Consider the following 144179-nt stretch of genomic DNA (forward strand, 5'->3'; position numbering starts at 1 on the left):
TCAAAAAGACTATTAAGGCACACCAAATGGAAACTCTCTTTGTATCTCAGATTCTCAAACACCGTGGATTGCCAACATTCATCGTGTGAGATAGATATCCTAGAATGACCACCGGAAATTTATGGAAAGGACTCTTTGAAAATCTAGGTACAGATTGAATTTCTCTTCGGTCTATCATCCACAGTAGGTTGAATGCCCCTATGCCCCGCATAGAGAGGAGCATGAGATTCATACATAACTTTCTCACGAAGGGAGTGGGTAACACATAGCCTATTTCCATGGAGAAGATAACCATCCTGCAAGGTGAATGGTTCCTCTTTCTTCCCCAAAGCAAGGGTTGACATTATGCCTTTAAAGTCAGGGTCAATAGCATACTCATCTATCATAGAAGATAGATCATTGTGAGTAGCTATAGACATTGCATGAAAGTGCATCGGCCACTTGATTGTGCTTATCAGCAATGTGAGCAATATGAAAATAAAATTGCGAAAGAGAATTTTCCCACCTCATTTGTTTGTTGAAAAACTTGGTTTGCGTCATGAAGTACTTAAGACTTTGGTGGTCAATTCATAGAATAAATGGAGTCCCCAATAGATAGTGCTTCCATGTGTCTAGGGCATGTAGAACATCTTAAAACTCTTTCTCATAAATGCCTAAGACTGTTCATCCGTATTGAACCTTCGACTCTCATATGCTATGGCATGCCCTTCTTGAAGCAAGACTGCTCCAAGGCAATCACCACAAGCATCACATTGGACCTCATATGGCTTTGAGAGATCCCATGAGGACTAGTTGGGAGGTAATATTTTCTTTGAACTTGTCAAAAGCATTTTGCTCCTTAGCATTCCATGAATACTTAATGTTCTTCTTTGTTAAGTCATGTAATGATCTAGCTATTTGAGAGAATTTTTCTATGAAGCATCTATAGTATGCACACGTACCAATAAATCTTCTTAGCTCATGTAGACTCCTTGGATTAGGCCATGCTTTTATTACCTCCAATTTTGAGGAATCCATTTGGATACCTTCTTGAGAGATAATATGACCTAGGTATTGAATCTCTTGAAGGAAAAATCTGATGTACTTTTGGTTGAGAAAAAGCTTGTTCTCAATGCTTGAAAAATCACTTGGAGATGTTGCTTGTGTTCCTTAAAGGACTTGGAGTAGATGATGATATCATCAAAGAACACTCCAGTGAATTTGTGGTAGGATCTAAAGGTTTTCTTTGTTAGACGATTGAACATGGCTGGTGCATTAGTCAATCCAAAAGGCATGACTAGATATTCATAGAGACCAAATGTTGTATGAAACCCAGTCTTTAGGATATCTTCATCCACTATCCTTATTTGATGATAGCCACTTTTAAGGTCAATCCTACTAAAGTAGGTAGAGTGTTGTAGCTTATCAAATAGATCTTTTACTCGTGACACGAGAAATCTATTTTTGATAGTGTTATGGTTTAGTGCTTGATAGCCCACACGCAAACGGTATGTACCATCTTTCTTTTGCACTAAAGGATTGGAGAACAAAAGGAAGAGGAGCTAGCCCTCACTATCCCTTTGTCTACCAATTCTTGTACTTGCCTCATGATCTCCTCTTGTTGAGCTTGGGAAACTCGATAAGGAGGCTTGTTAGGTGGTGAGCTTCCTTGTAGGAGCTCAATTTGATGGTCATCATCCCCTCGTTTGGGAGGTAAGTCCATAGGGATATCATCGATGAACACATCTTGGAATCCTTTTAGAAAATTAGACAAGTCTAACTCTTCTTGATTCCTACCATTTACAATTGATAAAACATTCGGATCTTTTAGGGACTCTTTAACAAATATCATGTACGCAGAAACTAAGCTCTCCATTGATTTATCAAAAGAAAGAGGATTTACAAGTGGTATAGTACGACCAGACTCACTAGCATCTATATCCATGCTCTTTCCCCTGTAGGTGAAGTAGATTCTCGTTTCATGGAACTTCATGTTGGCAGCCATGCGGTTGAACCATGGTGCCCCTAGGATAGCATCCTCATGTTGGGGAGGAGAGATGAAAAAGTCTTCTTTGTCGACATAGCTTTGGACATGAAGCCTTAACTTCCCAATCAAGGGAGTAATGGTGGCTTGTTGTCCCTTGAAAGCTATGTCAGCCGTTACAGTATCTTCCATCTCAAAATTTTGAATGCCCAACTTGGTGGCCAACTCCGTTGATATGAAGTTGTGATTAGAACCAGGATCAAACAAGATGAAGGCATCATGCTCCCTTACCTTTCTCCAAAGGAGAGAGGTGATCCTTTGCAATGAGTATCCTCTTTTGGAGCTTCGATGGTGGAAGCTCTAGGAGTCTCATTGTAGGCATTTCTCTTGGGGCAAGAACGATAGCCATGTCCTTTCTCCCCACACTTAAAACATTTATGGTCCTTGCGAAAATCTTCAAGCTCTTCAGGAAGAGTTTGTTTTTACCTTTTTAGACTCCCTTCTCCTTGGACTGATTGTTGTTGTTGTTGTTATGTTGCAATTGCCTTGGGAAAAAATTTTGGGCAATGGTTTTCCCCTTTGCATCACTTTTGTCTTTTCTTTCCATGGGCTTGACATTCCGTCTGGCCCCTTGTTGGAAATTTATGCGCAAAGCAACAATAGTGTGGTGGATTACTTCGGTGATAGAACCAGGCTGTTGGGAGTTGACGTACTCGGCCATTTCTTCAAGTGATCTCGCACATAATTTCTGCTTTTGCTCAACGAATTCTATCCTTTGAAAGAAGTAGCCTTGAGATGTAAATCCCAAAACTTGCCTACATATTTGTGGATAGACTCATGAGAGAGAAGCTTCAAATTGCACCATTTGCAAAGCACTTTGTCCTTTACATCGCTTGCAAGGAATTGCTTCATGATGGAAGCTCGTAGAGTTTTCCATGTTGGAATTAGGGTTGCAGAGAAACACACACAGCTTGGAGAAGACGAAGGAAGCTCAAGGCACACAATAGAGAGTGTGTTACTTAGTGTGCAATGGAAAGATAGATAGCCCTAGAGTGATGGGCGTATATACAATGCACGGGGGGGAAAACCTCCTAAAGAGGGAAAAAATGCCCCGGCGGTCCTAGTGTGTTCACACACATCACTACCACATGTAGATGGTAACAAATCCCCCCTGGAGTGATGCGGTGAACAAGAGTTGGCACATGAGTAAAGGGAAGTGCCATGCCCTGAGGATAGGATCAGTCCACAAAGGGGAGTAAGCCCAAAGCTTTTCAGAAAGCTTCAAGCTTCTCACGAGACAATGCCTTTGTGAAAAGATCTGCAAGGTTGTCCTGTGTTGGCACATAAGCCAATCTGATCTCTCCTGCTGAGAGCCTCTCCCTGACATAATGGTAATGCACCTCAATGTGCTAGCATGAAAAACTGGGTTCCTCGCAACTGCCAATGCGCTCTCACTGTCAGTGTAGATAGTGTTGGCAGTGTCCTGTCCAACACCCAAATCAGCCATAAGGCGTCTGAGCCATACACACTCAACCGTAGCTGTGAAGACTGCCCTGTACTCAGCCTCACAACTCAAAATGGCCACAGTAGGTTGCTTCTTGCTCAACCATGATATACATGAACTGCCAAGCATGAAACAAAAACCACTTGTGGACACTCGCGTGTCAAAACAACCAGCCCAATTTGAGTCCGAAAAAGCATGTAAGTCTGGCGGCAATGATCCCCCCTTGGGATAAAACAGGCCAAGATGTAAAGTGCTACTAAAGTAGCGAAAAATCCTCTTGACAGCCTGCCAATGCTTAGACCTTGGGCTATGCATAAATCTGCTGACCTGTGAGACTGCAAATTGAATATCCGGCCTCATGTTGCATACATAAATGAGGCAGGCAACAACAGTTTGGTAAAGAGTGACATCAGTAGGATCACCAGCATCATGTAGACTGAACTTCAAACCTGTTTCCATGGGAGTGGCAATAGGTTTGCAATCCTCAAGTCCAAACTTACATAGCAATGTCTCTATGTAACTTTTCTGACACAAGGCAATACCACCATCACACTGCTTAAACTGTATACCCAAATAATGATGCAGCAGCCCCAAATCTTTCATCTTGAAAGTAGCATTCAAATCAGACATAAATTCAGCAATATGTCTCTCATTTGGTCTAGTGATCAGCAAATCATCAACATAAAGAACCACAATGAGAAGTACATCACCCTCACGCTTTACATACAATGTGCTTTCTGTTGGACTGTTACAAAAGCCTCGTTTAACCAAATGAGTGTCAGCTTTCTCATACCAAGCACGAGGAGATTGCTTCAACCCATACAAAGCCTTCTTACATCTGCACACTTTGTCCTCTTGTCCTTTTATGACAAAACCGCGAGGCTGCGTTACATAAACTTCCTCAAATATGTCACCATTCAAGAAAGCAGTAACAATGTCTGATTGATGTACATCCCAACCAAAATGAGCTGCCAATGCACATAGAAAACGCACAGTAGTCATACGACAAGTGGGAGAAAAAGTCTCTTCATAATCTATGCCTTTTTGTTGTGCATAACCCTTTGCAACAAGTCGACCTTATGGCAATCGATCTCACCATCCGGCTTGCGTTTCAACTTGTAAACCCACTTCGTACCAATGGCCTTTTTTCCAGGAGGCAAATCACATAAAGTCCATGTGTCATTCTCTATAAGTGCATCATATTTTGATTGCATGGTAGTCATTCAATTTTCTGAATTCTGTGCTTCATCAAAAGACAGAGGCTCCTCAACATCATGTAAACTAGACACAGCCAAAGCATAACAATCTGATGCATAAGATGCATGGCGAGAGCCTGAACGAGTACGACTAGACAAAGGTGCATCCAATTTACTGTCACGCAAAGTGTGCACCAGCCATTTTGGCATACCTCTAGCCTGCTCATTTTTAGCCCTTTCCTCATCAAGGACATCATGTACATCTGCATCAGTAATAGGCTAATCTAAAACATTTTCAGAAACCCCCATAGGCTGTACATTTGCCTCATTGGAACTTACATTCGTATTTCCTCCACTAAAAAGAGGCAACAAAGTGTCATAAATGTCCTGTGAGCTTACATTACTGTCTCTAGTACATGACAACAAGGGCTGAACAGAATCTTCCACAAACACTATATCCCGAGAAACCAGAATATGTTTTGTTTGCAGATGATACAACCTGTAACCTTTGCTTTCAGCACTATAACCAACAAAAATACATTTGACAGCCTTATCATCCAATTTTTTGCGCTGCACTTGTGGCACCAAAGCATATGCCAAAAAACCAAAAACATGCATGTGCTCAATAGAAGGCTTTCTATCATGCCATGCTTCATATGGAGTAATAGACTGCAAAGCTTTCGTAGGACACCTGTTAAGTACATAAGTGGCACACATGATGGCCTCAAACCAAAAAGAATGCGGTAAAGCTTGACTTTTGACCATACATCGTGCCATTTCCGTCAGTGACCTGTTTTTCCTCTCAGCAACACCATTTTGCTGAGGCGTATAAGGCACTGTACATTGGTGTTTTATCCCACGAGTAGCCAGAAATACATTAAATTCATGAGACATATACTCCCCCCCTCGATCGGAACGGAGGGTGCCCATAGTACATTTTGAGACATTTTCAGCCATAGCCAAAAATTGTTTGAAGCACATGAAAACTTCGGACTTCGCTTTAAGTGGAAATACCCATGCATGCCTGGAGTAGTCATCAATGAAAGTCACGAAGTACAGGTAATTGCCGAAGGACGGAGTTTGCATGGGCCCACAAACATCACTATGCACAAGCTGCAACCTGCATGTGGCCCAAACTGAACCATCCTTTGGAAACTTAGAACGCTGCATCTTACCCAAAATACAGCCTTCACAAACATGTTTGACAAACGCAAACGCAGCAAACTGGCAAAATTCAGATGACCAAAACGTGCATGCCAAAGTTTTTCATCTGAAATAGCCCTTGAATCTGCAACAGCATTTGCAAAATTTTGTCCACACTTGTCATACAAAGTGAGCTTATACAGCCCACGGCACAAAAGCCCAGATGCAACAATTTCATCACCGAAACTAAAATCATGAACCGTACATCTGTCATCCAAAAATTTGACTACAAGTCCAAGTCTAGCAAGTGTGGATACAGATAAGAGATTCTTCTTGATCCCAGGTACATAAAGTGCATCAACAAGTGTGAAGAAACTTCCATTAGCAGCAGTGAGCACAATCTTTCCAACTCCCTGAACTGGATAAGAGGCGTTGTTGGCACAAGTGACTGAATTCCCATGAGGGACAGACTCTAGAGAGATAAAAAATTCACGATGTGAGGTAATGTGCTTTGTAGCACCACTGTCGAAATACCACACATGTGAATCTGCAGCAACTGACAAGCATGCATCATGGACAGGAGGATTGTAAGTGCACTCTGCGCTAAAAGCCCATTCTGCATCAACATCAGCATCACAGTCTCCTTTCACAGAAGACTCAACAATGGCTGCATTTGTAGTGGAACCAGCATTTGCAGTGGAACCACCCTCTTTCTTCTTAGCCTCTTTGGCATTCAAGTTAGGACACAACTTGATCAAGTGATCATTAGCTTTACAATAATGGCAACGCATCTTCTTTTTGCCCTTATCACCAGAATTGCCAGACGAAGTGCTGCTAGCAGAAGCATTAGGAACATAATTTTTGCCACTCGCAGCAAAACCATAAGAAGTGGCTACATTACTATTACCACCCTTTCTTTGAGAAGCAATAAAAGCCTGTTCAACTGCACGCTGCCTAGTCCTATTTTTTCTAGAAAGTGACTCTTGCAACAGCAATGTGCATAATGCATCAAACTTGACAACTTCAGGATTTCCTTGGGTCATCAGTCTCCAAGTACTAGCAAAAGTCTGGTAGGAATCTGGTAAGGCATCAAGAACAGTCTGCACAAAGGAACTGTCTGAAATGACTTCACCTGCAGAAATAAGCTGCTCATTGATATCCTTGACACTAGCAAGGAAAGTGTCCATATCATCTTCCTCATGCATAATCTTCGACTCCAGCTCTTTACGCAGCAAAGCAATTTTAGCCTCATTGTGGCTTGCATAAAGACCTGCTAAAATATCCCAAGCCTGTTTTGCAGATTTGGCTGAACGGATGTGAGGAACACTGGTGCGCTTCACAGAAAATGCAATCAATGCATGAGCCTGCGCATCCTTAACATCCCAACGAGCTTGTTCTGTTGTAGGCAAAACAACTCTAACAGCTGCAATCCTTGCAGCAAGACCTATAACATCCTCAACATCGCCTACATCCTCTGAACCAGGACGTACATCAATGCCCTGCACAATGTTCCAGACACCCTTTGACACAAGAACATGTTGCATCATATCAGGCCACATAGGGTAGTTGTCCCCATCCAACCTGTCCTCAGCAGCAAACATCTTGAACACATCTGTGTTGTTGTTGTCAGCCATGGTAAATGCTACACCTGATGTGAAAACTGCCCGAAAATAGTAGAAACGGAGCGGGAACAACCTGTGCTATATACCACAAACCGTAGAAGACTATAAGGTACCTGTTATCCAGAAAACGGCACTGACAAAAATTCTGCACAAAATGACGAAATAGCCTATGCAGTACTGTCTGTAGTGGAAACGGAGGCCGAAATGAGCCCAAATCAAAATTCTGAGCAGACCAAGCTCTTTGAGCTTACTCAAAATATTTTTCCACCTGCGAACGCTTGCCAAAGCTCATTGAAATCGGAGAAAGTGAGCAGGCGTGTGCTGGAGCAGTTGGCGACTAAGCCCGTGAGGACGTGACCTGCTCTGATACCAATTGTTGGAATTAGGATTGCAGAGAAACACACACAGCTTGGAGAAGACGAAGGAAGCTCAAGGAACACAATAGAGAGTGTGTTACTTAGTGTGCAATGGAAAGATAGATAGCCCTAGAGTGATGGGCGTATATACAATGCACGGGGGAAAAAACCTCCTAAAGAGGGAAAAAATGCCCCGGCGGTCCTAGTGTGTTCACACACATCACTACCACATGTATATGGTAACATTCCATGTCTTTGGGGCTTTGCCATTGCCATGAAGGCTAGTCCACCATTGACGAGCCGATTTTTGGAATAGCATAACTACATGGTGTAGCTTGGAGGACTCCGTGAAGCCCTCATCTCCAAAGGTCGCATCAAATTGTTAGATGAAGGCCAAGACTTTGTTTATAGCACCAAAGGTGATATCATAGGTGAGAAAAGAGATACTCTTTCCTCCCTCTTTGAACTTCTTGAGCTTTTGTGACCCTTCTCCATGCAGGGTAAGATTTGCAATGTCCTTCCCTTTTGTATTCTCTAGGAGAATAGCCATAGCTTTTGTCAGAAGAGGAGGACGGTGAAGAAGAAGGAGAAGAGGGTGACCTTTTTCTTTCCCTTTTCTTCCTTTGTTTCCTCTCTTCCCTTTTGGAGTGACCACGAGAAGGATTGTGGGTTGACAGTTTCCTCTTGGACTGTCTAGATCGCCGCCTTTGTGGAGCCACATCTTCAGAGGAACTTAGGCAAAGCACCTCAAGCTTGGGTAGTGTTCCCACAAGCACCTCAAGATCCCTAGTCGGCAAGCACGACAAGCACCTCAAGCATCTTAGTCAGCAAGCACGACAAGCACCTCAAGTTTGGGCCGGGTTCCCACCTCAAGCACAACCCTAGCTTACCTAAGGTCAAATAACTTTTAACACTAACCTTTGGAGGTCTTCAATGAAGCTAACCCTAAGTTATTTAAGCTCCATTGACTAGCCTTGCTCTTTGACATATCATCTCTCATTTGGACCCCTTTACCATTGGCCCCGGGTTGAGATATACCCGTAAGCACATGTCTATATTCTAACCCTTGTTCCCTTTTATTCTCCCACATTAAATGATCAGTTTAATATGATAAAATCATTTGGGTTGGTTAGATAGATTTTATGATAGAGAATAAATATATTATAAACAAACTTAGTTTAAATAATAATTAGAGCTAGAATTCCCTAATTTTGGTAATCAAAGGTGAAAATTTGTTTGATAGGTTAGAAAATCATGTGGTAAATATCAGTGTTAAACTAGAGTATTAGTAAACCATGCTAGAAATATCATAGTACGAATTATTATATATAAAACTATAATCAAATAAAAGATTTTGCTTCTGAAAGATTTGACATATACAATTTTTCATGCTTTACGCAATGATCTAGTATCTAACTTTAGCACTATCGCTACGCTAAGGTTCCATCCATCGTAGCTTGCTAGCTTATCGTCCAGGCTTGGAGCACGATCCCCTCCCATCAATTGGTATTAGAGCCACAACTTTGCTCTTTATTACTCACCTCTTCTAAATGAAATAAGCCCAATTAATTATTTGCATATTATTAGGTGTGTGTCTGTGAATCTGTGTGTTTTGTGTGTACTTTAATTGCATCCTCAAAATAAGTGTATGTGTGTGTGTGTCCACTTTTAATGGGAGCTATTTTATAAAGGGCTATCAATTTTCCATTGTTTAAAAGACATATTATCGGTGTTCATTCTTTGAGCGTGGTCATAGTTGCAACTTGTTGCCTCAATATTATCCTCGCAAAGTTGCTGCTCTGTAAGGGTGTAGGCCATACTCGCCAGGCACCGGGCACCGCCCATATTTGTACTCTAACCTTACTCTTTAATACATAAAGCAATAAGGAGCTGTGGTATATAATCCACTAGAGCTCCACCCAAACATGAGTGCTCGCTCTCCTGCACACTGCACTTTGCACTCGTGCTGCACACGCATCCGCTCGCCTCACAAGTGGTATCAGAGCACGACAACTCTCTCGGATCCAAGGTGATGCATGCATGAGCTTCATCTTGAACTAAGTCTCAAAGGTTTTGGCAGACAGTGAAACATAGAATTGTAAGGAGCTCGACTATGCAGAAAAAAGAATTTTTTGGAGCAAGGGCATTGGTACACAGTCCATGGAGCATAGCGTTAGAAAGTTTCTAAAGACATCGAAGTTTGCAAGGTTGAATAATGCTACAAAGTTCAGATTATTTAACATTGGCTGCTTGCTCAATAACGCTACATAAAGCATTGTTTGACTACTGAAGATATCATTAAAATTTTTGCATTCAATAAAAAAACTAATGCTGGCAGCATGGTAGCAATAGCACTGCAGTAGAGAGCTTGATTGTTGGAATTTGAGCACTACAGAGAAGCAGACGAAGAACTCAGTTTTGACTGCTACAATTGAGAGAGAGAGAGAGAGAGAGAGAGAGAGAGAGCTTCTCCGCGTGTGTGCGTAGAGAGAGAGAGAGAACTCTCGTTGTGTGTGTGTGTAGAGAGAGAAAGAGAGAGAGAGAGAGAGAGCAGAGACATTACCACACATAGAGTGTGTGGGCTTCTTCGACATTGGCTTTGTCTCTATGGCTTCGGTTATCCGACATCCGCTCTCCGACATCGACACACACAGCGTGTGTGTGCACATCTCGGCTTTTGGCATCGACTCTACCTTTTGACATCGACTCTACCTTTTGGCATCGACTCTACTCAATCTCGTTTTCTTCATCGACTCTACTCAATCTCGATTTTTTGGCATCAACTCTCATCGACGTCGGCTGCGGCATTGACTTTTTTTAACATCTTCGACATTCGTCTTTACGGCATCGACATCATTCTTGAACACAGACAAAGATTGGATGTATGTCTTTTATGGTTTATTGATGCATACACCGGTGGATTTTGCTGAAGTCCACAATTCCCACCGCGAGCCAAACTTTTGCTCGTTATTTGGACACGAAGAGCAACTACTCTCTATGCTAGCGGTCTCTCAAGAGACACATTTTTCCTGAGCACACTGCTCGAAGGCATAGATTCGGCATCGAAATTACAGGTGGTGTTAGCGTTGGAGATCCAACTGTAGATCGCTTTTCGGTCGAGGCATAGCAACATTGACATTACAGGTGTAGTTTTACAGGTTTATAGGTTTACAAGTTTTTAGATATGCACAGGTACAACACCTTTTAGGCATTCATTTTGATGGTAGTTTCTCTATGGATGTTTATATGTTGACAGATGCATACTTTCTTGAGCACACACAGTGCCATTGATCTCTTTTGAGAGCAGATATCCCCGCAAGGATTTGTTTACTGCATGTAGAAGTTTTTTGGTGCCTATTTGTGCGCGATTTCTCTGTACGTTGAGTTGCAGCTACTACCTATTGTACATCGTGTGGAGCCAACTTTTGGTGTTTTTGGCAGTTTTTCCAACTGTTTTTGAGACTCGGACCGGAAGAGCCCTTTCTGAGACTGTGTCTAATCTTGAGTTTGCTTAGCCTTTGGAAGGTCATTTGTGTGAGGTTTTCTTAAGTGGGGTGTCCTCGAGTGTTTAGACACTTTTGATGATACAGGTTGCTAGAGTATCCCTCTTTCAATATCCTTGTCATACGCTATGTATCTGGATGAACATTTTTGCTTTTGACGTCGAGTTGGCGGTCACGTGCCAATTTGTTACGTCAGTTTTATGCCCAGTGGTTGCTTTTGCCAGTTTATGCGTTGATTTTGTACTGTCGGGTTTGAGATTTTTCTCCCCGTACAAAGGAGACTCTACCAAATTTTTCCCATGAGTCGACCATATGCGTTCTTGCCCTATTTGAGTGCTTACAGCCAGTAATTCTGTCGTATTATTGTCTTCAATTTATGCTCCCACTCTAGGGAAGACTCTTGACAAAATTCTCCCGTCATTTTTCTCCATAATTCCTTGGTCATTTTCTCTTGAAATATGGTTGCTATTAGTGCTTCAGAAAGGGAAGACTACTACATAAAGAAGTTCGATGGCAGAAACTTTACGATTTGGAAGCAACGTATGCTTGATGTCTTGGTCAGCAAGGGCCACAGAGCCATTGAAAGAGCGTAGAGAAAATTCTTACACTAATGATCAGTGGGAAGACTTGGATGTCCATGCTATGGCCATGATTAGATTACATCTTGGCGAGACTATATTCTTCACGATTATGGACAAGACTACAGTACGAGAGCTTTGGGATTCTCTACGCATCACTTGGGATTGAAAAACTGCTTCTAACAAAGTTTTCTTGATGAAGAAACTTATGCATTTGAATATGAAGAAGGTAGCAGTATTAATGCACACTTGAACGTATATAGGGGTGAAAAACAACACCCATTCCTTTATTAAAAAACAAGGGTGGAAGAAGATATCACATAAAAAGTTTGGGCATGCATACACCCTAACCAGTTGCTCATACAACTGGGTGCCTCCCCTAGGATTATCTTTTGAAAAGTTATCTTAAAATCACACACATTTCCCTTAGTTGAAAAAAAATTGATGCATTTTTTTAATTGGTGGAGGCTTGGGACACCCTTCAATTATCTCAAAAGGAGACTTGCCCGTAAAAGTATGCACCACGTTATTTTATGCAAACTCTACAAAAGGTAAGTATTTCTCTCGTTGATTACCTTAGTCCTTCTCACCAATATAGTTTTTGAGAAGATTAAGAATAGTGAAATTTGTAAATTCACTTTAGCCATCTGTTTCGGGGTGATATAGTGAAGAGAAATCAAGACGTGCACCCATGTTTTCAAATAGTCCCTTCCAAAAGAGACTTGTTATACATGGATCTCTATCAAAGACTCATGAACTTGGAATACCATTGTACCAAGAATTTGGGAGGTGAACAAAGTAGCCATGTGATGCAATTTATTAACATGAATAAAATGGCCTTTTTACTAAATTGATAAATTTTTGTCCAAATGTCCAAATTTCCATGTATGGACTTTGGCAAGCCAAAGATAAAATCCATAAAAATATTCTCCCATTGAGCTTCTAGACTTGGAAAAGGGTATGACAATCCAAGGCCCTTGTGTCTACCATACTTTACCTTTTGACATATTATGCATTGATGTACATAGTCTTGAATGTCATGTCGCATAGTGGTCCAATATACATAAGTTTTTATTGCTTGGGTTGTAGCTTGAACTCTACGATGCCCTAAATAAGGAGGCAACAATGTGGTTTGTACATAGCCTTAGTGGTGAACTGTGCAATAAAAATTCATCCTTTAGTGAGAAAGGTTCCTGGGTCTTGTTATTCTTTAGGTCAGCCATAATGTTACATAGTCTCCATCTTCTACATACTTGCCAGTCATGCTTGTAAGGTCATGACTATATGTAATAGAGAAAGCATTGAACCTAGGGTGATGTGAGAGTGTATCTGCATTTTGCTTTTCTAGAATGTGAACTATGTGAAAATGGAAGACCATTGCAGACTATGTGGCACATTTTTTAGTAATTTTCCCATTATATATAAGATTTGCCACATTATTTTGTCAGCTTAACTCTAGTATTTTCTTATCTAGAGAGAGAGAGAGGTGTTGTCGATATATATCGAATCCATACTACAAGCTATTCAAGAAGCTTGTAATATGTTCATGCTCTTGTGCATGGCATAGTTCACGAATAGAGAGAGAGAGAGAGAGAGAGAGAGAGAGAGAGAGAGAGAGAGAGAGAAGTGTTCTTGATATAGATTGAATCCAAGCCATTAGGAATACCTATTATAGGGGCCAACACTATATTACAAGCAACCTCTCAACTTTTTGTGTGCAATATTTTTGGCATAGGGTGGGAACAAAGTTATGACTTATGGCTCTATGTATGGATGCATATGAGCACCTTGTAAAGTCATATTGGAGTCATTATGTGCAAGCGTCCTTCTAGATGCAACCACACATTTTCTTAGCTGCTTACTCCTTTCTTAATTTTTTGTAGTTCTACTTGTGCTATAGCATTGCTATGTTGAGTCTTGTAAACAATTCCCTATCCTATCCACTTTCATCTAAGGCTTCTTTACTAGCCAATTGAGCTAGCCATAAGTCACACAAAAAACTCAAGTAGGGACGACTAGAGCATCTGATCATTAGTGCCTTTGCCTATCTAACCTCTCAAAATGTAGAGAAAATTGACCTTTTTACTTTCCATGGACACCAAAAAAATAGGCAGACCTCAAGCCATCCACGCAGGCTTGGATAGCTAGAGGTAGGATCACAAGCCTATTAAACTTCCAAGACATGAAATAAATCACCTTCAATAAACCTAAATTAAAGAACCTGAATACTTGAATGTTTCAAAGCTGCCAAGCAGAAAGAGATGCACTTTGTCTAGAGCGTGGATGGTTAGAGACAAGTGCGTTTACCTTTTTATAATTGATAAATTAAAGAACCTCAATACTTTAATGTTTCAAAGCTTCCAAGCAGAAATAGATGCACTTGTCTATAGCGTGGAAGGTTAGAGACAAGTGAGCTTACCTTTTTATAATGATAAACTGTGTTTTCATTCTTTTTGAAGCTTCAAAGCACCTTCTCTTATTATTATAAATGCTAGTTTCAATCCATTTAAAAGGTTCAAAACAAATTTGAATTAATGGGGGCACCCTTCCCCTATCCATCATGTGTGTAAACACTAAGACCATTATTGGCCATCCATGCCTAGAGGAAGGTTTGTGGATATCAATAAGGCTCTTGATATCAAAACTTGGTGGCTCGATTTTGCTAGCTACTAGAGTGGCTAGAACATGCAGATGGCCAAGTGGCTTACTATGTGGATTGGTTGTTGGTAGCAAACCAATAGTGGGAGGTGTGGAGGTGCGACGACTTCCAACTAACAAGCGGCAGTTGTAGTGTATCAGAGTAGCATCAACGCAAAGTCGGTCCAAGGGTGGTGAGTGAATATAGCAAACCAAGCCCAAGGGGCCAAGGGTGATGAGTTGTAAACTTGGACCAAGGGTAGCAAGCGACTGAGAGAGGCCCCTGCAAGAGGGCAATAATTGAATATTGAAGATAAAGCTATTTTCTTCAATCTTTACCTTGCCCTAAACAACCATTTCTCCTTTGCACATAAATAAGGGGAAATTACCAAAATACCATTCTATTCTATTTTGTAAAAATTCCCAAAAACCCGTCAAATTTAAAAAATTCCTATTGTACTCTCATACCAATTTTGGATCGATTGCTCTAAGTTTCACATACTTTATCAACCCAAAGGTAAGTATCATAGGCAACAATTGTCACCAATGAGCTCGAAAATAGGGGCATTGGTGTGCACAAATAGTGAATTGCATCAACCCATGAGCCCACAATAACATAAAACTATCATGGGAGAACCAATCTCTTTCGAGAAACTACCAAATTTAATGTCAAGAGAGGTACCCAAGTCTGACAAGGGGTATTTTGTGAATGTTGGTAAATTTAAGGGATTTTGAAGAAGTTTTGACAAAACCTGCCAAATATAATGGATATTCAATGAATTTTAGAAATTTCAGGGGTATTTTGGAAACTTTCACAAATCTTAGGGGCATTTGGTTATTTTTCCAATAATTTATTACGTTCTCTAGAATTTCAACTAGGCGAGTGTTAATTGCTAGGTTATTTAAATGCTACTTCCCCTTTGCAAATAAAGAACTATGTTTTTTGGCTTTTTTATAGAGTGGAATATTTTAGAGTGCTAGAAAAATATTTTGCTTGTTCTTCAAGCTTGCCTATTTTCTAAATTTCCTTCTTGGGTCTGCATTAAAAAAAAATCTACCTTGTTTCTCTCTGCGCTCATCGCCTCCAACCTCCCCTTCCTCACCTCACAACCTTGTTGCCTTGATCCGCCTCAAATACCCCCTTCTCCATCGTCTTAACAAAAATCTCTTGGTGAATTCTCTTACGAATGTCAACGTCTTTCGTGAGGCCACATACCACATCTTCACTTAAGTCCTAACAGGATACACTCCTCCAATAGCCCTAACTCACAATTGCCTGGCGAATTCTCTCACCAATGTCAATGTCTTGTGCAACGCCACAAGTCACCTCCCTTCCTCATTCATTGAGATCTCCCTCACCTGCACTCATCAAATCCATGCCGGCCTCATCTATGGTGATGCCCACAAGATATTCACCTGTAGAGTGGGTCGTTGGCATCGTCTCCCTCACTTTTGGCGTCGCCATTGACGATGTCTGCAAGCAACCACAACAATCTCTCTCTCTCTCTCTCTCTCTCTCTCTCTCTCTCTTTGATTCCCTCATTAATTTGTTCCGAAGATTCCCTCTATTTAACTTGCTAAAATTATAATGTCCCCTTTCACCCCGGTTCCCGCGCTCACAGAGATCTCGAGCCCCTCCTTGCCTTGGCTTACATGGCCTCCCTCAGGCTGCACTCTACCTCGCCCCAAGCTCACAACTATTGCGTCAGCTTGTCCTGCACCGAGAAACAGCCTGCAACCTTGAACCCAATGCATGCATCTGTCGACCTCAAGCTCCAACATTGACATGCCGCCTTTGTGAAACACCTAGCAACCCCTTCTCCCTGTTCTAGACTTGGACCCGCAGAACAGTGAGCACACAATTGCAAAAGCCTATCGGGAACGGCATCGCGTAAGACAGAGAAAGAGAGAGAGACCGCCTTGGATAGTGCCCATGCTATTGCATGCATGCATCTGCCTGCGCTAGAGAAAAATCTCTCTCTCTCTCTCTCTCTCTCTCTCTCTCTCTCTCTCTCTTTCCATGCACTACCTGAACATTTGAGTAGATTTCTCTTAAAAGAACTGAATCCAAGATTAGACATAGATAGTCTGGTGCAATATTTGTCACAAAAAATCTCCAAAGTCGGAGGCAAAACTATAGGAAGAGTACTCGCCATCACTAGTCCTGCGCAATGCTCCCCTTGCCCCCCCAAATCGTTCCCCTTTTGGATTTCTTGCCTCTATACCCATGCGTGGGCTTCTCTATGTTTTTTTAATCTCCCTCTCCTCCACGTACAATCCAGTGCATCGCAAGATGTTGCTGCATGCAACTTCACCACTCCATCGCTCGGGCATGTCCCACAAAAGCAAATGAAAAAAATCCATTCCTCTTTGTCGGCACACCATTGCAAGGCCTGCCATCCGGAGGTGCGTCCTGCAATGCCCATACGTGGAGACTATGGCCTCCTATGGAACCACACAGAAAGATCTCCCTCTCTAGCCCTCGCGCACAACACATGGCATCTCCCTCTCTCTCTCTCTCTCTCTCTCTCTCTCTCTCTCTCTCTCTCTCTCTCTTCCTCGTCCACATCACGGGCTCGCCTTTTGCTTCAGTTTGCCATAGGGTATCTATTGAGATACCCTTTAATGAAGCACCTGAAACAAAAATTGGCCGGACCTACTAGTAAGTATTAGAAACGGTACAAGTAAAAAACAAGGTAACATACTTTGATGAAAACAAAGCACAAGCTTTTTCTCCCTGTCTCTCTTCAATCTTCTTTTTCAAGGGTGTATGTGTGCACGATTTAGGAAAATTGAAAAATTGGAGAATCCAACGGGGATGCTTTTGTCGAGGCGTGGCAGTCTTGGTCCTTAAATCTCTCTCTCTCTCTCTCTCTCTCTCTCTCTCTCTCTCTTCGTCTCTCCACTTGTTTCCAGAAACATTTCTTGTTGTTGTGCGATTTCCACAAACCGCCTTCCAAAAAGGCGTCGGGCGTCGGGTCTCGCAGGCTGTTAAGCCACGACAGAAGATCTTTCTCTGCTGACTATCTCGTAGGGCAGCATGCGTCACATGAAACCGTAGCAGGTTGGGGAGGGGAGGGGGGGATCGGGAGTTATCGGAGCTCTCTTGGACTGCAGGCAAGACGTGTGTTCTGAGTTGCGCAAGGTTTCTTTCTCTCTCTCTCTCTCTCTCTCTCTCTCTCTCTCTCTCTATCTTATAGAATGGATCTCCAACAAGGGGAAACGTAGACGAGGGTTGAGGCATCAGTGAGGAAGGCGGAGGTGCGGGGGGGGGAGAGGCAAAGGGAGAAGTACACAAGTGCGCACGAAGCTCTCTCTCTCTCTCTCTCACACACACACACACACACACACACACACACACACACACACACACACACACACACACACACATGCACGGCGAGCTCCCCCCCCCCCCCCCCCCCCCCCCCGGCCCTCTCTCTCTCTCTCTCTCTCTCTCTCTCTCTCTCTCAAAGAGTCGCTGTGCGGGAGGGTGCTCGGCCGGAGTTGAATGGATCGGGCGAGGTGGGGAGAGAGGTCCATGTCAGGTTGTGACGTGGAAAGGGGAGGGGGAATATCCCGGGGGAATTGTGGTGATTTATTGGAATCTATACTACTTATAATGGGGGGAGGGATTCCGACCCCCCCTCCCTGCCACGCGCCAGAAGCTCCTTCAAGTGGCGAGTGTGGCCTGTAGCTCTGAGAGCACAGCGACACACACACAAAAAGAGAGAGAGAGAGAGAGAGAGAGAGAGAGAGAGAGAGAGAGAGAGAGAGAGAGGGAGGCCCTTGTCACTAATTGACACCTCCATTTGGAGGTGGGATCAATGGCTCACGATCATCGGTTGATCGTGACCGTTGGATTACATACGGAATGCAAAAGATTACCACTTTCTCGGATCCAGGACTTGAACCCACTACCCTCTCCCCCACAGGATTGACTCTAACCACAGGCTAACGCGCGCTTGTTGAAAGGTGTGTGTGGGATAAGTTTATAGATCACGGCGTCGCGGACAGGTTTACACCTAGTTCACACCTAGTTCACACCTAGTTCACACCGAGTTCACACCAAATTTGGTGTGGTGTGCAGCCCTCCCCAGTTCACATCTAGTTCACACCGAGTTCACACCAAATTTGGTGTGGTACACATGTCTCCGAGTTCACGCTTAGTTCACACTTAGTTTAAATGTCGATCAGATGGCCTGGATTGCACCCGCCTCGCGACGCCTACTGTGGGCCATTGATCCCACCTCCTTGGGGAGGTGTCATTTAGTGATGAGGGAGGGAGGCGCAGGCGAAGCACTCCGGTTGTACTAGCTAGATTTAGTTATGCCAGGGTGTATACTCTTGTTTAATCCTAAAATGACACAATCATAAATTAGTAAACTCATTCTTATACAAATGACAAGAATGCAGCCTTATTCAATCACGGAAATAAGAACACTTTTAGACATGCTCTTCTGTAGTGCATTTGACCTCCTCGAGTCTATGGAGAATGCCACCGCGCTGGGGAGAGGAAAATGAGATGAATTAAATTCTAAATTGACGCGCTTTTCTTGCTCTCTCCTGGCTTCCCTTCATCACTAGCGTGCGCAGTTCAAGAGCTCGCTCTCTCTCTTTTTAATGACTGATCTCCGGAGTGCTGCTCAACATTTCCAAGTTAATTCAGATATGTTCTCGTTTTGGTAACAAACAGAGATATGGGGTCCTGCTTGTCGCGGCTCGCTGCAATCAGCTCGCCACCAGGCGGGGGGGTTCTACCAGAGCCAGGTGCGCACCAATTTTTCTAAATAAATCGAACGAAGCTTCATGGGTGCCAAAAAGTCCTGTTATTTATGCGCAGGATTCCATATCTGATGTGTTATTTTTCATGATGGATTATCCAATTGCGGTTTTTTTCTTTTGGGCATTCCATCCAAAATCTTATCTGTGGGTAGTCTCATTGCCTTTTGACTTTGCAGAAAAACCCCCATCGAGCAAAATTGATTCAGTGCCTGCATTCAGAGAGTTCTCTTTAGAGCAGTTGAAGGCAGCTACGGACAACTTCAGCCATGAAAACATTGTTTCAGAGGGTGGAGAAAGGACTCCCAATGTTGTCTTCAAGGGAAATTTGGAGGGCGATCATTGGATTGCAGTGAAGAGGTTTCCCAAAACAGCTTGGCCTGACCCACGGCAATTTGCAGTAAATATTTTCTCTAAGTCATGCATCAACGGAGTTTTAGGTGGTAGAAACTAGGGGGTGTGTGTATTATCATTCTCATTTTGTGTCCAAATTTGTGCATTGTGTTAGATCCCGGTCTCCACATTGCAATCACCAACACAATGCGTCTTTGATGGAGATGGAATGCACTAGTTTGTGGGGCTTATTGATAAAGGCTTTCAGTTTGACGAGTTTCACATTAGGTAAAACTATAAAGAGAAGAAGAGATATAGAGAGCTGCAATGGATTTTAGAAAGCTAAAGGTCTCGGCAGTGTTTGGGTAGCCATTGGTTGAGGTCAAAACTATTTCTTTATGAAATGTTACTTCCATTTAATAAGGAGGAGTTTTCCCAATGTTGGCAGGAATTTTATCATCCTGTTTTGGGTAACTTGTTTGTTGGTTGCTATGGCTTTGGCTCTCATACACACTAACAAGTAACGTACAACCACAGTAATCAAGCTGGCACGTCAGGACCTAGCCTATGGAAATCTTACAAGGAAATCCATGGAACCATTAGTTGAATATGGAAGATGCTGTATCGTTCACTTGTTGTTGAGGAGGAATGGACTTGTGCCAAATGGGGTGGAGCATAATGAATGTTGCAGCAACATGGTTGTTCACAAAGTTTTGGCTTGCCAATTGAAAAGTTTTGTTTGTAGTTGATCTCTTAAACTATCCCAGAACTGCTTGGTAGGCTTTTGCCACCGCATAGTGACATGTTTAATTGGACTACTCATTTAATTGCTATCCACGAGTTGGGGCTGATTTGAGCCCTTCCATTACCCATGGTGTTAGCAGGAGCTCCCTCCTAGACCTATATAATGGCCCTTGTACTTTGTTCGTTTTGCTTCTTGCAATGAAGCCTAGTTTATGTGCAATTGCCTTGTCATTGTGCACTCCTAATCCTAATTAGTATCATCTAATTAAGTTTATGAGTAAGCATGAATGCTAGCTTAATCTATTCACCTTAATCATCATTTATTTAACAAGTAGTATCAGAGCTTAAAGGTAGAATTTCTCTTAATCTAACATTAGATCCTAGTTGCATTTGCATACCTCCAAAGCTAGATCACATCAAGTGCCTCCCCCCCCCCCCCCCCCCCCCTCTCTCTCTCTCTCTCTCTCTCTCTTTCTCTCGATATGATTGCCAAATCAAGTTCTCTTTGCATTGCATGACTTACTCTGAACTAATCCACTCCTTATCCTCTTTGATACTTTTGATTGATGGAGCATGTACCCCAAATGGGATGTGCCACCATTCACAATCACTAGTTCATTATGTGTGTGTTTAATAGCCATTCTTTGCAATTAATCACCCCTTTGCAATCGCCTTGCCAATCGCTTTCACATGAGCTATTGAGCTCTTAATTTTCGGAGAGAAGCCTTTCCAATTGCTTTCTGCACATGTGCAGAAGTTGGCTTAAGTCTCTGTTCTTGTGCATGTTTACTCAGAAAATGGGCTTGGCTTGGTGGTTAGCTCATTTTGTAAAGCCAATAATAAGGGTGTGTGCCATAGTTCAAATCCTACGAAACACTATTTTGGGAGGTGGGCTTATGGGTGGAACTCAAACCGGTGTGCAAATATAGCTTATAGGAGGGGCGAGTTTGTGATTGATCCACTGGGTCTGATCTGCGTGCTTGTCATTGGCTGTAACGGAAGGGTACCACATACCAACGGAAAAGAACAGACTGAGCATACTTTATACACTTCAAAACAACTGAATTGAAAGAGATGCACGACACACGAGACATGGATTGGCGGAGTTCTACCCCAGGAGAGCACTGGCCCCAAATGATGGCGCCCCTTTCGATGTTCCTTTATATTGCTTCAACATGTTACAACACATGTGGCTCTGCTCTACATCTGCATGCGCGCGAGAGAGAGAGAGAGAGAGAGAGAGAGAGAGAGAGAGAGAGAGAGAGAGAGAGAGAGAGAGAGAGAGAGAGAGAGAGAGAGAGAGAGAGAGAGAGAGAGAGAGAGAGAGAGAGAGAGAGAGAGAGAGATGAAATGAAATGTTATATTAACGTCTTCAAAAGGCCAAAATAACCTATGAGACTCGAGCGTTACAATGTGGTGAATCTGATACCAAGTCAGAGTAACAAAATGAAATGATAAAATGATAAATAAAAGTACTATGGGATCCTAAATTGGTAGGCGTGAACTGAGCAGATAGTTGGAGGTAGCTAAATCACAAGTCACAAGAGATCCAGCATCGATCGCTGGCGGATCTCATCAATCTCCTCCATGGACAGCAGTCTAACCAGGCGTCGTGCATGTCGGGCCAAAGTGGTCCGAATCCTCTGATGTAGCCTCCGTTGATGCTGTGTAGTTCTCCGTAGTCGTGGGCGTCTCGATCTCCCTAGCTCAGTCGCTCGATCGATCAGTGTACCTTTGGTGTGAGGCGACAAGATCTGCTGTGGTAGTAGCTCCTCTGGGTGTCCAGTGTCTGCTCTAAAAAGGTCTGTGATGTGTCTCTGAGACTGGCTAGCCTCTCCTCTCATCAGGCTCTCTCTGTGTCTGCGCAGCTCGAGCAGAAACAAACCCAGGCATCTCTGATCCTCGTACCTCATGACTCTGGCGAGTGGTCCATAGCCCTCTCTGAACAAGCAGTGGAAGCGGCCTCGTATTTCGTAGTAGACAGGGCAGTGGCATGTGTAGTGTAACTCTGTCTCAGGCTCCATGTCACACAGGGGTGCATGCCCTGGCCTCTGCTGGCACTCCGCTGTATCTCCCAGTCTCGATCCGCAGCAGGTGTGAAGATGTGCATATCTGGCCAATAGCACACCGTATCCCATGAGACAAGTGGGTGTCCATGTATGTGGGCCTCGTCACAAAACCGTCCGTCGTAAGCTGGAGAAGATGCTCTTTGTAGAAAGCCATCTTCGTGCTCAGCTCTTGTGCTGGCTGTACCCATGTTGAAACCGGCCCGTGGGGCGGTAGGCGTTGGCTTTCACCCGAAATTCTTTACTTTAGACACACACAGAGTACTTTGCAAAGGTAACCTGTAACGGGGATTAACACCTAAGTACACACACGGCTCGGGAGCTAGAATGCTCCGAGCAGACGCCGACAACCTGGAGGCCCCAAATTTGGCGCCCCTTTCGATATTTCTTTATTCTTTAACAAAGGGAATAAAACCTGTGATCTCCTACGAGCTGCCCCGCACAATCAAGGCTAAGAAACACCTGTTCTGGACCGATTTCGGCAGATAACTGTACTAGGACGCTTCACAGTGAGTATCCCAACGCAATAGATGACTTTCCTGATGCATACGGACACTTTGCAAAACCTGGCGAGAATCTGCACCACGCTGAATTCTCTGTTTTCTGCCCCGAAAATGCGCCAGATCACTTGTACAGCGGTCCCCTCGCGTCCCCGAACCTCTTGGGGGTATTAGGGTCCGTTTAGGGCCGAAATCCTAAACCTGCAAAAATACACAGCAGGCTGTAATTCCCTGTTTTGGGCTCTGTTTCGCGTGCCGATCGCATCTGTAGCAAGACCTCGAGCTCCTACACCTGTAGGGCTACTTGCCCTTTGAATTGGACGAGACTTCTCACGTGAAACCTCTCCGAATTCACCTGTACCTGCGGGGGATTAGCCGCTAGCTAATCCAGTACCTGTGCAAGAGGCTCTTGCCTCGGCAATCGCGCATGAACCCACATAACTGTACATTGGTCAAATGAAAAGCCCACTAGAGGGGCATAACATACTGCTCATAGGGGAGAGAGAGAGCAGTGCGTAGCGTGCAGGGCATCACTCCTGGTACCCCACTGTACATAAGAGGGAAAGGAAGCACTCCATAGCTCTTAACATGTGACAGTTTGCAAATGAGGCCTCTCCCGGCATGAAATTCAGCGCCAATTCTTCTTGCATGAGGAAAGTGCACAAGAGTGTGCCACTTGGTGCATTTCCAGAACACTTCCCGTTTCAGGTCTGCCGCTTAAAAATCTCCCGATTGGTCGCTCAATTGACTTTGCGGCAGAGTTGTAAAGTGTTCCCCTAGTCATACCGGAGGTAATGACGTGAACACATTTCGTGGCCCAAAATAGCAGTTCCCTAAATTTTAGGAAATGATTCCGGCTCCCTGTGGTCATCTGACCATCAATCCTCATTGGGACCGCATCCAAAAGTGCAATGTGGCCCAACTGTCGGATACTTTCTGTTGGTAGTCACACCTTGACTTTAGGCCTTTATTGAGTTCACTTCCTAGTATCCACCAACTTGTTAAGTGCGACGGGGGGACCTATATGATCTTGCTCTGAGCCTAGACATCCTCTTACCATACGAATTCAAGTGCCGACCACTACCCATCTGCGGGTGAAACTACCGTTCACATTGGCCATACAATGTCAGACCGTTTGCTACTTCAAGAAGAGGGTCTCAAAAATAAAACAAAACTTCTTGGAAAGAAACCAAGAACTAAAGTTAGCAGTTGCCACGTCCTCTTGACATAGTTAAGAGTTGCCACGTCCCCGTGACATACCCCCCTCTTGAAATCGCTAACGTCCTCGATTGCATACCATAAATACACGCCACTGATGATCTTGTGCTATCAACACTCTTTTATCATGGAATGTATCCGCAAGAAAGGTCATAATACATAGATTGTAATAAACTTGGACACTCCAAGTGAAGAATCAATGGCGACAACACCAAATAACCACTTCAAAACAATTCACAGATCACAATAGATTTGCACTGGCCTAACGGAGTTCCGTGCCTAGAGATATTGGCTCCAAAGACTGTATTAAATCAATGTCAAAGTACAAAGAGCGGTTAGGGTTTCACTCTCAGACTCTGCGTCCAGATGCTTTGAGAAGTGAGGCCCTCACCGCATATTTAAATGTTAGAAGGGATGCCCAAAAGCAGAGCCCCAAAAGCTTGAAAGCAAAAACAGATTCTCTTACTTCATTCATTAGATTCGGTGCAGGTCCCACGCCATGTGGTACCAAGTCTGCTTTTCTATCTGCCTTTTCTGCCACGTTCCTCAGCTGCTCTCGATCTCTCGGGCTTGTCGTCGTCTTTATCATTTTGTTCTTTCTGTGCCTTTTTAGGGCACTTCGCGGAGATATGTCCATGTTCCCCGAATCCAAAGCACTTCCCCTCTCTGATGAAGCGAGCTCTCTCCTTAGGAGTAAGCTTGGGTCGTGCATCCTTTTTCTCTGGATTTCCCTTTTTCTTTCTACTTTCATTCCGAGAAGTCTGTTCTGCTCGTTGTGTCATGGCCTCATTTGTGGGGTAGGTCAGACTGCCAGAGTGAATGGCAAAGCCCCGCTTCGCATGACTCATCAACTCTCGAATAGAAGCTGATTTCTGTTCCAAGCAGTGATCTCGGATCTCTGTAGGTAGACCCAAGGTAAACCGCTCAATCTGTTCTCTGAACGAGATCTTCTTGAATGAAGAGGCGGGTAGAAAAGAGCTCCAACATCTTTCATAGTAAGCATGGATTGTATCTTTCTTGGTCATCCGAAGATGGTTCCAAGCAGCTCGTATATCTCGTTCATATTCTTGCGTCAACCAAGAAGAAATAAAAAGCTTCTTAAATTTCAGCCATTTAGCTGGCACAGTCTTGTTTAAAAGAAGTGTGGACCACCACGCGCATTCTCCTTAAAGTAAGAGGCAGCTCTCTGAATCTTGGAGTGCTCTGAATAGCGTCCCCCCGTGAAAGCGATGTCAAACTGCTGTATAAAAGACAAAGCTTCGAAGCATCTGAGTATCTTGAAAAAGTATCAAACTTGACCGAGTGGCCACCTTCCTTAAACTCTCGGACTTTCTTGCTTGTATCTTCGAGAAAGTCATACTGGTTGGCTTTGTAAAAATTCTTCTTGTTCGCATAAAAGTTTTTGTCATCCGAATCTGAGTTGTCTGTAGACGAGTCCTCAGTAGAACTGTCAGTTTCTGGGCAAGATTTAGCCTTCTTTGCCTTTTTCTTGCCCTTTCCGAAGCTTTGTTTCTTGCTTCGCTTTTTACCTTTTCTGTCTTCTTCGCTCGAATCTGAAGAGCTAGAAGAATTGTCATATGAAGAAGAAGAAGAAGAAGAACTGGGTACTTCTTCAAATCGAACACGCTTCTTCTGTTTCTTTGCCTTGTCGAATGTCGAGTGATGACCCAAATATCCCTGAAAGTCAGTGCCTTTCTTTTGCTTTTTGCCGTGCTTTTTGGCTTTCTTTTGCGCGTCAAAAAACTGAGCAATCCGTGCATCAACCACCTCTTGTAATTCCTTCTCTGAGTATTGTTTGTGATCAGAAGGTTTCTTGAGAGCGGGTTTCAGGGGTGTAGTAGTTTTCTGCCACTGTGCATGCACTTCCTGAAAAGAAGTCTCGCTCATATATTTTGCCAATTTTGGATCCTTTGCAAAACTGAGCATCATCTTTGTTGCATCGCCGATCAATTGACGACGTTTCATCTCTCTTTGCTCCGCCTGAGTAGGCCGAGGCGGGCCATACTCTGTGGGAATCTTCGTTGTGATCCCTGCCCGCATCTCCAGATGCAGATGGAGTCGACTGATCCTTGCGTGAAGCCATAGGTGCCGCGGAAAAAAAAAAATGGGAATCGGATTTTCCGTAGAAGAGAAATCGGCCGTGCTCTGATACCATTGTAACAGACTTGGACACTCCAAGTCAAGAATCAATCGCGACAACACCAAATAACCACTTCAAAACAATTCGCAGATCACAATATATTTGCATTGGCCTGGCGGAGTTCCGTGCCGGCCCCAAAGACTGGCGCCCCTTTCGGTATTTCTTTATGTATTAAATCAATGTCAAAGTACAAAGAGCGGTTAGGGTTTCACTCTGAGACTCTGCGTCCACATGCTCTAAGAAGTGGGGGCCTCACCGCATATTTAAATGTTACAAGGGATGCCCAAAAGTAGAGCCCCAAAAGCTTGAAAGCAAAAACAGATTCTCTCTCTCTCAATGAGAGAAAAATTAAAGCATATTCTCTCTTTATCTCTTTTCCAATTTCCTTGCAAAGCCAAAAAGCAGGGATTTGCGTCGCTAAAAACAAAACATTATTTTTTTTTCCACCTCCGCGATTTTTGGAAATTAGGGTTTCTGCTGTCGGTAGCCACGTCATCACTTTGTGACATAGATACAAATGACTTAATGAGGCCTTCATACTTTTGTCATTTCCATCTATTACACTGAATTCATATGTACATTTGATGTACTAGCTCTATCATTACCCCTCCTTTGCACACGTTGGGTTGGGGCATAAGTAGGCTATAACCCAAAGGCTTCAAGGTAAAGTTGCAATACATTTGGTGACTCTGACAGTTCATGCTCTTCCATCCACTTTGCATCCATAGGCGGATAGTTCTTGAACTTCACCAAATAGCGTCTTGTAACTTGTCCTTTAACTTTTCTGTCCTTATGTGCCAAAACTTGCTCAGGTACCAGGATCTCATCAAGTTCCTCAACTTCTGGCTGATCCTCATCTGGCATATCTTCTGGCACATCACCCACGAAGGGTCTTAGAAGACTCACGTGAAACGCATTAAAAATCTTCCACGCATTAGGCAATTTCAGCCTGTAAACCACATCGCTGATCTTGTCAAGCACTTGAAAAGGCCCATAGTAACTCATGCTGAGCTTAGGAAATAGCCGTTCCTTGCCCTTCATCTTCTTTAACCTTGCCTTTTCGAACCTTAACAGAATCCAATCACTAGGTGATAACAGCAATTCACGACGGTGACGATCAACAGCCTTTTTCTGCTTTGCCTGAGTCTTCTCCAAGGCAACTTTAATCTTCTTATACATCTCATCCATGTTCTCAACATATCGATCTGCCTCAAAGATCTTGTCCTTTGTATGCAGAATGGGAGGAATCTTTTTGCCGCCTTCAACAATCTCAAAAGGTGCTTTGCCAGTAGACGAATGCACCGTATTATTGTATGCATACTCAAGCATATGCAAATACTGTTCCCACTTGCCCTTATTATCTGACACATAGCATTTCAACAGATCTAAGACAGTAGAATTAGCCTCTTCTGACTGTCCATCAATCTATGGATGAAACGAAGACGAGAACTTGAGCGTGGTGCCCATGTTCTCAAACAATCCTCTCCAGAACAAACTGGTCATGCGAGGCTCACGATCACTGATAATCGATTGTGGCATACCATGGTACTTAAACACATTGTACATGAACAAGCGTGCCATTTGATCAGATTTTATCTTCTTCCTGACAGGGATAAAATGGGCCTACTTGCTGAACTTGCAGATAATGGTCCATATACCATCATTCCCTATTGGCGTTCTTGGAAGATCAAAGATAAAGTCCATAGCAATGCTTTCCCATGGCTTATCCGGAATCGGCAGTGGTTGTAACAACCCTGGTGCCTTTTGCTTGTCAAACTTGACCTTTTGGCAAACTATGCCTGCTCGCATAAAGGCATCCTGTTAGGTGCAGCGGAACGAATGTTTGCGCTTTGCTCAAGATGAGTGGTCCATATTTGCTCAAGGTTCCTTTTAGTTCTTATGGAAGGGAGAGCCTTCCGTTCTTAATGGAGAGTGCTATGATCACGAACAAAGTGACTGGACACTGTGCGTGCAAGTGTATGAGACTGAGAGATAGAGAGAAGAGAGATACGACACTAGAGACGTTGTAAAACCCTCCTCCGAAGGCCCCACTCTCGTCGGCGAGAGTGGTCTACTTATGATTGCACAATCTGTTACAAATGGTATGCATGTGACTGATGCAAGTCTAGGCTATGTCGACGATGACGACAGGGATGACGAAATCGACCTAATGGCTGAAATCTGCAATCTTCCTACTGCTGTCCAAAAACGCTATAGGCTGAAATCTGCGACTAAGCCAAGAACGCTGATTTCGGGGCTGTTTTTTGTGGGTCTTTGTCGCTGAAAAACTGCAGGTTTAGGGCTGAAAACTGAGGTGTCTTTAGGCTGAAAATCGATGGTCTATCCGGGTTGAATCTGCTACTCCTTTTAGGGCTGATCTTGATGGACTTTTAGGGCTGCAAATCACTGCATGTGTCGGATCTGCAAGGCTGAGAATGGAACCAAAAACGCGAGGCTGTTATGTTTCAAAAACGTTAGGTTTGATGGTTTTCCAAAACGCTAGGGAGCTTTGCCAAAACGCCAATTCTGATGCTTACTTGGGCGATGAAGCTGGATGCAAATGCTGGGGATGCTTGTGGATGGCGCTGGCTTCTTGTGGAAAGATGTTTTCTTGGGCAATGAAGTTGGATGCAAACGCTTGGGATGCTTGTGGATGGCGCTGGCTTCTTGTGGAAAGAAAACGCTGATGATGGGGTTCTTGCTTGGAGGAAGTCCACCAAGGTCCTGTTGAGAAGATGCCTGCTGAGCTTGGCTCCTGTTGCCTCTTCTGCCATTTAGTGCTAACTTTGGTTTGCTTATATATTTTCTTACCCAAATTGTCCTACCTACTTTTGTTGAAAAGTCACTTAAATTAATAAGTGAAAAATGTCAAAAATAGGGAAAATAGGCTAAAACCACTGGAAAATTCCCGTGACTGATTCTGATGGGAATGCTTACGATCATGCTGTGTGCAACCAGAGGATATGCATCTACACTAAGTGATTGGGCATGCACGGTCTACGAATAGAGTCACAAAAGTGCCAGATCACTTCTAATCTAGATCGACTCGACTGACGGAAACCCTGTTATGGTGTAGCTTGTCCACGGACACATAGGGTTGGATGTGTCACGTGACACATCCATATCTCTCCTCAAGGTAGGCCAATAGAAGAATGTCTCTACCGCTTTAACTGTTGCATCAATGCCATGATGCCTTGCATACAGTGGGACATGACTCTCTTCCATGACCTTATGTTGCAGTGGCCTAGTGACACAAAGTCTGCCATTCATCATCATAAAACCATCTCTGAGGAGGTAGTGCTCGTGATGTTGCCCCTCTTGTAACTGTTCAAAGATCCTTGCAAAATCTTCCTCAGCAGTATACTGTTCCTTCATGTCATCTAACTCATGATGATAAGGAATTGACATAGCTGAAATTTGTGGCTTTCTTGATAATGCATCAGCCACAACATTCTTCTTACCTTCCACATGCGTAATCTGGAAGTGGAACATGGAAAGAATGTTTGCCCATCGCATATGCTTTTCGGATAACTTTGACTGTGTTAAGAAGTATCGCAAGGTCTGATGATCTCTTTGGACAACAAAATTAGCACCTAAGAGGTAGTGCTTCCAGCTAGAAAGCGCATGAATCACGACCAAGAGCTCTTTCTCATAGACTTGCATGATCCTCTCTGGCCATTGCAAAATTCGGCTTTCATAAGCTACTACCCGTCCATCTTGCATTAGCACTGCTCCGATGCTACTGCCACACGCGTCACACTGGACCACAAATGACTTCCTGAGATCTGGCAAAACAATAACTGGATCTGAAGTCAACTTTTCCTTTAAGAGACTATAAGCTGAAATCTCTTTTTGGGTCCATATGAAATTGACCTCTTTCTTTTGCAAAGCGTGAAGAGGCGATGCTATCTATGCAAAATTTCTGATAAACCTTCTATAGTAGGAACACAATCCCAAGAAGCTTTTGACATCGTGACAGTCTTCAAGTCTGGCCATGTCTTGATAGCTTTGACCTTTGCGGGATACATTCTAATACCATCCTTTGAGACTATGTGGCCAAGAAAGTGGACCTCTTCGAGGAAGAATTCACTTTTCTTAGGATTGACAAGTAACCTGTGACTGCGCAGCTCTTCGAACACAATGGTCAAGTGACGCCTATGCTCCTCTTCATTCTTCGAATACACTATCATGTCATCGAAGAACGTCCCAACAAACTGTTGATGCAAGCGGAAAATCCGGTCCATCATTCTGTTGAACGTGGTAGGAGCATTTGTTAGCCCAAACGGCATCACTAGAAACTCATAAAGAGCAAATGTCGTTCTAAATGCAGTCTTGTGCACATCCTCTGGCCTTATACGAATCTGATGGTACCCACTCTTAAGGTCTATCCTGCTGAAAATTGCAGCACCCTCTAAACGATCGAGAATATCATCAATTCTAGGAATAGGAAACCTATTCTTGATGGTATTCTTATTCAACGCACGGTAATCAATACACATGCGCCATGAGCCATCCTTCTTCTGCACTAGGAGCACTGGGGAGCAAAAGGGTGAAGAACTAGGCTGAATCAGCCCCTTCTCTAATAACTCCTCAACCTGGCCCATAATCTCTTTCTGCTGTGCCGCAGTAACCCTGTAGGGAGGTCTATTTGGTGGGTTACACCTTGGCACCAAATCTATCCGATGGTCCTTAGGTCTCTTTGGCGGCAATTGTGGCGGTAATGAATCAGTAAAACAGTCACTAAACTTTTGCAAAAATGCTGACCTTTCTTTATCTAACACAGATAAATTTGACTGATCACTATCTTAGACATCACGTGCAAAAGTCAAGTACACAGAAAGATGATTCTTTATTACAGAAGTGATAGCAGAAGCAGATACAATAGGGACTGACTCTCCTTTAAGCTTTACATCCAAGATGTGAGTTTTCCCCCTATGCTGTACAATGATCTTTTTGTTGTAGGCATCCAAGACTCCATGCACTCGGAACATCCACGGGATCCCCAACAAGGCGTCACAACCTTCAAGCGGCATGATGTAAAACTCTTCTGTGTCCACATATGACTGAATATGCAGACGCAGTTTTCCAATGATGGGAGTAACACACTCTGAGTGGCCAGGACATGCCAACCTTGCCTCTGTTGTGTACCCCATCTCTTGAGCTCTGATGCCCAACTTCATAGCTAACTCTGGTGAGATGAAGTTGGCTTTGGCACCTGGATCATAGAAGATGATCGCCGTTTGATCCCTAACTTTACCCCATGCCCTGCATAACTCACTGGCATCTGTGCTGGGCCTGTCACCCACCATGTCTGGCACTAAACCTGCCGTGGGTTTAGGCTTCTTGCCTTTCTGGTCTTCTTTATCCTCTGAGTCAGCTCGTCTTTTCCTTTGTGGACAATTGATAGAAAAGTGACCAGGCTGCTCGCATATAAAGCATTTGTTCTTAGCCATTAGGACCTTCTTTTCCTCGAGCGACTTCCGTACAAAAGGCTTCCTTTTCTGTTTCTTTGCCTGCGCTCTAGAAGTCCCGGCTGAATCCTTGTCTTTGGTGGCCTTTTCTGACCCCTGTGACGCATCAGGAGCCGTTTTCACAAAGGGCTTCTTCGCTGAATTTTTCTTTTGCTGCCCTCCTTTGTCGCTGCTCGAAAATCCACCGTCCTCTCCTTTCAACAAGGCAAGACCAGTGTTCGCAACTTCCATAAGCTGAGTGAGGGTAGCCACTCTGTTCTTTGTACAGTAATCGCGAAGCCCTTTAGGCAACCCACAACAGTACTTCTCTATCTGCTCTATCAATGGCACAAATCTGTAGGAGGTCACTGAGAGTAACGCTTTACAAAACCTCCTATTGTACTCCAGCAAGCTCTTGCACGAAGCTGAAGTAAGCTGGTGCCAATCTGTCATGACGTCGGCTTCAAATTCATTTGACAGCCAAGCAGATGCAAACATTTGCTTGAAGTAAACCCAAGTGGCGGGTCCCTGTCTTTGCATTAACAATGTCGTCCACCCTGTAAGCGCATTGTCCTTTAAGAAAGTGGCAGCTTTCCTGACCTTCGAGGCCTCTGTAAAATTCCCTCCCGCATAAGCTATATCAAACTGCTGGAGGAAGGTAAAAGCCTTCGTCTTATCCTCGAAACCACTGAAGGTACTGAACTTTACAGCTGCACCACCTTCTTTGTAGTGCCCCCAAGTTGTCATAAGGGATGGTCTGCAACATGGGCACCGTAGTAGGCATGATCGGCACATCTTGGCCATTCACATTTTGCGTCAGAGGTGCGATATCTGGGTGCTGTCCAGAAAAACCAGCCATGCCAAAATGACCTTGTGGCACCCCAAATTGGCCTTGGTTGCAGTGAAAACCTTGTCGCATGCCGATACTACCATACATGGGGTTTGGCATGATGCCTTGCATACCCCCGAACACTATTCTTGGCATGTACGGCTGACTTCCAGGCGCATAACCAGCCATACTTTGGAACACTGATCCACCCCCGAAATACCCAGGATGTACCGTGGGTGGTGGAAAAACTGAGTGCATAGCCTGGTATCTACTTCCCTGTCCATTCAAGACAGCATGCTGGCTCTGAAAGGTGGCGGGCTGAACTGGAATAAGCTGTGGAATAGGCGTTCTAGCCACCTGCTCAAGCACAGGAGGAACCTGTTTTGGAGCCCCTGACTCCGCAACATGCGAGTGTTCCCTTTCCTCTTGAGCCGCATGAAGTACCTGGGCTTGAGCATCAACAAGCTCCGTACGCGGCGTAGGTTGCCTATTTTGTTGTTGCACTGGTGGCGCTTGCAAGAACTCCATAAACCTTGGATTTTGCACCAGTTGCGACAAGACATTCACCGTGGCAACTAACTGAGTCTTGAACGCATCATCCTCAAGTTGCCCAGTCATAAAGCCTTGTACTACTGGAGGGACATTCACATTGACAGGAGGTACAGACTGACGTGGCCGTGAGCTTTTGCCAATCTCGAAAACCGTAGGGAGCTCTTGCCTGTCCTTTGAAGAGGAACCCTCTTCCATAATGCCCTTCCCCTTGTCGGCCATAGTGTAATCCCGCGTTCTTGCACTCTGTGTCTTTACCCAAAACAATCCAGGCTCACACTTTAAGGAAAAAGTGATTGATGTCCCAGCAACGGAACCATGAAACCGGCCCGTGGGGCGGTAGGCGTTGGCTTTCACCCGAAATTCTTTACTTTAGACACACACAGATTACTTTGCAAAGGTAACATGTAACGGGGATTAACACCTAAGTACACACACGGCTCGGGAGCTAGAATGCTCCGAGCAGACGCCGACAACCTGTAGGCCCCAAATTTGGCGCCCCTTTCGGTATTTCTTTATTCTTTAACAAAGGGAATAAAACCTGTGATCTCCTACGAGCTTCCCCGCACAATCAAGGCTAAGAAACACATGTTCTGGACCGATTTCGGCAGCATAACTGTACTAGGACGCTTCACAGTCAGTATCCCCACGCAATAGATGACTTTCCCGACGCATACGGACACTTTGCAAAACCTGGCGAGAATCTGCAGCACGCTGAATTCTCTGTTTTCTGCCCCAAAAATACACGAGATCACTTGTACAGCGGCCCCCCCGCGTCCCCACACCTCTTGGGTGTATTAGGGTCCGTTTAGGGCCGAAACCCTAAACCTGCAAAAATACACAGCAGGCTGTAATTCCCTGTTTTGGGCTCCGTTTCGCGTGCCGGTCGCATCTGTAGCAAGACCTCGAGCTCCCGTACCTGTAGGGCTACTTGCCCTTTGAATCGGACGAGATTTCTCACGTGAAACCTCTCCGAATTCACCTGTACCTGCGGGGGATTAGCCGCTAGCTAATCCAATACCTGTGCAAGAGGCTCTTGCCTCGGCAATCGCGCATAAACCCACATAACTGTACATTGGTCAAATGAAAAGCCCACTAGAGGGGCATAACATACTGCTCATAGGGGAGAGAGAGAGCAGTGCGTAGCCTGCAAGGCATCACTCCTGGCACCGCACTGTACATAAGAGGGAAAGGAAGCACTCCATAGCTCTTAACATGTGACAGTTTGTAAATGAGGCCTCTCCCAACATGAAATTCAGCACCAATTCTTCTTGCATGAGGAAAGTGCACAAGAGTGTGCCACTTGGCGCATTTACAGACCACTTCCCGTTTCGGGTCCGCCGCTTAAAAATCTCCCGACTGGTCGCTCAGTTGACTTTGTGGCAGAGTTGTAAAGTGTTCCCCTAGTCATACCGGAGGTAACGACGCGAATACATTTCGTGGCCCAAAATAGCAATTCCCTAAATTTTAGGAAATGATTCCGTTGGGCTCCCTGTGGTCATCTGACCATCAATCCTCATTGGGACTGCATCCAAAAGTGCAATGTGGCCCAACTGTCGGATACTTTCTGTTGGTAGTTACACCTTGACTTTAGGCCTTTATTGAGTTCACTTCCTAGTATCCACCAACTTGCTAAGTGCGACGGGGGGACCTATATGATCTTGCTCTGAGCCTAGACATCCTCTTACCATACGAATTCCAGTTCCGACCACTACCCATCTGCGGGTGAAACTACCGTTCACATTGGCCATACAATGTCCGACCGTTTGCTACTTCAAGAAGAGGGTCTCAAAAATAAAACAAAACCCCTTGGAAAGAAACCAACAACTGAAGTTAGCAGTTGCCACGTCCTCGTGACATAGTTAACAGTTGCCACGTCCCCGTGACACATGTCCTCCTGGTGTCTAGCTGAATCAGGTCCTGACGGATGAGCCTGGTGGTCTCGGACTGTGTAAGAGTCGGAGAGGGTGCATCCAGTGAGTATTGGAAGGGGGGCAATCTGTCTATACTGAATCCATGTGTCTGGAACCATGACGTTATCCCCCCATACCAACATGCTGAGTCTCCTTGCCTGGCTAACTATCGAGAGGACTCAAGTGCAAGGTGGCGTATCTGTCTCTGGGAAGTTCCCACAAGCGGTGTAGGAAGGAAACAGATCTGGTGAGCGCCTCAACTACTAGTGGGGGGCAGCTAGCTCTGCTCGGATAATGGCACGTGGTACTGAAGCCTTGCTCTAATGAGCCGCGAGATCATGGAGACTAGAGGCTTCTCCATGTCCCCCCATCCATCAGTATGACCTGTTCTCCTGTGATGGTCCAATGAAGGCCCCCCCATTTCTCAGGCTCCATAGTTACCCGGAACGGGAACGGGGAACGGAACGGGAGGGTCCGGAACAGGATGGGAACGGGGAGGAGGAGGGGGGGCCGGAACGGTCGGCTAAAGTAAGGCTTGAACTACGTCCATTTAGCTTAGTCCCAAATAAACTCCTAAACAACCCAAAAACTGCCCCCAAATCTGCCTTCAAACCTGCCCTCAAAGTGCACCAAATTTGTTTCCCAAACAACCCAAAATCTGTCTCCAAAAGCCTATTTTTTTGCCCCCAAATGCCTACTTTTGCCCGTTCCGCCCCACGTTTCGCCGTTCCGAAACACCGTTTTGGTTACACTCCGTTCCGGAACGACGTTCCATTCCTGACTCCGTTTTGGGAATGGGACTCGTCCGGAACGCCGTTTCGGAACGTTTGGGCTGTGTTCCGCCCATTCCCTGTTACACTGATCTCAGCTCCATAGAGCAATACAGAAGCCACTAAAGTGTCAAAGAGCCAGAGCTTCATCCGAGGCTCCTGAAATTGAACCTGTGAACACATCCTCTCCAGTCTTCCCAATGCCGAATGGGCTCTGGTCAATCTAGTCTCTGCTGTTCTCCTCAAAGAAAATGCTGGTCCACTAAAAACCACTCCAAGGTAAGTGTAAGCATCTGTATATTCCATTGTCTCCTGGCCATATGCGAATGCGGGCACTGACCTCCTTATCCACTGTGGGGTGGTATTAAATACCATGACCCTGAGAGTCGGAGATCAACACAATATCATCAGCATATAACACTAGCGGAATCCATGTCCCTGCCAGCGGTGCACCTCTATCACCATCTCTCTCAATGTAGTCAGAAACCTCATCCACATACATACCAAATAGAGTAGGAAAGAGCGGGCATCCCTGCTTCACCCCAATAGTGGAGTAAACCGGTGTAGATAGACCCTCTGAGGTGCGTACCCCAATAGTGGAGTAAACAGGTGTAGATAGACCCTTTGAGGTGCGTACATGCCCTACTACTGATCTGTACAGTGCCATGATCCCCCAAATGAGCTTTGTGGGTACTCCCATCTTCTGTAATCTGCGCATCAATCTAGCTCTGGGTACTGTGTCAAATGCTTTGCGGAAGTCCACAAAGCTACAATAGATCCGTCTCCCACGGGATCTGCCTTCCTCGATGATGGCCTTGATTGTCAAAATATGGTCAAGAGTAGAAAAACCTCTCTTGAACCCTGCCTGCCCGACAACACGCATTCCCTCCCTCTCTGCCCATCTACTCAGCTGCTGCTCAAGAATGGATGCATACAACCGTGCCAATGTGTGTCCAATCATGATAGTGCGATAATTTCCAGGCTCCATAGGTTCTCCTGACTTGAAGATAGGTACGATCGTAGACAGGCTCCAAGTATCAGGCAAGCCCTCACACATGGCACTATTAAACATAACTGCTAGAAGTTCTGCTAGTAGATCTCTGGCATGCATGAAATGCTCAACCACTAAGCCATCATGATCATATGCTCTCCCAGTCTTCATTGTGTCAATGGCCTTCTTCACCATCTCAGCGGTGAAAAAAGCACATGTGTGTGGGCATGGATCGGGGGGGTTGGGAAGGGGCTGCTGTCCAGAAACTGTGTACAAAGATGATGCGTACTGACCCCAGGTCTCTGTAGAGGTAATGGCAAGGGGGGGGACTGCTCATGAAAGAGCCTCCATGCCTCACGCGAGTCCTGACTCAAGAAAAGCTGGTATAGATCCTGCTCTAGTCGAGCCAAAAATGCCCTCTTCTTTCGCCGCACTAGGCGTCGGAAGTCAATCTGTGAATGTCTGTGTGTGATGTCCCCCAAAAGCACTTCCCTTTGAAGTCTAGCTCTAGTATGACGGCATTCCTCATCATACCAGCTGTTCTGAGGCATGCTCCCAGAATGACGTCTGCTCAGGCTGTGTGTGGGGGTATGCCTCTGTTGCTGCATCATGTAATGTCTGTGTCAGTAGTAAGCTCCTCCAGAGGTCGTCCCGGCTCCTCAGTGGATAGGCGTCTGTAAATCCCGTCTATGTATACTGAATCCGCCTCCCGCGTGAAGGTGTAGCGAGTAGGGGCTGCTACTCGTGGAATATGTGCTACATTGAACTGGAAAGAGATGGTCAGCGACACAATAACATGATCCACCGCCACTCCCACAAGTCTGGGCCCAACTATGAGATCCTAGATACTAGAGATGAGGCTCGGCTGTGCCATGACATAATCTACCGTGCTGGGTCCATGTTTGTGTGGAAAGCATGTGAAGCCTCCCGCAGCGGGAAATCTCTGTAGGCCATTCAAGATGGCCAATCCATGTGCAGTCCCCATGTCTATCAAGTGCCGTCCATACTCAATATGTTCTTCATCCTGTGATATCCTGGATAGGCCCGTCTCTGCAACATCCAGCTCTCTCAGCATCTTGGTTATCCACCTCAACTCAAAAAACCCGTACATCTTAAATATGCCAATTATGCTACTTTTTTGTGAGTTAGGATAAGGTTAAATCTTTAACCGTTCCATTCCAAGGATTAGTTAAAACGTTGATTTTGCTTACCTTTTCTTACAAGCGTCATTTTGTAATTAATAATAATTCTTAAAAAACAAAAAAAAAGTAAAGAAACAGTCTTATCGCTACGCTCTGGCTCCCCACCCAAAATTCCAGAGCTACGCTTGCTATAACTTACGTTTTCTAAACTAAATGGCACGTAGCAGGGCAGGGGCTTAGCCTCAGATCGTATGGTCTAGGTCAAGACAAAAGAAATGTTTTTTATACTATAGATGTGGTTACCAAATTACCCATGATACAAACGGATTGGCGAAGGGCTAATTACTGTCTTTTTCGTAAATTGCACTATTTGTCTGCAAGAGTGTATTTTGCGTCAGTCGCTAACTTAGTCACTATCATAAAATACCGTCTGATGATGGGCAGTCCTAGCATTGAAGTCCCCTAGAATGATAATGTCACCATCTCTAGAGAATTCCCATATGTCATCATCCAAAATAGAGAAGGGGGACTGTGGGTGGTGCATATACTGACGTACTCGGGGGAAAGTAGCAAATGGCAATGTAAAGATATCTACTAGTCTCTGCTCTCAATCTCACCCACATGTACCTAGCTTGTTCATCCCTACGAGCTATATGTATCAATGGCTGCAACTCCTCCTGAATAACACTGCCACTCCTCCTGAGCCCCGCCCTCTGTGCTCTGATCGTGTCTCTTGTCTACAAACTGTCTCCCATTTGTATCCACTAATGTGAGGCATAGAGTGCCTTGGGGCCTGATGTGTCTCAGAGTAGAAGATGATGTCTCTCCCAGTAAAACTCTCCTCAAAAGCACCCACATCAAGATGCATAGATCCATTACAATTCCATGTAGCAACTTTGAGTGTGGTCCCATAGGCCTCACACAGTCATGTGGAGCGTGGCTCCAAAATCACCACTCTTCCATCTCGGTAGAAAGAAATCTTACCTTTTCCCCTTGCCGCTCTAATCTCTGGCATTACTTCCTGCATATGGGCGACTTGTGAGAGGGTAAGATCATCCCCGAGAAAGATGCCCGTCTTCTTAAGAGTTTTTCTCTTCTTCAAAAAGTCCTTCGCTTCCATGGAGGGAAAAGGAAGGATGAGTGCCCTTTCTTTCGAGGTTTCCCCCTTGCTCCCATTTTTCTTGTTACCCACTCTCCAAGCTCTTGAGTGCAGCGGCTCATGAACCCCCATCAAAGCCATGAGTTTTTTTACCTCCTCGTCTACATTATCTTTGTCTTTAAGGACGCAAATTCTCACATGTAGAGAGCGTACACGTCTTCTTTGCTCCTCTTCTAATGTCAGGTTGATAAGGGTGGGTGTGGACGTTGTTTCCTTGCTTTTCCCTTTCTTGGCAACCTCGATCCATTTCTCAGCCTCATCTGCTTTCTGTTGAGTCTTTGTAATAACGTCCACCCAAGAAGTCGTCATTTCTTTATGCTGCTCTTCCCCCTCTTTGATGGCTCGCACTTGCTCTTTGATTGTGTTTAGTTCTTCTATCACAGAGGGTTGCAACTCTCCTTCTTTAAGCGTGTTTCGTGAGCGTGCCTCGGCGAGCTCCTTCTTGAGTGATGCAATCTCTCCGTCTTGGGCCGAAACGCGATCGTCGAGCATTCTTATTGTCCCTAATAGTTGCCGGTTGATATTGTTAATGGTTTCGACCATTTCTTCTTTGCACTTTGAAGGGGCCGGCCTTATCATTTTACTTCCTCATGTTTGATCGGTGTCAAAAACGAGAGAAGGGAGAAAATTGACCTACACGCACAAGCGTTTCCACATTATGTATACATGTTCCACACTAAGCATACATAGCGTGCATTCCTTACAATTTCTGCAAAATACGATCAAAACGACGCTTTATGCAATTTCTGCAATTTTTTGCCAATTCTGCAACTTTTGAAAATCAGCAATTTCTGCACTGTCCGAATTCTGCAATTTTCTGTAAAATCTTGTAATTTTTCTGTGAATTTTTTGAAAATTCTGCCAAAAAAAGTGATTTTTTCCCTGCAAAATACTGATTCCTGTCTTCTGATTTGTTGCAGTTTTGGCCATTGTACCTGCTGTACATGGGGGCCCCCCGCGCAGGGCTGCAGGAATGTGGAAGCGCGAGGGGGGGAGGGTGGGATTATAGCGCTAGGGGGGGGGAGGGGTGGCGGGGTGGTTACGCGAGGGGCTGTGGCGAGGGGGACTTGATATCTAAAGGCCTCTGGGCCATCTAAAAGCAGTTTACATGAAAAGCATCAAACCCAAAAGCAACTGGTCCAAAAGCTGGCACCCGAAAGCTGCCAGCACAAAATACGAAAATCCGTACAACTGCCACGTCAACAACCAACGCAGATTTCGGGCGTCCGTACACTGCCATGTCATTGTCAGTGAGAATTGCAGAAGGTCTATATAGCCTGCCATGTCATCAGCTGTCTACGCAATTTCTTTTTGTGGGTGTGTGCGCTTTACTCTAGGCCTCGTCAGATGGGGTACCATAAGTTGGGAAGAATTTCATAACTGGGTTACTCGACGAGGATCTGTAAGTTGGTGAGAAATTTATTCTCCTTTTTCTTCTGCTAGGGTTTAGGCCTTATCGGCCGGGATGTGCAGGTTGGCTAGGAGCACCCTAACCTACTAGGTCTTGAGTGGCTTGATTTGTACTATAATATATTCCGGACGAGTCCTGTAAGCCGACCGTGCTATGGGACCCACAAAATCTGGGCCCCACTTGGCTAATGCGCGTGCGCCTATCATTGGTCTCATCTAGGCATTTCATCCTTTTTGAGTGGAATCTTTGTTCTTTGGCATTCATCGCACCGCCTCACGTATGTGTCAGCATCCATGAAGAGTGTTGGCCACCAAATTTCGGCAAACATTATAGCCTTTGTCGTTTTTTTCAGCAGAAAAATGACCTCCCGCTTGCCATGAATGTGCTTCTTGCAAAATCAGCAAGTATTTACTTTCCGATGGGCAAAGTTTGAGTTGATTGTCTTTGCAATGCTCGTACAATTGATTGCCGATCAAGTCATATGATTGTGCTTCAGGTTTGATAGCTTGTAGGCTGGTTTTGGACATGTTTGTAGGAAAAGGAATCTGGTTCAAACAATCCATTGTGTCCTTACTCCAATGAGGTGCTATGGTTACCTGAAACAGTGTAGCATGTTTTATAGGAGGTCTAGCTGTACATGAAATGCAATTCTTAACGTATGTGTGGGCATCAAATTTCATATTAGGCGAGAAAACTCTCATTCTGTCACGTGACACATCCCAACCCTATGTGTCCGTGGACAAGCTGCAGCATGATCAGGGTTCAGTCGGTCCAATCAAGTCTAGATTAGTAGTGATCTGGCACTTTTGTGAGTCTATTCGTAGACCGTGCATGCCCAGTCACTTAGTATAGATGCATATCCTCTGGTTGCACACAGCATGATCATCAGTATTCCCTTCAGAATCCATTAGATTCAATCAGGGGAATTTTCCAGTGCATTTAGCCTATTTTCCCTATTTTTGGTATTTTCACTTATTATTTTTAAGTGACTTTCCAACAAAAGTAGGTAGGGCAATTTGGGTAAGAAAATATATAAGCAAACCAAAGCTAGCACTATTTGGCAGAAGAGGCAACAGGAGCCAAGCTCAGCAGGCAACTTCTCAAGCAAGACCTTGGTGGATTTTCCCTCCAAGCAAGACCACCTCTCATCCCAGGCGTTTTTCAGCATGCAGCGATTTTCAGCCATAAGAAACCTGCAAATTCAGCCCTAAAAGAGTAGCAGATTCAGCCCAAAGATCATCGGTTATTAGCCCTACAATAGACGCAGTTTTTCAGCCTTAAAGACAACAGGAACCAGTGTTTTCCCAAGCGTTTTCAAGCAGGCCAGATTTTTGTCCATAGCGTTTTTGGACAGCAGATAAAAGATTGCAGATTTCAGCCCTAGTGTCGTCGTCGTCATCACCGTCGTCATCGCCGACATAGCCTAGACTTGCATCAGTCCCATGCATTCCATTTGTACCAGATTGTGCAATCATAAGTAGACCACTCTCGCCGACGAGTGGGGCCTTCGAAGGAGGGTTTTACAACGTCTCTGGTGTCGTATCTCTCTTCTCTCTCTATCTCTCAGTCTCATACACTTGCACGCACAATGTTCATTCACTTTGTTTGTGATCATAGCATTCTCTCATTAAGAACGAAAGGCTCTACCTTCCATAAGAACAAAAGGAACCTTGAGCACAGTTCGGAGCACTCATCTTGAGCAAAGCGCAAACAATCATTCCGCTGCACCTAACACATTCTCATCAAATTTTGGTTGGTTCGGATTTTCCCATGGTGGATAGAGCCCACAATGGCATGTGCTTCTCTTAGGTATAAGGGTGCTCTTCTCGATCAATGTCCTGTGAGCTATCCTCTCTTGATCTATTGTCAATCGGCCCATGGTCAAAATCGGAATTATACTTTCACTCCATCTAGGTATTATTTCAATGTTAAAGAGATATGCATCTAGCAAATCATCTTCAACTCCCTCGAGAGACTCTGTTTATGAGTCTAGAAGGGTGATTGGCCCTTTGATGGGTAGTCCCCTTCTTTACCACAAGTGTGAAATCAAATTCAAGTAAGATGATGAACTATCTTACTATCTTGCCTGTGTTGCATGGCTTGTCAACAAGATACAACAATGCTTGATGATCCACAAAGAAAATGAATTGATTGACTAGGAGGTAATGTTTCAATTTCTTCAAGGCATAAACCATTCCCAATCCTTCCCATTCAGTAGTTGTGTAATTTCGTTCAGTATTATTTAATTGGCGGCTAGCATAGCATTTGAGGAATCCGTAGTTCCTTCTCCAGGTTGTGCCAAGATACATCCAATGGCAAAAGCAGAGGCATCAACATGCACATGAAAGATCTTATTCCAATCTGGTGCTTTAAGGATTAGTGCCGATTTCAATGCTTGCTTCAATTTTTGAAATGGTTCCTCATAGTCTTCTGTCCAATCGAAGGTCACTATCAAGCCATAATGTTAACCCACTTTTGTTCTTCCTCTAAGAGATAGGCCATTGTGCATCTCCAGAGGTCTCTTATGTACACAGAATACAGCCCCTTTTCCCCCCCCCCCCCCCCCCCCCCCCCCACACACACACACACACACACACACACACACAGAGCCTCCTTGTGAATTGTCGCGCACACTATCCCTCAGCCGTAGGCTTGTGCCCTTCATCCTGTGACACCAGCACTTGCTCTCTTGTTAATCTGGGTTTAAGACATGCTCTCTTGTTAATCTGGGTGTAGCATTGATATTCTTAGCTCTGTGGGAAGAAGAACAGGGTTGGCACCAGAGGATTGATGACAAAAGATGATGGGTATCGACAAATACTCTAGGAGAATTTGAAACCTTTGTGTTGTTAATTTCTCAACAAAATGACACGTACGGAGCCAGAATTGGCTGTATAGTTTGAAGAGAACAACAATCGTCAGTTTGGATGCATCTACGGGTATAAATGGGAACAAGGGAAGGGGACTGTCACCATTGTACACAGATTTTCTCTGCAGTTTATAATTATTTTTCACATGCTGGAAATTGTCTTTGACTCAAAGTTTGGTGATTAAATTTTAATAAGACAAATATAGATGGAGGGATGCCGGTTGTTATAGTAAATTGGTGCCTTCACATTGCACGTAATTTTTACCTGCAATCTTCTCTAAATTGACAATTTTACTTGACATGCAGGATGAAGCATCTAGCGTTGGCCAAGTTCGTTCTGATAGATTGGTAAATTTGATAGGTTGTTGCTACGAGGGTGATGAACGATATTTAATTGCAGAGTATATGCCTAATGAAACACTGGCAAGACATCTTTTTCACTGTAAGTGGTATTGCATCAGCGATCACTCAAGGCTGAGCTTCATCTTATGCTCTGCAGTCTAGTCCCAAATTTCAACTTAGTATTACTGAAACTACTTGTCTTGCTTCTTCTGGAAATTCGTTCGAGTGGTGAATGATTAGTTGAATAGCTTAGTGCATATGAACTCATCAAATCACAAGGCTTCTTTTCCAATTAAGTCTCCATGTAGAGATCATGTGTGCTGTTCTTGAAATGTGATAGACTCCTGCAACATTAATTAGTGTTTTCAAATTGATGTAGCTGCTCAACATGTGCCTTATTTTTCACGAATTGCGTAATGCACAGGGGATCAGCGACCAATGGAGTGGGCAATGCGAATAAGGGTGGCTTACTACCTTGCCCAAGCATTAGAGCATTGCACAAATAATGGACGTCCTTTATACCATGACCTAAATGCGTATCGTGTCTTATTTGACAAGGTGTGTTCTTGCACCATATAAGCGAGCATGCACATTGGTTCTTACAAACATATTTGGTGCTGCAGTTGAATGCTCAGCTCTTGTATAGCATTTCTAGTTCTGCTTTGCCGCTTATTTTTTGGTTTCTGCACTCATTTGATGACACCTGAGATTTAAATTCATAGCCTGAAGTCGAAGTTTTGGTTAGAATCCTCCTTTATATGATCTATCAGTCATCAGGTTGGAATAGTGCACTCTTTCCTGGACTTCATTGCGAGACACTTGTTTTTGTATCTGGTCTTGCACATGTTCTTTTTTGTTTTGAACCAGTGCTATTTGTAAATTGTGATATGAAGTTGACAGTGTTTTCTGGTTTTGCTTATTTCTGAGCACATTATTTCATGTGATATAGGATGGGAATCCTCGTCTTTCATGTTTTGGCCTAATGAAAAACAGCAGAGATGGAAAGAGCTACAGCACTAATCTAGCTTATACGCCTCCAGAATATCAGAGAACAGGTAACTCTCTTTTGGCTGAACCTGCTGAAGGGGGGATGGGAGTTTTGGGGGGGGGGGGGGGGGGGGGGGGGGGGAAGGAAAAAGGGGGAAGGGAGGGACCCTTTTAATTGCATGCACGCATGTCTTGTCAGTTAAATTTTATTTGTCGTATTGTGAGTGAGCTTAAGAAAAAGGCCTTCAAGTAAGCACTAAATAAAAATCTAGCATGGTTTGAGACACTTTCGATTCTCCACTTTTTCTTTAATTTAGGAATCTATTTCTTACAGCCTGATTTACTTGACATCTTCAATCTTGGTCTGTCCCTACAGGAAGAGTCACTGCAGAAAGCGTTATTTTTAGTTTTGGAACCATACTGCTAGATTTGCTTAGTGGAAAGCACATTCCTCCCACTCATGTGAGTGCTTGTTCCTATGCTATTCTGGCACTTACGGAATTCCCATTGTTCATTTGATGTCCGTACCAATGCAAGACCTCTCATGACTCAAAAATAGAGTACTTATCGGTGTCAGACATGAATAATTTTATTTATTTTTACATGATATCTGAAGTGGATCATAAACCTAAAGTGGGGCTTGTGATCCTTGACATCTCATAAAATCGACCCAAGGTCCATATACAAGAAATATGGGAAAAACCCTGAAAGATATACAATGAGATCATGGGGAAACATCCTATACAAACCACACGATACATTAAGGGATAAGATACTCTAATCAGGAAGTGGTGATGGAACTCTTTGGCTATGGGAGGCCTACACAAATCTGATAAAAGCTCTGTCCGCCTCTGGCAATGTGGCGAAACCATGTCCAGTGCTAGCTACCTGACTGAGAGAAAGTATCCGCTGTAAGAAACCTCCTGTAGCAACTCATAGAAACCGAGGGACTGTAAAAGTCTGTGCCTCCAAAGTGATCCGCATCCACTCTTAACATGTTGGGATCTTGTACCCCAAAAAAGTATGTAGACCTACAGCACAACCTTACCGTAAGAGAGGCTGAAGGGACCCATTTTGTCGTCCACGGAAAAGCCAAGGGAAGTTACCAAGATGCACATCTCTGACCCAACCAACTTCCCTCAAGGTGTCATGAAACTGACTCTCAACCAAATCTGCAAACTGACAATGTCTTCGAGGTAGTTCTCAAAGTGCACCAGTATGATCTGTATCACGAAATCAACAATTACTTATTTAGAGCTTGTCACTTAATTTACCTACAAACTCAATGACAATATCCACAAAAGACAACTTGCATCCCTTGTGAAACTTTAATCAAATTGATCACTCAGACTGGCTTCTCTGTAAACTCGAGATGTTTGCTTTGTTGCAACCGAGGCCGAGATAGCCTGCTTTAAGCCTAGAAGCATTGAAAAACAAAAGCATATATGATTTCTATGAAAAGTGAGAGCTGATGAAAAGCACAACCAATGATCTCTTCTCTCTCTCTCTCTCTCTCTCTCACACACACACACACACACACACACACACACACATTTTTTTGGTGTAAATTCTGCTTTAATTTACAAGTGGGAAACCTCAAAACGAGGAAAACCCACAGTAAAGAAGTACAACAAGCGGAGCGTTGTGATGCTCCGGTAGCTAGATACAATCAAAGAAAATCCTGTAAGCTTCAAGAGAGATATCTCCCACATCATAAGCATAATGCAGGGCTTGTCCAAACGAAAACTTGAAGTAGGGGAAAGGGTCAATTTGTAATGCATGAAACATCCGAGAGTTGCACTGGTGCCATATGGTCCACATAGCCCAAAATCTAACCCAACTGAAGAAGGTCTCAAACTTAGACTATGGCGGTTGAAGAACGCCAAAAATTCAAAACCGTGTGTGAAAGATTTCAGATGCGAAACGAAGGCGCAGAGTAGAGGACACTTGCCTGATGAAAGTCCGAGAGCTGTGGCAATCCCAAAGCAAATGCGTAACAGACTCTGCATCACCAATACACTGGACACAACGAGTGGAAGCAATGCGTTGTGCATGCAACAAATTACCAACCGGTAGAGCGCCCACCATGCATCTCCACAAGAAAACGCGTTCCTTGACTGGTAAGCGATTCTTCCAAATGCGAGAGTGTATTTTGCCACCACAATTGAGATTTGGAGAATGACCAATTGATTTCCATGAGCCACAATCCATGCATCAGACTGCAGCAAGGCATAAACAGACCCAGCGGATATGCAGTCCATCCTCATATGGCCGAGATGTCAATCAGAAAACCGAGAGTCCCCAAGCAGTGGAGGCACCGAAGAAACATCTGTAAGTAGCTGCTGAATTTGCTGCCACAAATGTCGATAATGAGCTCCCAATTCATAATGAATAGCAGCAACAAGAAAAGTAAGAACCTTTCCTGCATGATAAGGCGGTGTTTAGCCCGCATGATCTTCTCTGCGTTAAAGGAGAGATCAATGGGCTCGCTGTAACGGTCTTATTCGACAACGGCTCTACTCATAACTTCATTTCTTTACGTGTGGCACATGCACTTAAGCTCGACACGTCTCCTGCAAACTATTCGTATGGGGTCCGCTATGTGGAATGTAGACGTGATCAATGGGCTGAGGTTGTGGCGCGACTCGACCTCCAATTCCAGTGTTACCATGAAGTCTTGGACTTCTGCATCATGGGCCTTGAACATGTAGATGTTATTTTAGGCATGCCATGGTTTTACGATAAGACAACTTCTCTGTCTATCAATCATGCATCGCATACAGTTTTCTTTGAACTTGATGGTGTGTACCATGTGGACGAGGGATCTTGACCGCCGATTATGATGTAAATCTGCTTTCAGCCAATGAATTCAATGTGTTGTCTCATGATCGTGGTGTAGAACTTGCAGTTTGTTGGGTTAAAAATTTTGTTGTTAATTTTCCATCTCATTGTCATTCTCTTCTCAAAAAGTGATATTACTGCATCAAAAACTTCTGAGTCTTTGTTTGATCATGATATAATAGTTAAACGTTATTTGGATTCTGTTTTGACTGAATTTGTGGACGTATTTCCGCGAGATTTACCAGATGGGGTTCCACCGTGTCGTGGGCCTGATCTTGATCATAAGATAGAGCTTTTACTCGGTAGCCATCTCGTCTCTCGGGAACCTTATAGGTTCACAACCCGAAAGAGGAGGACGAGATAGCTAGGCAGCTTCAAGCCTATCTTGGGAAAGGTTGTATTGAATCTAGTAAGCCTTCGTGGGGCGCTCTGGTTCTTCTCACTAAAAAGGAGGACGGAGGAATGCGCTTCTCCGTGGATTACAAAGGTCTCAATAAGTTCACTGTCAAAAATAAGTATCCGTTGCCTTGCATGGACAGCCTTATGGATCGACTCTCGAGTGCTCGTTATTTCACAAAAAAAAATCGATCTACGTTCTAGGTACTATCAAATACGGATACATCCGTGTGATGTCCCAAAAACCGCGTTTCATACACGGTATGGACATTACGAGTTTTTGGTTTTACCCTTTGGGTTAACCAACGCTCCTGCCACTTTCTAGCAAATGATGGATGACCTCTTTCATCCATATCTGGGAAAGTGGATTGTCATGTTCCTTGATGATATCTTGATTTACAATAAATCACTCGAGGAGCATCTGCAACATCTTCGTCTCGTTTTGCATATTTAAGACGTGAAAAGTTGTATGGAAAGCAAACTAAGTGCGAATTTTCCGCACGGAGTTGCTCTATTTGGGTCATGTCATTTCAGTCGATGGCATTCGCATTTACCCCAAGAAGATACGTACTGTGCTAGATTGGCCCATTCTTCGCACGATCAGGCAAGTGAAATCCTTTTTGGGTTTTACAGGCTTCTTTGGAAATTTATCAAGGACTACGCTCGTATTGCGGAACTCTTTACCCGTTTGTTAAAGGGTGACAGGTGTCTGAATCAAAAAGCGTAGTGTCAGTCCGTCTATCCAATAGACGGACGAGCTTGATCAATGTTTTCAAACATTGAAGCGACTTGTTTACTACTGAACCGATGTTGGAGATTGTGGATCCGAACAAATCCTTTGTGGTGGAAATGGATGCTATTGACTATGCAATTGGCGCTGTCGTATACCAGGATGGGTGACATGTAGTATTTGAAAGTCGCAAGCGCACAGACGTTCAAACACATTATTTCACACAGGAGAAGGAATTGTTGGCGGTCATTCATGCCTTGAAGGTTTGGCGCCATTACCTCTCTGGTGCCCACTTTGTGGTATGGATGGACCATCATTCTTTGAAATATCTCTGTGATCAGCCCGACCTTCGTGATCGAAAGGCAAGGTGGGCCAAACTCATGCAAGAATTCGATTTTGAGATAGGCTACCATAAGGGTGCTACCAATATGGTAGCTAATGCCCTTAGTACGATCTTTGAGGTGAATACTCTTTCGTTTGCTGAAATTTCGACTGACCTCTCTCTCTCTCAAAGGGCGTTGCCAAAATGATTGTCAGTTTGGTGCAATTTGGCAACGAGTCCAAGACGGAATACGTAACCGGGAAAGGTATGGCGGTCCGGACGCTCCTCAACTGGCTACGGAGAGAAAGGTAGCGGAGAAGTATTCCATTCGTAATGGACTACTTTTTCAAGCAAGGTAAAGTGTGTGTGCCCGCTGATGAGAATATCCGCAAACAAATTTTGTTCGAGTGTCATGATGCACCAAGTGTAGGACACCCTGCACCAAGTGCAAGACACCACACCCTGGCATACACCATACTTTGGCCTTGGTTGGCCAGTATTTCTATTGGCTGCACATGAAAGCTTTTGTTGAAAAAGTATGTGCGGGAATGGGTGCAATGTCAGCTCAACAAAGCTGAACGTTAAAGGGGTATTACATCCTTTGCAAATTCCCGATAGCAAATGGACAAGAATTTCTATGGATTTTGTAGTTGGATTACCCCGAACTAGCGGTGGGCATCAATAATGCCATTTGGGTCGTCGTCGATCGACTCACGAAGATGGCACGATTTATCCCTACATGTTCCACCGTAAAGAGCCACAAGTTAACTCAGCTCTTGGTGGAGCATTTATACAAAGTACATGGTTTGCCCAACAAAATTGTCAGTGACCGTGATTCTAAATTCATTGGCAATTTTTGGCAAACGGTGTTCCAGAGTTTGGAAATCCGTCTGTGCATGTCATCCTCAGATCATTCTGAAATTGATGGAGAGACCGAACACACAAATCAAACTATGGACGACATGCTATGAGCATACGTCTCCCGTCGTCAATATGATTGGGAATGCTATCTCTCGCAGATTGAGTTTGCTTATAGAAGTACAAAGCACTCGGCTATTGGCTATAGCCCGTTTATGCTTATGTACGGCTATGAGTTGAAACCACCAATGTCCACCAAGATGCAATTGGTAGTTGATTTCTTACACGATATGCAGGAAATGCTCCAAATCGTAAAAGAGAGCATAAAAGCGGCACAAGATCGTGCCACTTTTTATGCTAATCAGCATCGACAACCCCGCGAACTCTAGGAGGGCATGTGGGTGTACCTTAGGATACCGAAGGATTTTGAAACAATATGAACTGGTCCATGCTCGAAATTATCTTCTCGCTATTGTGGTCCGTTTCAGATCTCAAAGAAGATAAGTGGGGTTTCTTATAAGTCGGACCGGCCTCAAGGCATTGTTGTGCATCCCGTGTTCCACCTAAGCCGTCTAAAGGAACGGTTGGGGCAGGATGACCTAGTGATTCCTCCTAAGCAAATCCCGAACTTGGAAGACACCACCCTGTACATTCCACTTGAACCCTAATTGTTTCTTGATCAAAGGGTCCGCAAGTCTCGCAAGTCTTCGTACCCTGATATTTGATCAAGTGTAAACATCGTCTTGAATCCCAAGCCACTTGGGAGTCAATCAGATTGTTAAGGAATCGCTTTTCCGGATTTTAACCGAGGATATTGCTAAGGACAACAATTAAAATAAGGGGGGAAGTGTTACGTCCCTAGACATCGGGATAGGCGCCTGTGGCATGTGCAACCAGTGTGAACCTAGCCCTTTGGTTATGAAGTCTTATAAATAGGACTTGAGCTTCATTTGTGAGGCATCTTGTGTGATCACCACACTTGGACTCTTGGTCCTTGGCATCTCTGCCCGCACACTCGTACTGGTGTGGGCTTGGTGGTATGGGACATTGGCCCTTGTGGTAGAGGCTTGCCCGTTTGGTTGCAGGCTCCCAGGCTCGAGGGTGAGCGTGATGTCCGCTCACTACGTGTGTCTAGGTGTGAGTTTGGCTTGTGTCATGCTGTGTGCAGGATGGATCTGGTGACACACAGAGAGAGAGAGAGAGAGAGAGAGAGAGAGAGAGAGAGAGAGAGAGAGAGAGAGAGAGAGAGAGAGAGAGAGAGAGAGAGAGAGAGAGAGAGAGAGAGAGAGAGAGAGAGAGAGAGAGAGAGAGAGCTGCAAACTGCGTGCATTTTAGGGTTATGAAAAGCAAAACAACGCATGTTTAGGGTTTGCTGTACCTTGCACGCTACCGCACAGGCCCAGTGCACTGCCTTCGAGCCCCAACGAACTGCCTTTAGCCCACAATCGTGACCTGCTCTCCCATTGTTCCGTGTTGTTGATGGACCTTCGACCTATTGCTGCTACCTCTGCACATGGTGCGTGCTGCTACTGCCGTCTTGAGCATCTTGCTTCGACAACCCTAACCCGCACAGCTTCTGCTTCCTAGTGATCCCTCTGTAAGCAAACCTTGTCTCTCTTGCTTGCAGCATCTGTATTGAGCAACTCGTAGCCCCCGTACCTTGCAACTCGCAGGCCAAGTATCTAAGCTTCAAACACCGTAGATTTGTCCCAGCCGGTTGCCGAGAATCCCACACATTTCTCGAGAAGTCCTTCTACAATTGGACACTACTAGATTGGTGTGTAGATTTTAGGCCTCGACAAGTTTTTGTGTTTGCCAAGTTTTGCTGCTCAGTCCTTCACGCAGTTGTGCAGAGAGAGAGAGAGAGAGAGAGAGAGAGAGAGAGAGAGAGAGAGAGAGAGAGAGAGAGAGAGAGAGAGAGAGAGAAGAAGAAGAAGAGAGTTTTAACGTCGTAGGAAAGTATCCCAAGAGACCTTAGAGACTTAGAGAGAGAGTGAAACCGGCCCGTAGGGCGATAGACTTTGGCTTTCACCCGAAACTTTACTTTGGACTTTAGGACACAGAGAAACTTTGCAAATAAAACCTGTGACTGGAATTAGCACTTCAAACACTCACGGCTTGGAAGCTAGAGCGCTACCAAGCAGATGCCGACACCTGTTGGGCCCAAAGACTGGCCCCCCTTTGGGTATTTCTTTATCGTATTCAAAGAGGGAATAAAACCTGTGATTTCCTACGAGCTGTCCCGCATAATCCGGGCTGAAGATGACGTATTTTGGCCCGATTTTGGCAGCATAACTATACTAGGACGCTTCACAGACAGTATCTCCACGCAATAAGTGACTTTCAAGTTTCCCGAAGCATACAGACACTGTGCAAAACCTAGCAAGAATCTGCAGCACGCTGAATTCTCCGTTTTCTGCCCTGAAGATGCGCCAGATCACTTGCACAGCACCGCAGAGCGGTATCCTCACGTCCCCGGACCTCTTAGGGGTATTAGGGACCGTTTAGGGCCGAAACCCTAAACCTGCAAAAATACACAGCAGGCTGTATTTCCCTGTTTTGGGCTCCGTTTCGCGAGCCGGTCGCATTTGTAGCAAGTCCTCGAGCTCCCGCACCTATAGGGCTACTTGCCCTTTGAATCGGATGAGATTTCTTGCGTGAAATCTCTCCGAATTCACCTGTTCCTACGGGGGATTAGCAACTAGCTCATCCAGTTCCTGTGCAAGAGGCTTTTGCCTCGACAATCGCGCGTGAACCCACACAATTGTACATACAGATGAAAAGCCCTCGAGCGGGGCATCACGTTTTTATATTCAAAAGGGGAGAGAGGTGTGCGATAGCAGAATCATCGCGCTAAATAGTGCAAGCGAAAGGCAAGCTTTCCATTAAAGCTTCAACACCTGCACCAACTACTCACACATACACATTGTAAGACAGAGTGAGAGAGAGAGAGGCAGCCCTCAAGTGGATTTTGCACCAATTTCAGTTGAGGTGGCTTGGTTTGACCTTCTGAGGCTTGTGGTGTTGCCAAGTGTCCACTATGCCTCTTTTGAGTTAATTTCCTAGTCCCCACGACTTATAAGTTGTAGCGAGGGGGCCTAAATGACTTTGAACTGAGCCTAGACATCCTTTTACCACTCGGATTCCAGTGCCGGTTAGCCCGACCAACTCGTGGCGACAAGGACTTCCCATCTGCGGGTGAAACTCTCGGCCGTTGGCCGTTTCACACTGGCCACACAAATGTCTGGCCATTAGCAACTTCAAAAAGAGGGTCCCAAAAATTAAATAAAAATCATCGGAAAGAAACAAACAACTAATGTTAGCATTTGCCACGTCCTCGTGACAGTAATTAGCAGTTGCCACGTCCTTGTGACATACTCCCCTCTTGAAATCACAAACGTCCTTGATTGCATGCCATATATACATGCCATTGATGATCTTGTGTTGTTAGCACGCTTTTATCATCGCATGTACCCGCAAGAAAGGTCATAACACATAGATACAAATGGCTTAATGAGACCTTCATACTTTTGTCATTTCCATCTATGATAGAAGTGAGCATAATACCTTTTAACACTTGAAGAGCGATGCACACTTCTATTGCACTAAATCCAAATGTACATTTGATGTGCTAGCTCCATCATTACCCCTCCTTTGCACACGTTGGGTTGGGGCATACGTAGGCTGTAACCCAAAGCATAGTTATTTGGAACGTGGAACGGTGTGGAATGGGAGGCTTAAAAAACACCAAAATAATGCAATTTTTAGCGTTCTTTGTTTGAATACAAGTAGTACTAGAGTCCTTTGACTCTAATACCCACAAAAAACACGATGTTGCCTTGCTTGCGCTCCTTTGTTCGTTGTGCTTGTCCTATACATCAGACCTCTGCTTGCTCTTTTGACCTACAACACCTAATGAGTGTGCCACCATGATGCACTTGACATATGTACATTTATAAGCAAAATTAAGAATGTTTTAATGTGACAAAAAACTCAATGGTGTCATGTGTCACAAAGTGATGATGTGGCATGGCCTAATGGATAGAGGCCGGACACAAAAGGGCCAATCCTAGTGATGGAAGCAACAAAAGAAGTCGTCCAACTTATAGATTCTTGTCGAGTGGCCTAAATCCAGTTAAAAAGTTGTTCCAACTTACTGTATCCCAGTCGAGGGGCCTAAAATCTTAAAAAGAAAGCAAGACATCCAAATTGCATGCAAACTGATGAAGTGGTAGGTTGTGCTGACTTCCGCAATTTACGACGCAAATGGCGTTGACATGTAGTCGTGGCACACCCTATGGATAGCCCAAGAGGGCGCTAGCTTTTGGTTGCTAGATACTTTTAGACTACTGCTTTTCATGTATTTCTTTTGGCTAGGGGCCTTTATAAGAATCACCATGGCCTCTTTTCCGGCAGATTTGCTTGGGAGCATTGCAGAGAGAGCAAACCCTCGGACATAGTACTTGTTGAAGTAAATAATAAAGAAATACCGAGAAGGGGGCGACCAGTCTTTGGAGTCCGTACTTCTGGGCGTAGAACTCCGCCGTGCAATTTCGTCTCTCTCTGACATTTTTGTTATGTCCTTTCAGTTTCTCTCGCATGTGTTGTTCTAGATCTTTGGCTTGAAGTGACCAAGTCTATTACAATGGTATCAGAGCTTAGACAATTCTTCTTCTACGAAGGATCCGATCCCTTTATTTGCAGCGCACATGGATTCATTCGACAAATCTCGATAGGAGGAAACTATTACACCCGACCATTCGAGTACAAGAGAAAACAAGAGAGATTCGAACGGACATCGACCACCTTCCGACGATTCGGGAGAAGAGAATGGTTCGTTTCCACCCACAAAATACGAAAGAATAGAGATGTAGTGTCAACAGCAAGTCGACACCTGTGCTCGACAGATGCTTCAGTACTCCAAGGATCCCTATCCCTAGTACACAGAATTTTTGGCAAAACACCCAATTGATGAGGTGCACTCTCGATGGTGTGCGGCCATCGGTTCACCTCTCAAGTCGGCTTTGAAGAAGAAATCTACATCGACGGTATCAAGACAAAGGGTATACTTAGAGGATGAATTTGATGAAGCTGTAGAGAGACGAGTCATCAAATTCATGAAGACCAAGAGGCAGCCATGGAAGATGAGTTGGGCAGCAGGCTATATCGTCTACTTGGGTCGAAAGTCTACCTTTGAGGCCGCCGGTACGCCAAAGAAATGTGTTCGATTTCAGGGTGTTCCCAATTCGTCCTCATCCTCTGTGACAGTTCGGAGAGTTCTTCTTCATATGACTCCAACGATGAGGATAGAAAGAACAAGAAGAGGAGAACACTCAGAGACATAGTAAAGGCAAGAAGAAAGCAAAGAAGAGCAGATCTCGTAGAAGATCTCGAAAGCACTTTGACAGCGAGCCAACCCGTAGGACTGCCTTGAGGATAAGGGCAAGAAGCCTAAGGATTTCAAGGAGGGTGGGCTTTAAAGTTTCATACGTTTTCCGGCCCCACAATGCCCTCGCTTTTATCCAACAATCTAACATCACTTATTGGGGGGGACGCTACTCAGAGCACTCTAAGGTACGAAGAGAGGCGTCCTATCTCAAAGGGAATGCTCAAACTTGGTGGTCTACCCTATTGCTATGTAGAGAAGCACCAACGAAGTGGCTACACTTCAAGAGGGTTGTCACTTCTTCATGGCTCACTCAGGAATACAAACAAGATGTAATCACAGGTTGGAATCATCTAAGGATGACCAAGGAAGACACAGTGGGTGTTTATTGTTAGAGATCTTGGGATACTTTTTCTACCTACCTTTTCTTATAAAAAAATCACCTTCAAGCAACAAATTGAGCGACTCTGTTGTGGACTACCCAAAGAGACATGGAGTTATTGTTTGCAAAAGAAGTTCGAGTCCATGTAGCGGCTAATGGGACATGCCAAGCAAGAGTTTGCAATGCACGTAGGCACTCTGACTTACCCTACATATAGGCTTGTGGGAGTTCGGACCGGGCAAGAATCAAACAACGGTAACAAGAGGAAAGGAAAGCAAGAGAAAAAGAAACCTTTGGGCCCTCGATTGTCAGCAGAGCAACGCGTTGGGTACTACAAAGAGGGTAAATGCTACGAAATAGGGAACAAGGCCATGTGCTCGCCAGGTGTCCCAACAAAGCGTCCAATGATCAGGTAGAGGATAAGCCAGAGAGTTTCAAAGCAGGAGAGGAGCGAACAAAGAACAAAAGACGGACTAGTAGTGAATCTTAAGGGGGCTGACCCTAAACAAATGGATGAAAGTATGGATCTTTGCAGAGCGTGGGGCAAAGTACGAGATCAAGAAGCCCTCATCTTCTTTGACGGAGGAGCCAAGGCCAACTTCATCTCGACTGAATTGTCACAAGGCGAGCACCACGTGCCAATAGAAAAGAACAGACTGAACAAACTTTTAGCACTTCAATAACAACTGAATTGAGAGAGAGAGACGACACGCGACACGGAGTGGCGGAATTCCACCCCAGAGAGTATTGGCCCCAAACCTTGGCGCCCCTTTCGATATTTCTTTATATTGCATCAACACAGTACAAGCCGGTACTCCAGACTGTGCACCTTCTCCAGGAAGCATGCCAGAGAATGACCCCTAGCCTCATGTTTAAAGGCCCTAGGCCCCAAAAGCAGTTTATAGTGAAAAGCCTTCAAACTCAAAAGCATCTGGTGCAAAAGCAATGCCAAAAAGCTGTCAGCGTAAGTCACGGAATTTTCGTACAGCAATCAGCGCAAAGCGCGGAAATCCGTACAGCCTACCACGTCATCATGCCAACGCAATTTTCGAAAATCTGCCACGTCATCAATTGCTTCGCCCAACTTTTCCTGTGTGTGTGTGGGTCTTGCTTTATTTCTTGCTGCTCTGCCGCTTCACTTAGGGTTTAGGCCCCTCGGCTAGCATTTGCAAGTTGGCTCCATTCTTTAGGGCTTTGACACGTGAGTAGTTTGTTACATCTCCCCTTCTTGAAAGAGAGTAATCGTCCGCGATTACAGCATATCTGCAAAACAACTCAAGTTAGCTCAAAAATTTCCGAGGGTCATTCTGAGGGACAATCAATTTGCTCTTTTTATTAAGAAGTTAGCTTCTCCTTTTTGCTCTTTTGATCAAGGAGTTAGCTTCTCCTTTTGGTTGTTTTGATTAAGGAGTTAGCTTCTCGACTGTTTTGATCTAGGAGTTAGCTTCTCCTTTCTGCTCTTTTGATCAAGGAGTTAGCTTCTCCTTTCGTCCAGATCGGAACTCTTGATATTCCGGCGTAGTAAAATTAGCCATCACACCCAGACCGTACTGATCTTCCACGGGTGTCTTGATGCTTTAAAATTACATACACAGGCAATCTCATCCAATTAGGAATATTCAGTAATTGGCACATCACAATGCAACACAAATGCTTACATATGCATGTTACAAGACACAACAAACAGCGCTGCTGAGCACTCCCCCGAAACAAACGGTCTGCGGTATGAAGCTACTCAACGACTACCTCGTCACCCCCCCCCGCAAATAACCTAAAATGGTCCGGGCTATGAGCTCAAAGGAATGTACAACCAAACGCTCCCCAAACCGCAGTTTGCGTCGCTTGGAGGTTCAAGCATACAACCAAACGCTCCCCAGGCATCGGCTTGCGTTGTTCAGTGGTTTTCTAGCATACAACGGAACGCTCCCCAGGCATCGGCCTACCTCGTTCCGAGGTTTTCAAACAATACCAAAACAATATTTCTCACTTCTCCACCCAGGAGTAAAATCACCAATCATTGAAACTAGTATTTAAAATCAGAGTCAAACAATTCAAATCAGCACCAAAAGAGGTTCAAAACAGATACCATCCATTTCAAACAAATTTTAAACAGGATCACCAAACAAGTTCAAACAGAACTCAAACTTAAAAAGCAATCTCGACATCAGTCGAGCTCGAAAAGTCGACTGACTTTCCATCCTGAAACCTGCACCAAAAATTAGGGTTAGGTTCATTCCATAAGGTCGTAGCCGAGCACAGCATGGTCCATCAGCTCCTGGACAAACAGTGTTTCTTTGGCGGCGATGGTAGTCCCAAGATAGCAATCGCACTGGACCTCCAAGGTCATCTGATCGTGAAGAGACATCTACTGGGAGATGTCGAAGTTATAATATGCTAGGGTTTCCATGGCAAGCATTTCAGGATACCCCACTCTGCCAGCAGTTGCACTCCGAAGGAAGATGTCAGAAATCATATAACTTTGGGCAATTTTTTTCCCCCCCCCTTGAAAGCTTGCCAAGTACTTGGAGTATGCTGCTTGGTAGCTGTAGACATCAACATTTGCATGGTACTGTCTCTGAGAAAAACAGCAGCTTGAAACAAATCTTGGATCCTTCTCTTGCAAGTGATCTTAATGGCTTATGCCCTGTAAGACATGAGCGGCAAAGACGGGAGCGCACCCGATGCACGATTAAGTAAGGGTGGGAGTGGCTAAGAAGTCTGGGTTGCAGGGCGCAAATAAAATTCCATCAACAACTCTGTCTGCTCTTTTGTAGGACCGGTATACTTTTAGAAAAGCACACGCCTGATGTTCTGATACCATTGTCACAAGGCGGGCACCACGTGCGAATAGAAAAGAACAGACTGAACAGACTTTTAGCACTTCAATAACAACTGAACTGAGAGAGAGAGAGACGACACGCGACACGAAGTGGCGGAATTCCACCCCAGAGAGTATTGGCCCCAAACCTTGGCACCCCTTTCGGTATTTCTTTATATTGCATCAACACAGTACAAGCCGGTACTCTAGACTCTGCACCTTCTCCAGGAAGCATGCCAGAGAATGAGCCCTAGCCTCATATTTAAAGGCCCTAGGCCCCAAAAGCAGTTTACAGTGAAAAGCCTTCCAACCCAAAAGTATCTGGTGCAAAAGCAATGCTAAAAAGCTGCCAATGTAAATCACGGAATTTCCATACAGCAATCAACACAAAACGCGAAAATCCGTACAGCCTGCCATGTCATCATGCCAACGCAATTTTTGAAAATCTGCCATGTCATCAACTGCTCCGCCCAGCTTTTCTTGTGTGTGTGTGGGTGCTTTATTTCCTGCTCCTCTGCCGCTTCACTTAGGGTTTAGGCCCCTCGGCCAGCATCTGCATGTTGGCTCCATTCTCTAGGGCTTTGACACGTCAGCAGTTTGTTACAGAATTGGCGGCTCGACTTGGGATAACACCGGAGGGAATCGGACCACCGGCCAAGGCAGTTCTAGCGGCATTTCAGAATTAATGAAATCCAGCCTGTTTGTTTATGCGATCTACTTAAATGAGCTAGAGGACAATAAAACATCAAATTTGTCCGACCTTGAGAAGGAACAACAAGATTTTCTGCACGTTCAAGCTGATTGTTTCTCCGAAGGTTTACCCAGAGAGTTATCTCCTCAGCGCCCTGAAGATCACACCATTGATTCGATTCACGGCAGCACGCCACTGAATTGGCCACCTTGCCGAGTTAGCAGAGCCTAAAACGAGGAAATTATGAATTAGATGAAAGAGCTTCTAGAGAAGGTTGTCATTCAGTCCAATGCATCACCTTATTGTTTGCTAGTGTTGCTGGTATCAAAGAAAGATGGATCTTGGAGAATGTGCATTGACTAATTTCCAATACCCAGGATCGATGATATATTGGACAGGCTACAGGGTTCTTCTTCTTTTAGCAGAATCGACCTGAAAATTGGCTATCATTAGATCGGGATCGCTCCTGGAGATGTATACAAGACCGTGTTCAAGATGTCCTTTGGATTGAAGGAGTATTTGGTGATGCCTTTTGGTCTCACAAATGCTCCTGCAATGTTCAATAGGGCGATGAACATGATTTTTTGAGAATACGATCATTTGTGGGCACCTTTTTTGTTGACAACATCGTATTCTCCAAGAGTGAGGCGAAGCACAAACACCATTTGCTGAAGGTTTTCTAGGCACTATGGCAACATCGGCTGGTGGTTAATGGAAAAACGAGTGAATTTTTCTTGCGGGAGATACACTTTCTCGGACACATTGTCTGTGCGGAGGGTGTAAAAATGGACCCATACAAAGTTGAAACCATTGAAAATTGGCCAGATTTGAAGAATGTACATGAAGTTCGAAGCTTTTTGGGTTTATGCTCATACTATTGGTGTTTCATTTGAAAGTTTGCGGAAATTGCTTCTTCATTACACATTTTGATACAGAAAGGGGTTCCGTCTTCTTGGGGACTATCTGGGATTGCAGCATTTAAGACTCTAAAAGAGAACCAACTATTGCCGAGTGTTGGTTCTACTAGATTTGCAAAAGCCATTTAAGGTTTATTGTGATGCGTGTGGTCGCAGTCTGGGAGCGGTCTTACTGCAGGAAGGCCATGTTGTAGCTTGTGAGAGCAGAATGTTTCGTGACGAGAGCGGGTTGCACAGATTTATGAGAAAGAGCTATTGGCAGTCATCCATGCTCTTACTCAGTGGCACCATTTTCTACTCAGAGCCGAATTTAGAGTGTTCACCGATGACTAGAGTTTGTGATACTTCTTGTCTCAGAAAGAACTTTTGGACAAACAGATGAAATGGGCGAATATTTTGTTGCACTTTCACTTTCAGATTGTCCATGTTAAAGGAAAGAAGAACTTGGTGGTAGACGCATTGTTTCGCAAGCCACAGATTTTTCGGCTACTTTGGTGATTCACCATCAGAGCTTCGAGGATATGGTTGATCAATACGCCACAGATCCAGATTTTGCAGACCTTTGACTGGTTATAGCGTCGGGAGACAGTTGCAGGTAATTCTCTAAGGAAGGCTATTTAATGTGGAAAACTATGTTGTACGTTACTCAAGGGTTGAGGAACAAGGTTTTGATAGAATGCAAACTGTCCACCTTTTTCACGCCGTCACGGCATAGACGCCACGCTGAAAGGTGTGGAGAAGTACTTCTCTTCACCGAGGCTGAAAAAGGATGTGGACGAGTTTATTCTCTGTTGCTTAGTGTTGATAGGCATAAGGACCAGGTCTTCTACAACCTCTACCTTTTCGTAGCCAACCTTGGGAAAGTATAGCAATGGACTTCATTTTTTCCAAGACTCAGAGTGGGCATGATGGCATTTGGATAGTCATCGAATGATCGGCAAGTAGGCTCATGTCATTCCGGTAAAGAAGACAATTAAAGTTTGCCATTTGGCTAAGCCGTTTTTGTTACGTGGTATGCCCAAGTCTCTAGTTTCAGATAGAGATCCTTGTTTTACGAGTTTGTTTTAGAAGCCAATCTGGGAGAATATTGGCACACGGCTACAATTCTCGTCCTTGTACCACCCCCAGACAAATGAGCAATTGGAGATAGACAATTCAATGGTATTGGACTTGTTGAAGTCGTACATCTCTGAGCAGAATACTAAATGGGAGAAGTATTTACCCTTGGTGGAGTTTATCTACAACAACACTGTTCATACGTCTACGGGGAAGGCACCATTTGAGATAATCGAGGGTGTCAAGAAGGTTCCACCTATTCTGAGTACCAAGATAAGATTTTTGAAGCAGATCAGTACACACACGATCTCAACACTGCTTTTGCCAAGGCACGGGAGGCTTTGGAGAAGTCTCAAGCACGGCATAAGAAGGTAGCAGACATGCATCGACGTGACTTGCAGCTGAAGGAGGATGATTGGGGGCTATTTTGGTTTGAGAAGACGGGCCTATGGAGATAATCGAGGGTGTCAAGAAGGTTCCACCTATTCTGAGTACCAAGATAAGATTTTTGAAGCAGATCAGTACACACGATCTCAACACTGCTTTTGCCAAGGCACGAGAGGCTTTGGAGAAGTCTCAAGCACGGCATAAGAAGGCAGCAGACATGCATCGACGTGACTTGCAGCTGCAGGAGGATGATTGGGGGCTATTTTGGTTTGAGAAGACGGGCCTATGGAAACGGAAGGATAAGGTCCGACTTTTCCCAAAGCTAAATAAGCGATACTATGACCCTTTCTAGATTCAAGAGAAGATCAGTGATGTATCCTTTAGGCTCAAGTTACCAGATACCCGGAAGTTTCACAACACATTTCATGTGAGTCTATTGAGACCTTTTATAGGTGAAGTGCCAGCGGACAAGAAGCGAGAGAAGCAGCCCGAAGTGGAAGAGACAGAGGAGATTCTCATTCGAGAATAGGTCTTGGCTCACAAGGAAAGGAAAGTGAAAGGTAAGCTGACACGTCGGTATATAGCCAAGTTCAGGTTCCACCCAATTTTGGATGTGAAATGGATGGAGGAGGAGGACCTAGCAGATACTCCTCAGATTTTAGAGCTTTACCATTAAGCTTTTGGTTTAGCACCGACTATTCCAAGAGTTACCGATGAATCAACATGTTGAATCTGGTGCGGTGTAGATTGCACAAGAGGGGAGTTACTCCGCTCCTTTATTAGAGGTTACCTCGATGGAATAAAGTCACTGAATCTTTTTGAGATTTCAATGATACTCACGAGCTGACAGTATTCTGCTGAATGACTTTGTGTAAAGAAGTACCTTAAATAGGGAATTCCTAAAATGAATCTGTCACATGTGCTCTCTCTTGTGTGTATGGTCTGAGTGCATGTATGAAAGACGAAATGACTGTAGCATTTCTGTCTTGGTCACATAAGGGGTGATGTGGATATGATTGTAACGAGATTTAGTCAATTAAGACATTCGTTAGAGACCAACGCGGTCTAGGTGTGATTGCTAAATATGTTACAATGACCATGATTCTCATCTAAAATCTCGACAGGGAATGTGATGTAAATGTTTAGTGACTGTCGTCTTTGTGGAAGTGCTGGCTATATGTGTTCTAATAGGTCGGTACTTAGAGTGAACTAGTTTTTGTTCTATGTCTGTTTTGCCGACGTAATCAAGGGCGATTACAATTCTTTCAAGGGGGGGGGTATGTCACAAAGTGATGACGTGGCATGGCCTAAACGATAGAGACCGGGCCAACCCTAGTGAAGGAAGCAGCAGAAGTTGTCCAACTTATGGATTCTTGCCGAGAGGCCTAAATCCAGTCAAAAAGTTCTTTCAACTTACTGTAAAATCTTAAAAATAAAGCAAGACACCCAAATTGCGTGCGAACTGATGACGTGGGAGGTTGTACGGACTTCCGTGCATATCGTGCTGACATGCTGACGTGGCACATTGTACGAACAATCCAAGAGGGCGCTAGCTTTTGGTTACTAGATACATTTAGATTACTGCTTTTCATATATTGCTTTTGGCTAGGGACCTTGATAAGAATTCCCAGGGCCTCTTTTCTGACAGATTTCATTGGGAGCAATGCAGAAAGAGCGGACCCTTGGACATTGTACTTGTTGAAGCATAATGATAAAGAAATATTGAGAAGGGGCACCAGTCTTTGGGGCTAGTACTTCTGGGCACGGAATTGTGCCTAGCCACCATTGGGCTCAAAGCATCTCCTCGGATTCGTCTATCGGATCAGTCACTTCACTGGCAAGTCCTCAAGTGAACGAATAACAACTTGAATCACATCTCCATTGGTTAGTCGAGGCGTCCTTTTCAAGAGGAGGACAAGGAAGCGCATCTTATCCAACAAGCGGCGGTAGATCATTGAGAAGCCAATCCATTAAATGATGGATTGAAATCCAAATGTATGCAACATCTATTTATTAGCATCTCACTTTTGTCAAATCTTCAACGCGTTTGCTTAATTTTAAACGCCACCTGTAAGACAGGAGACATTGCTCTAGCAAGAGTAAGACCCTCTGATGATACCTTTAGAAAAAAAGGTAAAGTTTGACGACTCTAATTTTCACACATGGAAAACAAAGATTAGGTTCCAAATAATGAAGAACATTGTAGAAGGCACATATACACATAGAAGCACTAGAGAGGGCATTGATGATTGCACAGTGGGAAATTAAAAATGATAAAGCCTTTGAAATCATAGGAGAGAATGTCGATGACACCTTAGTGCACCATATTGGGTCCTGCACCATGACAAAGGATGCTTGGGATATATTAGATGGCTCTTTTGGAGCAGGTTGTAAGCACTCAAAAATCGGCATACTTATTGACTTTTTTGCATTGATTAAACCACCACAAACCTCAATGGCCAATCACCTAAGCAATTCAAAAGCTTACTTTCACAGCTAACAAGAATCCAAGCTATAATTGAAGACAATGACATTAATATAGCAGTACTTACTACTTCTCAAGAGCATCACTGAAGATGATTATTCTAGCCTCATCACCACTTTAAAAACCTACCACCACCGAAGCGCCCAGATATCGAAGCTTCACTGCTCGAAGAGGAGCGTAAGCTCAACAAGAAGATTCATCAAATCACTGAAGGAGCCCTTTATGCCAAAGCACGACCAGCTGATTCCTTGAAGACCAAGAAAAATTTCAAGTGCACCTTTTATGGCAAGGAGGGAAACTTAGAAGAATATTGTTTTGCGAAGTAGGAGTCATAGAAAGCTTGTTTAGTTGAATCAACGAAGACCAAAACACTTCACAAGAAGCTGCAAACTTTTTTGAAGTCAGCGAAGATTGGGCTTTTTAAGTCCACATTTTTTCCTCGCATTTTGTCTCTCTCTCCAACATCCTTTTTCTCCTAGGCAACATACCTAGTACTTTGATGGGCATTGTAAATAGAGATTGGTAAGCTCTTTTTGGGCCATCCAGTTTTCTGAGTTCATACTCCTGATGATCTATGTTTTATAAACATCTTCTTTGTAACGATTCACTCGCTGTCATCATAACCCAAAGCTCCTAGCATTGCCTGCCCTAGTTTGGATCAAAGGAGGGTTTGTTAGATTGTTGTCTTCCTAGGGCATATCAAAAAGTTTTTTTAGGTAGAGTAAGTTTTATGGTTCCTTTTCCTAGGATCAAACCGCCTTTCGTAGGTCGGCCTAAATCCCTTGTTAGAGGCCATGATTCTCGTTTGTAATAAAGCGTATAAACGGGCTCTTTTCTTTTCAATAAGCAATTAGTTAGTTTTTCTCTCTCGCTTCTTATTGAGTGCACAGTAGCTTCCATGGCGATTACATAATTTCATTGTAGCCTTATTGCAATCCTTTTTCCATCATTGATCACCAATCCGCGTTCACACAGTGTTCAACAAATGCTCTCGATGCTATTGTTCAGATTTGCAGAAAACTAAAATGTGCCCACAAACTGTCTATGCTCTTGAAAGATCCTATCCAAATGGCATCACCAAATACTCATATAATTTGAAGGGTATCGTGAACGCGATCTTGTATACATCTTCAAGAGTGATCCTGATTTGATGATAGCCACTTTTAAGATGGATTCTATTAAAACAAGTGGAAGCCTGTAATCTATCAAGTTTATCATCAATCTTGGGTATTGGAAACTATTCATGATGGTTATCTTATAAAGAGCCTTGTAATCTATACACATCCTCTGTAACAAACTTGGACACCCCTAGTCAAGATTCTACCGCGACACAGCAGAGATTCACTTCAAAATACTTCACAGATCAAAAGAGAGTCGACACGGCCTGGCGTAGTTCCGTGCCAAGAGATACTGGCCCCAAAGACTGGCGCCCCTTTCGGTACTTCTTTTATATTAATCTTTGAGCAAAGTACAACCGACCCGCGGGTGCTCGCTCTTAGACTTTGCGTCCAGATGCTCTCCAGAGTGAGCCCCTTGGGTCACTTATAAAGATTTACAAGGGTTGCTAAAAGCAGAGCCCCAAAAGCATTAAAATAAAAAGCAAACTGTCCCAAAAGCTGCCAGCCCAAAAACAACAGCCAATGCAGCTTGCGGAAGTCCGTACAACCACGTTAGCGCGATCTGCGGAAATCCGTATAGCCGCGTCAGCAGTCAGCGTGATCTGCGGTGTTCGTATAGCTGCCATGTCAGCTGTCCTTTACGCAATTTTTAAAACCTAGTGTCTCTTTTGGCCCCTCGGCAGTTGTCCATAAGTTGGAACAAACTTATGGAACAACTTAATAATGTCCTGCCACTGTAACAAACTTGGACACCCCAACTTAAGATTCTACTGCGATACTTCACATATTAAAAGAGAGTTGACATGGCTCGGCATAGTTCCGTGCCAAGAGATACTGGCCCCAAAGATTGGCGCCCCTTTCGGTATTTCTTTTAGATTAATCTTTGAGCAAAGTACAGCCGACCCGTGGATACTCGCTCTCAGACTCTGCGTCCAGATGCTCTGCAGTGAGCCCCTTGGGTCACTTATAAAGATTTACAAGGGTTGCTAAAAGCAGAGCCCCAAAAGCATTAATATCAAAAGCAAACTATCCCAACAGATGCCAGCCCAAAAACAGCAGCCAGCGCAACCTGCGGAAATCCGTACAACCACGTCAGTGCGATCTGCGACGTCGGTAGAGCTGCCACGTTAGCAGTCCTTTACGCAAATTTTAAAACCTAGTGTCCCTTTTTGCCCCTCTGCAGTTGTCCATAAGTTGGAACAACTTAATAAAGTCATGCCAAGTGATTAATTTGTGACATCCTCCATGATCCGTCTTTCTTCTACACAAGCTACACTGGAGAACAAAAAAGTTGAAAACTGCGCTAGATCCAACCCTTTTCCAAAAGGTCTTTCATTTGGCTTATGATTTCTTCATTTTGGGCTTTGCTCTATTTGTAAGGTGGTTGGTTTCTCTCATTTGAAGATTCCAAGACAAGATTTTTCTCCTTTGAAGATTATCTGCCATGGGTCCATCCTCTTAATTTAATTTTATGGAAACTCCACAACCGCCAATTTCCAATATGTACCTTGTCGAAAAGTCTTTACCAACTGCAACTTTTCTACTTGCACAAACCAAGAGATTCGGCCAATCCCTGTGTTAGGATTGATCTAGCCATGGAATGCCTCTCTATGACATGACCATACATATCCATGAGGCGCACATGGTGCAAGGAGCACACATCTATCACCCATGTGACTCCACTATTCTAGAACTCCATGATTCTCTCCCTAGGCACATGAGCATTGAATGAAGATCAATATGCTTACACCTCACACATTGCATCAACAAATGCTTCAACCTAGTGCTATATTAGCACACACTCCTCATTGTACAAACTCTCTTGCATCCTAGTAATCAAAGACTCTATTTGCATCAAATCTCTGGTCTCTTGTCCTAATTAGCTAACATGAATGCCACTTACATTCATCCTCCTTAACCCAATCTCATCATGTGGTATCGGAGCCTAATGATGGCTAATATCATTCTGTAGCCTTGTTAATCCTAGGCATTCTTAGTCTCGCCAGATCAAGTGATTCTCTCTACTCTCTGATCACTTGGTTTGGAATCATTCTTGCTGTGCGTGCACATCTTAGATTAGGTGGTAGTTTTCTTTTTCCTAGCTTTTCGAACATCCCAAGGGGCACGAGTTCATCCCTTTTTGAATAGTGGTAAACCATCTTTAGCAAGGGGCCAAAACTCAAACTCAAACTTGCTAAAAGTTGGCCGATAGCGCTGCACAAACGTGCCTTACCTACTCGCATTGAATCCACTCTCACCCAAGACTGCATTTGTTGCTCGGCTTTGCTCGATCTCAACCTCCATCAGCTACTCTTTGCAAGCTAGTTTTCTGCTCGGCTTTCTGCTCGCAGCCCTGCAAAACTCCAGATCCGTTATATTTTGGGTGCCTACTGGCTGATGTAATGCCTTCGGGAATGTAATTTTGATTACAAAAGGGTACCAAGCCCCTCTTCTTTTGAGAGAGAGAGAGAGAGAGAGAGAGAGAGAGAGAGAGAGAGAGAGAGAGAGAGAGTGAAATGAAATGTAATATTAACGTCTTCAAAAGGCCAAAATGACCTATGAGACCAAAAGGTTACATGTGGTGAATCTAATACCAGGTGTGGGTACAAAAGTACAAAGAACTGAAAAGAAAATAATGGGTAGGGGTGGGGTGAAAGTTGGGTACAAAGGAAATACAAAGGGTGAGCTGATACAATGGAGCTCTCTGACAATCGAGGCATCATATACATATACATCAGTATCTGGGACAGCTCCTATGTCACGCCAGTGTAGTATGGATCCTCTGTCGCAATCTGTGTCGATATCGAGAGGGCCCCCTGATCCGTGGGCGACGGGACCACCCCAACTCTATTGCCCGATCAAGCAGTATGCCTCTGGTGTTGTTATGCTGTGGGGGCTGCTTGAACTCCTCTGTTTGTGACTGAAAGAAATCTGTAATTTTCCGCTGTCGCTGGATCTCTCTCATTGTGCCCCTCTTCAAGAGGTCCTCTCTGTGTTTGCGAATCTCCAGTAAGTATAATCCGAGGCATCTCTGATCCTGGTATCCCATGACTCTAGAAAGTGGCCCAAAACCCTCTCTGAATAGACAATGAAAGCGGCCTCGTATCTCATAGTATACTGGGCAGTGTCATATGTAATGTAGCTCTGTCTCTGGCTGTATTTGGCACACCTGACAAATCCTAGACTCAGCGGGTACTACCTGTCTCGATCTCTAGCTGATGTGAGAATGTGCGTATCTGACCAATAGCACATCGTATCCCATGGGATAGATGAGTATCCATGTATCTTGGTCTGATCACAAAACCATCCTCTGTGAGTTGGAGAAGATGCTCTCTATAGAAAGTCATCTTCGTACCTAGCTCATGTGTAGGCTGTATCCATTCTTCTTCGTATCCAACTGAATGAAGTCCTGTCTGATGAGCCTGGTAATCTCTGCCCTAGTGAGGGAGATGGAGGGTGCATCCAGAGAGTACTGAAATGGGGGTAGCTGGTCCATACTAAAGCCATGTAACTGAAACCAAGATGCCATCTCTGCATACCAACATGATCTATCTCCCTGTAATGCCAGATGTTGCGAAGACTCTAGTGCTAATCGAGCATATCTGTCTCTAGGGAGAGCCCAAGTGCTATGCATAAATGAAACTGATCGAGTGAGTGCCTCCACTACCAATGGAGGAGCAACGACCTCCGCCCTAACAATGTCATGTGGTACTGAGGCCTTGGCCCTAATCATCCGAGAAATCATAGACACCAAGGGCTTCTCCATACATCTCCATCCATCAATATTGCCAGCTCTGCTATGATGATCAACTAAGGGGCCCCATATCTCCACTCCGTACAGCATGGCCGAAGTGACCAAAGTGTCAAAGTGCCAAAGCTTTGTCCGAGGTTCCTGGAACTGAACCTGCGAACGTATCCTCTCAAGTCTCCCCAATGCTGCATAGGCTCTGGTCAATCGCGTATCTGCTACACACCTCAGGGAAAATACCGGACCACTGAAAACCGCCCAAGATAAGTCTATGTATCTGCATACTCCACAGTCTCTCGACCATATGTAAAAGTGGGGGCGGACCTCCTTACCCATTGCGCTGTGGTGTTAAACACCACTACCTTGGTCTTACCAAGGTTCACAGACAATCCACTGTCCCGTGCAAATACATGCAATGCATCCAAATGACGCTGCATCCCCTCTGGAGAATCGGAGATCAACACAATATCATCAGCATATAATAGCAACGGAGAGAGAGAGAGAGAGAGAGAGAGAGAGAGAGAGAGAGAGAGAGAGAGAGAGAGAGAGAGAGAGAGAGAGAGAGAGAGAGAGAGAGAGAGAGAGAGAGAGAGATGGAGATGAAATGTTATATTAACGTCTTCAATAGGCCAAAATGACCTGTGAGACCAAAAAGTTACAATTGGTGAATCTGATACCATGTCTGAGTATGGAAATTACAAAGTTACAAAGAACTAACACTAAGACACTAAGGAGAAAGGAAATGGGGGGGGGGGGGGGTTGGGGGGGGGGGGGGGGGGGGGGTTTGTTGGTTCAAATGAAATCTCTCATTGGTCGCTGTCGGATCTCATCGACCTCCTCCATGGTCAGTACTCTGGTTGGGCGTCTTGCATGTCGAGCTAGAGTGATCTGTATCTTCTGTTGCAGCCTTTGTCAGTAGTGGGAGACCCCCCGAGGTCGTGGACGTGTGGATCTGCCAAGCTCCGTTGCTCGATCAAGCAGTGTACCTCTAGTATGAGTAGGCTCTGAGATCTGCTGTAATGACTGCTCCGTTGGCTCTCCTCTGGCTTGTGTAAAGAAATGTGTGATTCGTCTCTGAGATTGTCTTTCCTCTGATGTCCTCAGCAAGCTCTCCCTAAGTCTGCGTAGCTCTAGTAGGAACAATCCGAGACACCTCTAATCCTTGTATCTCATGACTCTAGAAAAAGGTTCGAACCCTTCTTTGAACAGGTAGTGGAAGCGGCCGCGTATCTCATAGTATGCCAGGCAGTGACATGTGTAGTGCAGCTCTGTCTCTGGCTGCGAGGATGTGCGTATCTGTCCAATAGCGCATCTTATCCCATGAGATAAGTGTGTGTCCATGTATGCAGCCTAGTCACAAAGCCGTCCTCCATGAGTTGGAGAAGATGCTCTCTGTAGAAGGCCATCTTCGTGCCTAACTCTTGTGTCGGCTGTATCCATGTGCTCCTGGTATTTAGCTGAATCAGATCCTGACGTATGAGTCTATTGATCCTCGTCCGTGTGAGAGACAGGGAGGGTGCATCCAGGGAGTATTGAAGCGGAGGTAATCTATCCATGTTGAGACCATGCGACTGAAACCATGCTGTCATCTGTCCATACCAACATGCTGTATCGCCTTGTAGAGCTAGTTGTCCAGATGACTCCAAGGCAAGCCGAGCGTGTCTGTCCCTGGGGAGATCCCATAGACCGTGCATCAAGGAAATTGATCTCGTCAATGCCTCCACCACGAGGGGGGGGGGGGGGGGGGGGGGGGGGGGGGGGGCTAGTTCGGCTCGGATAATCTCATGTGGTACTGAGGCCTTAGCCCGAATCATCCGAGCGATCATAGAGACCAGAGGTCTCTCCATACATTTCCATCCATCTGTGGTGCCAGATCTCCCATGGTGGTCTACTGAGGGTCCCCATACCTGAACTCCATAGAGCATAGCTGGAGTCAGTAGAGTATCAAAAAGCCAAAGCTTTTTTCGCTGTTCTTGAAACTGAACCTGCGAACACATCCTCTCCAGTCCTCCCAAAGTTGCATATGCTCTCGTTAGTCTAGTCTCTGATGCTCTCCTTAGTGAAAACACCGGTCCACCGAAGACTACCCCAAGTATATGCATGTGTGTGCTCCATAGTCTCCTAGCCATACATAAATGTGGGTGCTGACCTCCTGACCCACTGTGGTGTGGTGTTGAACACCATAACCTTGGTTTTCCCCAGATTGACATACAATCCACCGTCACGAGCAAATGTATGCAGAGCATCCATATGACGCTGCATCCCCTATGGAGAGTCAGAAATCAGCACAATATCATCAGCATATAGTAACAACGGAATCCATGTCCCTACCAGCTGAGCCCCCCTGTCCCCCTGATGCTCTACATAGTCCGAAAACTCATCCACATACATCCCAAAAAGAGTCGGGGATAGGGGGCATCCCTGCTTTACTCCAATAGTGGAGAGGACCATGTCCGACATTCCCTCAGTGGTGCGTACCCGCCCCATCACTGTCCTGTATAGAGCCAGAATCCCCCAAATCAGCTCTGTAGGCACACCCGTGTCCTGTAATCTGCGTATAAGTCTGGCTCTCGGCACTGTGTCGAAAGCTTTGCAGAAATCCTTAAAGCTACAATAGATCCTCTTGCCATGGTGTCTACCCTTCTCATAGCTCTCAGTGTCAGAATCTGGTCAAGAGTGGAGAAACCTCTCCTGAAACCTGCTTGCCCTGGTGCTCGTATGCCCTCTCTCTCTGCCCATCTACTCAGCTCATGTTCAAGAATGGATGCATACAGCCTAGCTACTGTGTGACCAACCATGATGGTGCGATAATTCCTGGAAATCATGGGATCTCCTGACTTGAAAATAGGCACAATCGTGGACATACTCCAAGTCTCAGGGAAGTCTTTATACATGGCTCGATTAAACATCATAGCCAGGAGCTCTGCGAGCATATCTCTGGCATGGATGAAGTGCTCTGCTACCAGACCATCATGATCATGTGCTCTCCTTGTCTTCATCCTGTCAATAGCTTTCCTTACCCTCTCGGCAGTAAAGAAAGAACATGTCTCCGGGCATGTCTCTAGTGGGTCCGGTTGAGGTGGTTGTCCTGATGCTGTGTAGAGAGATGTGGCATATTCCCCCCATGTCTCAGTGGAGGTGACCGCTGGTGGTGGTGAATGTTCGTGGAATAGCCTCCATGCTTCACCTGAGTCCTGACTTATAAATAACTGATATAGATCTTGCTCTAGTTGGGATAAATAAGCCATTTTCTTTCGTCGCACTAGGCGGCGAAAGATAATCCGTGACTGTCTATGTGTGGTATTACCCATGAGCACTTCCCTTTGTAACTTGATCCTCATCTCTCTACACTCCTCATCATAGCAACTAATCTTGGGCATTTTTCCAGATCGTCTCCGTGTAGGCTGGCTGTGGGGGTATGCTTCTGATGCTGCATCATGGAGCATCTCTGTCAGTATCTGAGTGAGTTCATCTAGTGGCCGTCTTGGCTCCTGGGTGCATAGCTTCCTGTATATCTCATCTATATACACAGAGTCCGTCTCCCTCATGACGGTATACCGGATGTGTGTAGGGACCTCTCCTAATGGAGCTGTGTTGAACTGAAACGTTAGGGTGAAGGACAAGATAGCATGATCAACTGCTACTCCAACTGGCCTAGTGCCCACCAGGAAATCTTGAAAGAATGGAATGAGACCTGGCTGGGCCATAACATAATCCACTGTGCTGACACCATGTGGGTGTGGAAAGCAAGTAAAACCTCCAGCTGTCGAAAATCTTTGTAGGCCATTCAAAATGGCCAATCTATGTGCGGTTCCCATGTATATCAAGTATCTGCCATATTCCGTGTATTCCTCATCTTATGATAATCTGGATAGACCCATCTCTGTAACGTCCAGCTCCCTAAGCATTTCCTCGGAAGTATCATAAAATATTGTCTGGTGGTGGGCAGTCCTAGCATTGAAATCCCCTAGTATGATAATGACACCATCCTTAGAAAACTCCCATATGTCATTATCCAAAATAGCAAAGGGGGATTGTCCCCTAGATGATGCATATACTGACGTACTAGGAGGAAAGTAACAGATAGCAATGTAGAGGTATCTGCCCGTCTCCTTTGCTCCTCTTCTAGTGTCAAGTTGATGATGGTTGGTGTGGGGGTGGGGGTTATTTCCTTGCCTTTCCCTTTCTTGACAATCTCGATCCATTTTTCGGCCTTTTCTGCTTTTTGTTGGGTCTTTGTGAATGACATCTACCCACGAGGTCGTCATTTCTTTTTGTTGCTCCCCACCTTCTTTGATGGCCCGCACTTGTTCCTTAATCGTGTTAAGCTCTTCAATTATTGAGGGTTGAAGCTCTCCCTCTTCGAGGACATTCTGCGATCGCACCTCTGCAAGCTCTTTCTTGAGTAGTGCGATTTCCTCATCTTGGGCCTTCACTCGATCCCCGAGTGTATGTATCGTGCTTTCCTATGCTACCACGCGCGCGTCCAATATGTTGAGAGTAGCACCTAGGAGGTGGCGGTTGATCATGCTGATGGACTCGCTCAGTTCTTCTTTGCATTTTTGGATGGCATCCTTTACCGGGTCATCTTTGCCATTCTGCTTCCTCATGGTCGGAAGGTCGCCACAGAAGGGGGAGAGGGATATAGGAGTGAAAAGGAGAGGCACAAGGGTTCGTTTGTTTGTTTTTTTTTTCTTTCTCTATGCGGCTAAGCTTTCTCTCTCTACGCTTGCAGATTTTTTTCTTTTAAAACCGCTCTCTCTCTCTCTACGCTCGCAGACTTTCTCTCTCTACGCTTCTGACCTCTCTCTCTACGCTCTGCCCTCTTTCTCTCTCTACGCAACATTTTCCTCTCTTTCTCTCTATGCAATTCCTCTTTCTCTCTCTACGCCCTTTTTTCCCCCTCTTTCTCTCTCTACGTTACTTTTCCCCTCCCCTCTTTCTCTCTCTACGCTAGGTTAGGCTGGGTTGGCGCGCCAGCAGGGGGCAGGGCGCAGGGCGCGAGAGCAAGGGAGCAGGGGGTGCAGAGTGCAACGCGCGAGCAGAGGGCGGGGGTGCAGGGGGGCAGCGGGGGAGAGAGAGCGAGTGAGCGCGCGAGCAGGGGCAGCAGGGGGCGGGTGCAGAGGGCGGGGGTGCAGGGGCAGCGCGCGAGCAGGGGGCGAGGTGCAGGGGCAGCGGGGGAGCAGGGCAGCGGGGGGTGCGGAGAGAGCGAGTGATCGAGCAGGGGGCGGGTGCAGGGGCAGAGAGAGAGAGAGAGAGAGAGAGAGAGAGAGAGAGAGAGAGAGAGAGAGAGAGAGAGAATTAGTTAGTTAGTTAGAGAGTTTTCTAATTTTACAGGCTTTGGACTTAATCAAAGGAAGAAATGCATTGTCTTTAATGGATTCACACTTGGAGGGCCAGTTTACAAGTGAAGATGGTACTGAGGTTGTTAGGTTGGCTTCACGCTGTTTACAGTTTGAGCCTCGGGAAAGGCCAAATGTTAAAGCGCTTGTTCAGTCACTTGTGGTCCTTCAAAGGAAGAATGAGGTTTTCTACGACCATTTTACTTTTGAGTCATGAAAATCTTCATTCTTTCGCATGTCAGGGCTTCATGTCATGCTCACATAAAAGCTATCTAGTTTCCACATGAATATGGTTGACCTACAGGTGCCATCTTTTACAATGTTGGGTATACTTAGACAACCTATGCCTGAACCTTCACCAAGTGTCACTCGTGTTGTTTCTGGATTCAAAGATGCTTGCTCAAGGGTGGATTTGACAGCTATACATGAAATATTAGTAAAAACTCACTACAAAGATGATGCAGGTGAAAATGAGGTGAGATCTTGCCTCTTGCGAAGTTAAAAGACACCAGTGTGTGCCTTATTGATTCATTTTCCTTGAGTTTAATTGATACTGAAATGCTGCGGTGTTGTGTTTATGCAACCAGCTGTCTTTCCAAATGTGGACCAAACAGATGCAAGAGATGCTGAATGCTAGGAGAAGGGGTGATTTGGCTTTTCGGGAGAGAGATTTTGGTTTGGCTATCGATCGTTATTCTGAGGTACTTTCAAGCCCGTGCAATTAGTGCTTCTCAGTGCCCCCATACATGACCTCTGTCTGTTTAGTGCTTCCATATGCATGTGCATCTGCACACATCTAAGCGCAAATGCTGCAACCTCAGTTGGCTTGTTCAGGCTTTTTTTTCTGCTGCACACGTATGGAAAAAGGTTGCAGGTGGTATATTACACTTTAGTAGAGAGTGGAAACTGAACCACGTTCTATTTGAAGGTGTGCACAGTTGTTGAATTTTTATATCTGTCTTGTTGGAAGTTTTAGCATTGGTTTTACTTCAAATGGTATGTCGAAAACTGCACAACAACATGATAGAGACCACAGGGGTCAGAGTCAGCAACAGCAGAGTGATCAGCAGGAATAGAGACAGAGACAGGCAGGCATGTGGTTGCTCAGCAGGAAACAGAGATAGAGACAGGCAGGCAAATAGGGTCAGGGGCAGCCTGTCCTTGTCTAACGGAAGATGGGTAGTGAGACAGGATCGATGAGGCAAAGCATTCTTAAGATAAACCTCCTGATGTGAGGTTACTAGACCAGGAGCGAGAGGCTGATATAGAGCCACTGTATAGGTAGGTAGGGCATGAGGATCAACAGTCGGAGGCATTTCGGGATTATCTTGAGATGCCCAAGGAGAGGCCTGTCCAACAGCCTGCTGATTCCTTGGAGATTCAGTCACAGGTGCCTCTTACAGTAGGAGCTATTGAGAGAGAGCAAGATATTCAGTCTCCTCGTTTAGCTGAGGAGTTCGATTCTTCAGCAGGTTTTGCCTCATCCTCAGATTTTCCATTATCCATGTGGTTGCCTGCTCATGTGCTCATGTCTGCTCTTGTGGTCCATGGAGACTTCCAGATACACCCTTGAGGGATGGGCCACTATGTTTCGATATTTTCATCTTGCAGTTGTCTTCAAGTGCCTAGCTTGACCTTTGGTCAAGTAATACAAAGGGTTAAAAGCCACACACACACACACACACACACACACACACACACACACACACACAAAATTGTATGGGTCCTTACTCATGCTTCACTACAAAAAATTGGATTGAAAAAGCAAGGCTTTGAGTCTATAAAACCTTTTTTCTTTTTTTTTTCACCTTTACATCTCATTTAACACATCCATTACATGATCACACAGGCAGTTTGGACGCTCAGCCAAAGGTAAGATACGGTTGACTAAAATCACTCCTAACTCCCTGGTATGGGTGTTTGGTTAAAGTATCCTCGTAAGGGTATGCCAAAATGGGGATACAAATATATTTTATGATGTGGTAGAAACTGTGCTAGCAAATATAACCGATCAGAAAAGCCTCGCTTCATTAAGTGTCCCACATAATAATACTGTGGCTCTATACCCAGGGCTTCCTTGACCATCGCCAGACGGATGTTATTCTTGAAGTGTTCTAGATCCCAAAGGGTCACCCGTGTCACTCTATTTTGACATATCCACCATTTCGTTTGCACAACTGATGCTCCTAATTGAGGGAATAGAAGACGCTCATAACGGAGTATGGTGGTCTCCCGGATGGACTCTCTTGACTGCTACAGATGAGCAAGAGATATCGCTAATGCTTGTTCTTGAATATAAGCCATAGCTGATGAAGTATAAAGACACAGCTAAAGTCAAGCTATGGAAGAAACTTGTAAGCTGTTGGTGAGATAAGGAGTGCTTAAGTTGGTTACAGTGTATTCTGTGGTAGAATATGCCTGTCTTATATAGACCCTCATTGCAACCTCTTTGTGGCTATCCGTACTAAATACCCTCCTTATGTGCCCACACTTCTTGAATATTGTAACACTGTAACTCTTCTTTTTTTCATGACATATGTTTCCCCTTGGAACATACCTATTTGGCCATCCGATTGGTATTAGTCTCTTATAAAATGTCGGTAATATTGATAATTATTCGTCTGATGTCGGAGTCGTTACCTCATAAGAAGTTTTTTGAGGCTTGCTTCGGCTTTAGTCTAATAAGTCTAAATCAGCTACTACCACTCACTTACTATTACTCATATTTTCTTCACTAGCAGTAAATGATGATGGGATTCATTTTTTAGCCTCATTTTTGTAATTATTCAAACTAATGAATTCTTTGCTGCCTATTAACCCTAACCTTTTGTATCTCCTGTATAGCGTGTTCTTACTACCGCTGCGTACTGTAACCCTGTCCATTTGTATGCTCTGTCGCACGCTACCTTCTGTTTAGGAAAGGAGTTTACACTGACTAGCGGCTACTCCGCTTACGACTCACGGATCTTGCGCTATTACAATCCCTGGAGACCCGGGCTGTAAGCGATACCAGGATTGCGGGGATAGCTGGCTACTGTCGGGTCTTATCACCTACAGCTGGACTGCGTCGTCTATAAAACCCACACTGATGGTGATCAGGTGAGTACTAGACTCACTTGGCAGTTGTTATGTGACTGTGCGTTCTAAACTATTAACTGTGGGGACTGCAACATGCCTAAAATTAAAGAGAATGCGGTGGTGGAGTTATCATCTCCTCCGAGTTTACATGTGCTTTATTTCTGGAAATGTTTGTCACTCGGCTTGCTTTTAAGATGAGGCTGAGCGGATTTAGTTAAGTTTATTATGATAAATGGGATAAACTTAAGTTAGATAGCATGTTTTGTGGTTTTAACTACTGCTCATTGGATAGTTTTATAATAGATTGGAGGTCGTGACTGTGGTTTGTTGTTGCTGATTTCTGTAAAATAGTTGCTCAATATTGATTATGTTCTGGGTACTGAGGTACTGCAATAGTTTGAAAGGTTTCGAAAGGGTATAAAAACTTCATGGCCTTCTTGATTGTGCCGGGCTGGTTTTATATGATTGTAAAAATACTTGGGTAATTAGTAAAATCTTGGTATGGTTTACTCTGGCTAATTGGACAGACTTTAGATCGAATGTGGCTCAGTTCCGGGGTCTGTTTCACTAAATTTTTTGAGAAAATAGTAAGCTCACTGTCATATTGAGTACTGGTTTCTGAGGAGCTTCCTTATCTTGAAAAGATTTGTAAAGGTTGAATAGCATCACTTACCCTGGTCCCTAATGATGTAGTATGTTTTACATGTGTACTTGATCTCTTTTACCTTCTTACATCACTTGCTTGTAAGATTGCTGACAATTTTTTGTGGCTCACCACTCGCATGGTTTGTTGATTGGTTACTGCTTGCCTGGTTATAGTTTAGGCCCTCTGCTATACAATAATCTAAGCTTTACTCTTCTAAGCTTGCCAGTATTTGCTCTTTTTTGTATGTAGGAGGATGATCGCTTACCCGCTATGATGCGACTACAAGGAATTTTAAATTGGTTTCTCCAGCTAGCGTTAGATACCCTATATGGGTTGATGGTTTAATAGGTTCTCTCTAGTGTAAGAGATTTCGTCGAATTTGCTTTTGCGGGTCCCGGCTTTTTAGCCTTACTTTAATTTTTCTCTGTTTACTTCTGTGCTGGTTCTGGGTAATGCTTTTCTTAAATGCTTAGACATGCCAGGCTGGTTGTGTTTCAGAATTTTAGCACGGCGGCATACACTATCAATACATATATATATTTTTCCTTACCAAAAAGATTAAAGCTGTCACTTTCCTTACCAAAAAGATCACACACACACACACACACACACACACACACACACACACACACACACACACACACACACAGAGAGAGAGAGAGAGAGAGAGAGAGAGAGAGAGAGAGAGAGAGAGAGAGAGAGAGAGAGAGAATAAATGAAATGTTATATTAACGTCTTCAAAAGGCCAAAGTGATCTATGAGACCAGAAAGTTATAATGTGGTGGATCTGATACAAAGTCAGAGTAACAAAAATAACAACAATAACAACATAACAAAACAAAATAAAAATACTATGGAAACCTAGGCCGCTCGATGTGAACTAAGCAGCTGGCTGGGATAGCTAAATAGCTAAATCACAGGAGATCCAGCATCGGTCGCTGGCGGATCTCATCAATCTCCTCCATGGCCAGTAGTCTGACCGAGCGTCGTGCATGCCTGGCCAAAGTGATCCGAATCTTTTGATGCAGCCTCTGTCAATGTTGTGTGGTCCTCCGCAGTCGTGGGTGTCTAGATCTCCCCAGCTTAAACGCTCGGTCAATCAGTGTGCCTCCGGTGTGAGACAGATGTGAGCTCTGTCATGGTAGTAACTCCTCCGGTTGTCCAGTGTCTATTCTAAAGGAATCTATGATCTGTCTCTGAGACTGGCTAGCCTCTCCTCTCACCAAGCTCTCCCCGTGTCTGCGTAGCTCGAGCATGAGAGAGAGAGAGAGAGAGAGAGAGAGAGAGAGAGAGAGAGAGAGAGAGATGAAATAAAATGTTATATATTAACGTCTTTAAAAGGCCAAAATGACCTATGAGACCAAACTGTTACAAAATTGTGAATCTGATACCATGTTTGGGTACAAAAAGACTAGAACAGAAATACTACTACTACTAGAATCCATCCTCATCTGCACTTTGGATGTCGAGAGAGTATGGCTCGAATCCTCTGCTGTAGTCTCCGTCGATGCTGTGTAGCCTCTCTCCTCAATCGTGGCCGTCTGGATTTCCGTAGCTCCAGTGCTCGGTCGATGAGAGTGCCGGTAGTGGTCGAATGAGTGTGGGCCGAGCTCTGCTCCTGTGGCTGCTCCTGTGGCTGTCCCATATCTAGTGAAAAGAAATCTGTAATCCGTCTCTGGGACTCTCTCTCTCTAGCTCTCCCTAGTAAAGTGTCTCTATATCTGTGTAACTCAAGTAGATATAGCCCAAGACATCTCTGATCCTCTAACTCATGACCCTAGAGAAAGGACCAAAACCCTCTCTGAATAAGCAGTGGAAACGGCCGCGAATCTTATAGTACACTGTGCAATGACATATGTAATGTAGCTCTGTCTCTGGCTCTAGCTGGCATAAGCGGCATATCCTGTTGTCTGCTGGTATCTCTCTGAATCTTCCAGTGAGGATGTGCGTATCTGACCAATGGCACTCCGCAAACCATGAGACATATGTATCCATGTAGCTGGGTCGAATCACAAACCCATCTCTTGTGAGGTGGAGAAGATGCTCTCTATAGAAAGCCATCTTCGTGCCCAACTCCTGTGGCGGTCCTATCCATGTCCTTCTGGTATCTAGCTGGATCAGGTCCTGACAAATGAGTCTAGTAATCTCCACCCGTGTAAGAGACATCCAGGGTGTCTGAAGAGAGTACTGGAAAGGGGGCAGCCTGTCCATGGTGAAGCCATGCATCTGAAACCATGATGTCATCTGTGCATACCAGCATGAAGTGTCCCCCTGAAGAGCTAACTGTCTGGAAGACTCAAGGGCCAGTCTAGCATATATGTCTCTAGTAGTATCCCACAAGTTGTGCACAGAGGAGACTGATCTGGTAAGTGCCTCAATCTCCATAGGAGGGGCAGTTAGCTCTGCTCGAGTGATAGCGTGGGGTACGGAGGCCTTGGATCTGATCAATCGAGAGATCATAGATACCAAGGGCCTCTCCATACGGCTCCAACCATCTATATCTGCACCGCATACAACATAGCTGAGGCTACTAAAGTATCAAAGAGCCATAACGTTGTCCGAGGTTCCTGGAACTGAACCTGCGAACACATCCTCTCCAAGCCTCCCAAGGCCGCATAAGCTCTAGTTAGTCTAGTCTCTGCTGCTCTCCCCAAAGAAAACCTCGGCCTAGTGAAAACAACCCCCAAGGTAAGTGTGTGCATTTCTATACAATACAATCTCCATACCAGATGTGAAAGTCGGTGCTGATCTCCTGATTCACTGTGGTGTTGTGTTAAACACCATAACCTTGGTTTTACCAAGGTTTACAGACAATCCACTATCCTTTGCAAAACTGTGTAATGCATCCAACTGTCGCTGCATACCCTCTGGAGAGTGAGAGATCAACACATATCATCAGCATATAACAACAATGGGATCCACGTCTCTGCCAACTGGGCACCTCTATCACCCTCTTTGTCAATGTAATCAGACACCTCATCAATATACATACCAAATAGAGTAGGAGACAATGGGCAACCGTGTTTCACCCCAATGGTGGAGTGAACTAAATTAGATATCCCCTCCCGGTGCATACATGTCCCGTCACTAATCTGTATAAAGCCATAATCCCCCAAATCAATTGTAGTACAGCGGAATGAATGTTGTTCTTTCTGAAGATGAGTGCTCCATAATGTGCTCAAGGTTCCTTTTTGTTCTTATGGAATGGAGAGCCTTCCGTCTTTAATGAAAGAGTGCAATGATCACGAACAAAGTGAGCGGACACTGTGCGTGAAAGTGTATGAGACTGAGAGATAGAGAGAGAAGAGAAATACGACACTAGAGACGTAAAACCCTCCTTCGAAGGCCCCACTGTCGTTGGCGAGAGTGGTCTATGATTGATTGCACAAACTGGTACAAAGTGTATGCATGAAACTGATGCAAGTCTAGGCTATGTCGGTGTCGTCGACGGGGGGTGACGAGGAGCGTCGACGCTAGGGCTGAAAACTGAAGCTATTTATCTGCTATCAAAAACCGCTCAAAGCTGAAATCTGCTGCAAATCAAAATGCTGAATTGGGGCTGATTTCTGCTGTTGAAAAACGCTGATTCTCTGCTACTGTGTTGGGCTGAAATGGCTGTGGAAAGAGAGGCTGAAAAAGGACTGCTGCAAATCGCCCAAGGCTGAAAACTGTGGCGATCCTTGCTGGGATGAAAAATGCTAGGGCTTGATTAAGCTTCTGGTGGAAACGCTAGGTCATATGACTGCCATGCGGTGACGATCTGCTGAAAACGCCAAGTGGGGGAAAGCTAGGCGATGAGGACCAAAAACGCTAGGCTTGCTTGAGGGAAATTGCCCAAGGTGAGGGAGTCTTGCTGAGAGAGAGGGGGAACCCGTCGCCGAAGGCCTGTGTTCTCCTTGCGCATTTGCCAAATAGTGCTAACCTTGGTTTGGTTATATATTATTTTACCCAATTTGCCCTACCTACTTTCCAACAAAAGTCGCTTAAATTAATAAGTGAAAAATGTCAAAAATAGGTAAAATAGGCTAAAAGCACTGGAAAATTCCCCTGAAGGATTTTGATGGATTCTGATGGGAATGCTGATGATCATGCTGTGTGCAACCAGAGGATATGCATCTACACTAAGTGCTTGGGCATGCACGGTCTGCGAACAGACTCACAAAAGCGCCAGAACACTTCTAAATCTAGACTGACTGGACTGACTGAACCCTTGTTGTGCTGTAGCTTGTCCACGGACACATAGGGTTGGATGTGTCACCTGACATCCCCTCCTTTTCAAAGTGAGGTACCAGTACCGAACTGTATGGCGTCGAGAGAGATCGCCAATAGCATCCGGAATCCTGGAAGGGACTCGTCGCCGGCCCACTCTGGTGTGTGGGTCGTGCGGTACTTGAACTTCATAAAGGTCTGCAATGCTTGCTTCTTTGGGCCACGCCGAAAGCGACACAAATTCCTCTGTGGCTCCTTCAATGCTTCAAGTTCGTCGAGAGTCATGCTTCTTTCTTCTTCAAGAATCTCCATGGCTGAAAATTCGTGAAACCATTTCCAACACAAAACCATGAACATACCTATTCCATGTAAAGTGAGTGGAAAAAATCTTGTCGTCCTAATAGACTGTACATGCAATGTAGATGAACAAGGAGACGGAGTGCCAAATCGTTCACCACACACACGCAAACAATGAGATCGAATCTTTCTCTTCTGATCTAAAGCAATCAACTGTGGCAATTCGCAACGAAAATGCCCATGCTTGGTGCTCCTTCTTTCTTGTGTTCTTTCTACAACTGTGTCGTGCCAAGGAAGAGACATGGAATGTGACTTTCTTTGAATGCATACTTTTTAACCTTTCATGAACAATCCGCATACATCCGTGCTCATTCATGAGTGAAACGTGCTCAACATACAATATGTCATGCCTAGGAAAAGGGATCACATAAAGATGCTGACTAAAATACAAGAAACGATCACAAATGAAACACTCGAACAATGCGTGCGTACTAATCATGCGAACACATAATACTTCCTGTAAGGGTTCTTTGGACCTAGGCTCGAGAGCCAAGATCACTTCTTCTTGAGGGGGTTCTTTGGACCTCGACTCGAGAGCCAAGATCGATCCTTCGTGATTGATCGAATCTGCAACGAGGTTAGCGTCGCTAGAAAAAGCATCCACTAACACGTCATCCTTGTGAACAATCACATCATCTTCATGAAACTCATCATGCTTGTGAGAAATCACATCTTGATCATGCAAATCATCATGCTTGTCAGTGTCATCCAAATCATTGTCATTCAATTCATCATGCTTCTTATAATCATGCAAATCTTGTGTGTCATGCTTGGGAGAAGAAGAGACCGAGAGAGTCTCCTTTCCCGAATCCGTTCAATCTTCGCCTGCACATTAGCAATGAGAGAGGGAGAATGAACAATTTCCTCTCCACGAATGACAATGGGAGAGTCATTTTTTGCATTGACAGTGAAAGTGTTAGCCTCCCAATCAATGAGAGGGTTAAGCTCACGAAACTATTTAATGCCCAAAATCATATCACATCCTGAGAGAGGAGAGACAAAAAGTTTTCTACGGAAAGCAGTTTGTTGAATTGTAAACAACACACAAAGACACTCTTGCGTGATGAGATACAATTCAACACACCAAGACACTCTTGCGTGATGAGAGAGTCCATACCGGGAACAAAGCAAGAGACCTCGAGAGGAGATTTCTGACTAACCTCTAGGCGGGCTTTCTCAACAAGAGAGGGACTAATCACATCATGCATATTACCTGGGTCAAACAATATGACAAAATGGTGCCCCGTCATATGACCATAACATTTAATGAGAGAATCATCAACAGGAGAGTCATGAGAAACTTGGGGCCTTCTCGTGTTATCATTGATTGCATTGACAAAGGAAGTGGGTTCTGTAGATTCTTTAGAGTCATTCGATTCAAGCTTAGGACATGTTCTTTTTATGTGACCCTTAATGTGACAATGAAAACAACGACCTTCCTTGGAATAAGTGCTTTGCTCTTCTGACGTGATGTATCCTCCTAAAATTCCTTGTGCTACCTTTTCATTTGGAGTGAGCTTAGGTTTAGAAATTGTGTTAGCCTTACCCTTAGGTTCATTGGAAGAATTCTTTTCTTAGAGACTGTTGGTAGATTGGTTAGAAGAGTTACCGTTCTTACTGTTCTTACCGTTCTGAGGGTTCTGAGAAGTCTGCGAGGTACTTGTGGAAGTCTTGTTCTCCTTAGGCTTTCCCTTGTTGTGCTTCATCTCCTGTGTGAGAGCAATTGCTACCGCCTTGTTGAGATCGATTGGGTTGAAGACTTCTACATCAAACTTGATATAGTCGTCTAACCCAAAAAGGAATGCCTCTTTGCGTTCATCATCCGACTTGCGTAATTGGATACCTAGCTGCAAAACACGATTAGAAAAAGATATAATCGGCATACCATTTTGCTTGAGAGCGTGCCAATCGTCCTTCAATCGTGCAAGGTACTGAGGTGGCATAAACCGCGCCTTGAGCTTGTCTTGGAAATCAACCCAATTGAAGGAAAGGGGCGTGAATTCGTCGGCTTCCTCTAGGTGGCGACTAACTGTGCCTCCTGCCATACGTGGTACCAATTGATGGCATCATCGGCAAGGTACATAGCTGCCGTCAAAACTTTGCTATTTCCTGTCTTCTTAGTTGTCGCAAAATAAGCATTAAATTGATGCAACCAAGAATGAATAACCGTAGCATCCATCTTACCATTATACTTACTGAAAGTCAACTTTTCTGTGATTGGGTTGTTGGAATCCGCATCGTGGCTTGCGCCACTTGAGGAATTCCCACGATCTTTGGTTGGTTCGGACTTCGAGGCAAGTACTTGTCGAACCAATTCTTGAGTGCGGAGTTCTCTTTGAATCTCACGCTCGGCCTCCAAGGCCGCTCGTCTTGCTTCAAATTGCTCTTGTCTTTGTGCTTTCCTTTCTTTTCGTTCAACGCGCTCGCGTTCCAAGGCAATGCGAGTCGCTTCTTGTTGTATGGAAATTCTTTCATTGCGTTCTTCGCGCTCGCGTTCCAAGGCAATGCGAGTCGCTTCTTGTTGTATTGCATTTCTTTCATTTCGTTCTTCGCGCTTGCGGTCCTTGGGTTCCTGTCGTTCTGCTTTTCTTTCTAGTTGTGCCATCATCTCCATCATCGACTTGACCATCACCTCCTTAAAATTTGGTACAACTCGTGGCATAGATGGGGAAGGGGGAGGGTCAGGAAAGCCTCCTAGTGGGGAAAACTCTTCTTCGCCACTCCCATGCTCATCACTTGTATGCGAAGTATCCATTCCGCTTCGGGTGATGACCATGCACTATGATCTTTGGTTCTTAAGTTCACGAGGGTCTTGAGGTTCTTGAGAGTTTTCTTTCGCTTGCAATCTGTGTTTGAGAAGGATCTTCTCTTCACCCGAGTTCTACTCTTTTCCGCGGGCGCACCCCTTGGCGGCCTTGCACTCACACCAAGGTTGCTTTTTCCCACCTCACGTCGATTGGCCGGCTGCTAAGTGCACGGTCTGCTCTCAATGAGTGAAAAGAGGCACAAGGGGAGGCTGGACAAGCTCTTCTTTCTTGGAATTCCTGTCACTCTTCAAAAACACGATTAGGAATCGACACGCCCAAGCGAACTTTGGTTCGTGCAACCTCAACAAGCAAAAAAAAATAAAAAATCTTGTGATTCTTGTGGTTCTTTCCTTGAGTGATACAGAACACTGCCAAAGCTCTGATACCACTGTAAGGTGCAACGGAATAAATGTTGTTCTTTCTCAAGATGAGTGCTCCATAATGTGCTCAAGGTTCCTTTTTGTTCTTATGGAAGGGAGAGGCTTCCGTCTTTAATGAGAGAGTGCAATGATCACGAACAAAGTGAGTGGACACTGTGCGTGAAAGTGTATGAGACTAAGAGATAGAGAGAGAGGAGAAATACGACACCAGAGACGTTGTAAAACCCTCCTCCGAAGGCCCCACTCTCGTTGGCGAGAGTGGTCTACGATTGATTGCACAAACTGGTACAAAGTGTATGCATGAAACTGATGCAAGTCTAGGCTATGTCGGTGTCGTCGACAGGGGTGACGAGGCCGACGCTAGGGCTGAAAACTGAAGCTATTTATCTGCTGTCCAAAAACGCTCAAAGCTGAAATCTGCTGCAAATCAAAACGCTGAATTGGGGCTGATTTCTGCTGCTGAAAAACGCTGCTTGGGGCTGTTGTAAAACGCTGATTCTCTGCTACTGTGTTGGGCTGAAATGGCTGTGGAAAGAGAGGCTGAAAAAGGACTGCTGCAAATCGCCAAAGGCTGAAAACCGTGGCGATCCTTGCTGGGATGAAAAACGCTAGGGCTTGATGAAGCTTCTGGTGGAAACGCTAGGTCATATGACTGCTATGCGGCGACGATTTGCTGAAAACGCCAAGGAAAGCTAGGCGATGAGGACCAAAAACGCTAGGCTTGCTTGAGGGAAATTGCCCAAGGTGAGGGAGTCTTGCTGAGAGAGAGGGGAAACCTGTCGCCGAAGGCCTGTGTTCTCCTTGCTCATCTGCCAAATAGTGCTAACCTTGGTTTGCTTATATATTATCTTACCCAATTTGCCCTACCTACTCTCCAACAAAAGTCACTAAAATTAATAAGTGAAAAATGTCAAAAATAGGTAAAATAGGCTAAGTGCACTGGAAGATTCCCCTGAAGGATTCTGGTGGGAATGCTTATGATCATGCTTTGTGCAACCAGAGGATATGCAGCTACACTAAGTGCCTGGGTATGCACGGTCTGCGAACAGACTCACAAAAGTGCGAGAACACTTCTAAATCTAGACTGACTGGACTAACTCAACCCTTGTGCTGTAGCTTGTCCACGGACACATAGGGTTGGTTGTGTCACGTGACATCAACACTATGGGCACCCCCATCTCCTTCAGTCTGTGCATCAATCGAGCTCTCAGTACCATGTCAAACGCTTTGGGGAAATCCACAAAGATACAATAAATCCGTCTCCCATGTGACCTGCCCTCCTCAATGATGGCTCTGAGTGTCAGAATATGATCAAGAGTGGAGAAACCCCTCCTAAAACCGGCCAGGCCCTTTGCTCGTACACCCTCATCCTCTGCCCAATTACTCAACTGCTGCTCAAGAATGGATGCATACAACCGTGCCAATGTGTGCCCAACCATAATAGTGTGGTAAATTCCAGGCTTTGTAGGATCACCTGCCTTGTAGATAGGCACAACAGTAGACAACCTCCAAGTCTCGGTAACCCGTCACACATGGCACGATTGAACAACACTGCAAGAACCTCTACCAGTATATCTCTAGCATGTATAAAGTGCTTTGCTACTAGACCATCATGATCATATGCCTTGCTGGTCCTCATCCTGTCAATGGCTCTCTTTACCATCTCAGTGGTAAAGAAGGTGCTGGTAGGTGGGCATTAGCTTTGTAGGATCCAGAAGGGGGTCCTGTTGAGGAACTATACATAACGATGTCGCATATTGGCTCCACACATCAGGAGAAGTTATCACTGGGGGAGGGGAGTTCTCATGAAAGAATCGCCATGCCTCTCTTGAGTCTCTACTCAAGAACAACGGATACAAGTCTTGCTCCATCTGGGCCAAATAAGCTCGTTTCTTCCGTCGCACAAGGCGCCGGGAAGCAATCCCAGACTGTCTGTAAGTGATGACTCCTAAAAAAAGATCTCTCTAGAGCTGGGCTCTCATCTCTCTGCACTCCTCATCATACCAACTATTTTGGGGCATGCTCCCAGAATGTCGCATCCGACCCCACTGAGTGTGTGGGTATGCCTCTGATGCTGCACCATGCAGTGTCTCAGTCAATAAAGTGGTGCACTCCTCCACTGAGAGACCAGGACTAGCTGTGCATAGACGGCTATAGATCTCCTCTGTATAAACCGAGTCAGTCTCTGGTGTAAATGTATAACGGGTATGTGACCTGCCTCCTGATGTCTGGGCTGTACTATAGTGAAATGAAATGGACAATGTCAAAAGAGTGTGATTCACTGCTACACCCACTGGTCTAGCTCCCACTATGAAATCCTGAATACAAGGAATAAAGCTTGGATGTGCCATAACATAGTCCACTGTACTGGCCCCGTGTCTGTGTGGAAAGCATGTGAAATCGGCTACTCCAGGAAATCACTGTAAGCCATTAAGTATGGCTAACCCATGTGTGCTCGTCATCTCCGTGAGGTATCTCCCATACTCTGTCTGCTCTCTATAAATCATGTGAGCATCTGTCAAGCCCTAAGTCACCCACATCCAACTCTCTAAGCATCTCATCTAAAGTGTCGTAGAAGACTGTCGGAGAGTTGCCTGTTCGGGCATTGAAGTCCCCTAGGAAGATGATATCACCATCCCTAGAAAACTCCCATATATCATCATCTAGTATAGAGAAAGGCGACTGTCCTCTGGGTGCCGCATATAATGACGTACTAGGGGGGAAGTAACATATGGCAATGTATAGAAATCGGCCTGTGTCAGCTCTCAGCCTCACCCACATGTATCTAGCATGATCATCTCTCCGTACAATATGTAGTAGTGGCTGTAACTCCTCCCTAAATAGCACTGCTACTCCTCCTAAACCTCTACTCCGATGCTCAGATCTCGCGACTATCCTATGGGCTGTCTCCCATCTGTATCCCACCACATGTGGCATAAGCTGTCCAGGGGCTTGATGAGTCTCTGAGAAGAAAACAATGTCCCTCTCTCTGAAACTGTCCTCAAAGGCACCAACGTCTAACCTCATAGATCCATTACAATTCCAAGTAGCCATCTTCAGTGTGGTCCCATAGGTCTCACACCGTCATGTAGAGTGCTGCTCTACAATCACCACCCGACCATTCTGTAAAAGGCCATCTTGCCCTTCTCCCTTGCCGCCGTAATCTCTGGCATTACCTCTCTCATATGCCCAAGATGTGAGAGTGAGATCATCACTAAGGAAAATACTTGTCTTCTTGAGAGTAGGTGTAAGGTGCAGCGGAAGTGCTTGTTGAACTTTGCTCAAGATGAGTGCTTCAAACTGTGCTCAAGGGTTCCTTTTACTTACGGAAGGGAGAGCCTTCCGCTCCTTTAGTGAGAGAGCGCAATGGACACAACAAAGTGAATGGACACTGTGAATGGAAGTGCATGAGACTGAAAGATAGAGAGAGAAGAGAATACGACAACGGGGATGTTGTAAAACCCAATGCTCGGCGAATTGGAATCGCTAATCTTGCCGTCTTCAAGTGCTGGTTTGGCTGACTGTAAAGCACCGCCTTCGCAGCCCTTGAAAAACGCTGGTTCTGTCCCTAAAAACGCTAGCTTGCTGGCATTAAAAAACGCTGGTACTGATGTGTGCCGAAACGCTGTCCAAGGCCTGCAATGGCTGTATGTAGTTGGCTGAAAAACGCTGTGAGCAGCTAGCTGAGATCGCTGAATTTTCTGTCCAGAAAACGCTGACTAGGCTGTTCAGAAAACGCTGAGGTTGCTGGTTTGGTTCTTGCTGAATTCCACTGCTAAAACACTGCTGCAACCACTGCTGAAAACGCCAAGCTGCTGGACTGAAAACACTGGCCTTTCCTTGCTGAAAACGCCAGGTTGAAGTGGGGGTTGTTCTTGCTGAGAAGGTTCTCCAAAGGCCTGCTGCACTGGGTGCCTGTTGCTCTCCTTCTTCTTTTGCCAGAAAGTGCTAGCTTTGATTTGCTTATATATTATCTTAGCAAAATTGCCCTACTTAGTTCCCAACAAAAGTCACTCAATAAATAATAAATAAGTGAAAAATGTAAAAAATAGGGAATATAGGTTTAATGCAGTGGAAAATTTCCCTGATGGATTTTGATGGGAATGCTGATGATCATGCTGTATGCAATTGGAGGATATGCATCTAATCTAAGTGTCTGTACATGCACGGTCTGCGAACAGACTCACAAAAGTGCCGGATCTATTTTTTATTCTAGACTAACTTGACTGACTGAACCCTGGTCATGCTGTAGCTTGTCCACGGACATGTAGGGTTGGATGTGTCACGTGACATCCCCTTCTTTTCAAAGTGAGGTACTGGTACCGAACTGTATGGCGTCGAGGGAGATCGCCAATAGCATCCGGAATCCTGGAAAGGACTTTTCACCGACCCACTCTGACGCGTGGGCCGTGCGATACTTGAACTTCATAAAGGTCTGCAACGCTTGCTTCTTTGGGCCGCACCAAAAGCGACGCAAAGTCACCTTCAATGCTTCCACTTCGTCTAGAGTCATGCGTCTACCTTCTTTAAGAATCTCCATGGCTGAAAATTCTTGAAACCACTTCCAACACAAAAACATGAACATACCCATTCCATGTAAAGTGAGTGGAGAAAATCTCGTCTTTCTCAAAGACTGTGCATGAAAGGTAGATGAACAAATAGACGGAGTGCCAAACCGTTCACCACACACACGTAAACAATGAGATCGAATCTTGTGTTTCTGATCTAAATCAATCAACTGCGGCATAACACAATGGAAATGCCGATACTTGATGCTCAATCTTTCTTGTATTCTGTCGGATACTGTGTCATGTCAAGGGAGAGACATGGAATGAGACTTCCTTGAATGCAAACATTTCATCTTTTTATGAATAATCCGCATACATCCGTGCTCATTCATGAGTGAAACGTGCTCAACGTATAAGATGTCATGCCTAGGAAAAGGGATCACATAAAGACGCTGACTAAAATACAGGAAACGATCATGAATGAAACACTCGAACAATGCGTGCTGACTAACCATTCGAACACATAGTACTTCCTGTAAGGGTTTTTTGGACCTAGGCTCGAGAGCCAAGATCGGTTCGTTGTGTTTAATCGAATTTGTCTGGGGGTTTGCTGTGGACCTCGACTCGAAAGCCAAGATCGATTCTTCGTGATCGATTGAATCTGCAACGAGGTTAGCTTCGCTAGAAAAAGCATCAACTAAACCATAATCCTGGTGAACAATCACGTCTTGATGATACAAATCATCATGCTTGTGAGAAATCACATCGTGGTCATCATGCAAATCATCATGCTGGTCAGTGTCATCTAAATCATCATGCTCATCATTATCATTCAAATCATCATGCTTATCATCAAGTATCGGCATAACACAATGGAAATGCCGATACTTGATGCTCAATCTTTCTTGTATTCTGTCGGATACTGTGTCATGCCAAGGGAGAGACATGGAATGTGACTTCCTTGAATGCAAACATTTCATCTTTTTATGAATAATCCGCATACATCCGTGCTCATTCATGAGTGAAACGTGCTCAACGTATAAGATGTCATGCCTAGGAAAAGGGATCACATAAAGACACTGACTAAAATACAGGAAACGATCATGAATGAAACACTCGAACAATGCGTGCTGACTAACCATTCGAACACATAGTACTTGTTGTAAGGGTTTTCTGGACCTAGGCTCGAGAGCCAAGATCGGTTCGTTGTGTTTAATCGAATCTGCCTGGGGGTTTGCTGTGGACCTCGACTCGAAAGGCAAGATCGATTCTTCGTGATCGATTGAATCTGCAACGAGGTTAGCTTCGCTAGAAAAAGCATCAACTAAACCATAATCCTGGTGAACAATCACGTCTTGATCATACAAATCATCATGCTTGTGAGAAATCACATCGTGGTCATCATGTTGGTCAGTGTCATCTAAATCATCATGCTCATCATTATCATTCAAATCATCATGCAAATCCTGTGTATCATTTGGAGAAGACGAGACTGAGAGAGTCTCCTTCTCCTGAATCCATTCAATCTTTGCCTGCATATTAGAAATGAGAGATGAAGAATGAACAACTTGCTCCACAAATGACAATGGGAGAGTCACTTTTGGCATTGAAAGTGAACGTATTTTCTGCCCAATCAATGAGAGGGTTATGCTCATAAAACCATCGAATGCCCAAAATCATATCACATCTAGAGAGAGGAGAGACCAAAAATTTTCTACGGAAAGCAGCTTGTCGAACTGTGAACAACACATTAAAGCACTCTTTCGTGATGAGAGAGTCCATACCGGGAGTGAAGCCAGAGACCTCGAGAGGAGATTTCTGACTAACCTCTAGGCGGGCTCTCTCAACAAGAGAGGGACTGATCACATCATGCATACTGCCTGGGTCAAACAATATGACAAAACGCTGCCCCGTCATACGACCATAACATTTAATGAGAGACTCATCAATGGGAGGGTCATGAGAAATTTGGGGCACACTCGTGTTGTCATTTATTGCATTGACAAAGGAAGTGGGTTCTGTGGATTCTTTAGATTCAGTCTTACCGCCTCTTAATACCTTGTCTTCATGTCGGAGAATGGACTCGGGCTGCAGCACCTCTTCTTGGTCCTCTATCTCCGGTGGGTCTTCAGTAGTTGGTTCTTGAGGTGGCTCTTCTTTGTAAGGCTTTAATAGGATCACATGGAAAGAATTGTGTATGAGCCAGTGATTGGGCAACTTGAGTTGATAGGCCATCTCATTGATTGGCCTAAGAATCTGGAAGGGACCATAGTACCTTTTTGCTAGTTTAGCATAGTACTTTTGGTGTCCCGTAGGATTCTTGCCCGTCGTGTGCTTTAATCAAGCCTTGGGAAATTTTAATAAGACCCAATCATTTTCTTTAAAGGCTTGGGCTCTTCTGTGCTTGTCAGCAGAAGCCTTTTGCCTTTGCTGTGACTTTGCTCTTCCGACGTGATGTATCCTCTTAAAATTCCTTGTGCTACCTTTTCATATGGAGTGAGCTTAGGTTTAGCAATTGTGGTAGCTTTACCCTTAGGTTCATTTTGAGAGTTCTTTTCTGAGAGACTATTGGAAGATTGGTTAGAAGAGTTACCGTTCTTACCATTCTTACCGTTCTTACCGTTCTGAGGGTTTGAGAGGTCTGAGAGGTACTTGTCGAAGTCTTGTTTTCCTTAGGCTTTCCCTTGTTGTGCTTCATCTCCTGTGCGAGAGCAATCGCTACCGCCTTGTTGAGATCGATTGGATTGAGCGCCTCGACATCATACTTGATATACTCGTCCAATCCATAAAGCAATGCCTCCTTGCGCTCCGCATCCGATTTGCGTAGTTGAGTGCTGAGCTGCAAAACACGATTAGAGAAAGACATAATTGGCATACCATTTTGCTTGAGACCGTGCCAATCGTCCTTCAATCATGCTAGGTATTGTGGGGGCATAAACCGCGCCTTGAGCTTGTCTCGGAAATCAGCCCAATTGAAGGAAAGGGGCGTGAATTCGTCGGCTTCCTCTAGGTGCGCGGCTAACTGTGCCTTTTGCCATGCGTGGTACCAATTGATGGCATCACTGGCAAGGTACATAGCTGCCATCAAAACCTTGCTATTTTCTGTCTTCTTAGTTGTCGCAAAATAAGCATTAAATTGATGCAACCAAGAATGAATAACCATGGCATCCATTTTACCATTATACTTACTGAAAGTCAACTTCGCTGTGACTGGGTTGTTGGAGTCCGAATCTCGGCTTGCGCAACTTGAGGAACTACCAACATGTTTGGCTGGTTCGGACTTCGAGGCGAGAACCCGTCGAACCAATTCTTGCGTGCATAGGTCTCTGTGAACCTCATGATCGGCCTCCAAGGCCGCTCGTCTTTCTTCGGCTGCCTCCTTTGTTTGGGCTTTTCTTTCTTTTCGTGCATCGCGCTTGCGTTCCAAAGTAATGCGATTTGCTTCTTGTTGTGCTAGCGCAACGCGATTTGCTTCTTGTTGTTGTGTCATTATGTCCATCATTGACTTGACCAAAGCCTCCATAGGATTTGGTGCATCCCTGGCGTAGATGGCGTAGGAGGAGGGTCAGGAAAACCTCCATGGTGAGAGAATTCTTCTTCACTACTCTCATGCCCATCACCTCCATGCGAAGTATCCATTCCGCTTCGGGTGATGACCATACACTGTGATCTTTGGTTCTTAAGTTCACCAGGAACTTGGGTTCTTGTGGGTCTTTGGTTCTTGGGTGTTTGGGAGTCTTGAGGGTCTTGAGTTCTTGAGGGTCTTTGAGGTTCTTGGGGGTCTTGAGGTTCTTCTTTCGTTTGCAATCTGTGTTAGAGAAGGATCTTCTCTTCACCCGAGTTCTTCTCTTTTCCGCGGGCGCACCCCTTGGAGGCCTTGCGCTCACTCCAAGGTTGCTTTTTCCCACCTCACGTCGATTGGCCGGCAGCTAAGTGCACGGTCCACTCTCAATGAGTGAAAAGAGGCACAAGGGGAGGCTGGACAAGCCCTTCTTTCTTGGGTTTCTTGTCACTCTTCAAAAACACGATTAGCAATCGACACGCCCAAGAGGACTTGGGTTACGTGCGACCGCAACAAGCAAAAAAAAATTATGTGGTTCTTTCCTTGAGTGATGCAGAACACTGCCAAAGCTCTGATACCAATGTAAGGTTTAGCGGAAGTGATTGTTGAACTTTGCTCAAGATGAGTGCTCCGAACTGTGCTCAAGGGTTCCTTTTACTTACGAAAGGGAGAGCCTTCCGTTCCTTTAGTGAGAGAGTGCAATGGATACAACAAAGTGAATGGAAGTGCATGAGACTGAGAGATAGAGAGAGAAGAGAATACGACACCGGGGATGTTGTAAAACCCTCCTCCGAAGGTCCCACTCTCGACGGCGAGAGTGGCCTACTATTGATTGCACAATCTGCTACAAGATGTTGATGCAAATCTAAATGATGCTATGTCGAAGCCGACAGTGGTGCCGACGATGACGAGACTATGGCTGAAAACCCAATGCTCGGCGAATTGGAATTGCTAATCTTGCTGTCTTCAAGTGCTGGTTTGGCTGACTGTAAAGCACCGCCTTCGCAGCCCTTGAAAAACGCTGGTTCTGTCCCTAAAAACGCTAGCTTGCTGGCATTGAAAAACGCTGGTACTGATGTGTGCCGAAACGCTGTCCAAGGCCTGCAATGGCTGTATGCAGTTGGCTGAAAAACGCTGTGAGCAGCTAGCTGAGATCGCTGAATTTTCTGTCCAGAAAACGCTGAGGTTGCTGGTTTGGTTCTTGCTGAATTCCACTGTTGAAACGTTGTTGCAACAACTGCTGAAAACGCCAAGCTGCTGGACTGAAAACACTGGCCTTTGCTTGCTGAAAACGCCAGGTTGAAGTGGAGGTTGTTCTTGCTGAGAAGGTTCTCCAGAGGCGTGCTGCACTAGGTGCTTGTTGCTCTCCTTCTTCTGCTGCCAGAAAGTGCTAGCTTTGATTTGGATGTGTCACGTGACAGTAGGCCTCTTTTTGAGGAATTTCTTCTTCTGTTCCAAGGAGGGGAAGTGTAGTATGAGAGATCTCTCTTTTGAAGATTTTCCCGGGTCACCACTCTTCTTGCCCACTCTCCATGCCTTTGTGTGTGAAGGCTTGTCCACCCCCATCATGGATGTGAGGATTGTGACCTCCTTTTCCACATTGTTTATGTCCTTGAGGCCGGTTACCCTCACATGTAGAGCCCGCATCCTCCTCCTTTGTTCCTCTTCGAGGGTCATGTTAATAAGAGTGGGTGTACAAGGAGCTTCCTTACCTTTCCCTTTCTTGGTGACCTCAATCCATTTTTCGGCCTCTTCTACGTTCTTTTGTGTTGCGGAGATGACCGTGGCCCATGACTTCTTCTCCTCATCTTCCTTGATAACCCGTATTTCTTCTCTCATGGTATTCAATTCTTCCATCATAGATGGCTGAATTTCTCCTTCGAGCCGCCCACTTTTTGTTGCAAGAAGTTCACCTTGGAGAGTTCGGATTGTGGCTTCTTGTGAAGCCGCTTGCTCTTCGACGCGAGAAATCCTTTCGCATAGGTTCTTCTTCTCCTCTTTTCATTCCTTTATCTTTTGAAGAATGGTTGCCTCCATCTCTTTCTTCCACTCCTTCACTTCAACTTCAAGTGTTGATATCCGCTTGTTCGTAACCGAGAACTTCATGTTGAGAGGGAGGCGGGCTATAGCCACTGGAGAGGCCATGTGAAAGGGGGTCAATGGGAAGCCCAATGGAGGGAGACCATGAGAGAGAGAGAGAAAGACTAAAACAACCAAAAAAAAAAAGCAAGAGATGCTTGTGAAACCCTTAAAAACAGAGAAAATCAGTTTCGAAACTTTAGAAAACAGCAAAACACATATTTGAAACCCTAAAAAACAGCAAAAACGGTGGAGAAACCCTAAAAATAGCAAAAAACAGTGGCAAAACCCTAAAAAACAGCAAAGAAATCAGTTTCGAAACCCTAAAATTAGCAAAAAACAATGTCGAAACCCAAAAAACAGCAAAAAAGAGGTGACGAAACCCTAAAAACAGTGAGAGAGAGAGAGCCCAAACCCATTGGGGGGGCGGGGGGGGGGGGGGGGGGGGGGAGAGAGAGAGAGAGAGAGAAATGAAATGTTATATTAACGTCTTCAAAAGGCCAAAATGACCTATGAGACCAATCTGTTACAAAATGGTGAATCTAATACCATGTCTGGGTACAAAAGAACTAGAACAAAGATACAAAACAACTGATATAAGTCTCGCTCCATTTGGGCCAAGTAAGCTCGTTTATTCTGTCGCACAAGGCGCCGGGAAGCAATCCGAGATTGTCTGTAAGTGATGACTCCTAAAAGAAGATCCCTCTAAAGCTGGGCTCTCATCTTTTTGCACTCCTCATCATACCAACTATTGTGGGGCATGCTCCCAGAATATCGCCTCCGACCCGGTTGAGTGCGTGGGTATGCCTCTGATGCTGCACCATGCAGTGTCTCAGTTAGTAAAGTGGTCCACTCCTCCACTGAGAGGCCCTGCAAGACTAGCACTACTGCTACTCGTGAACCTCTACTCCCATGCTCAGATCCCCCGACTGTCCTGTGGGCTGTCTCCCATTTGTATGCCACCACATGTGGCATAAGCTGTCCAAGGGCCTGATGAGTCTCTGAGAAGAAAACAATGTCCCTGTCTTTGAAACTGTCCTCAAAGGCACCAACATCCAACCTCATAGATCCATTACAATTCCAAGTAGCCATCTTCAGTGTGGTCCGATAGGTCTCACACTGTCATGTAGAGCGCCGCTCTACAATCACCACCCGACCGTCTCTGTAAAAGGCCATCTTTCCCTTCTCCCTTGCCGCCGTAATCTCTGGCATTACCTCTCATATGCGCAAGTTGTGAGAGTGAGATCATCACCGAGGAAAATACCTGTCTTCTTGAGAGTAGGCCTCTTTTTCAAGAATTCCTTCTTCTCTTACAAGGAGGGGAAGCGTAGTATGAGAGCTCTCCCTTTTGAAGATTCTTCCGGGACATAACTGTTTTGCCCACTCTCCATGCCTTTGTGTGTGAAGGCTTGTCCACCCCCATCATGGATGTGAGACTTGTGACCTCTTTTTCCACATTGTTTATGTCCTTGAGGCCGGTTACCCTCACATGTAGAGCCGACATCCTCCTCCTTTGTTCCTCTTCGAGTGGGTGTACAAGGAGCTTCCTTATCTTTCCCTTTCTTGGCGACGTCAATCCATTTTTCAGCCTCCTCTACTTTCTTTTGTGTTGCGGAGATGACCGCGGCCCATGACTTCTTCTTCTCATCTTCCTTGATAACTCGTATTTCTTCTGTCATGGTATTCAATTCTTCCATCGTGGATGGCTGAATTTTTTCTTCTTTGAGCAGCCCACTTTTTGCTTGTAGATTTCGGATGATGGAATCTTGGACGACCACTTTCTCCTCGAACGAAGCGATCCTTCTACACATCTTCTTCGGTCCATCTTTGAAGAATAGCGCTCCTCTCCTTCCTCCACTCTTTCACTTCGTTTCTCCATTCTCTCATTTCCTTCTCTATTGTCAACATCCTCTTCTCTGTACGCATGAAAGAGGCTTTGTGAGCGGTATACGAAGGATGCGTCTTCTTACACGTGGGGGAAGCTGTTAGCACTTCTCCGATGCTTCCCATGAGTGAGTGAGAGGGAGAAGAAGAAGAAGAAGGGGAGAGAGAGAGAGAGAGAGAGAGAGAGAGAGAGAGAGAGAGAGAGAGAGAGAGAGAGAGAGAGAGAGAGAGAGAGAGAGAGAGAGAGAGAGACTTGAACCATGCAATTGCCACCGCATCATTGTAATTTTCCAGGCTTTTAAAGTCCACATATAAGCATGTTAACGCGTCATAAAAAATGTTGTTCCAGACAGTGCTAGTTTCCCCTTGTCATACCAAAGGTAATGACGCGAACACATTTCACGGCCCAAATAGCAGTTCCCTAATGTTTAGGAGATGCTTCCGTTTGGCTCCCAGTGGTCATCTGACCATCTATCCTCATTGGGACCGCATCCAAAAGTGCAATGTGGCCCAACTGTCGGATAGTTTCTGTTGGTAATCTCACCTTGACTTTATGCCTTTATTGAGTTCACTTCCTAGTATCCACCAACTTGCTAAGTGCGACGGGGGGACCTACATGATCTTGCATTGAGCCTAGACATCCTCTTACTACACGAATTCCAGTGCCGACCAACTTCCTGTCTGCGGGTGAAACTACCGTTCACATTGGCCATACAATGTCCGACCATTTGCAACTTGAAAAAGAGGGTCTCAAAAATAAAACAAAAATCATTGGAAAGAAACCAACAACTAAGGTTAGCAGTTGCCACGTCCTCGTGACATAGTTAACAACCCCTCTTGCAACTGAGTTGCCCCTCTTGCAACTGTTCAAAGATCCTTGCAAAATTTGCATTAGTAGCATACTGTTCCTTCATGTCATCTAACTCATGATGATAAGGAATTGACACAGCTGAAATTTGTGGCTTCCTTGATAACGCATTAGGCACAACATTCTCCTTGCCTTCCACATGCATAATCTAAAAGTGGAACATAGAAAGAATGTTTGCCCATCGCATATGCTTTTCGGATAACTTTGACTGTGTCAAGAAGTATCGCAAGGTCTGATTCTTTGTTTGGACAACAAAATCAACACCTAAAAGGTAGTGCTTCCAACTAGAAAGCGCATGATGTTGGAATTAGGGTTGCAGAGAAAACACACACAGCTTGGAGAAGATGAAGGAAGCTCAAGGCACACAATAGAGAGTGTGTTACTTAGTGTGCAATGGAAAGATAGATAGCCCTAGAGTGATGCGCGTATATACAATGCACGGGGGGAAAAACCTCCTAAAGAGGGAAAAAATGCCCCGGCGGTCCTAGTGTGTTCACACACATCACTACCACATGTATATGGTAACAAATCCCCCCTGGAGTGATGCGGTGAACGAGAGCTGGCACATGAGTAAAGGGAAGTGCCATGCCCTGAGGACAGGATCAGTCCACAAAGGGGAGTAAGCCCAAAGCTTTGCGGAAAGCTTCAAGCTTCTCACGAGACAATGCCTTTTGTGAAAAGATCTGCAAGGTTGTCCTGTGTTGGCACATAAGCCAATCTGATCTCTCCTGCTGAGAGCCTCTCCCTGACATAATGGTAATGCACCTCAATGTGCTAGCATGAAAAACTGGGTTCCTCGCAACTGCCAATGCGCTCTCACTGTCAGTGTAGATAGTGTTGGCAGTGTCCTGTCCAACACCCAAATCAGCCATAAGGCGTCTGAGCCATACACACTCAACCGTAGCTGTGAAGACTGCCCTGTACTCAGCCTCACAACTCGAAATGGCCACAGTAGGTTGCTTCTTGCTCAACCATGATATACATGAACTGCCAAGCATGAAACAAAAACCACTTGTGGACACTCGCGTGTCAAAACAACCAGCCCAATCTGAGTCCGAAAAAGCATGTAAGTCTGGCAGCAATGATCCCCCCTTGGGATAAAACAAGCCAAGATGTAAAGTGCCACTAAGGTAGCGGAAAATCCTCTTGACAGCCTGCCAATGCTTAGACCCTGGGCTATGCATAAATCTGATGACCTGTGAGACTGCAAACTGAATATCCGGCCTCGTGTTGCATACATAAAATGAGGCAGCCAACAGCAGTTTGGTAAAGAGTGACATGAGCAGGATCACCAACATCATGTAGACTCAACTTCAAACCTGTTTCCATGGGAGTGGCAATAGGTTTGCAATCCTCAAGTCCAAACTTACATAGCAATGTCTCTATGTAACTTTTCTGACACAAGGCAATACCACCATCACACTGCTTAAACTGTATACCCAAATAATGATGCAACAGCCCCAAATCTTTCATCTTGAAAGTAGCATTCAAATCAGCCTTAAATTCAGCAATATGTCTCTCATTTGGTCTAGTGATTAGCAAATCATCAACATAAAGAACCACAATGAGAAGTACATCACCCTCACGCTTTACATACAATGTGCTTTCTGTTGGACTATTACGAAAGCCTTGTTTGACCAAATGAGTATCAGCTTTCTCATACCAAGCACGAGGAGATTGCTTCAACCCATACAAAGCCTTCTTACATCTGCACACTTTGTCCTCTTGTCCTTTTATGACAAAACCGCGAGGCTGCGTTACATAAACTTCCTCAAATATGTCACCATTCAAGAAAGCAGTAACAATGTCTGATTGATGTACATCCCAACCAAAATGAGCTGCCAATGCACATAGAAAACGCACAGTAGTCATACGACAAGTGGGAGAAAAAGTCTCTTCATAATCTATGCCTTTTTGTTGTGCATAACCCTTTGCAACAAGTCGACCTTATGGCAATCGATCTCACCATCCGGCTTGCGTTTCAACTTGTAAACCCACTTCGTACCAATGGCCTTTTTTCCAGGAGGCAAATCACATAAAGTCCATGTGTCATTCTCTTTAAGTGCATCATATTTTGATTGCATGGTAGTCATTCAATTTTCTGAATTCTGTGCTTCATCAAAAGACAGAGGCTCCTCAACATCATGTAAACTAGACACAGCCAAAGCATAACAATCTGATGCATAAGATGCATGGCGAGAGCCTGAACGAGTACGACTAAACAAAGGTGCATCCAATTTATTGTCACGCAAAGTGTGCACCAGCCATTTTGGCATACCTCTAGCCTGCTCATTTTTAGCCCTTTCCTCATCAAGTACATCATGTACATCTGCATCAGTAATAGGCTAATCTAAAACATTTTCAGAAACCCCCATAGGCTGTACATTTGCCTCATTGGAACTTACATTCGTATTTCCTCCACTAAAAAGAGGCAACAAAGTGTCATAAATGTCCTGTGAGCTTACATTACTGTCTCTAGTACATGACAACAAGGGCTGAACAGAATCTTCCACAAACACTATATCCCGAGAAACCAGAATATGTTTTGTTTGCGGATGATACAACCTGTAACCTTTGCTTTCAGCACTATAACCAACAAAAATACATTTGACAGCCTTATCATCCAATTTTTTGCGCTGCACTTGTGGCACCAAAGCATATGCCAAAAAACCAAAAACACGCATGTGCTCAATAGAAGGCTTTCTATCATGCCATGCTTCATATAGAGTAATAGACTGCAAAGCTTTCGTAGGACACCTGTTAAGTACATAAGTGGCACACATGATGGCCTCAAGCCAAAAAGAATGCGGTAAAGCTTGACTTTTGACCATACATCGTGCCATTTCCGTCAGTGACCTGTTTTTCCTCTCAGCAACACCATTTTGCTGAGGCGTATAAGGCACTGTACATTGGTGTTTTATCCCACGAGTAGCCAGAAATACATTAAATTCATGAGACATATACTCCCCCCCTCGATCGGAACGGAGGGTGCCCATAGTACATTTTGAGACATTTTCAGCCATAGCCAAAAATTGTTTGAAGCACATGAAAACTTCGGACTTCGCTTTAAGTGGAAATACCCATGCATGCCTGGAGTAGTCATCAATGAAAGTCACGAAGTACAGGTAATTGCCGAAGGACGGAGTTTGCATGGGCCCACAAACATCACTATGCACAAGCTGCAACCTGCATGTGGCCCAAACTGAACCATCCTTTGGAAACTTAGAACGCTGCATCTTACCCAAAATACAGCCTTCACAAACATGTTTGACAGGTGCTTCAAGAGGCGGCAAAGAAGCAACCATATCAGATTTCTGCAAACGCAGCAAACTGGCAAAATTCAGATGACCAAAACGTGCATGCCAAAGTTTTTCATCTGAAATAGCCCTTGAATCTGCAACAGCATTTGCAAAATTTTGTCCACACTTGTCATACAAAGTGAGCTTATACAGCCCACGGCACAAAAGCCCAGATGCAACAATTTCATCACCGAAACTGAAATCATGAACTGTACATCTGTCATCCACAAATTTGACTACAAGTCCAAGTCTAGCAAGTGCGGATACAGACAAGAGATTCTTCTTGATCCGAGGTACATAAAGTGCATCAACAAGTGTGAAGGAACTGCCATTAGCAGCAGTGAGCACAATCTTTCCAACTCCCTGAACTGGATAAGAGGCATTGTTGGCACAAGTGACTGAATTCCCATGAGGGACAGACTCGAGAGAGGTAAACAAGTCACGATGTGAGGTAATCTGCTTTGTAGCACCATTGTCAAAATACCACACATGTGAATTTGCAGCAACTGACAAGCATGCATCATGGACAGCAGGATTGTAAGTGCACTCTGCGCTAAAAGCCCATTCTGCATCAACATCAGCATTACAGTCTCCTTTCACAGAAGACTCAACAATTGCTGCATTTGTAGTGGAACCAGCATTTGCAGTGGAACCACACTCTTTCTTCTTAGCCTCTTTGGCCTTCAACTTAGGACACGACTTGATCAAGTGATCATTGGCTTTACAATAATGGCAACACATCTTCTTTTTGCCCTTATCACCAGAATTGCCAGACAAAGTGCTGCCAGCAAAAGCATTAGGAACAAAATTTTTGCCACTCGCAGCAGAACCATAAGAAGTGGCTGCATTACTGTTACCACCCTTTCTTTGAGAAGCAATAAAAGCCTGTTCAACTGCACGCTACCTAGTCCTGTTTTTTCTGGAAAGTGACTCTTGCAACAGCAATGTGCATAATGCATCATACTTGACAACTTCAGGATTTCCTTGGGTCATAAGTCTCCAAGTACTAGCAAAAGTCTGGTAGGAATCTGGTAAGGCATCAAGAATAGTCTGCACAAGGGAACTATCTGAAATGACTTCACCTGCAGAAATAAGCTGCTCATTGATATCCTTGACACTAGCAAGGAAAGTGTCCATATCATCTTCCTCATGCATAATCTTCGACTCCAGCTCTTTACGCAGCAAAGCAATTTTAGCCTCATTGCTGCTTGCATAAAGGCCTGCTAAAATATCCCAAGCCTGTTTTGCAGATTTTGCTGAACGGATGTGAGGAACAATGGTGCGCTTCACAGACAACGCAATCAATGCATGAGCCTGCGCATTGTTAACATCCCAACGAGCTTGTTCTGCCGTAGGCAAAACAACTCTAACAGCTGCAATCCTTGCAGCAAGACCTGCAACATCCTCAACATCGCCTACATCCTCAGAACCAGGACATACATCAATGCCCTGCACAATGTTCCAGACACCCTTTGACACAAGAACATGTTGCATCATATAAGCCCACATAGGATAGTTGTCCCCATCCAACCTGTCCTCAACAGCAAACATCTTGAACACATCTGTGTTGTTGTTGTCAGCCATGGTAAATGCTGCACCTGATGTGAAAATTGCCCGAAAATAGGAGAAACGGAGCGGGAACAACCTGTGCTATATAGCACAAACCGTAGAAGACTATAAGGCACCTGTTATGCAGAAAACGGCACTGACAGAAATTTTGCACAAAATGACGAAATAGCCTGTGCAGTACTGCCTGTAGTGGAAATAGAGGCCGAAATGAGCCCAAATCGAAAATCTGAGTAGACCAAGCTCTTCGAGCTTGCCCAAAATTTTGTTGACCTGCGAATGCTCGCCAAAGCTCACTGAAATCGGAGAAAGTGAGCGGGCGTGTGCTGGAGCAGCTGGCGACTAAGCCCGGGGGGACGTGACCTGCTCTGATACCAATTGTTGGAATTAGGGTTGCAGAGAAACACACACAGCTTGGAGAAGACGAAGGAAGCTCAAGGCACACAATAGAGAGTGTGTTACTTAGTGTGCAATGGAAAGATAGATAGCCCTAGAGTGATGGGCGTATATACAATGCACGGGGGAAAAAACCTCCTAAAGAGGGAAAAAATGCCCCGGCGGTCCTAGTGTGTTCACACACATCACTACCACATGTATATGGTAACACATGAATCACGGCCAAGAGCTCTTTCTCATAGACTTGCATAGTCTTCTCTGGCCCTTGCAAAATTCAGCTTTCATAAGCTACTACCCGTCCATCTTGCATTAGCACTGCTCCGATGCTACTGCCACACGGGTCACACTGGGCACAAATGATTTCCTGAGATATGGCAAAACTATTACTAGATTTTAAGTCAACTTTTCCTTCAACAGACTAAAAGCTGAAATCTCTTTTTGGGTCCATCTGAAAGTGACCTCTTTCTTTTGCAAAGCGTGAAGAGGCAATGCTATCTCTGCAAAATTTTTGATAAACCTTCTATAGTAGGAACACAATCCCAAGAAGCTTCTAACATCGTGCACAGTCTTCAAGTCTGGCCATGTCTTAATAGCTTCGACCTTTGCGGGATCCATCCTGACACCATCCTTTGAGACTATGTGGCCGAGAAAGTGGATCTCTTCCTTTTGCAAAAATGCTGACCTTTCTTTATCTAACACAGATAAATTTGACTGACAATTATCTGAGACATCACGTGCAAAAATCAAGTACACAGAAAGTTGATTCTTTATCATAGAAGTGATAGCAAAAGCAGATACAATAGGGACAGACTCCCCTTTGAGCTTTACATCCAAAACATGAGTTTTACCCCTATGCTGAAGGGTGATCGTCTTGCCGAAGACATCCAACACGCCATGTACTCTGAACATCCACGGAATTCTAAGTAGCGCATCACACCCTTCCAATGGCATGATATAAAACTCTTTTGTGTCCACATACGATTGAATATGCAGACGTAGCTTTCCAATGATGGGAGTAACACACTCTTAGTGGCTAGGACATGCCAACCCTGCCTCTACTGTGTACCCCATCTCTTCAGCTTTGATGCCCAGCTTCATAGCTAGCTTTGTTGAGATAAAGTTGGCTTTTGGCACCTGGATCAAAGAAGATGAGTGCATTCTGATCCCTAACTTTACCCCATGCCCTGCATAACTCACTGGCATCTGTACTGGGCCTATCACCCACCATATCTAGCACCAAACTTGCCGTGGGTTTAGGCTTCTTGCCGTTCGGGTCCTCTTTATCATTTGAGTCAGTTGGTCTTTTCCTTTGTGGACAATTGGTAGCAAAGTGACCAAGCTGCTCGCAAATAAAGCATTTATTTTCAGCCATTAAGACCTTCACAGCTCAAGACCAAAAATGCAGAGTGAAACACGCTCGCGATGCACCACCCAAAAGGAAAAACATTGCACGCAAATCCTGAGTGCTACAAGCAATCACAATCTCGATCGCACCAACGATGCGCATAAAACTGCTGGGAAAATTTCGCCAGAGTTTCGTCAGCAAAATGGCTACAAAAACAGTAACCAAAGTGACTGCATGCTCAAAACCGTGAGCAACCAAAGCGCATCAAACTGCACTCCAAATGCATGTACCAATCTCCACACTTTGCATACATCATTGCAAGCACTTGCAAATCTAGTACACAAATACCTGCTCTACATGTGACTGCCAAAAGACATGCCCGAGGCATACATTGTCGAGCTCAAACTGCAATCACATGAGTCTCCCTGAGCATCAGACCACACAGATCATACATCGTATTCTTCCCTTTAGGCAACCCACAACAATACTTCTCTATCTGCTCTGTCAATGGCACAAATCTGTAGGAGGTCATTGAGAGTAACGCTTTACAAAACTTCCTATTGTACTCCATCAAGCTCTTGTATGTAGCCGAAGTAAGCTGGTGCCAATCTGTCATGACGTCGGCTTCAAATCATTTGACAGCCAAGCAGACACAAACATTTGCTTGAAGTAGACCTAAGTGGCGGGTGCTTGTCCTTGCATTAACAATGTCGTCCACCATGTAAGCGCATTGTCCTTTAAGAAAGTGGCAGCTTTCCTGACCTTAGAGGCCTCTGTAAAATTCCCTCCTGCATAAGCTGTATCAAACTGCTGTAGGAAAATGAGAGCCTTTGCTTTATCCTCGAAGCCACTAAAAGTGCCGAACTTTACAGCTGCACCACCTTCTTTGTAAGCTTTCGGCTTCTCCAGTGCCCCCAAATTGTCATAGGAATAGTTTGTAAAATGGGCAATGTAGTAGGCATGATCGGCACATCTTGGCCATTAACATTTTTGCGTCAGAGGTGCGATATCTAGCTGTTGTCCAGAAAAACCAGCCATGACAAAATGACCCTGTGGCACCCCAAACTGGCCCTGGTTGCACTGAAAACCTTGCTGCATGCCGATGCTACCATACATGGGGTTTGGCATCATGCCTTGCATACCCCCAAACACTGTTCCTGGCATGTACGGCTGACTTCCAGGCGCATAACCAACCATACTTTGGAACACTGATCCACCCCCGAAATACCTAGGATGTACCGTGGGTGGTGGAAAAACTGGGTGCATTGCCTGGTAACCAGTTCCCTGTCCATTCAAGACAGCATGCGGGCTTTGAAAGGTGGCGGCTGAACTGGCATAACCTGTGGAATAGGCGTTCTCGCCACCTGTTCAAGCACGAGAGGAACCTGTTTTGGAGCCCCTGACTCAGCAACATGCAAGTGTTCCCTATCCTGCTGAGTGGCATGAAGTACTTGTGCTTGAGCCTCAACAAGCTCTGTACGCGGTGTAGGTTGTCTATTTTGTTGTTGCATTGGTTGCGCTTGCAAGAATTCCATAAACCTTGGATTCTGCACCAATTGCGAAAAGACATTCACTGCGGTAACTAACTGAGTCATGAACGCATCATCCTCAAGTTGCCGAGTCATAAAGCCGTGTACTACTGGAGGGACATTGACATTAACAGGAGGTACAGACTGACGTGGCCGTGAGCTCGCGCCAATCTCGAACACCATAGCAGTTTCCTGTCTGTCCTTCGAAGAGGAACCCTCTTCCATAATGCCCTTCCCTTTCTCGGCCATAGTGTAATCCCGCGTTCCTGTACTGTGTCTTTACCCAAAACAACGGAGGCTCACTTCTGAGAAAACAATGATTGATGTCTCGACAACGGAACCTTGAAACCGGCCCGTGGGGCAATAGGCTTTGGCTTTCACCCGAAATTCTTTACTTTAGACACACACAGAGAGAACGTGCAAAGGAAACCTACGATGGGAATTAACACTTAAGTACACACACGGCCCAGGAGCTAGAATGCTCCGAGTAGACGCTGACAATCTGCAGGCCCCAAAATTAGGGCCCCTTTCAGTATTTCTTTATTCTTTAGGAGGGTAAATTACAAAGAAGAGTCCTGGGAATCCTTTATCTGTATTGAGATAGATACCAACTGTTTTGGCTAAATTTCGGCAGCATAACAGCCCCAAAACTTGCATGAAACCAATTTCCCTGCTGGAACTCTCTTCCACTGGCATAAACCCTCTGATTCTCTGCCCAAAAACAGTAAATTCAGCACGCTGTATTTTCTGGTTTTTGCCCTGTTTTCAGCCCCAAACAGTCCCCGAACTCTCCTCTGCCAGTGGGGCACTATTCCCAATGGTTTTGGCGTCCGTATGGCTGAAAAACAGTCAATTTACAGCGCATACACAACACTGAAAACGCACCTATACGGTGAGGTTATGACCCTCACCAGTGCCGGCTTTGGAGTAGTTGTTAGCTACCCCTGTTCCTGCTCGAGGAGGCTCTTGCCTCAGCACAAAAGCATGAACCCACACAGCTGTACATTAGTCAAATGAAGAGCCCTCTTGTGGGGCATCATATAACTTCACGTATGGGAGAGAGAGAGCAGTGTGTAGTGTGCAGGGCATCGCTCCTAGCACCACACTGTACATGAGAGGGAAAGAAAGCACTCAATAGCTCTTAACCTGTGACAAAATGCAAAGTGAGGCCTCTCCCAGCTTAAATTTCAGCGCCCATTTTTCTGGATGAGGCAAGTGCATGAAATTCTGCCTCTTGGCGCGATTACAAGCTTTTGCCCATTTTGGGGTTGCCGCCTAAAAATCTCCCGATTGGTTCCCCTCGGTAATGATACGAACACATGTCACGGCCCAAAATAGCAGTTCCCTAATGTTAAGGAGATGCTTCCGTTGGGCTCCCAGTGGTCATTTGACCATCTGTCCTCATTGGGACCGCATCCAAAAGTGCAATGTGGCCCAACTGTCGGATACTTTCTGTTGGTAATCCCACTTGACTTTATGCCTTATTGAGTTCACTTCCTAGTATCCACCAACTTGCTAAGTCCGACGGGGGGACCGACATGATCTTGCACTAAGCCTAGACATCCTCTTACTATACGAATTCCAGTGCCGACCAACTTCCCGTCTGCGGGTGAAACTACCGTTCACATTGGCCATACAATGTCCGACCATTTGCAACTTCAAAAAGAGGGTCTCAAAAATAAAACAAAAATCATTGGAAAGAAACCAACAACTAAGGTTAGCAGTTGCCACGTCCTTGTGACATAGTTAACAGCTGCCACATCCTCGTGACGCACTGTGCTAGGCCAAATCGTAATTGTCCCACCATGAGATGTTGCCCAAGGGCCCACATAAATCTATCTAGTCGCTCAAGCAACGAGCGAACTACCTTCTAAAGCCCCACGAAAACTACGATGTCTGTGAAGTGCGAGACACAGATGAAGTATGTCAAGCATCTGTACGAGAAACTGCAAAAAGGAAGCTCTCCCAAGCGTCTCTCTCAGACGGTGCTACATATGGTAAGGATAGGGGTTGAATGGCTTGCGTGTCCTCAATGGTCTCTACATTGTTGAAATCACTGCCAACAACCCATGAATCCACAGTAGGCAATACATTTACAATTTGTTGCCAAGACTCAACTCTCTCATGAGCTGAAGTGGGGGCATAGATACACAACACACCAACCAAGGTATCATCAATCTCTAGAGTAATCCACATCACTCTGCCATGTACTAAAGTACCATGTCCACATACACAATGGCTCCAACGAGATCCCCGTAATGCATACACCATTGCTAGAATACTACTGTCCAATCGTAGTTTTCCAAAAGGTATGAGAATCCTCAAGTAACAACTTGCGACACCTACAAAAACTGTCTATACATAACTGTTAGGGTAAGCCCAACTTGTGGCACTATATGTGAAAGCCCTCTAGCCACCTAGGAAAGAATAAATGATGACATGATCCAATAGCAAGAGGTTACAACCTCTCTAGCCAATGATTGTAAAGCACTAAGCCTACTTAAGAGGCTATTTTCTAATGAATCTTTGCACTTTGAGCATTATCATTGTGTCTATACTCTCTCTTTATGCTTTTACACTTGGATAGCCTAACCCTAACCTCCATATCTCTAAGTGTAGCCCTAACACCATGGTTAAGCTAAGGCTTCATCCTTCGTATGTCTAATGCTAAACCATTGATGATTAGGGAACGCGCTTTCTAACAAGTGGTATGAGAGCCGACGGTTCATAATTAATCCCCCTTCTTCTCTCCCTAATCACTAGCATCGCTAATTAAGCTTGGGCATGTTCTTGGCAATACCAATGAGCCACTACCCTTCTTAATCAAGTAATTTGTGATTAGTGACCTTCTAATAATTGTGTGTATGTGCGTAATTTTTCAATTAGTGTGCATCATTTCCATGCTAGATTGATTGGGGAATCTCTTTCCTTACCCAATTAATCGATTAGTGAACTCCATTTCATTTAGCCCTTGCATTTAGCCTAGATTTCGCACAATTTTAATTCTCCAATTACTCTTTGTGCAAGCTCTCTTTTGAAGTGTGACTTGTGTGCATGGAAAGCCCTCGGCAAGGCCTTTCTATTGAGCCCAACATTGGAAGATTTGGACATTAAGTTAGCGCGCAGTTCGGCACCGTAACCCGGGGAAACGAGCTTGAAGTGGTCGGCTGGCAGGCACGATGGCATTTGGACAATCATTGACAGATTTAGCAAGCCATTGAGCAAGTTTTAGCTCTCTAGAATCTGTGCTTTTCTGCAAGCCCGCCTGCTAACTCTGCTCTAATGATCTCGTGTGGCACGAAGGCCTTGACTCTAAATCAGCCGAGACATCATAGATACCAAGGGCCTCTCCATATCTCTCTACCCACCCTGACCCACAGAGGGTCCCCATACTTGAACCCCATAGAGCAAAGCTGAAGCTACCAAGGTATCAAAGAGTGAGAGCATTGTTCAGGGTTCTTGGAACTGAACCTGTGAACACATCCTCTCCAATTCTCCCAAGGCCTCATACGCTCTGGTCAGTCTAGCCTCTACTGCTCTCTTCAAAGAAAACCTGGCCCAGTGAAGACTACTCCAAGATAAGTGTATGCATCTGTGTACTTCACAGTCTCCTAACCATAAGTGAATGTAGGTGCTGATCTCCTGATCATAGACAATCCACTATCCTCCGCCAAAGCTATATAATGCATTGAATAACTGCATACCCTCCTGGTCGTTCTGCTTGTGCACTTTTTTGGTGTATGAGGGGAGCAGCCGGGAGTGCCCAACCCGACTCCTTAAAAAAAATAAAAAAAATTGCATACCCTCTGGTGAGTTAGAGATCAACACAATATCATCAACATATAACAACAATGGAATCCATGTCCGTGTCAATTGGGCACCGATGTGACTCCCTTTGTAATGTAATCAGAAACCTCATCCATATATATACGAAATAAAGTAGGAGACAATGGACAACCTTGTTTCACTCCAATAGTGGAGTGAATTAAATGAGATATCCTCTCAGAGTGCGTACATGTCCCACCACTGATCTGTATAGAGCCATGAACCCCCAAATCAACTCAATGGGCATTTCTATCTCCTGTAGTTTGCACATCCATCTGGCTTTGAGCAACATGTCAAGTGCTTTGCGGGAATCCACAAAGCTACAATAAATCCGTCTCCCATGTGCCTTACCCTCCTCAATGATGGCTCTGAGTGCCAGAATATGGTTAAGAGTGGAGAAGCCTCTCGTGAAACCGGACTGTCCCATTGCTCGTATGCCTTCACTCTGTGTCCATTTGCTCAGTTGCTGCTCAAGGATAGATGCATACAATTGTGCAAATGTGTGTCCAATCATAATAATACGGTAGTTTCTAGGCTCGGTAGGATCACTTGCCCTGAAGATAGGCACAATAGTAGACAGTCTCCAAGTCTCAGGTAGACCCTCACACTTGACACAATTGAACAGAACCGCAAGAACCTCTACCAGCATATCTCTAGCATGTATAGAATGCTCTGCTACTAGACCATCATGATCATATGCTCTCCATGTCCTCATCGTGTCAATGGCCGTCTTTACCATCTCAGTGGTAAAGAAGGTACTCGCAGATGGACATGGCTCAGGAGGATCTGGAAGGGGTGTCTGTCCATGGACCGTATATAAGGATGTTGCATACTGACCCCACACATCATGGGAAGTAATCACTGGGGGAGGGGAATGCTCATGAAAGAAACGCCATGCCTCTCCTGAGTCTACTCTCAAGAACAACTGGTATAAGTCTTGCTCCATTTGAGCTGGGAATGCTCGCTTCTTCAGTTGCACAAGGCGCAGTCTGTGATCGATGACCCCTAGGAGAAGATCCCTCTGAAGCTGAGCTCTCGTCTTTCTACACTCCTCGTCATACCAATTGTTTCGAGGCATGCTCCCAGAAAGGCGTCTCTGATCAGGCCGAGTGTGTGGGTGCTGCTGCATCATGCAATGTCTCAGTTACTAAAGTGGTGATCTCCACTGAGAGTCCTGGCCTGGCTGGTGTACATAGAAGACTAAAGATCTCCTCTGTATAAACAAAGCCTGTCTTTGGTGTGAATGTATAGCAGGTATGTTGTGTCCTCCCTCCTGATACCTGGGCTGTACTATACTGAAAGGAGACGGAAAGTTTCAAGAGAGCATGATCCACTGCTATACCCACTGGTCTGGGTCCTACTGTGAAATCCTGAATGCAGAGGATGAAGCTTGGCTGTGCCATGACATAGTCCACAGTGGTGTCCCCGTGCCTGTGTGGAAATCATGTGAAACCGGCCGCTCTAGGAAACACCGTATGCCATTAAGTATGGCCAGACCATGTTTAGTCGCCATCTCCGTGAGATGTCTCCCATAATTTGTTTGTTGTGTCCTGTGAATGTCTGTCAAGCCCCAAATCTCCTACATCTATCTCTCTAAGCATCTCCTTTGAAGTGTCATAGATGACAGTTAGCATTGCCCGTCCGAGCATTGAAGTCCCCTAGGAGGATGATGTCACCATCCCTGGAAAACTTCCATATGTCATCGTCTAGGACAAAGAAAGGTGACTGCCCTCTAGGCCCAGCATAGAATGATGTACTTCGGGAAAGTAGCATATGGCAATGCATAAAAATAGGCAGAGAGAGAGAGAGAGAGAGAGAGAGAGAGAGAGAGATTGATCGATTTTCTGCATAGTGCCTTGAAACTTGTAAATCTGTGAAATTATGAGGATAACTTTAACACGAAACGGTTCATCCGTTTTTTTTGTGCAGTTCATCAATGGTGGTGCAATGGTCTCTCCAACTGTCTTTGCAAGGCGGAGCTTGGCTTATTTGATGACTGATCAAGCTGATGCAGCTCTTCGTGATGCCATGCAAGCTCAGTATGTGAATCCAGAATGGGCAACAGCTTTTTATTTGCAATCAGTTGCGCTAGCGAGACTTAACATGGACAAAGAAGCTGCAGATATGCTCGAAGAAGGCGCTATTTTGGAGGCCAAAAAGAGTGGCAAGAACTGATAGTTCGTGGTTTGTGTTTAACTTCATGTTCTCAGCAATTTAACTTTTGTAATGGTTACAATTTGACCCAAGGCTGTGGAGTACAGCTTGTGCACATCTTTTGTGTCTCTGAAATTTTGGGTTTGCCTCCTGCATTGTGGAGCGGATGCTGAAATCCTATTCTTTCATAATGTTGCAGGTTATACTTGCAGTTCACGCCTAAGCTTAATCTGTGGTCAATGTGAAGTACAAGCTAGTTGTTCTGTTCCTTTGTCCTTGGTGTTTTTGTGTGAATGCATATCACTGATCGCAATAATGTTCGGGATGATACCCTGTGCTTTTATGAACGTGTGCTCAAATTCAGAGAGAGAGAGAGAGAGAGAGAGAGAGAGAGAGAGAGAGAGAGATTAGGCATTTGCTGGTGTTTGTTCCCAAAAAAAAATGGTATCCCACCGATGCATCTCAAGAGGTTAGACCTCAAAGACCAACACTTTCTCAACCTCAAGTGACAGTAGCTCTACCACGAAGAAGAGTTCTCAATTCATCATCTTTTTCTAGAGCCTCATAACCTTCGGGGGACTGTACAAACTCAAAGGGAAAAACAAACATTTTTTGGTGCGTTCACTCTCACTGTTCAGTTATATGAGACATGAACTTTTCAAAGGAAATTCTTATGAGAGGGGAAGAACATCCATCTAAAGCTAAATGCACAACCTTGAGTACGTTCACAAGTGTGAGGCGTTGATTGTATTGAAAATAAGTGATTTAAATATGATAAAAATGGTTGAAGATAAAACATTCATCTCTTCTTATTCTTGGGTGGCATATATGACAATTATATGAAAGATACTTCTTTACTTATGTAAGAATGTTCGGCATATACGATCTTTAAGGGAGCTAGTAGTGTTTGTTCTTTGTGAAAGGTGATGTATGATAATTTAATACAAGAACACATACTTCCTTTCTATAATTAAGTAGCACCAAAGTAGGGTGTTGTGGCAAATGGAAGTAGGAAAACACTTCAGATTAGACAATAGAAAGAAATGAAAATTTTGATTACCAACTTGATACAATGCATTGTCCACTCATGCGCTCTCAAGGTAGAACTTAAATGGAGACTTAAAGAACTTAAGCCAATATTGCATCAGAGTTGGATATCACAACATTGTATGCCTTGGCTCATGGAAACGACCCCTATTTATTGTGTCAGGCAAGGGTGATGGTCAGTGTATGCAACATAGGCAGTTTGTTTGCCAGTGACTGTATCTTGTGAACATACTTAGTGATGTGTGTGAAAATACATAGGACCACCGAGGCACTTGTTTCCCTCACCAGGAGGTTTTTTCTTCCTGTGCTTTGTATATACGTCCATTACTCTAGGGATATCTTATTTTGTATTCACACTTAGTAATATACTCTATATTTTGTGTCTTGAGCTTCTTCTCCATCTCCAAGCTATGTGCGCATTTTTATAACCCTAACCCTAACCCTAACTCCAACAATTTTGATATGAGAGCAGGTTGCCTCACCTCGAGCATAGTCGCTAGTGTCGCCAGCGTCCCTTGCTCACTTTCTTTGATTTGGGTGAGCTTTGATGAACGTCAACAAGTCGATGAATACTTTGGGAGAGCTCGTAGACCTCGATGTGCTCAAAATTTTGATTAAGACCTGTTTTGGCCTCCGTTTTTACTATCGTGAGTATTGTGTAAGCTCCTTTTGTGCAAAATTTTGTCCACTATAAACTTCTTTATAATAGGTCTTTGATAGTCTATTGTGGTTTTTGCTATGCAGTACGAATCATTTTCTATTTAGTTTGAGCATTTTCTACATCAGATTCAATCCTTCACTAGGGTTGAGAGCCATGACATTTTTGAGATGATGTCTGCTCAAGTTCTATGGTTTTAGGGTCTGTGGAGGATGTTGTAGGTTCTAGTAGTTCCGCTCCTACTACTTGTGTTGTCTTGTTTACAACGGAATGGGCTCATTGGGATAGTAGAGATGCACATGCGTATGCATTGAGTGTAATGTCTATCAAGCATGCCATTACTCCTTGTATTCGTGTAGCAAAAAACAACAAACCAGGCTTGGGACATTCTAGTTGGATTCAATGCAAGTTGCAATGAGGCAAAAATAGCATATGCACACAAACAATTCAACTCAATGTTGCTACTTTCAATATTCCTTCTTTAAGTGAGCAAACTATTGGTGACAAATTCCTCTCATAATAGCAATATATATGATAAATCTCTTGAGAAAAGAAAGAAACATTTGTATTGCAGCTATTGTAGAGTTTCTCATCGTTTGATAAAGCAATGTCCTAAGCTAAAAGCTAAAGAGGCACGTAAGAAAGAAAGTGAATCTTTTTTAAATGTAACCATTGTAGAACCTATAAATTTTGTTGTGATGCAAAATAGGCTTTTAGTGCAGTGTCAATATGACCCTTCAGTCCATGATGCATGCATGATTGAGGTTACAAACTCACATGCGTAACAATGGTACTACAAAGCACATTACATCTCATCATGACATGTTCACTTCTATTGATGCTTTCCTCAATGGGAATACTGTCACTTATGTCAATAATGCCTCTTATTCAATTTAGGGATTGTACTCACTACAATGGTAATTCCTTTACACTTTGTAATGTGTATTTTGTGCCTGGGATCAAGAAGAATATATTGTTTGTTTCTGCATGAGCAAGACTTTGTCTTGTTGTATTATACACTCCTTTTAGTAACAATTTATACTTCGTGACTTTCATTGATAATTACTCACAACATACATCATTGCATCCGCTTAAGGATAAGTTTGAAGTGTGTATATGTGCTTCAAACAATTTTTGTTTTTGATTGAAAATGTAACCACTTGTACTTTGCCCCCCCCCCCCCCCCCCCCATTTTTGAACGAGGGGGGAATATGTGTCAAAAGAATTTGATGCATTTTTAGCTAGTTGTGGGATAAAACACCAATGTGTTGTGCCTTATACACCTCAACAAAATGGTGTTGCTGAGAGGAGAAACACGTCACTTATGAAGACAACACAATGTATGGTCAAAAGAAAAGCTTTCCCGATAAGAAGCCATTTATTGGCCACTTGCGTGGTTTTGGTTGTTTGGATTATGGTCTAAAGTCGCAACAACAATGTTGGAAATTGAATCATAAAGCTGTCAAATGCATCTTTATTGATTATAATGTTGATAGAAAAGGTTATATCTTATATCATTCACATTTGAAACATATCTTGACTTCTCGAGATGTTTTTTTGTGAAAGATGTAGTTCTTGTTGTCATGTACTAAAGAGACGGGTGTTAGCTCACATAACACTTTTGATACCTTGTTGCCTCTTTTTCAATGGTAGAAATATAAATGTGAGTCTAAATAAATTAAAAATATTTTTCAATATTTATGAGTAGTGTACTCTGATCAGAGTTTCTTCGGCTTTGTTAGCTGGCTAGTCAAAATGTTTGAGAACAAGTAGAAAACTTTTCATCGGTTGCAAAGATTGTGGAATGAGTAGATTTTTTTAAAAAATAGTAGAGAAATAACAAGAAGATAAATATCAAGGAGAATTCATAGGATGCTTTCATCCTAGCATTCAATTTGTAGGGGTTACCATAGGCCCAAAAAGTTAACATTACATAGTTAAGCTCAAAAGGCTTTACAGAAGTACTAACTATGTAGTTTTTGAAACCTACTCACTAGCCAACCAAGAGATTCTATGATTGTGTGCAAAAAACCCACCAAGAGAGTCTTTATTACTATATATATTATTGGTATAAATAGAACACGAGTTATAGTATCTAGGGAAAATCCCATGTGAATAATGTTAGTATATACCCATCTCTCAAGATATTTCTCACCTTGTCCAAGCTGAAGAAGAAGCTCAAGGCACACAACAAAGAGTATATTATTGTGTGTGCGAATACAAGATGAGATAGCTCTATTGTGATGAGTATATATACAAAGACTAGGGGGAAAAAATCTCCTAGTGAAGGAACAAAGTACCCTGATAGATCTAAGTGTGTTCACACATCTCACACCATATATATGACAACAAAACCCCCTTGGGAGTGATGCGGTGAACAAGAGTTGGCACATAGATTATAGTGAAGTGCCATGCCTTATGGACACGATCAATCCACAAACGGAAGCAAGCCAAATATCTACAAAAAGTTTCAAACTTCTCACAAGGCAATGCATTTGTGAACAGATCTACAAGGTTGTCTTGTGTTGGCACATAAGTCAAGTTGATCTCTCTAGCTAAGAGTCTCCCCTTGATATAGGGTGTGCACTTTTTGGTGGTTCCTTTTGAAAAAGGTGGGGATCGGTATTTTCTTTTTGAACACGCTAAAAATTTATTGGCGTATAGTTTTAGGTTCTAATTTTAAAAAGCTATCCATTGATTTATGACAAGCTTGTAGACTTTAAACTTGAAACATGAAAACGGGGGTTGTAAAGGGCTACCGGAGGACTATCTTAAAGCATGTATAAATCTAGCAGTAATGATTCTCCCTTGGGATAAAACAACTCAAGATGTATATTGCCACTCAAGTAGCAAAAGGTCTCTTTAGCTACCTCTATCAATGCTTAAACCCTGGGCTATGCATAAATCTGCTCACTTGCAAGGCTAAAAATTGTATATCTGGACTTATAATACATATATACATAAATGAGGCGACCAAAAAATGTCTAGTAGAGGATAGCATTTGCAGCAGGATCCCCAACAACATGTAGACTTAACTTCAAACATGTCTCTATAGGAGTGGAAATTGGCTTGCAATCATCAAGTCCAAATTTTCTTAGCAAGTTTGCATATACTTTTCCGAAAAAAATGCAATACCCTCATCACACTACTTAATCTAAATGCCCAAATAATGATGGAAAAGCCCCAAAATTGATGTCTTGAATCTAATGTCTTAAATGCATTCAAATCAGCTTTATATTCATCAATATGTGTTGCATTTAGACTACTGAGCAATAAATCATCCACATACACAACAACAATAATATATGCATCATCCACACGTTTTACATACAACATGCTCTCAATTGGACTATTTCAAAAGCCACGTGAAATTAAAATGGTTGTCCATTTTATCATACCAAGTACGAGAAGATTAAACCATACAATGCTTTACTACAAATGCACACTATTTTTTTCTTGTCCTGTTTTGACAAAGTCACAAAGCTACATTACATACACTTCCTCATACAAGATATTATTCAAGAAAGCAGATGTCCGACTAATCTACATCCTATCCAAAATAAGGTGCCAGTGCACAAATAAAACGTACAATAGTCATACAATAAGTGGGAGCAAAAGTTCCTTTATAATCGATGTCCTTTTGTTGAGCATAACCTTTTTCAATAATAGTACTCCTCTTTGGGTGATCCGAAGGTTTTGAGCCAGGGTAATTCCAAAGAGTATCGATCGACGACCCGGAGCCGGGGTGGCAATCCTCACATCCATAAATCCATTTTCCCTACTAGGTTGGAGTCTAGGTAGCCTACTTTCATCAGAAGCGCTGGAGAGGCCTCCGTCCCTATTTTGTAATCTTCTTTTTGGAATCAATACAAAGTCCCATTCATGTTTTCATCTCAATTCGCATCTCGTGTGCTTTTGTGGATTGTCCCTCGAGTTCTTTTCAGCTAGCTAAATTGTTTTCATTGAAGGATTATCAGTTGCCCGCGGTTCAAGCCAGGTTCAAATGCCCACAACTTAGTCCCATAACACCAAGTCTTTCTTTGTAGCGATCAATAATGCCATTTGGCTTGCATTTTAGCTTATAAACCCACTTTGTACCAATGGCATTCTTTCCAAGAGGCAAGTCACATAAAACCAAGTATCATTCTTCATAAGTGCATCATATTGATTTCGCATAGCAGCCATCCAATTCTTATAATCTTGTCCTTCATCAAATGTAAGAGGTTTATCCTTGCCACTGTACTTGACACAACCAAAGCATAAAAATTTGATGCATCAAAAGCATAATGAGAACCTAAATAAGCACAACTAAACAAGGTGCATCCAGGTTATTATCACGTAAGGTATGCACCAGCCATTTTGTCATACCTCTAGCTTTCTCATTTTTAGCCATGTCCTCATGAAGTGTATTATTTACATGTGCATTATAAGTAGGCTCATCAATATCATTACTTGAAACTTGCGTAGACTCAATATTCAAAGTGGACTCTTGAACTCTGGAAAATGTGAGAATGATTAGTCTTACTTCTAAGATGTGGACTCATGTTATGAAAGATTAAATCCCTGATTAGTCTTACTTCTAAGATGTGGACTCATGTTATGAAAGTGTATTATTTACATGTGTATTATAAGTAGGCTCATCAATATCATCACTTGAAACTTGCGTAGACTCAATATTCAAAGTGGACTCTTGAACTCTGGAAAATGTGAGAATGATTAGTCTTACTTCTAAGATGTGGACTCATGTTATGAAAGATTAAATCCCAGAAGTGCTAGGTTGATAAGGCAAAAAAGATAAGTGCAAGAGGGTTGCTTTATCCTTTAGAGATCCCTAATGGAAAGTGGGATAGTATTTCCAATGATTTCATAGTAGGGCTTCCAATTATTGTACGTGGGCATGAATTCATTTGGGTAGTGATGGACCATCTTACCAAGATGTGTAGGTTTATTCATACAAAGACTATGGATAAGAATCCAAAATTAACTCGCGGGGTTCACTATGTGTAAAACTACCATATCACGTGCGTTCAAGACATGTTTGTAAAATCTCTTATCTGTGAATTTTGTTAAGAATATAATATACCCTTTTCTTTTAAAATTTGTAAGTTTTTTTCAAATTTGAAAAAATAATGCCCTTCTGTATATATATTTCTGTAAGTTTCAAGAACTTTAAATACCCTTCAGTTGAACTCACGTGATAGCTTACATTTTTATTAGGTGACCTCCCCGGGAAAATTAACAAGCTATTGGTGGAGAAGCTCTAGAAGTTGTATGGCTTACCCACCAATATTGTAAGCAGTGATCATGATCATAAGTTCAATAACCATTTTTGAAGAGTGGTATAGTAAAAGTTTGCTACAAAATATAAGTAAGGCTGATCATCTTGAAAGTGATAAGGGTAAATTAGGTCATAGAGGATTTTTAGGTGCCTACGTAAGCAAGAAATATTTGGATGGGAAAAGATTATCTACCAATCTTGGAATTTGTTGACAATTGTTCTGAGCATGTTTGTATAGGGTTTAGTCCCTTTATATTAATGTATGGCTCTCAATCTCATTCACCAATTTTCATGCGATTAGTGAATAAAAAGATCCAGCAAGTCAAGGAGTTCTTATAAGATCACATGTTTATGTTAGATGTTGCTCATTTACATGTTAAACAAGCACAAGCTAGGTATCAAAAGCATGTGAGTGAAAAACAAAATTTGGTCACTTTTGAAGAGAGTGATCAAGTTTTTAACAAAACATTTTGAAAGTCTCAAGATTGGTCAAGTTTCAATGAAGAACCTGGTAGGAGTAGTATGAGCACAATGTGTGCTATGAAGAGGAAAAGTAGAGGGAGACACGGGTGTTGGTGGAGCTATATCTCCTCACTCTATGATTATGAGAGAGCTCCTTGTTTCTTTGCATATAAACAACAAGGATACAATGAGAGGATATCCGGAATGTCTTGTCCCAAGTAAGAGGCACATCGACTTTACCCCAAAACTTCCCACTTAAAGGTGAGTGTGCCAGTAAGTGGACCTACTAGCTAGCTACTGTTATATACAAGATGATAGGGAGAGAGCGGGTCTCAAACTACACCCATTGGATCTTTCAAAATACATACTAGCGGGTCTTAAACTACACCCACTGGCTCTTTCAAAATACATACTAGTGGTCTCAAACTACACCACTGGCTCCTTCTAAATACATAAGTGGACCTATTAGCTAGTTACTATTATATACAAGATGATAGGGAGAGAACGTGTCTCAAACTACACCCACTAGCTGCTCTTTCAAAATACATACATGCAATCATATCAACTCTAGCATTATCCAAACATGTGTATCTCTATTAAAACCTTCATGCATATCATGCAGGTATCTCATAATGGCAAGCGTAGCTCCACCTTGTATCATGCTAGTGTTAGTCAGTGTGCATGACTAACACTCCCAACTACAAAAGCTTGTAGCTGCTAGGTTGGTTCTCAACACTAGAAGGTCGTACATGAGACTCCTAAAGGTTGACGATAATTACATGACCTCAATATCTGTGGCAGCCATCTTAATGCTATCTACAACATATGCACCACCAAAAAAAGTTATGTATGGATGTGTTGACTTTGACTCCGGGATAGTCGTCACCCCCTACCATACGTAAGGACTAGATCGACATCTCTTGGCATAACCATGTTAATGTCTAGCATGAACCTATCAAAGAACTCCTTATCAAACATTTCCATCACCAGACATGATGAATCAACTACTATGACTCACTAGAGTAGTGTTGCTCTATCTCTATATCGACATTCATGTTGTGCATGGTATCCTGGAGCTCATCCGCAACATGTATTGTCTCTTGCTCTCTACACGCCTACAATGTAGTTGAGACAATATCATTTTGTACATGAGAAACATGAAGTGGGTATACATGACATTTGTGGAAACTCTCACAATCACTAGAAAACCTTAATGAATTCAATAAGACTACTCTCTAAGAAGTACACGACATACAATTTCTCTCAATTGTCTCGCTCAAATCAAACTCTATCTCATCTCAAGGATATAGCACACATTACAAAGAATATAATATGCACTATTGGTAAATGATGAACAACCATTTCCTACACTAACAATTTCATACATTGAACCATCACCAAGATGCACATCGTCGAATCTCCCACTAGAGAAGCTACTAAACCGGTTATCATGTGACATGGAAAAGTAGCACCATCCTCTAGTAACCAATGTGAAGAGAGCATGACAACCATAGATGTAAAATATGCTAGAGGTAAACTAGAGCCAAATGTAACATCACCATCACTGGTGCACTCAGTCACTACAACCACCCTTCTAACCAGCATCATAACCAAATAATGATGAATTCTGGCCCCACAAGAGATCTTCCAAAATTGCCCACCATAGAGAAAAGCATGCTCATGCATGAGCGGCTAAAATTATACTACAAAAATAAGTGTGCATGTATGTCACTCCCCTTGTAAAGCCGATGCCAACTCTACACCTTAGCCATACCCAGAAATCACCTCCTATCTCATGGATGCATGAGTGACTAAAGTATAACTGCAAAAATAATTGTGAATGTATGTCACTCCACCTGTAGAGCTGATGCCAACTCTATGCCTTAGAATCCACCAAAAATCACCACCTATCTCATTGATGTTGCATCTCCTACTCTCTAGTAACTGCTACCTCTATGCCAATCTAATCTCTCTTGCTCTCAAGTTCAATCCTTTGACTCTAGTTTTTGTGTGTGTGAGTCTATGAGCTCTATCTACACACTAGTTGAAGCCCAACACACTAACCTAGCTCGTGCTCAGGATTGATATGCTCCTCTTTGAGCTCCACATACTGTGTGCAACGTCTACACACAAACCTACTCTCTTTAGAGTGCCCATGACTACCTCAACGGCTTCCAAAACTCAATCCTATGCCATGTTGGTAGATTGCACTTAATGCATTGCTTTGCCTTACCTTCCTCTTCTAACCATACCACTAGTATTATCTCCAGTCTCTGCACTTTTAGAAACCTTCTCTTGCTCAGGTTTAATTAATGCTATCATGGAGACATCCTTCTCCTCCTTGAAGTGATGTATTTTGATTTTACATTTATTCCATAAGTGCCCAAAAACTTTGCAATACGTACACTAGTAGCAATAACTAGATCATTGCTCACTGGATTTACATTTTTTACACCAGGTCTTGCCTTTCTCAACTAGAGGTTTGGTCCTTGAGACCTCAAAGATATGTTTGGACAACTCCTCAACCTTTCTACTCCAAGCTCCCTTCTTGTGTATTTTGACTCCTTGTCATCCAAAGACTTGGAACTAGAAGACAAATCTTAAGTAGAAGAATAACTGAATCTGGAACTCGATTTCCCACCTTGGTCCTTCTCCTTCTTGGCCTACTATTCCAATTTCAGATCTCTTTGCACCAATCTTTTTGTTTTTTGTTTTTTTTTTGTAGTAGATGCTAGTACCTCTTACTCTCTAAGATTCTTGCTCTTAAACCCACTTAAGAACTAGGCTCTCATACACTTCTCTAATGGCGGTTCATTCAACTATTTGGTTAGCTCTTTTATCTTCTCCACAAAGCTTCTTACTAAAAGCTTACCTTGCCCGATTTTATCTAGTTTGCAAAGGTTATCCTCATTCCCATGGTTCTCATTGTATTCTAACAAGAAATCTTTTCTTTAGTTACTGTATGTTTTGAGCTTGCAGGTTGGATAATGATAATACCATATCTGTGTGGTATCTTTCAGAGTCTATGGGAAATATTTGGTTAATCATATCCATCTAGATATGTTTTAGTTCAACATATTACTCAAAAGCCTGGAAATCAACATCTAGATAATTGCTTTGGCTACCTTTGAAAGTAGAAAATGCTATTTTCATATCATTGGACCTCTCCCATGTTTAGATTTTGCATGATGATCTGATTTCCTTGTCAATCATCTAGATTTTTCATGACATTTGGATTTGATCTCGTAGTCCTCACATTGATTTATGACTATGTCAACCTCTTTTCCTCAACAAGGTTTTGTTTGTGATTCCAACCATTGATGCCTACTTTGACCTTCAACCTCTTTTCCTCAACACGTTTGTGATGCCAACCATTGATGCCTACTTTGACCTCCATCATTCGTGTAAGTATGGACGTTGGATTTTCCCTTCCTAGCTGAATGCTAAGAACCATGTGAATGAGAGAATCTTGCAGCTCTTTTCAAATGTTGTCTATAGGATTGCACTGAGTGTTCAGACGTTTGACATTCCTCACGATACCTAAATTTTGTTTGGTTTATTCATCGTGAGAGTGAGTCTTCTCATCATCATAGCCCTACACTAATTCCTCTACCACTATATTAATGTGATCTTGATCTTTGGTAGATGTTGTGGCAAATCTTCCTCCTTGTGTTCATGGATAAGAGTTAGTACAATGCGATGAAAGTGGTGTAGCTTAAGAAAATTATGCTATAAGATTGTTCCATGAATGCTTCTTGCTCTCCTCCTCTAGAAGGATCATAAATGTTTCAAGTGTGGGGAGCAAGGGCATGGTTACCGTTCTTGCCCCAAAAGAAACACGCAATGAGACTCCTAGAGCTTCCATGGTCGAAGCTCCAAAGAGGATGCTCATTGCAAAGGGTCATCCCTTTACTATGCTTGGGGAAAGGTGAGGGATCATGATGCCTTCATCCCTTTTGACCTTGGATCTACTCACAACTTCATATCAACGGGGTTGGCCACTAAGTTGGGTATACAAGCTTTCAAGATGGGAGATACTATAACTGCCAATGGAGCTTTCAAACAAGCCTTTGTTACTCCCTTGATTGGGAAGTTGAGGCTTCATGTCCAAAGCTACGTCAACAAAGAATACTTTTTCATCTCCCCTCTCCAACATGAGGATGTTATCCTAGGGGCACCATGATTCAACCGCATGGCTACCAACATGAAGTTCCCTGAAAGGAGAATTTATTAAACCTACATGGAAAAGAATATGTATATAGATTTCAATGAGTCGGGTCATACTATACCTCTTGTAAATTCACCTGCATTTGATAAGTCAATGAAAAGCTGAGTTTCCGCATATATGATTTTTGTCAAAGAGTCTCTGAATGATGTTAATATTTTACCAAAACAAAGTGGTAGGAATCAAGAAGAATTAGAATTGTCTAATTTCCTAAAATAGATTCCAAGATGTATTACTGAAAATTGTTCATTCACTCCCTGATGTTCAATTGCAGCATGAACATACGCGTTTTCCTGATTTCCTTCACCTTTAGTCCCTTGAGCTCTGTTAGTTGGAGGTCTTCCTTGAGGCCTTTGATTTCCTCCTCCTCCTATACGAGGTTGACGTTTAACATTTCCATTGTTGTTATTGTTGGCAGGCGGTCCATTCCAGACAAAAGGTGGATTGCCTGGTCTAAAATTCCCTTGGTTTTGAGGTTGTCTCTGGTTTTGGTTAAAATTTTGCTGATTGAAGTTCCTCTAAAATGCATATGGTCTAGGTCTAAAATTTCCAAAATTCTAATTTGGGTTGAAGTTTCTACGTGCATAATTGTCCACCAATCCTCTGAAGCTTGAATTGTAAATGGACAATCTCTAGACTGATGGTCAGGATCAGGACAAGAGTAACACACGTAATCTCGTCCAGCCTTCATACGTAATAAGATCTCTCTTCTCTGTTGTGGATTCCCAAACCTTTGTTCCTCCTCAAAAGGACGAGGCCTTTTGATTTCACGAACAGGAGCAGGTTCTAGTTTCCTCTTTTTGCTATTGGATAACTCTAGTTCAATGGGTTTTCCTGTATAAAGGACATCTGCAAAATTGGTAAGATGAAGACTCTTCATAGGATTATGTGACCCTGACACGAATCGAGCTACATTGACCTCTTGAGTCAACCCTATTGGAGCATACTTGACAAGGGTCAAGAAATGCTGATAGTATGATTCCAGATCTTTTTTTCCTTGAGTACAATCAAGAAACTCATTCATACGGTTTGAATGCTAAAATTTGTTCTAATAGTTCTTCTTGAGCTAGTCCTTAAGATAATCCCAAGTTGCTGCATTAGGATCAACATTGTTCTCTGTGCAATGGTCTCTCCACAAATGCTTGGTTGTTTTCTCTAATTTGAACCTAGCAATGATAACTTTGTTTATTGCAGATGAATAAGCCAAATCAAAGTAGTCATCGATTCGCTCAATCCAATCTTAAAGAGCTTTGCCTATATCTTTGCCTTCCACGTTAAAGTTTCCAGGTTGAGACTTGCCAAGCATAGCATCAATGTCTCTATCAATGATGGTGTGTTGAGGAGCAATAGGCGCATTTGCGTTAGTAACAGCCGCATTTACTCTAGGAGGCATGGTAACTTACTGCACCATATCAACCAAGGTCACTCTTAGTACAATATTCTAATCCGTTCAGAGTCCTTTACACCAAATAAAATAGACAGTTGAAGATAAGATAAGAGAGAGAATAGGAGAAGGAATAACAAATAAATTAATCCAATTTGTATATCACAAAACTTTGCGGTTCCAAAAAGTCTACAAAGTGTCTTGAAAGTTTTTAATAAATCCTAATGGCTCTGACATAATGCACCCGGTAGTAGCCATTGTGACATCCTTCCACCAATGGAGCTTAGTTATCCCATTCTTTGAGTATGTTGGACGGGTGATCCCAATAATCCTTTTCTTTTTTGGTTGAAACATCTCTTCATTAGCGTGTGAATCATACCATTGTTGGGTAAGATATCGGTTACTTATAGGTACTCCCATTTTGTTGTAAACTATTGCCTTCTTGTATCCAAAGTAGTCATCAAAGTAAGCATATTATTTTGGAAACGCATCCGGTGTGTCCCACCTATCGGAGCTGTGTATATCCGTACAATTTGCAAGGCACTGGGGTCTATTATAGGCATTGTATAAAACTTTTACATGGTGAGCATTGTGGATTAGTGACTTTCCAAACAAGTCAAAGAACAAATTCCGTACAATTTGCAAGGCACTGGGGTCTATTATAGGCATTGTATAAAACGTTTACATGGTGAGCATTGTGGATTAGTGACTTTCCAAACAAGTCAAAGAACAAATTCCAAGGTACCGGGCTAAAGGAATGTTGGTCAATGGTCTGGCATTGATGGCCCCATACATTGAACATGACAATGTTGAACATCTCGTATAGCCATTACTAAGGGAAGTATGTTTCTAGCTATCCATGTTTCCTTTGTTGTTCTCAAGGTAAGTTCATAAGCATTTATGTACAACACTTGGTTAGTGACAATGATCTCCTTTTCCAACTTGGATTGTATCCTTTAATACTCCTAATGGGCGAGCTCTTATGTTTAGGTGGTCTAAACTTGGGATTTTCCGCAGCGTAATGGTACTAAGCTCAGAATGTATTAGGTACAATACAATCCGTGGACAATAAACTTTTCTTCTCTTTCCCATTATGCATGGTAGTGACAAGCCATTGCACTTCTACTCCTGTTTGAAGGTGCTCCTCCACCATAAGGCGGGAGAGTATATCCGTCCATATCTCTTGAGGTAAGATGTTAATCATCTACACACACACACACCTCATCAGTCAAGTTAGTTAGAATGATAAAACCAAGATCCAAACTCATTTATTATGACCTCAAAAAAATATGAGTCATATCAAAATCAATTTTTTATAACCATAGAAAATAAAAAAGATACATAGTGTCTTTAAGAAGATACATGAATACGAAAGGGTCCTATGAACCAGTTCTTGGTTCCTACAACTGAGGTTCTACCCCTATATTTGTTCACATCATCTCGAGTTTCAAAGTTAGAACTTCAACTTGTGCACTAAAATTTACGTCTTCCTTTTCTTACCATTCCTCTCCTCGTGATACATCCGTGGGTGGTATTCCATCAAAACAGTTTACATGAGCATGTTGTTCATTTACATAATCTCTGTAGAAATATCTACTCGAGTTCACTGCCATTGGCTATGCTTGGGCAAAGTCACTAATGCATCTAGGCTTCTTGTAGTCATGAAAGGTAATAGTGACATTGTGAGGATTGTATTTTTGAGAATGGGTCCACAGACTCTATTGAACCAATCGTGGCGTACATAATAGAATCATTTGCCACCATTTGACTTCTTCCAAACCATGATTATGACCTTCTCACAGAAGCCGTATCTTTGGTTTAGCATGAGAGCCTTCTTACTAAGAATGAGCTCTCGACTTGGTATGTCCAAAATCGAACATAGGTTAAGGTAAAGAACATATCCTTGTACTTTGATGTTGCCTTCTTGGATCTTTTCCTTGACCCAAAGCTGTGGATTGGTCATAAACCTATCAGGCACTTGTGTCGATGTTTAGGTTGGGATTTGACATACAACTCCCATGCTACATAAGTATTTGGAACAAGGTAGTCTCTAGTTCCCTTTGAAGCTCAAACCACTTCAACTCCCCAATGGATACTGAATCCGACCACGTAATTGAAAAAGACACTTTGTGTAAAATCACTTGGGAGTGCATCTAGACAATTAAGAAGATCCATCTAAAAACAAGACAAGGAGAGAGAAGCCTTAGTACACATGTGAACCAAAACTGAGTCTATGTCTTTTTTTTTTCACCAAAATTTGATTTTTATGATTTTCATCACAATATTATGGATGTCTCAGAGCCAACTCTCTAAATGTTCTTTTAACTCTCATGACAGGGTATTCCCTTAGATCTCCCACGTGACAACATGTTCTATAGTTATCTTCTAATTTTTATTTTCCATATGACAGCTGCAAGAGCTTCAAACTTCTTACAACTTTGGCAATCCTTAACATTTGGGAGCGCATTGCCAAGTAGTAGAACATGTCTTTTAGGCCTAACCACATTCTGAGTTGAAGTAGCCTGAGGTTGGCAAATCAGTCTCTTGGTCTATCGTCAATGTAAAGAAAGAATTGATGGAAGGGTTCTTGGTGACGGGTAAGGTAACTACGGTCAACACTCTTCCAACAAGTTGTGCTTCCTGGCATGCCGAAGATTTTGGTCCGGATTTCTAAATAAAAGAGTTCCCTTTCATCTCTTGATAATCGTGTTGCCATGTTGTTGAACACTATGGCCAAAACCTCATTTCCATGGCTAAAGCATTCAGACATCACTCTGGGAGCCATTTTTTATTACAAAACAAATATTCAAAGAAATTGCAACGGCGTTGTTGAACACTTGAACCACTTCACCATAACTCAAACCAAATACTTCCATTCAAGAAGACAAGTCAAGCAGGCATTACCAACCAATGTCACTTATAGATGCATCATGAATACGATATCCTTTCTCAAACAGCATGCATGAATGCATGCAAGATGCATAACTAACCCGACTAGTATCAGTCTTTAGGCTATCCCCATAACCTTAAGTATAGGCTCTAATACCAAGTGAGAGATACCCTTCCCAGGGGTCTATTCACAAAATATGCAATGTACCCCTTTATAAAATTTTCAATATACATCAAAGTTGCGGAAGCGTTTGCCTAGGGGAGGAGTTCTCAACGCTCGACCAAGCATGGAATTTAGGCCATGAGCTGGACTGCATCGAGAGGAACCTAGCGACTAATGCTACCCCTAAATGGGTGTTATGAATGAAAGCGTACTCAAAGAAATATAACATTGTGGAGGGTGAATATATATGCACACCACATTGCGGGAAGAGAGGAAGAGAGAGAGAGAGAGAGAGAGAGAGAGAGAGAGAGAGAGAGAGAGAGAGAGAGAGAGAGAGATTATAGTGGAGGGTGAAATAGAGTGCACAGAGACATGAGATGATGACAACAGAGAATCTTTAAATGCCCCATCTAAATGAAACATGCAACATATATTAATGCAATGACCAGATCTGGGTATACCATAACATCAAAAGGAATATGACAAAATAACTAGCAGAGCACCGGACCCTATGTAGGGATCGAACGGTCCACCCATCCACTTTCGCTCTACTACGAACACAAAGAATTTCACTTCGTTGAGAGCGAGCAAGAAGATCTCCAACCTACCTGAGCCAGGCATAAGCTCAGGCCACTTCGCCTCCCTCCATGAACCTGAGCTCTAGAAGGATCCCAAGTACCAGTAGGTGGTAGGGTATCAAAACCAAACATATCAGCTTAGGTGCCATGCTTCTTCGATGCCCAACACGGGGTGTTTAGGCAAAGCCAAGTTAAAATCTCCAATGCGTTAGCCGTGCAGTTCATTCAACCCCCGACGCACTAACCATGTAGATGAGCCTAACAAAAAGAACAAGACCTAGACAACACCCCCGATCCAACAAAGCCCCAGGTCAACGACCCTTTTATCTAAGGCTAAGCGATGTAGGTGATCCTAGTCTTGTAGCGACGCTGCCATGAGAAACATAACACATGACTCCAGTCTCACAATAGCACCTTCCATATGCACAAACAATCTTTTCCAAGCAGTTAGACTGTACAGGGTCTCTATCCTTACACGTCTACCATAAACCATGCACATGAGGCATCCACATCAACCCATAAGGTTCCATACATCATATAATGACATTTCATCACCATAAACATGATGCAAAATAGCTTCGACCCTTACGTCGACCATAAACCATAACTTCACACGTTTGCAAAAAGAAAAACTTTTTGCCATTTTTGGGAGCATGCATAACATGCAAATGAAAGTGTTTGACCTCAAACCAATGCATTAAGATCATATCCATAATATAGAATAACACTCCATCACATCAATCTGTCCATATGATACTCACACAACAAACAGTAACACAAAAAGAAAGCCATTTTATTCATATTTGATTGTGCGGTTCGGGTTGACTAACCATATACCCTCACTTGAGTTATGGACATCTAATACTTGAAATAAAATCACCAAAATAAACCATAAATCATATATAAACGAATCCCTTAACTCACGACTTCATATGGTACTCCCCCTTGGTAGCACCCCTACATGCGTAGGTAAAACCGGTTATGGAATGATTGATAACTCGCATTCCCAAGGTGATAACAGAGATCTAAATACATGTATCATCAATTTTAGTCAATATTTTCAATTTGTTAAGTGGGTTTGCCCATCCAGTGAATCTATATGGTGGTTCTCCAAGGAGCCTGGGGTCCAAAATTTTGACTGTGCAGTGGTAGCTATATGGTTTTTTTAATCATATCTCTTAGCTCGTGCGTGATTTTCACATGACAACGAAGAGAGAATATGTTCTCAATGATGTTTTTTATCTCTGGGTTAAAGGGTTCGGGCTGATTCATAACGGTTTGTGAGTTATGACCAAAACAATGTTCCTACCGCTTCCATACATGAAACGAAAAGCACTTTTTATGCACGCACATGACCATAAACACATTGTGTGCATAAATCAGTGTGTTAAACATGATGAAATAATCATGGGATAACTTCATACGTACTCGAAAAATCCATGCATGCACTCGTATATATATAAAAAAATCATCGAGAGGGTGACTAGTCAGAAAAACGACATATAGAGAGAGAGAGAGATGAGGGTGGCTATGGAGTTTAGATCTTCTCACCATGCTTTAGAATTGATTAGAGGATGTCGAAAGGCTTCTTCATTTTCCGCAAGAGAGCGGTGATGAGAGCTACGTAGAGGTGTTCACCACGAGAGCTTTCGGAGAGCGTGTACACCGTGAAACAAGAGAGGAGATAATAAACAAGTAGATAAAGAATATCCTTTTTCTTCTTCTTCTTCCCGTAAACGAGAGAGAAGAGCTTATGGAGATGGTGATGAAGAGCTTGCACCACTCCGTATAATAGGTAAGTATTGCCTTGTGGTAGTAGACGCAACAGACGGTATTGAAAACTGAGCACTTCAGGTGAATTTATAGGCATTGTGCAAGATTAAAGTGAGCCCCAAACAAAAAACTAATACTAGTTTTTGAGCCAGGAATAGTTGCAAGCTTTTGGGAACTCTGCTAAAACATGGCTTGACTTTTGGTGGTCAACTCTCCCAGTTACCATCCAATCTTTATAGTAAAATTGATCAATTGAATAGTATCTTGCCAACTAATGAAACCTTGGCTAGGCTATGCCGTACCGTGATATCCCAACGTAATTATGACTTTTTCGTACTACTCCGACGTATTTATGGTACTGCTTTTTATAAAAATAATTCCCGTAAAAATCTCGTTTTTTCTCCAGATGGTCATTTTTAAATCCAACGGAGACTAAAATTAATATTCTTATGTTTAGGTCATCCTAAAAAGCACATTGCTTTTCAAAAATGCCAAAAAGCACGAAAAGCTAAAAATAGCGTACAAAGAAAAAAATAAGCAACATTTTCCAAAATTGAACCACGGGTTTTCCTTATCCCCTGGAATAAGGAAACAGATTCGCTTTCTACTAAAAAGCACTAAAAATCATGAAAAACTTAAAATAGCGTGAAAAGCACTCAAAAAGTAGATTTTTACAAAATTAAACCATAGCTTCCTCAGAACATGTAGGTTAAGGATTTGACCCTGCTTTTTGCAAAAAAGCACTTAAAAGCATAAAAAGCATGAAAAAGCTAAAAATAGCAAATTTTCTCAAAATTGAATCAAACATCCATCTGACCTACTGGAACATGGAAACGACCTTTCAATATTGTCAATCAAGCATCCTAAATCCAAAATTTGACAAACGGGCATTAGAATCCATTTTTCTTATTTTTAAAAGAGACCCAATTTTTTGGGGATCTTACAATGTGCTTATGGATCTATCTTATCCACGGGACCAATAATAATGGGTCAAAATGGGAGATGGTCTATCAAAGAGCAATGCCAATTAATGGGGCTTAAAAGACTTTAGGATTAGCTTTATTAAAAAGACCTCCACAGGTTTGTGTAAAAGTCCTTAGACCTTAGGTAAGCTAGGCCTATGCTTCAGGTGCTTGATGATTAAAGTGCATGAGATGCTTGATAACTTAGGTGCATGCTTAAGCTAGACATTAGCTTGAAAAGGTAAATCAATCCCTACAAGGAGGGAGTGAGCCCTTGAGGCTAGGGGGATGGTAGAGAGAGGAGCCATGCTCTTGCTATTTGCATGCATGATGACTAACATGCTTGAGGTGATTAAGCAACAGGGGGCCAAGGTGCTGAGGGGTAGAAAGTCAAATCCTATGCCTACAAATAAGGGGGCGAGCCCTACAAGGAGGGGATATGCATGAATGGTTTTTTCCTCACCCAAGGGGCACCCCTTGCTCAAAGAGGCATAATGGACAAATGTCAAACCCCTCGCTAGGTTTCCCTCAAGGTGTGTCTAAAGCCTATTGGTTGACCCTTAGAGAGGTCCAATATAAATTAGTTAATTAAATTAATTGTTTAAGCATTTATCAAGCCCTCTCTCTCTAAGAGGAAAGGAGGACACTTGTCTAAGGACTACCTCTATTGCTAAGTAGTGAACAAGCTTGTGATTGGCCAGGCTTGTGAAGACCAATGAGCTTTCACCTTGAGCTAGAAGAGGGGGTCGACCCAAGCAAGGAGGGGGGCTTCTTGCAGGATATACTCTCTCTCTCTCTCTCTCTCTCTCTCTCTCTCATTGTGTGAGGTACAAAGTGCAAGAGCTCCATCTCCTTCTCCAAATCTTGTAGAGAAGTTGAGAGCCTACACCAACACTCTTGGCTATGGAATGCATATCCAAACAAGAGCCATGCTCCAATGCTTAAGCTTGCTATCTTCTCCATCTTCATTACTATGCTATTATGTATGCTAAGCAAGAAGAGCGATGATAAGTGAGGAACTATTTCTAAGGTGTTTGAGGCCGAGGATGGTTAATGCTTTTTACAAAGTCTATGTTATGCTCGTGATGCATGAAGCTTACCATGTTCATTGCATCACCTAGGTCACAAGGAACACAAAGATTGTATTGTACCAAGTCTCTCTTGATGGGAGAATCTATAATACAAAAGCCTATTGGAGGAGGACTTGCTCTACATAAATCCGGTCCTCATTTGTTGTCAAGTTCTCTAAACTCTCTCTCTCTTGAAAAAGTATTATTCATGCCAATTTAATTAAGTACTATGGCTATGTTGCTACCGCTAATTAAGTTCACCCTCTATGTTCTCAAAGTAGTCTCACAAAAATGCTTACTCTAATTCTCCTAATTCCACTATTCTCAAAGTTCATAGGCCATTTCCATTACATTGGTATCAGAGCTATTGGTTTCTCTTTGTTTGCTTAAGAAGTGAGGTCCTTAAGTTGTCCATGAAAGGTTGGGCCTGTTTATTGCAATAGGGTAAGTGGGACAAGGATCTATTATCTTGGTTGAGAAGGACTTAGTTCGAGGTACACAGTTGGGAACTAGTTATAGTCTTACTAATGGAGCCTCTCGGAGCTTGCCTTTGGCTTAACCATTATTGAGTTACGAGCAAGATTAACAGGAACCATAATCAATGGAGCAATGTTACACCCTCTCCACTAGTACTTGCAATCAATAGTGTCTAAACCACGGGTGTGGCTGCTTGAGAACAAAGGTAAAGAAGAGTAGCGACTAAGGTTTTTGAGGGTACCAAACCACAAAGTAGTTCTATACATAAGTATAATTAGCATGGATGAAAATAACCAAGTGAGTAGAATGAACATTGATAGATTTGATTTTGCACATGAAGGTGCTAATGATGATGCCCCCATATTTGTTAATTACCTTGTTACTAGGTTGCAGCAAGCTACGGGCAACCTTGCTATGCAAGCCGAAGTAACTCAACAACTTCGTGCTTATGGAATTTCCCTTCCTCTCCAAGAGGAGAGAGAGCTTAGGAGGCCTCTTGATGAGACCCCCAAAACAAGACTCTCTCCCCACGAGAGGAGGAATCCAAAGAGCAAGAAAGAAGCAAATCCCTAAGCTCCTTTGAAGATGTGGCTCCACGAAGACGGCGGTTTAGATGATCGCAACTCCTCCCAAGAGGAAACAGTTAACCCACAGTCCTTCTCCTTGTCGCTCCAAAAGGGAAGAGATGAAACAAAGGAGGAAAAGGGTAAGAAAGAGGTCACCCTCTTCTCCTTCTTCTTCACCTTCCTCCTCTTCCGATGAAAGCTACAACTATCCTCCTAGAGAATACAAGAGGGGAGGACATAAAAAATCTTACCATGCATGTTGAAGGTCCCAAAAGCTCAAGAAGTTCAAAGAGGGAGGAAAAAATATATCTTTTCTCACCTATGATGGCACCTTTGGTGCCACTGACCTTGGCCTTCATCCAGCAGTTTGATGTGGCCTTTGGAGACGAGGGCTTCACGAAGTTCTCCAAGCTATGCCATGTAGCTATGCACTTTCAAAAAATTTCTTGTCAATGGTGGCTAGCCTTCGTGGCAATGGCGAAGCCCCAAAGACATGGAAAACTCCATGAGTTTCCATCATGAAGCAATTACTTGCAAGCGATGTGAAGGGCAAAGTGCTTACCGAATGGTGGAGCTTGAAGCTTCTTTCCCATGAGTCTATCCACAAATATGTAGACAAGTTTTGGGATTTATATCTCAAGGATACTGTCTTTCAAAAGATATACTTCACCAAGAAAAAGCAACAATTCTGTGTGGGATTACCTGAAGGGATGGTCGAGTACGTCAACGCCCAATGGCCTAGTTCTATCACCAAAGTAATCTACCACACTATGGTTAGTTTTTTGCACATCAATTTCCAACAAGGGGCTAGAAGAAATGTCAATCCCATGGAAAGTAAAGAAAAAAGTGATGCAAAGGGGAAAACCAATGCCCAAAATTCTTCCCAAGGTAATTCCAATAGCAACAACAACAATAATCAGTCCAAGGAGAAGGGAGTTTACAAAGGTAAAAACAAAATATCTCCTGAAGATCTTGAAGCTTTCCACAAGGACCACAAATGTTTTAAGTGTGGGGAGCAAGGACATGGCTATCATTCTTGCCCCAAGAGAAATGCCCGCAATGAGACTCCTAGAGCTTCCACTATTGAAGCTCCAAAAGAGGATGCTCATTGCAAAGGATCACCTCTCTCCTATGATTGGGGAAAGGTAAGGGAGCATGATGCATCTTGTTTGACCCTGGATCTACTCGCGACTTCATATCAATGGATTTGGCCACCAAGTTGGGCATTCAAGCTTTTGAGATGGGAGATAATGTAACTGTTGATATAGCTTTCAAGGGAGAGCAAGCCTCTGTTACTCCCTTGATTGGGAAGTTGAGGCTTCATATCCAAAGACTTTTTCATCTCTTTTCTCCAACATGAGGATGTTATGCTAGGAGCACCATGGTTCAACTGCATGGCTGCCAACATGAAGTTCCCTGAAAGAAGAATCTACTTCACCTACAAGGAAAAGAGCATGTATATAGATTCTAGTGAGTCAGGGCACTCTATACCACTTGTAAATCCTCCTGCTTTTGATAGATTAATGAAAAGCTCAGTTTTTGCGTACATGATTTTTGTGAAAGAGTCCTTAAAAGGTCCTAATGTTTCATCAAAATGTAAATGGTCGGAACCAAGAAGAGTTAGAATTGTCTAATTTTCTAAAAGGATTCCAAGATGTGTTCATCAATGATATCCCTATGGACTTACCTCCAAAACGAGGGGATGATGACCATCGAATTGAGCTCCTACCAAGAAGCTCACCACCTAACAAACCTCCTTATCGAGTTTCCCAAGCTCAACAAGAGGAGATCATGAGGCAAGTACAAGAATTGGTAGACAAAGGAAGGGTGAGGCCTAGCTCCTCTCCCTTTTGTTCTCCAGTCCTTTTAGTGCAAAAGAAAGCTGGTACATACCGCATGTGTGTGGCCTAGTGAGGACTAAACCATATCACTATCAAAAATAGATTTCATGTACCTCAGATAGAAGATCTGTTTGATAAGATACAAGGTTCTATCTACTTCAGGATCGATTGACCTTAAAAGTGGCTATCACCAAATAAGAATAGTGAATGAAGATATCTTAAAGACCGCGTTTTGTATAACATTTGGTCTTTGTGAATATCTAGTCATGCCTTTTGGCTTGACTAATGCGCCAACCATGTTCAATTGTTTAATGAAGAAAATATTTAGACCATACCGCAAATTCACTAGAGTGTTCTTTGATGATATCATCATCTACTGCAAGTCCTTGGAGAAACACAAGAAACATCTCCGGGTGATTCTTCAAGCATTGAGGGAAAACAAGCTTATGGGTCTATCTCAACACAGGGCCAATGGTAAAGGGGTCCAAATGCAAGATGATATGTCAAAGAGCAAGGCTAGCTAATGGAGCTTAAAGACCTTTGGGTTAGATTCATTAAAGACCTCCAAAGGCTAGTGTTAAAAGTCCTTTGACCTTAGGTAAGCTAGGGTTGTGCTTGAGGTGGGTACCCGGCCCAAGCTTGAGGTGTTTGTCGTGCTTGCTGACCGAGGTGCTTGAGGTGCTTTTTGTGCTTGTTGACTAAGGTGCTTGAGGTGCTTAATCACTAAGGTGCTCCATGAATAAGGTGCTTGAGGGTAAGGTGTTCCACAAAGTCAATGCTTAACAATACACGAGGGGGGGTGAGCCCTCATTCTAGGGTCTAATGGGAGAACACACACACCCTCACACAAGGCAATCTTGGTATAAAGAAAGCAAATAGGACACTTGTCAAGATCCTCTTCATGTTGCCCTCATGGTGTGCCTAAAGCCTATTGGTTAGCCTCCCAAGGGGTCCAAATATAATTTCGTTAATTTAATTAATCACTAAGGTGCTAAGGTGCTCCATGAATAAGGTGCTTGAGGGTAAGGTGTTCCACAAAGTCAATGATTAACCCTACACAAGGGGGGGGGAGCCCTCATTCTAGGGTCTAAAGGGAGAACACACACACCCTCACACAAGGCAAGCTTGGTATAAAGAAAGAAAATAGGACACTTGTCAAGATCCTCTTCATGTTGCCCTCATGGTGTGCCTAAAGCCTATTGTTTAGCCTCCCAAGGGGTCCAAATATAATTTTGTTAATTTAATTAATTGCTTATGCATTTATCAAGTCCTCTCTCTCAAAGGGGAAAGGGGGACACTTGTCCCAAGGCTAGCATGCTTGCTTGATATGCACCCTGCATGTGATTGGTCAGGCTTGAAGGGGTCCAATAAGCTTCTTTCAAGAGCTAGAAGAGGGGGTCAACCAAGGAAGAAGGGGGCTAGATTGGGGGGTACACACACACACACACACACACACACACACACACACACACACACACACACACACACACACACACACACACACACACAAATTCTCATTGTGTGAAGTGAAAAGTGCAAGAGCTCCATCTCCTTCTCCACGCTAGTAGAGAAGTTGAGAGCCTACACCAACACTCTTGGCTATGGAATGCAAATCTAGCCAAGAGCCATGCTTCAATGCTTAAGATTGCCATCTTCTCCATCTTCATTACTATGCTATTAAGTATGCTAGCAAGAAGAGTGATGATAAGTGAGGAACTATTTCTTTGTCCTATGAATTTTTCTTCTTCCTGTTCCCTACCCTCATTCCCTGCTAGCTCTCTCCACCTTTGAAGGTGTTTGAGGCCTTGGGATTGAGGATGAAAATGGTTAATTCTTCAAAGGTTATGTTATGCTCGTGATGCATGAAGTTTTCCATCTTCATTATATCACCTAGGTCACAAGGAACACAAAGATTGTATTGTACCAAGTCTCTCTTGATGGGAGAATCTGTAATACAAAAGCCTATTGGAGGGACGATTGGCTCCACATAGATCTGGTCCTAAACTGTTGTCAAGTTCTCTAAACTCTCTCTTTTGCAAAAGTATTGTTCATGCCAAGTTAATTAAGTATTATGATTAAGTTTCTACCGCTAAAAAAGTTCACCCTCTTTGTTCTCAAAGTAGTCTCACAAAAATGATCTCTTTAATTCTCCTAATTCCGTTATTCTTAAATTTCATAGGCCATTTCCATTACATTGGTATCATAGCTATTGGTTTCTCTTTTTTTTTCTTAAGAAGAGAGGTCCTTAAGTTGTCCATGAAAGGTTGGTCCTATTTATTACAATAGGGTAAGTGGGACAAGGATCTATTATCTTGGTTGAGAAGGACTTAGTTCGAGGTACACCGTTGGGAACTATAGTCTTAATAATGGAGCCTCTCGGGGCTTTCCTTTGGCTTAACCATTATTGAGCTACAAGCAAGCTCAGCAGGAACCATAATCAACCGAGCAATGCTAGACCCTCTCCACTAGTCTTTGCAATCAACAATGTCTAAACCACGAGTGTGGCTGTTTGAGAGCTGATTTTCAAAGGTAAAGAAGAGTAGCAACTAAGGTTTTTGAGGGTACCAAAGCACAAAGTAATTATCTCCATAAGTATACTTAGCATAGCAACTGACAATAACCAAGAGATTAAAATGAACATTGATAACTTTGATTTTTCCCATGAAGGTGCTAATGATGATGCCCCCCTGTTTATCAATTATCTTGTTACTAGGTTGCTGCAGGTTATGGGCAACTGTGCTTTGCAAGTCGAAGTTACTCAACAACTTCGCACTTATGGGATTTCTCTTTCTCTTCAAGAGGAGAGAGATCTTAGGAGGCCTCTTGATGAGATCTACAAAAGAATACTCTCTCCCATATGAGAGGAGGAATCCAAAGAACGAGAAAGTAATGAATCCCTAAGTTCCTGTGAAGATGTGGCTCCACGAAGACGGTGGTCTAGACGGTCACCAACTCCTCCCAAGAGGAAACGGTCAACCCAGAGTTCTTCTCCTCATTACTTTGAAAGGGAAGAGAGGAAACAAAGGAAGAAATATGCAATAAAGAGGTCACCCTCTTCTCCTTATTCTTCACCTTCCTCCTCTTTCGATGAAATCTATGGCTATTCTCCTAGAGAATGCAAGAGGGGAGGGCATCGCAAATCTTACCCTGCATGGCAAAGGTCCCAAAAGCTCAAGAAGTTCAAAGAGGGAGGAAAGAGTATCTCTTTTCTCACCTATGATGGCACCTTTGGTGCTACCAACAAAGCATTGGCCTTCATCCAGCAATTTGATGCGGCCTTTGGAGATGAGGGCTTCACAGAGTCCTCCAAGATATGCCATGTAGCTATGCACTTCCAAAAATCTGCTCGTCAATGGTGGGCTAGCCTTTGTGGCAACAAAAAATCCCCAAAGACATGGAAAACTCTATGAGTTTCCATCATGAAGCAATTCCTTGCAAGCGATGCAAAGGACAAAGCGCTTACCGAATGTCTGAGTTTGAAGCTTCTCTCCCATGAGTCTATCCACAAATATGTAGACAAGTTTTGGGATTTACATCTCAAGGCTACTATCTTTCAAAAGATAGACTTCACCGAGCAAAAGCACCAATTTTGGGTGGGATTACCTGAAGAGATGGCCGAGTACATCAAAACCCAACGGCCTGGTTCTATCACCAAAGTAATCCACCACACTATGGTTTCTTTGCATATTAATTTCCAACAAGGGGCTAGAAGGAATGTTAAGCCCATGGAAAGCAAAGACAAAAGTGATGCAAAGGGGAAAATTAATGCCCAAAATTCTTCCCAAGGCAATTCCAACAACAACAACAACAACAACAACAATCGATCCAAGGAAATTCCAACAACAACAATAACAATCGATCCAAGGAAAAGGGAGTTTATAAAGGTAAAAAAAACTCTCTCCTGAAGAGCTTGAAGATTTTCGCAAGGACCATAAAGTTTTTAAGTGTGGGGAGCAAGACATTTCTCGGGCCTCGGGTATAAGATCTATTTGTTAAGCTACAAGGTTCTACCTACTTCAGTGGGATTGACCTTAAAAGTGGGTATCATCAAATAAGGATAGTGGATGAAGATATCCTAAAGACCGCATTCTCTGTACAATGTTTGGCCTTTATGAATATCTAGTCATGTCTTTTGGCTTGACAAATGCACCAGCCACGTTTAATCATTTAATGGAGAAAATCTTTAGACCCTACCACAAATTCACTAGCTTTGATGATATAATCATCTACTCTAAGTCCTTGGAGGAACACAAGCAACATAACTAGGTGATTTTTCAAGCATTGAAGAAGAACAAGCTTTTATCAATCAAAAGAAAAGCAAAATTTTCCTTCAAGACATTCAATATTGAGGTCATATTATCTCTTAGGATGGTATCCATATGGATCCATCAAAGTTAGAGGTAATAAAAGCATGGCCTAATCCAAGGAATCTGCATGAGCTAAGAAGCTTTGTTGGTATGTGTGCATACTATAGACACCTCATAGGAAAATTCTCTCAAATAGCAAGACCATTACATGACTTAACAAAGAAGAATATTAAGTACTCATGGACTGCTAAGGAGCTAAATTCTTTTGACAAGCTCAAAGAGAAGCTTACCTCCCAACCAGTCCTTATGCTTCCAGATCTCTCAAAGCCATTTGAGGTCCAATGTGATGCTTGTGGTGATTGCCTTGGAGCTGTCTTGCTTCAAGAAGGGCATGCCATAGCATATGAGAGCCAAAGGCTCAATATGGATGAATGGGTCTTGGACATTTATAAGAAAGATCTTTTAGCTGTTCTATAGGCCCTAGAAACATGGAAGCACTATCTATTGGACTCCATTTATTTTACAAATAGACCACCAAAGTCTCAAGTACTTTACAACGCAAACCAAGCTTTCCGACAAACAAATGAGGCAGGCAAATTTTTTTTTGCAATTTTATTTTCATATTGCTCACATTGCTGGTAAGCACAATCAAGTGGACGATGCACTTTCACGAAGACCAAAAGTTAAGGTGTCTATAGAAACTCACAATGATCTATCTTCTATGAAAGATGAGTATGCTATTGACCCTGAATTTAAAGACATAATGTCAACCCTTGATTTAGGGAAGAAAGAGGAACCATTCACCTTGCAAAATGGTTATCTCCTCCATGGCAATAGGCTATGTGTTACCCACTCCCTTCGTGAGAAAGTCATGTATGAATCCCATGCTCCTCCCTATGCGGGGCATAGAGGCATTCAACCTACTCTTCGAGGAGTAGAGATGTACTTCTATTGGCCTACCATGAAAGTGGACATACAAGAGTATGATTCAAAATGTGTCGTATGCCAAAAGATTATGATAGAGGGAAGCAACCTCACTTGCTCCAGCCATTGACAATCCCTAATTTACCATGGGAGAGTATATCCATGGATTTATCTTTGGATTACCCAAGTCTATCCACGAGAATATGGACAATAGTCGACAGGTTTAGCAAGCAAGCACACATTATTCCTATCAAAAAGACTATTAAGGCACACCAAATGGCAACTCTCTTCATATCCTAGATTTTCAAACACCATGGATTGCCAACATCCATAGTGGTAGATAGAGATCCTAGCATGACCAGTAATTTTTAGAAAGGTCTCTTTGGAAATCTAGGTACAAGATTGATTTTCTCTTCGTCCTATCACCCACAAATAGATGGTCAAATCAATCTTATGATTCTTGATCTACTAAAGACCTATCTTACGGAAGTAGATCAACACACACAATGGGAAAAGTACTTACCTTCTGTAGAGTATGCATACAATAATATTGTCCATACTTCTATGAAAAAGCACCTTTTAAAATCATTGAGGGAAGACCTAAAAGTCCCTTGCTACTTAAAGTACATGGGAAGATCTTCGCTGTCGATGAGTATAGCCGTGACCTACAAGAATCTTTCCAAAATATTAAGGAGACTATATCCATCTCTCAACAAAGGCAAAAAGTTGCTGCTGACAAGCATAGAAGGGCCTTAACATTTAAAGAAAATGATTGGGTCTTACTTAAGTTTCTCAAGGCTTGATTGAGGCAAATGATGGGTAAAAATCCAACGGGCCATCAAAAGTATTATGCTTAACTAGCAAAAAAATACTATGGTCCTTTTCTAATCTTAAATCCAATCAATGAGATGGCTTATCAACTTAAGCTGCCCAACCATTGGCTCATACACAATGCTTTTCATGTGAGCCTACTTAAGCCCTACAAAGGAGAGCCACCAATTGAACCAATTATTGAAGACCCTCTCGAAATCAAAGACCAAGAAGAGGTGCTACAACCCAAAGCTATCCTTTGGCATGAAGACAGGGTACTATGACATGGTAAGATTAACCAACAGTATCTTATTAAGCTCAAAAATTATCCTTTTGAAGATGCTAGATGGATGCAAGGAATACAGCTTAAGGATAGTATGAACCTTGTCAATGCTTACAATGCTGTATTACAGTAAACAAATATACAAATTTCTTTTAAATGATCAATGTTTTTGTCTTATAAGACTAATTCTCTTTTTATTGTGCACAAATTTAAATAGTATGCATGCTTTCAATCATGTTTGTGATGACGACGTCTCTCAAACACCAAGTAGAATTTTTCACTCTACTTTGGGAGAATGAAATGGACTAAAGACCAGACATGCTTGCGGTAGCTATGCCTCCCAAGCACCAAATGCATTATTCATCCATCTTGGAATGATGTCGTAGGATAAAAAGGGATCCTCTGTCGCGGCTAAATTTTTTTGATTAATGACTAAGGCTTTATCTCTTCTACCTCATAGTCAAAGACGACTATGATTTCAAGATAGAGGTTGCCATAAAATATAATCCAAGTGATTTTATCATATTAAATTTATCATTTAATGTGGGAGAATAAAAGGGAACAAGGGTTAGAATATAGACATGTGCTTACGGGTCTATCTCAACACGGGGCCAATGGTAAAGGGGTCCAAATGAGAGATGATCTGTCATAGAGCAAGGCTAGATAATGGAGCTTAAAGACCTCAGGGTTAGATTCATTAAAGACCTCCAAAAGTTAGTGTTTAAAGTCCTTTAACCTTAGGTAAGCTAGGGATGTGCTTGAGGTGGGAACGCGGCCCAAGCTTGAGGTGCTTGTCGTGCTTGCTGACTAAGGTTCTTGAGGCGCTTAAGGACTAAGGTTCTAAGGTGCTCCATGACTAAGGTGATTGAGGGTAAGGTGTTCCACAAAGTCAATGCTTATCCCTACAAAAGGGGGGCTAAGCCCTCATTCTAGGGGCTAGAGAGAGAACACACACACCCTCACACAAGGTAAGCTTGTTACAAAGAAAGCAAATAGGACACTTGTCAAGATCCTCTTCATGTTGCCCTCATGGTGTGCCTAAAGCATATTGGTTGGACTCCCAAGGGGTCTAGCACCTTAGTCAGCTCAAGCACGACAAGCACCTCAAGCACATGCTTAGCTTGTCTAAGGTCTAAAATACCCTAAGGTCCTAGGTCTATGGACTTTTAACACTAACCTTTGGAGGTATTTAATGAAGCTAACCCTAAGGTACTTTAAGCTCCACTATTTGATCATTTCTCTTTGATAGACCATCTCCCTTTTGGACCCGTTGCCTTCTCTCCCTTTGGTCCCATGCTGAGATAGACGTAAAAGCACATGCCTATATTCTAACTCTTATTCCCGTTTATTTCCCCACATTAAATGATCAGTTCAATACAAGAAAACCATTTGGTTTAGTTAGAGATTAGATTTTATGACATTACCTCTCTCTTGAAATCATTGTCATCCTCGACTATGAGGTAGAGAAGATAAAGCCTTAGTCATTAGTCTATGTTTCTTAGCAATGGGTAGAGGATTCCATTTTACCCTACAACATCATTCCAAAATGTATGACTAATCCATTTGGTGCTTGGGAGACTTAGCTTCCTCAAGCATGTCTTCTCTTTAATCCATATCATACTTTTCAAAGTAGAGTGACAAATTCTACTTGGAGACGTCATCATCACAAACATGATTTAAAGCATGCATACTACTAAAATTTGTGCACAATAAAAAGAGAAATCTAATCTTATAAGACAAATACATTGATCATTCAAAAGAAACATTTACATTTGCTTACTCTAGTGTAGCATTGTAAGCATTGACAAGGTTCATACTA

The 144179-nt window shown here is 43.6% G+C and overlaps 1 protein-coding gene across 2 annotated transcripts; it reads left to right on the forward strand.

The window, feature by feature from the left end:
* The first annotated feature begins 18943 nt into the window (after window positions 1-18943).
* Window positions 18944-112886, forward strand: LOC147448152 (serine/threonine-protein kinase BSK1-like). Of its 2 annotated transcripts, XR_015189688.1 has the most exons (11): window positions 18944-19269; window positions 19461-19681; window positions 43672-43807; window positions 44132-44265; window positions 44657-44762; window positions 45071-45156; window positions 74167-74355; window positions 74476-74646; window positions 74759-74872; window positions 77016-77270; window positions 112439-112574. XR_015189688.1 is itself a non-coding variant. In XM_086524012.1 (10 exons), the coding sequence occupies exons 1-10, from the start codon at window positions 19200-19202 to the stop codon at window positions 112682-112684; spliced, it is 1473 nt and encodes a 490-aa protein (XP_086380138.1). In that variant the 5' UTR covers window positions 18949-19199; the 3' UTR covers window positions 112685-112886. The 2 variants fall into 2 exon arrangements, 1 of the variants encoding a protein (XP_086380138.1); XM_086524012.1 differs by lacking the exon at window positions 77016-77270 and having other exon boundaries at window positions 18949-19269; window positions 112439-112886.
* The last annotated feature ends 31293 nt before the right edge of the window (window positions 112887-144179 follow it).

The sequence above is a fragment of the Adiantum capillus-veneris genome, chromosome 11 (assembly GCF_014529385.1).
Source record: "Adiantum capillus-veneris isolate H3 chromosome 11, ASM1452938v2, whole genome shotgun sequence".
Lineage (NCBI taxonomy): Eukaryota > Viridiplantae > Streptophyta > Polypodiopsida > Polypodiales > Pteridaceae > Adiantum > Adiantum capillus-veneris.

What these genes read in the sequence shown, in the direction of transcription:
- LOC147448152 (XM_086524012.1), top strand. Translation starts at nt 19,200, where the DNA reads ATGGGGTCCTGCTTGTCGCGGCTCGCTGCAATCAGCTCGCCACCAGGC. An exon ending in TCCTTCAAAGGAAGAATGAG is followed by an intron (nt 74,356 to 74,475) that starts GTTTTCTACGAC and finishes GTTGACCTACAG; the next exon opens with GTGCCATCTTTTACAATGTT. An exon ending in CTATCGATCGTTATTCTGAG is followed by an intron (nt 74,873 to 112,438) that starts GTACTTTCAAGC and finishes TTTTTTGTGCAG; the next exon opens with TTCATCAATGGTGGTGCAAT.